Source organism: Cherax quadricarinatus, chromosome 1 (assembly GCF_038502225.1).
Source record: "Cherax quadricarinatus isolate ZL_2023a chromosome 1, ASM3850222v1, whole genome shotgun sequence".
NCBI lineage: Eukaryota > Metazoa > Arthropoda > Malacostraca > Decapoda > Parastacidae > Cherax > Cherax quadricarinatus.
Genome location: NC_091292.1, coordinates 1,480,566 through 1,607,614, shown reverse-complemented (window position 1 = coordinate 1,607,614; position 127,049 = coordinate 1,480,566). Strand labels below are relative to the sequence as shown.

The 127,049-nt window shown below is 41.3% G+C and overlaps 2 protein-coding genes across 10 annotated transcripts; both read left to right on the top strand.

Moving 5' to 3' along the window:
* Positions 1–5,696: 5,696 nt before the first annotated feature.
* Positions 5,697–93,012, top strand: LOC128690899 (protocadherin beta-12-like). Of its 5 annotated transcripts, XR_011394579.1 has the most exons (23): positions 5,697–6,007; positions 52,987–53,067; positions 53,432–53,562; positions 54,439–54,504; positions 57,981–58,073; positions 58,523–58,630; positions 60,000–60,101; positions 60,423–60,548; positions 60,763–60,853; positions 62,391–62,500; positions 64,071–64,247; positions 64,940–65,080; positions 65,350–65,540; positions 65,855–65,969; positions 76,471–76,625; positions 77,717–77,779; positions 78,604–78,715; positions 79,727–79,871; positions 80,967–81,204; positions 86,179–86,268; positions 86,702–86,936; positions 87,453–90,410; positions 90,496–93,012. XR_011394579.1 is itself a non-coding variant. In XM_070103809.1 (22 exons), exons 1-22 carry the CDS (start codon positions 5,755–5,757, stop codon positions 87,534–87,536), a joined length of 2,907 nt encoding a protein of 968 aa, XP_069959910.1. In that variant the 5' UTR covers positions 5,697–5,754; the 3' UTR covers positions 87,537–93,012. The 5 variants fall into 5 exon arrangements, 4 of the variants coding, with proteins under 4 accessions (XP_069959910.1, XP_069961226.1, XP_069960664.1 ...); XM_070103809.1 differs by having other exon boundaries at positions 87,453–93,012; XM_070105125.1 differs by having other exon boundaries at positions 5,698–6,007; positions 81,084–81,204; positions 87,453–93,012.
* Positions 93,013–109,938: 16,926 nt separating this feature from the next.
* LOC128686631 (lipase member K) lies at positions 109,939–126,788 on the top strand. Of its 5 annotated transcripts, XM_053773643.2 has the most exons (11): positions 109,940–110,371; positions 110,658–110,787; positions 112,148–112,358; positions 112,861–112,975; positions 115,666–115,763; positions 116,366–116,511; positions 117,615–117,773; positions 118,309–118,393; positions 120,843–120,985; positions 123,960–124,066; positions 124,458–124,596. In XM_053773643.2, the coding sequence occupies exons 2-11, from the start codon at positions 110,683–110,685 to the stop codon at positions 124,459–124,461; spliced, it is 1,173 nt and encodes a 390-aa protein (XP_053629618.1). In that variant the 5' UTR covers positions 109,940–110,371; positions 110,658–110,682; the 3' UTR covers positions 124,462–124,596. The 5 variants fall into 5 exon arrangements, with proteins under 5 accessions (XP_053629590.1, XP_053629618.1, XP_053629600.1 ...); XM_053773615.2 differs by lacking the exon at positions 123,960–124,066 and having other exon boundaries at positions 109,939–110,371; positions 124,458–126,788; XM_053773625.2 differs by lacking the exon at positions 123,960–124,066 and having other exon boundaries at positions 109,940–110,065; positions 124,458–126,788.
* The last annotated feature ends 261 nt before the right edge of the window (positions 126,789–127,049 follow it).

Sequence of the window (127,049 nt, the reverse complement as noted above, 5' to 3'; positions counted from 1 at the left end):
TGGTGCAAAAACTGGAGGACCAAGCAGGGATAACAGGGAAGGCACTACAATGGATCAGGGAATACTTGTCAGGAAGACAGCAGCGAGTCATGGTACGTGGCGAGGTGTCAGAGTGGGCACCTGTGACCAGCGGGGTCCCACAGGGGTCAATCCTAGGACCAGTGCTGTTTCTGGTATTTGTGAACGACATGACGGAAGGAATAGACTCTGAGGTGTCCCTGTTTGCAGATGACGTGAAGTTGATGAGAAGAATTCACCCGATCGAAGACCAGGCAGAACTACAAAGGGATCTGGACAGGCTGCAGACCTGGTCCAGCAATTGGCTCCTGGAGTTCAATCCCACCAAGTGCAAAGTCATGAAAATTGGGGAAGGGCAAAGAAGACCGCAGACGGAGTACAGTCTAGGGGGCCAGAGACTACAAACCTCACTCAAGGAAAAAGATCTTGGGGTGAGTATAACACCAGGCACATCTCCTGAAGCGCACATCAACCAAATAACTGCTGCAGCATATGGGCGCCTGGCAAACCTCAGAACAGCATTCCGACATCTTAATAAGGAATCGCTCAGGACCCTGTACACCGTGTACGTTAGGCCCATATTGGAGTATGCGGCACCAGTTTGGAACCCACACTTAGCCAAGCATGCAAAGAAACTAGACAAAGTGCAAAGTTTGCAACAAGACTAGTCCCAGAGCTAAGAGGTATGTCCTACGACGAGAGGTTAAGGGAAATCAACCTGACGACACTGGAGGACAGGAGAGATAGGGGGGACATGATAACGACATACAAAATACTGAGAGGAATTGACAAGGTGGACAAAGACAGGATGTTCCAGAGATTGGACACAGTAACAAGGGGACACAGTTGGAAGTTGAAGACACAGATGAATCACAGGGATGTTAGGAAGTATTTCTTCAGCCACAGAGTAGTCAGTAAGTGGAATAGTGTGGGAAGCGATGTAGTGGAGGCAGGATCCATACATAGCTTTAAGCAGAGATATGATAAAGCTCACAGTTCAGGAAGAGTGACCTAGTAGCGATCAGTGAAGAGCGGGGCCAGGAGCTCGGACTCGACCCCTGCAACCTCAACTAGGTGAGTACACACACACACACACACACACACACACACACACACATACACACACACACACACACACACACAGTTTCTAGTTCATGCCCTTCTCTCTTAAACGCTATTTTTTTTTTTTTTTTTTTTTACACAGTGTTTGACAAGGTTAAGGATCCCTAGCTTTATTGACAGCTATATTACAGGTTAAGGATTCCTAACTTTATTGGCAAGCTAAGAGCTGTTACCTACATCAGCTCATTTGAAAGCATTTTTATTGTTATGAGACATACAAGTAGGGAACAGGATGAAGTTGGAGCCATCTGTGGGCCAGCTGAAGGCCATCTGTGGGCCAGCTGAAGGCCATCTGTGGGCCAGCTGAAGGCCATCTGTGGGCCAGCATTTTCATTTGATCAACTGACTTTATCTCTCTCTCTCTCTCTCTCTCTCTCTCTCTCTCTCTCTCTCTCTCTCTCTCTCTCACTCATCCTCCTCTCTCTCTCTCTCTCTCTCTCTCTCTCTCTCTCTCTCTCTCCTCTCTCACTCTCTCTCTCTCTCTCTCTCTCTCTCTCTCTCTCTCTCTCTCACTCTCTCTCTCTCTCTCTCTCTCTCTCTCTCACTCACTCACTCTCTCTCTCTCTCTCTCTCTCTCTCTCTCTCTCTCTCTCTCTCTCTCTCTCTCTCTCTCTCTCCTCCTCCTCATCTCTCTCTCCTCTCTCTCTCTCTCTCTCTCTCTCTCTCTCTCTCTCTCTCTCTCTCTCCTCCTCTCTCTCCTCTCTCCTCTCTCTCTCCTCCTCTCTCTCTCCTCTCCTCCTCCTCCACTCTCTCCCTCTCTCTCTCTCTCTCTCTCTCTCTCTCTCTCTCTCTCTCTCTCTCTCTCTCTCTCTCTCTCTCTCCTTCCCCTACTCTCTCTCTCTCTCTCTCTCTCCTTCCCCTACTCTCTCTCTCTCTCTCTCCTCCCCTCTCCCTCACCCCTCCCACTCCTCTCTCTCTCTCTCTCTCTCACTCCTCCTCACCCTCTCTCTCTCTCTCTCTCTCTCTCTCTCTCTCCTCTCTCTCTCCCTCTCTCTCTCTCTCTCTCTCTCTCTCTCTCTCTCTCCCCTCTTATAAAAACTTATATCTTCTGACTGTTATGGTCACTTAACCTGGAGGAGGGGGAAGCAGGTGGTGTGTGAGGGAGTCAACACAGGAAGCACCTTTTCCTCCATTACATCTTCCTCCTCCTCTTTTCCCGTGAGAGAGAGCGAAAGAGAGAGAGAGAGAGAGAGAGAGAGAGAGAGAGAGAGAGAGAGAGAGAGAGAGAGAGAGAGAGAGAGAGCAAGGAGCGACTTCATATACAAATAAGACATATGCCTAACAGAATACTGTCAGATATTTCACCTGATCACAGTTCAGATGACTTCTTAATCCTGCTGACACTCTCGCTGTAGCTGTGTCAACACAAGCCTCGTTATTTACATTTATCACTATGATAGAAGGATCTACTGGCTTATAACTATACTCAAGTGCTTTTAATTCTTGTCTTGAGTGCACCTAAATGTTCCTCCCCTTTCTGGTTCCCCTGCTCCTCCTCTTGTTTCTGGTCTCCTGGTTATTCCTTTGTGTTCCTGGTTCCTGCTCCTCTCTTGTTCTGGTTCCTGCTTGCTGCCCTGCTCTTCTTGTCTGGTTCCCCTGTCCTCTCTCTTGCTTCTCTGGTTCCCTGCTATCCTCTGTCTGGTTCCTGTTCTTGTTCCTGGTTCCCTGTCCTCTCTTGTTCCTGGTTCCCCTGCTCCTTCTCTTGTTCCTGGTTCCCCTGCTCCTCTCTTGTTCCTGGTTCCCCTGTCTTTCTTTTCTGGTTCCCTGTCCTCCTCTTGTTCCTGGTTCCCTGTTCTTCTCTTGTTCCTGGTTCCCCTGCTCCTTCTCTTGTTCCTGGTTCCCTGCTCCTTCTTGTTCCTGGTTCCCTGCTCCTCCTCTTGTTCTGGTTCCCTGCTCCTCCTCTTGTTTCTGGTTCCCTGTTCCTCCTCTTGTTCCTGGTTCCCCTGCTCCTTCCTCTTGTTCCTGGTTCCCTGCTCCTTCTTGTTCCTGGTTCCTGTTCCTCTCTTGTTCCTGTTCCTGCTCTCTCTGTTCCTGGTTCCCTGTTCCTCCTCTTGTTCTTCTCTGTTCCCCTCTGTTCTGTCCTTCCTCTTTTGTTCCTGGTTCCCCTGTTCCTCCTCTTGTTCCTGGTTCCCTGTTCCTCCTCTTGTTCCTGGTTCCTGTCCTCTCTTGTTCCTGTTCCTGTCTCCTTTGTTCCTGGTTCCCTGTTCCTCCTCTGTTCCTGGTTCGCCCTTCTCTTTGTTCCTGGTTCCCCTGTTCCTCCTCTTGTTCCTGGTTCCCCTGTTCCTCTTTGTTCCTGGTTCCCTGTCCTCCTCTTGTTCCTGGTTCCTGTTCCCCTCTTGTTCCTGGTTCCCCTGTTCCTCCTCTTGTTCCTGGTTCCCTGTTCCTCCTCTTGTTCCTAGTTCCTGTTCCTCTTGTTCTGTTCCCTGTTCCTCTGTCTGTTCCCTGTTCCTCCTCTTGTTCCTGGTTCCCTGTTCCTCCTCTTGTTCCTGTTCCTGTTCCTCTCTTGTCCTGTTCTTTCCTCCTCTTGTTCCTGGTTCCCCTGTTCCTCTTGTTCCTAGTTCCCCTGTTCCTCCTCTTTGTTCCTAGTTCCTGTTCTTTCCCTCTTGTTTCCTGGTTCCCTGTTCCTCTTGTTCCTGGTTCCCCTGTTCCTCCTCTTGTTCCTGGTTCCCTGTTCCTCCTCTTGTTCCTAGTTCCTGTTCCTCCTTCTTGTTCCTGGTTCCTCCTGCTCCTCCTCTTGTTCCTGGTTCTCGTTCCTCCTCTTGTTCCTAGTTCCCTGTTCCTCCTCTTGTTCCTAGTTCCCTGTTCGTCCTCTTGTTCCTGGTTCCCTGTTCCTCCTCTTGTTCTTAGTTCCCTTTTCCTCCTCTTCCTAGTTCCCCTGCTCCTCCTCATGTTCCTGGTTCCCTGTTCCTCCTCTTGTTCCTGGTTCCCTGTTCCTCCTCTTGTTCCTGGTTCCTGTTCCCCCTCTTGTTCCTGGTTCCCTGTTCCTCCTCTTGTTCCTGGTTCCCTGTTCCCTCTTGTTCCTGGTTCCCTGTTCCCCTCTTGTTCCTGGTTCCTGCTCCTCCTCCTCTTCCTAGTATCCCTGCACCATGCCGTCTCTGGCACTACAACAGTTCTTCCTGGCCCTGTGTCAAGGCTTCAAGAGTGAGACAGCACTATGGGGTGACCCCAGCTTCCGTCTGGTGTCACACAAACAATGGTTGTAACCATCACCTCTTCTCTTAGAAACTGCTTCATGATTACCACTGAGTCTCGGAGAATATAACTCAGGATATATTGTTGATGTCGGATGGTCACACACACACACACACACACACACACACACACACACACACACACACACACACACACACACACACACACACACACACACCACACACACACACGCACACACACACACACACACACGCACACACACACACACACACACACACACACACACACATTGAAAAACAGAACCCAGGAATTCTGAAGATAAGATAGGGACAAACAGTAGTAGTAGTAGTAGTAGTAGTAGTAGTAGTAGTAGTAGTAGTAGTAGTAGTAATAGTGATGTACAACGTCACTAAACAGCAGGAGACCAAGATGGGAATGTGAGACAAGAACAATGTAGCAGCATCAATAAGAGCTTATAAGGTCAAAATGAAGCTACTAATCATGAGAGATTATAACCACAAAGAAATGGCTGGGAGAATTGTGAGCCACTTGGGAGAAGAGAAACATGGAGGAATAAGATGATGATGGTGGAGATGGAGAACTTTGTGTTAACATGTCAAGGACAGAGAGAGAGAGAGAGAGAGAGAGAGAGAGAGAGAGAGACACACAGACACAGACACACAGAGTCCTGTACACAAGTCTACTGTAAGAGTTCATGTCTGGTTCATCTCTGGTTCATCTCTGGTTCATCTCTGGTTCATCTCTGGTTCATCTCTGGTTCATCTCTGGTTCATCTCTGGTTCATCTCTGGTTCATCTCTGGTTCATCTCTGGTTCATCTCTGGTTCATCTCTGGTTCATCTCTGTCTAATTAACGTTGTTGCAGAACTGTGAATTAATGAAAATTTTGTTTTTACAGGTGGGCATGTTAGCGTGAGTGTGGCCCTGGTGGCCCCAACCCTGCCCCTGCTGTCAGCAGGTAGCCAGGGGGCCCTCAACCACCATGCTGAAGGCAACCAGAGGGCCCTATACCACCTGTCTGGAGGGAGCCAGGGGCCCCTCCAGCATCCTGCAGAAGGGAGACAGGGGCCCCTCCAGCATCCTGCAGAAGGGAGACAGGGGCCCCTCCAGCATCCTGCAGAAGGGAGACAGGGGCCCCTATATCAGCACGAAGGAAGGTGAGAGAAGACCTTGCACCATGGAGGACACGGAGGTCCAGGGAGGTACCTGGAGGGCACGACGCCCACACTTGTGTCTCCTGGAGGTGACAAACCAAGGTGATGACAGGAGGGAGGGTGTGGATGACACGGTGCACAACCACACTCTTCCTGTGCACCTCCACACCTTCCGGTGCACCACCACATCCTCCCAGTGCACCACCACATGGTGTAGAGTGTGTTTCTAAGCTGGAGTGCTCCCCCACCCTCCCATATATTCTGTAGTGACCTCACATACTGGCTACATGGTTAGCACTGGTGTTGAGCAGTGTGATGTGAGTGCTGAGGGTAGAACTAACCTGGAGGTTGACGGAGAGTGCTTACCAGAGGTGTTATGTCCTGTGTCTTCACTGTATCACTGCTCACTTAACAACTCCTGCAGTAGCTGTCATCGAGGGAGCTCTCTCTGGTGCTGGCCTGTCTGTACAGTACTCCACATTCTTCTGGTGTCCTGCTGTTCCCTGCTGCTGTTGCTACCTGCTGCTGCGTCTGCTCTGGGTAAGTCTCACACATTTACTTACAATGTCTTTTGAGGGGGGGAGGTAGAAACACAGAGGTGTTGATGAGTCTAACACATCTGCAACACATGGGTAGCTTTGTTGTTGAAACTGTTAGCCTGCTCAGCAGGCTTGCTTCTTCAGCAGAATACACCTCTGTGTTCTGCTGAAGAAGCCTGCTGAGCAGGCGAACACTTTCAACATTAAACTTACATGTATGTCCAAATGTTGAACATGTTTCTGATTCATCAAGTTGTTAATGTGCAGCAAAATATGTTGATGGAAGAGTATAATACCACACCCTGACTTGTGTTGTTAGGCCACACCCTGTCTTGTGTTGTCAGGCCACACCCTGTCTTCTTGTGTTGTCAGGCCACACCCTGACTTGTGTTGTCAGGCCACACCCTGTCTTCTTGTGTTGTCAGGCCACACCCTGTCTTGTGTTGTCAGGCCACACCCTGTCTTGTGTTGTCAGGCCACACCCTGTCTTGTGTTGTCAGGCCACACCCTGTCTTGTGTTGTCAGGCCACATCCTGTCTTCTTGTGTTGTCAGGCCACACCCTGTCCCAGACCAAGCCTGAGTTCAACTCACACAACCAGGCTGAGGTCAGACTGTGTTGTGTTGCCTGCCGTGACCCTGCCATGCAGTGTTGCCTGGCGTGACCCTGCCATGCAGCGTTGCCTGCCGTGACTCTGCCATGCAGTGTTGCCTGCCGTGACCCTGCCATGCAGTGTTGCCTGCCGTGACTCTGCCGTCCGCAGGGTTTGACATTCTCTCCAGTTTTCGACGAACTAAACACAAATTAGCAGTTGACTAGTGTTACGAGCGATAATGAACACTGTTGTGGTACTTTATGACGCCATTGTGCCGGGAGGAAGGAAGAAGAACAAGCTAGTAGAATGTACGTGAAGCCTACTCCAGTGTGTGTGTGTGGAATGTGCGGAAGCCTACTCCAGTGTGTGTGTGTGGAATGTGCGGAAGCCTACTCCAGTGTGTGTGTGTGTGGAATGTGCGGAAGCCTACTCCAGTGTGTGTGGAGGAGTGTGCGTGAAGCCTACTCCAGTGTGTGGATGATTGTACGTAAAGCCTACTCCAGTGTGTGGAGGACTGTACATGAAGCCTACTCCAGTGTGTGTGGAGGAGTGTGCGTGAAGCCTACTCCAGTGTGTGTGGAGGAATGTGCGGAAGCTTACTCCAGTGTGTGTGGAGGAGTGTGCGTGAAGCCTACTCCAGTGTGTGTGGAGGAATGTGCGGAAGCTTACTCCAGTGTGTGTGGAGGAGTGTGCGTGAATCCTACTCCAGTGTGTGTGGAGGAGTGTGCGTGAAACCTACTCCAATGTGTGTGGAGGAATGTGTGTGAAGCCTACTCCAATGTGTGGAGGAATGTGCGTGAAGCCTACTCCAGTGTGTGGAGGGCTGTACGTGAAGCCTGCTCCAATGTGTGGAGGAATGTGCGTGAAGCCTACTCCAGTATGTGTGTGAAGGAATGTGCGGAAGCCTACTCCAATGTGTGTGGAGGAGTGTGCGTGAAACCTACTCCAATGTGTGTGGAGGAATGTGTGTGAAGCCTACTCCAATGTGTGGAGGAATGTGCGTGAAGCCTACTCCAGTGTGTGGAGGGCTGTACGTGAAGCCTGCTCCAATGTGTGGAGGAATGTGCGTGAAGCCTACTCCAGTATGTGTGTGAAGGAATGTGCGGAAGCCTACTCCAATGTGTGTGGAGGAGTGTGCGTGAAACCTACTCCAATGTGTGTGGAGGAATGTGTGTGAAGCCTACTCCAATGTGTGGAGGAATGTGCGTGAAGCCTACTCCAATGTGTGGAGAGCTGTACGTGAAGCCTACTCTGGTGTGTGAGGGAATGTGCGTGAAGCCTACTCCAATGTGTGTGGAGGACTGTACGTGAAGCCTACTCCAGTGTGTGGATGATTGTACGTAAAGCCTACTCCAGTGTGTGGAGGACTGTACGTGAAGCCTAATCCAGTGTGTGGAGGACTGTACGTGAAGCCTACTCCAGTGTGTGGAGTACTGTACGTGAAGCCTACTCCAGTGTGTGGAGGACTGTGCGTGAAGCCTACTCCAGTGTGTGGAGGACTGTGCGTGAAGCCTACTCCAGTGTGTGGAGGACTGTGCGTGAAGCCTACTCCAGTGTGTAGAGGACTACGTGAAGCCTACTCCAGTGTGTGGAGGACTGTGCGTGAAGCCTACTCCAGTGTGTGGAGGACTGTGCGTGAAGCCTACTCCAGTGTGTGGAGTACTGTACGTGAAGCCTACTCCAGTGTGTAGAGGACTGTACGTGAAGCCTACTCCAGTGTGTGGAGGACTGTACGTGAAGCCTACTCCAGTGTGTGGAGTACTGTACGTGAAGCCTACTCCAGTGTTTGGAGAACTGTGCGTGAAGCCTACTCCAGTGTGTGGAGGACTGTACGTGAAGCCTACTCCAGTGTGTGGATGATTGTACGTAAAGCCTACTCCAGTGTGTGGAGGACTGTACATGAAGCCTACTCCAGTGTGTGGAGGACTGTGCGTGAAGCCTACTCCAGTGTGTGGAGTACTGTACGTGAAGCCTACTCCAGTGTGTAGAGGACTGTGCGTGAAGCCTACTCCAGTGTGTGGAGGACTGTGCGTGAAGCCTACTCCAGTGTGTGGAGGACTGTGCGTGAAGCCTACTCTACACTGCTTTCCTCTTGAAGACTTCTACACTTGTTCCAGCAGTGTTTCTGATATCTTCTGGTAAGATGTTGACTAGTCTGGGACCCCGGATGTTAATACAGTGTTCTCTTATTGTGCCCACGGTGCCCCTGCTTTTCACTGGGTTTATTATACATTCTCTTCCATATCTCTCATTCCAGTATGTTGTTATGGCAGTGTACAAATTTGGAACCAGACCCTCAGATACCTTCCATTTGAATTGAATTATCACGTGTCTCTCTCCTTCACCCCAGCAGGTACATATTTAGGATTTTGAGGCGTTCCCAATAATTTAAATGTTTTATTGGCTCTATGTGAGACATAAATGATCTGTGTATCTGTTCCAGCTCTGATCTCTCCTGCCCTGAACGGAGCCGTCAACACTGACAATACTGTATGCGAGAGAGCACACGTTATATCAGCAGTTTCACCATTGACACTATTTCCCTTGTTTTGAAAGTTTTTACTATCCACCCCATCATTTTCCAGACTATCGTGACATTATCATGTTGTATTCTTTGATGAAATGTCTGCTGACATTATTACTCCCAGATTTTTCACATATTCTTTTCATTATATTTATTGATCCTCTTGTGTTTTATATAAATGTCTGTCGTGAGTTCTTCATTCTTCCACATGTAAACAACTGGAGCTTGTCACCACTGAAGGTCATGTTCTCCACTGGAAGACTTTGTTTATATCTTATTGTTTGTGTGCGTGTGTGTCTTATACTGGGGTGACTTTCCTGTTTATTTTGTTACCATGATGTACAGTGTTAGTGTTACTGCTCTGTAATATTTGACTACTCTTCTATTGCCTCTTTTTTATAAAGGAGTAATGTCTGCACTCTTGAAGGCCTCTAGTATTTTACCTAGATCTAAGTTCTTTACTGAGTGCTAGTGCTAGTGATATTTTACCTAGATCTAAGTTCTTTACTGAGTGCTAGTGCTAGTGATATTTTACCTAGATCTAAGTTCTTTACTGAGTGCTAGTGCTGGTGATATTTTACCTAGATCTAAGTTCTTTACTGAGTGCTAGTGCTAGTGATATTTTACCTAGATCTAAGTTCTTTACTGAGTGCTAGTGCTGGTGATATTTTACCTAGATCTAAGTTCTTTACTGAGTGCTAGTGCTAGTGGTATTTGACACATCTTTACAAATAATAAAGTGCACGAGTCTAGTCCAGATGTTTCATGACTGGTCTTGTTGTGTTGTTTCTTTTACAAAATTATTGTTAATATTAGTAACATGATCTGTGTGACAGTCAGTCGTAATAATTTTTCTTCTTCATTCTGCTTTCATTAAGTGAATTCTTCAACACTGACTCGTAGTGCACTTTGATAATTACACTCATTTCTGTTTTAACTTCGATAAACCTTTTTTTGACCATTTGGGACGGGAGTTTTTAATGGGATTTTTGTGCCGTGCGATATGTTTCACCCTACAATCCTTTCCCCCACTCCCCACCCAGTCACTCTTCCCCTCCCCCAGTCACATTTACCCTCAAAAGTCACTCTTCACCACTCACACCAGTCACTACTTCACCATTTTACCATCCTTCACCCTCCCCCAGCAGATTCACCCTCACACCAGTCGTCTTACCACCCCCACCAGTCAGCTTACCACTCCCGTCGTACTCACCACTCACCCCAGCACTCTTCACCACCCCATATTGTTCTCCACCAGTCAGTACTAGATCACCCCCCAAAAATTTTTTCACCACTCCACCAGTCAACCCACCACTCACCCAGTCAGTACTGATCCTCCCAGTCAGTCCCCACCCACCAGTCAGTCTGTCACCCACCAGTCCATCCCACCCTCACCCAGTCACTACTTCACCACTCCCCCATCACTACTTCACCCTCCCCCAGTCACTACTTCCCCCTCACCCAGTCAGTACGATCACTCCCCCAGTCATACTTACCACTACCCCAGTCATATTTTCCCCCTAACTACTATTTACCCCACACCAGCGCCACCACTCCACCAGTACACTTCACCACTCACCCCAAAACACTCTTACCACTCACACCAGTACTACTTCAACACACCAGTCATCTTCACCACTACACCGGTACTAGATCCCTCACACCAGTCAGTTTTTCCACCACCAGTCAAAATTCCCCAACTCCCCATAAATTTTTACACCCACCAGTCCTCTTCACCACTCAAAAGTCACTCTTACCACTCACCCCAGCATACTTCCCCACTCACCATCGGGCAGATCCTACAATAGTTTCCCCACCCACCAGTCAGTACTTCACCCCCGAGTCACTTTTCACCACTCACCCAGTCATACCACCACTACCCCAGTCAGTATTTCCACCACTCTCCAATGATTTTCCCCACTCTAAGTCAGTACTAGATCCCCCCACCAGTCACTTTACCACTCACACCAGCGTCTTCACCACCTCCCAGTCCTCTTACCCCCACCAGTCACCCCACCACTCACACCAGTCACTACCCACCCTCAAAAGTCAGTACTAGATCCTCACCGTCAGCTTCCCCCCACAGCATTTTACCACTCACACCAGTCACATTCCCCCTCAAAAATACTTTTTCACCACCACACCAGCAAATACCACCATACCAGTCGTCTTCACCACCCCAACCAGTCAGATAGATCACTCACACGTACTTTCCCACCCCCAGCTACCCATTCATACCAGTCACTACACCACTCACCCCAGTCACCTTACCCTCACCGTCACATTTCACCCCCCCGTCATTTTCCCCCAAATCCACCAGTCAGTATTCACCACTAACCAGCTACCACCACCCAGCGTTTCCACCATCCACCAGTCAGTACTAGATCACTCACACCAGTCAGCTTACCACTCCCCCACCCCTTTCACCACCCACCAGCATTAGATCACCACCAGTCAGCCACCCTACACCAGTCGGTTTTTCACCACCCCCCCAGTCAACAGACACTCAAAAGTCAGTACCCCACCCTCCCCCAGCCCCCACCACTCACCAAAAATTTAGATCACTACACCAGTCAGTATTCACCATACCCCAGTCAGTCCCCGGGATCCCACCCAGTCAGTATACCACCACCCAGTAAATTTCACCCCCCCAAGTCATACACCACTCACACCAGTCGTATTTCCCATTCCCCCAGTCGAAGATCCCACACCAGCAGTACCCCCACCACACCAGTCACTATTTTCACCCTCCCAATCACCCCCCAAATCCACCAGTCACTACTTACCCCACCCAGTCAATTTCCACCACTCCCCCAGTCACTCCCACCACTCCACCAGTCGTTTTCCCACTCGTCGATTCCCCTCCCCCCGGGTATTTCACCCCACCAGTCAATTTTCCCCCACTCACACCAGTCATTTCACCACTACACCGTCATATTACTACACCAGCCCCACTTACCACTCCACCAGTCGATTCCCCCTCCACCGTCACTACCACCACCCACCGTCCTCCCCACCCACCAGCCCTTTCCACCACTCCACCCAGCGTTTCACCACTCACCACACTCCCCACTCACACCACCACCACACCGCAGTTTCACCACCACACCGTCATTTGGATCCTCCACCTCGTACAACCACCACCCAGTCTGATTTAACCACCACACCAGTCAGCCTTCGCCACTCCACCGTCATTTCACCACCACCCCATATTTTTTAACCACCACACCAGTCAGACGCCACTCCACCAGTCAGATTCACCACCCCCAGTCGATTTAACCCCCCACACCAGTCAATGATCACCACCAGTCAACCCCACCACTCACACCAGTCAGTATTTTACCACCCCCAGCAGACTGTCACTCACCCAGTCAGTATTTAACCAACACCAGCGTTAGATCACTCCACCAGTCGCATTTCCCCACCCGATCAGTTTCACCACCACACCAGTCGATTCACCACCACCAGTCTCCCCCAACTCACCCAGTCGTCCCCCACCCACCAGTCATTTTCCCCACCACTCACCAGTCGTCTTCACCACCCCACCAGTCGATACCACTACCCAGTCAGACTCCCCCAAACCCACCAGTCAGATTGCCACTCACCAGTCTACTTCACCACTCACCCATCTATTTAACCCCCACCAGTCAGTACGATCACTCCACCGTCACCTCACCACTCACACCAGCAGTTTTTCCCCACCCCCACCCCAGTCGATTTACCACCCCCGTCGATTCACCACTCACCAGTCGATTTCACCACTCCACCGTCGTACCCACAACTCACACCGTCAGTATTTAACCACCACACCAGTAAAAGAAACCACCACCCAGTCAGCACTTCACCACTCCACCAGTCGATTCACCACCACCCAGTCGTTTTCCACCACAGCAGTCGGTGTTGCCCCCACCAGTCAGTATTTAACCACTCATACCAGTCAGTACTTCCCCCCTAAACCAGGGGGGACTCCCCTCACACCAGTCGTACTTCACCCCCAGCAGTCGTATTACCACTCACACCGCTCTCACCACTCCCCCCAGTCAGTATTTCACCTCCCACTAGTCAGTCTTCACTACCACCTGTCGTTTTCACCACCACAGCAGTCGTATTTCACCACCCACCAGTCGTCCCCACCCCACGCAGTCGTTTTCACCACTCCACCAGTCGATTCCCACTCAGTCAGTACTTCCCCCCTACGCAGTCAGTTTTTTTTCCCATACACCAGTCGTTTCCCCCCTGTCACTCTTCACCACTCGAGCGTATTTTACCCACCAGCGACCACCCTCACCAGTCGATTCCCACTCCGGTCAGTCTTCACCCTCATCCAGTCAGACTCACCACCCCCCAAAGTCAGTACTTCACCACTCACACCAGTCAGTACTTCACCACCCACCAGTCGTTTTCACCACTCACCCCAGTCAGTTTCCCACCACACCAGTCAGCCTTCACCCCACACCAGTCAGCTTACCACTCCCCAGTCGTACTTCACCACCACCCAGTCGTGCCATCACCCCCCCACAACACATCAACTAACAATGGATCCAAGACATGAGGCAGCCTTGATCAGCTGACGCTGGTAAACAACAGCGTCAGTAGTGGGTGTGACCCTGACTTTATTACTCAACTCTCTCAGTCTTGCTCTGTTATGTTGCTCTGTTTGTTAGTCTGGCTCTGTCTGTCTGAGTTCTCTCTGAGTTCAGAGCCTAGTCTCCCCCAGGATGCCACCCCACCGTCTACTCCCCAGGTACCTACCTTTTCTTCGTAAAAAGTGGCGCAGGTGTCGGGGAAACGCCCCTTTTCACCCTCCCCCACGATGCCACTTAAGTAAATGTTTACTGTTTGTTGAAACACATGTACCAGCAACGTTAACTTGAGGACTGGACCAGCAACGTTAACTTGAGGACTGGACCAGCAACGTTAACTTGAGGACTGGACCAGCAACGTTAACTTGAGGACTGGACCAGCAACGTTAACTTGAGGACTGGACCAGCAACGTTAACGGGGACTGACCAGCAAGTTTAAAGAGGGCTGGGCCAAAGTTAACTTGAGGACTGACCAGCAACGTTAATTTAGGACTGGGCCAGCAACGTTTAAAGAGGACTGGGCCAGCAACGTTAAGGGACTGAAACCCGCAACGATAACGAGGATGACCAGCAACGTTAACTTGAGGACTGGACCAGCAACGTTAATTTGAGGACTGAACCAGCAACGATAACTTGAGGACTGTACCAGCAACGTTAACTCGAGGACCAACACGTGGACCAGCAAGATGTACTTGAGGACCAACACGTGGACCAGCAAGATATACTTGAGGACCAACACATGGACCAGCAAGATAACTTGAGGACCAACACATGGACTAGCAAGATAACTTGAGGACCAACACATGGACCAGCAAGATAAATTTGAGGACCAACACATGGACCAGCAAGATAAACTTGAGGACCAACACATGGACCAGCAAGATAAACTTGAGGACCAACACATGGACCAGCAAGATAAACTTGAGGACCAACACATGGACCAGCAAGATAAACTTGAGGACCAACACATGGACCAGCAAGATAAACTTGAGGACCAACACATGGACCAGCAAGATAAACTTGAGGACCAACACATGGACCAGCAAGATAAACTTAAAAAACATACCAACAAGATAAACTTGAGGACCAACACATGGACCAGCAAGATAAACTTGAGGACCAACACATGGACCAGCAAGATAAATTTGAGGACCAACACATGGACCCAGCAAGATAAACTTGAGGACCAATACATGGACCAGCAAGATAAACTTGAGGACCAACTGGGCCAGCAAAATAAACGAGGACCAACACATGACCACAAGATAAACTTGAGGACCAACACATGGACCAGCAGGATAAACGAGGACCAACCGGGGCCGAAGATAAACTGAGGACCAAACGGACCAACAGCAATTGAGGACCCAAAAATACCAAAGCAATTGAGGATCCCCATGGACCAACAGCAAAGAGGATCAAACACATGGACCAAAGCGTTAAGAGGGCCAAACTGGACCAACAGCGTTAAAGAGGGCCAACAAGGACCAGCAAGATAAACTTGAGGATCAACATGAACATAATTGGTCTTGTAAACTGTGATTATTGACCGACTCTTTAAGATGAAGATCACCTAACGTGTACGTTTGTTATAATGCATCTGTTGTTGCTGTTGTTACTGTTGTTACTGTTGATGTGTGCGTTGTGTTATAATACATCTGTTGTTACTGTTGTTGCTGTTGATGGTCGTTTTATAATACATCGTTGTTGTGTTTTGTTGTTACTTTTTGGTGGGTTGTGTTATAATCATCTGTTGCTGTTGTTTCTGTTTATGTGTACGGTTTTTTAATACATCTGTTGTTGCTGTTTTTACTGTTGTTGCTGTTTATGTAGTTGTTATAATACATCGTTTTGCTGTTGATGGTACGTTGTTATAATACATCGTTGTTGTGATGCGGTTATAATACATCGTTTTTCTTTTTACTGTTTTGCTGTTTATGTGAGGGTTAAAAACATCGTTGTTACGTTTTTGCTGAGTGTACGGTTATAATACATCGTTGTTCGTTACGTTGTTGCTGTTGATGTGTACGTTGTGTTATAAACCCTCGGTTCTTTGTTTCTGTTGATGGGACTTGTTTAAAAAATCTGTTGTTGTTTTTTACTTTTTGCGCTGTTGTCGTTGGGGTTTTAATACACTGTTGCCGTTTGCTGTTGATGTGCTTTTTATAATACATCGTTTTGCTGTTGATGTTGGGGTTTTTATAAACATCCGTTGTGCTTGTTACTTTTTTAATGTGACGTTGTTTATAAACATCGTTGTTTGTTTTACTTTTTTGCGTTGATTGGGACGTTTTTATAAAATCGTTTTGGGGTTTTATTTTGTTACGGATGGGGCGTTTTGGGTTTTAAACATCGGGTTTCTGTTGTTGCGTTTATGTACGTTTTTATAATAATCTTATGTGTGATGTGGGGTTGTTATAAACATCGTTGCGCTGTTTTTTTTTGCTGTTGATGTACGGTTATAATACATCCGTTTGCTGTGATGGGCGTTATAAACATCCTTGCGCTTTTGTTCCTTTTTTTGGGGTTTTTTGCCTTTTTACGTGATTTTGGGGTTGTGATAAACACTGTTTTTTCTTTGTTACGTTGCTGTTGATGGAAAGGTTAAATCATCGTTGGCTGTTTATGGCGTGTTTAAACATCCTTTGATGTGTACGTTGTTATAATACATCTGTTGTTGCTGTTGTTACTGTTGTTACTGTTGTTACTGTTGATGTGTGCGTTGTGTTATAATACATCTGTTGTTACTGTTGTTGCTGTTGATGTGTACGTTGTTATAATACATCTGTTGTTGCTGTTGATGTGTGCGTTGTTATAATACATCTGTTGCTGCTGTTGTTACTGTTGTTGCTGTTGTTGCTGTTGTTACTGTTGATGTGTGCGTTGTGTTATAATACATCTGTTGTTGGTTGTTACTGTTGTTGCTGTTGTTACTGTTGTTGCTGGTGATGTGTGCGTTGTGTTATGATACATCCGTTGTTGCTGTTGTTACTGTTGTTGCTGTTGTTGCTGGTGATGTGTGCGTTGTGTTATGATACATCTGTTGTTGCTGTTGTTACTGTTGTTGCTGTTGCTGGTGATGTGTGCGTTGTGTTATGATACATCTGTTGTTGCTGTTGTTACTGTTGTTGCTGTTACTGTTGTTACTGGTGATGTGTGCGTTGTGTTATGATACATCTGTTGTTGCTGTTGTTACTGTTGTTGCTGTTACTGTTGTTGCTGGTGATGTGTGCGTTGTGTTATGATACATCTGTTGTTGCTGTTGTTACTGTTGTTGCTGTTACTGTTGTTGCTGGTGATGTGTGCGTTGTGTTATGATACATCTGTTGTTGCTGTTGTTACTGTTGTTGTTGTTACTGTTGTTGCTGGTGATGTGTGCGTTGTGTTATGATACATCTGTTGTTGCTGTTGTTACTGTTGTTGCTGTTACTGTTGTTGCTGGTGATGTGTGCGTTGTGTTATGATACATCTGTTGTTGCTGTTGTTACTGTTGTTGCTGTTGTTACTGTTGTTGCTGTTGTTACTGTTGTTGCTGTTGTTACTGTTGTTGCTGGTGATGTGTACGTTGTGTTATGATACATCTGTTGTTGCTGTTGTTACTGTTGTTGCTGTTGTTACTGTTGTTGCTGTTGTTACTGTTGTTGCTGTTGTTACTGTTGTTGCTGTTGTTACTGTTGTTGCTGTTGTTACTGTTGTTGCTGTTGTTACTGTTGTTGCTGTTGTTACTGTTGTTGCTGTTGTTACTGTTGTTGCTGTTGTTACTGTTGTTGCTGGTGATGTGTGCGTTGTGTAATAATACATCTGTTGTTGGACTTACATCCCCATCACACACTGTCACTGTCCTTGGCGTTAATCTTGACTACCTTCTACGCTTACACAGACACATTCACTCAAGACATGCAATACCTAGTAAGGCCCTTGCGGGCCTCTACAAGCTGAAACATGTCTCTCAACGCACCAAACTACACCTCTACAAATCCCTAATACGTCCTCTGATAACTTACTCTCCTCTAGCCCTCTCTCTTGCAGCAAAAATAAACTTACTTAAACTGCAGCGTGTCCAGAACAAGGCGCTGCGCTGGGTGCTTGATGTCAGATGGGAGGACTTCCCCACAAGCGAGTCTCTCCATGCCCAATTAGACATCTCTGCGCTGAATCTGTACTGGAAGACGCTTAGTGACAGACAGATAGACAAACTTGAGACACGACATGACTACTGGACCTCTCTCCTTGACGAAGACATTCGCAGACCCACAAACCAACACAACCTTTGCTACTCCTTGCATGATCCTGCTCCTAACCCTATTTACAAATAACCTTGGATTCGCTGACAGGTACCTTCTATGACAGGTACCATTCTCTGACCCACGTTCGCCTTAGCTTTTGGGTTAAGACATGGCCCAGTTCTACACTGCTCTCTAGCGCTAAACGTCGCATGTCCCTTCCTCCCCGCTCACCCCACCGAAGTCCCAACAGAAGAGCCTGAATTTCTCTTCTCAATATCTGTCCCACGATCGCCTTCGCTGCTGGGTTAAGCCCTGGCTCTATTTCTACGACTAAGAACACTCCTCTCCAGCACTATTCTTCGTCTGTCCCGTCTTCCCCGCTCATCCCATTTGGGATCTTACCTGAACTTTCGTTCGTTCGTTCGTTACTTCTTGTTAGTGTGACTTTGTAAATGGTCCAAGTCGGACCGAAACGTCGTCGTAAGCTCCTCTCTTCTATGTGCGGGTTATTTGTGTATGGTTCAAAGTACTGTGTACTGTGATGCACCGTGTGCTGGTTCAGAGTACTGTGTACTGTGATGCACAGTGTGCTGGTTCAGAGTACTGTGTACTGTGATTCAGAGTACTGTGTACACAGTGTGCTGGTTCATGCACAGTGTGCTGGTTCAGAGTACTGTGTACTGTGATGCACTGTGAGTGTGCTGGTTCAGAATATTGTGCACAGGGTCAGAGTACTGTGTATTGTGATGCACAGTGTGCTGGTTCAGAGTACTGTGTACTGTGGTGCACAGGGTGTTCTTCAGAGTACTGTGTACTGTGATGCACAGTGTGCTGGTTCAGAGTACTGTGTACTGTGATACACAGTGTGTTGGTTCAGAGTACTGTGATACACAGTGTGCTGGTTCAGAATATTGTGATGCAGTGTGCTGGTTCACAGTGCTCTGTACTGTGATGTACGGTGCTCAGGTTCAACTACTGCTGTTGTGGACTGAGAAATAATTTCACCAGTTTGTGAAGTGTTAGGCGTATATGTAAGTTTGTTAGTGTACAGGTGTGTTACCAGTGTTGTTAGAGTACAGGTGTGTTACCAGTGTTGTTAGTGTACAGGTGTGTTACCAGTGTTGTTAGTGTACAGGTGTGTTACCAGTGTTGTTAGTGTACAGGTGTGTTACCAGTGTTGTTAGAGTACAGGTGTGCTACCAGTGTTGTTAGTGTACAGGTGTGTTACCAGTGTTGTCAGTGTACAGGTGTGTTACCAGTGTTGTTAGTGTACAGGTGTGTTACCAGTGTTGTTAGTGTACAGGTGTGTTACCAGTGTTGTTAGTGTACAGGTGTGTTACCAGTGTTGTTAGTGTACAGGTGTGTTACCAGTGTTGTTAGTGTACAGGTGTGCTACCAGTGTTGTTAGTGTACAGGTGTGTTACCAGTGTTGTTAGTGTACAGGTGTGTTACCAGTGTTGTTAGTGTACAGGTGTGTTACCAGTGTTGTTAGTGTACAGGTGTGTTACCAGTGTTGTTAGTGTACAGGTGTGTTACCAGTGTTGTTAGTGTACAGGTGTGTTACCAGTGTTGTTAGTGTACAGGTGTGTTACCAGTGTTAGTGTACAGGTGTGTTACCAGTGTTGTTAGTGTACAGGTGTGTTACCAGTGTTGTTAGTGTACAGGTGTGCTACCAGTGTTGTTAGTGTACAGGTGTGTTACCAGTGTTGTTAGTGTACAGGTGTGTACCAGTGTTGTTAGTGTACAGGTGTGCTACCAGTGTTGTTAGTGTACAGGTGTGTTACCAGTGTTGTTAGTAGGTGTGTTACCAGTGTTGTTAGTGTACAGGTGTGTTACCAGTGTTGTTAGTGTACAGGTGTGCTACCAGTGTTGTTAGTGTACAGGTGTGTTACCAGTGTTGTTAGTGTACAGGTGTGTTACCAGTGTTGTTAGTGTACAGGTGTGCTACCAGTGTTGTTACCAGTGTTGTTAGTACAGGTGTGTTACCAGTGTTGTTACAGGTGTGTTACCAGTGTTGTTAGTGTACAGGTGTGTTACCAGTGTTGTTAGTGTACAGGTGTGTTACAGGTGTGTTAGTGTTGTTAGAGTACAGGTGTGTTACCAGTGTTGTTAGTGTACAGGTGTGTTACCAGTGTTGTTAGTGTACAGGTGTGTTACCAGTGTTGTTAGTGTACAGGTGTGTTACCAGTGTTGTTAGTGTACAGGTGTGTTACCAGTGTTGTTAGTGTACAGGTGTGTTACCAGTGTTGTTAGTGTACAGGTGTGTTACCAGTGTTGTTAGTGTACAGGTGTGTTACCAGTGTTGTTAGTGTACAGGTGTGTTACCAGTGTTGTTAGTGTACAGGTGTGTTACCAGTGTTGTTAGTGTACAGGTGTGTTACCAGTGTTGTTAGTGTACAGGTGTGTTACCAGTGTTGTTAGTGTACAGGTGTGTTACAAGTGTTGTTAGTGTACAGGTGTGTTACCAGTGTTGTTAGTGTACAGGTGTGTTACCAGTGTTGTTAGTGTACAGGTGTGTTACCAGTGTTGTTAGTGTACCAGTGTTGTTATTGTACAGGTGTGTTACCAGTGTTGTTAGTGTACAGGTGTGTTACCAGTGTTGTTAGTGTACAGGTGTGTTACCAGTGTTGTTAGTGTACAGGTGTGTTACCAGTGTTGTTAGTGTACAGGTGTGTTACCAGTGTTGTTAGTGTACAGGTGTGTTACCAGTGTTGTTAGTGTACAGGTGTGTTACCAGTGTTGTTAGTGTACAGGTGTGTTACCAGTGTTGTTAGTGTACAGGTGTGTTACCAGTGTTGTTAGTGTACAGGTGTGTTACCAGTGTTGTTAGTGTACAGGTGTGTTACCAGTGTTGTTAGTGTACAGGTGTGTTACCAGTGTTGTTAGTGTACAGGTGTGTTACCAGTGTTGTTAGTGTACAGGTGTGTTACCAGTGTTGTTAGTGTACAGGTGTGTTACCAGTGTTGTTAGTGTACAGGTGTGTTACCAGTGTTGTTAGTGTACAGGTGTGTTACCAGTGTTGTTAGTGTACAGGTGTGTTACCAGTGTTGTTAGTGTACAGGTGTGTTACCAGTGTTGTTAGTGTACAGGTGTGTTACCAGTGTTGTTAGTGTACAGGTGTGTTACCAGTGTTGTTAGTGTACAGGTGTGTTACCAGTGTTGTTAGAGTACAGGTGTGTTACCAGTGTTGTTAGTGTACAGGTGTGTTACCAGTGTTGTTAGAGTACAGGTGTGTTAGTGTACAGGTGTGTTACCAGTGTTGTTAGTGTACAGGTGTGTTACAAGTGTTGTTAGTGTACAGGTGTGTTACCAGTGTTGTTAGTGTACAGGTGTGTTACAAGTGTTGTTAGTGTACAGGTGTGTTACCAGTGTTGTTAGTGTACAGGTGCGTTACAAGTGTGTTACCAGTGTTGTTAGTGTACAGGTGTGTTACCAGTGTTGTTAGAGTACAGGTGTGTTACCAGTGTTGTTAGTGTACAGGTGTGTTACCAGTGTTGTTAGTGTACAGGTGTGTTACCAGTGTTGTTAGTGTACAGGTGTGTTACCAGTGTTGTTAGTGTACAGGTGTGTTACCAGTGTTGTTAGTGTACAGGTGTGTTACCAGTGTTGTTAGTGTACAGGTGTGTTACCAGTGTTGTTAGTGTACAGGTGTGTTACAAGTGTTGTTAGTGTACAGGTGTGTTACCAGTGTTAGTATACAGGTGTGTTACCAGTGTTGTTAGTGTACAGGTGTGTTACCAGTGTTGTTAGTGTACAGGTGTGTTACCAGTGTTGTTAGTGTACAGGTGTGTTACCAGTGTTGTTAGTGTATAGGTGTGTTACCAGTGTTGTTAGTGTAAAGGTGTGTTACCATTGTTGTTAGTGTACAGGTGTGTTACCAGTGTTGTTAGTGTACAGGTGTGTTACCAGTGTTGTTAGTGTACAGGTGTGTTACAAGTGTTGTTAGTGTACAGGTGTGTTACCAGTGTTGTTAGTGTACAGGTGTGTTACCAGTGTTGTTAGTGTACAGGTGTGTTACCAGTGTTGTTAGTGTACAGGTGTGCTACAAGTGTTGTTAGTGTACAGGTGTGCTACAAGTGTTGTTAGTGTACAGGTGTGTTACCAGTGTTGTTAGTGTACAGGTGTGTTACCAGTGTTGTTAGTGTACAGGTGTGTTACCAGTGTTGTTAATGTACAGGTGTGTTACCAGTGTTGTTAGTGTACAGGTGTGTTACCAGTGTTGTTAGTGTACAGGTGTGTTACCAGTGTTGTTAGTGTACAGGTGTGTTACCAGTGTTGTTAGTGTACAGGTGTGTTACCAGTGTTGTTAGTGTATAGGTGTGTTACCAGTGTTGTTAGTGTAAAGGTGTGTTACCATTGTTGTTAGTGTACAGGTGTGTTACCAGTGTTGTTAGTGTACAGGTGTGTTACCAGTGTTGTTAGTGTACAGGTGTGTTACAAGTGTTGTTAGTGTACAGGTGTGCTACAAGTGTTGTTAGTGTACAGGTGTGTTACCAGTGTTGTTAGTGTACAGGTGTGTTACAAGTGTTGTTAGTGTACAGGTGTGTTACCAGTGTTGTTAGTGTACAGGTGTGTTACAAGTGTTGTTAGTGTACAGGTGTGTTACCAGTGTTGTTAGTGTACAGGTGTGTTACCAGTGTTGTTAGTGTACAGGTGTGTTACCAGTGTTGTTAGTGTACAGGTGTGTTACCAGTGTTGTTAGTGTACAGGTGTGTTACCAGTGTTGTTAGTGTACAGGTGTGTTACAAGTGTTGTTAGTGTACAGGTGTGTTACCAGTGTTGTTAGTGTACAGGTGTGTTACCAGTGTTGTTAGTGTACAGGTGTGTTACCAGTGTTGTTAGTGTACAGGTGTGTTACAAGTGTTGTTAGTGTACAGGTGTGCTACAAGTGTTGTTAGTGTACAGGTGTGTTACCAGTGTTGTTAGTGTACAGGTGTGTTACCAGTGTTGTTAGTGTACAGGTGTGTTACCAGTGTTGTTAATGTACAGGTGTGTTACCAGTGTTGTTAGTGTACAGGTGTGTTACCAGTGTTGTTAGTGTACAGGTGTGTTACCAGTGTTGTTAGTGTACAGGTGTGTTACCAGTGTTGTTAGTGTACAGGTGTGTTACCAGTGTTGTTAGTGTACAGGTGTGTTACCAGTGTTGTTAGTGTACAGGTGTGTTACCAGTGTTGTCAGTGTACAGGTGTGTTACCAGTGTTGTTAGTGTACAGGTGTGTTACCAGTGTTGTTAGTGTACAGGTGTGTTACCAGTGTTGTTAGTGTACAGGTGTGTTACCAGTGTTGTTAGTGTACAGGTGTGTTACCAGTGTTGTTAGTGTACAGGTGTGTTACCAGTGTTGTTAGTGTACAGGTGTGTTACCAGTGTTGTTAGTGTACAGGTGTGTTACCAGTGTTGTTAGTGTACAGGTGTGTTACCAGTGTTGTTAGTGTACAGGTGTGTTACAAGTGTTGTTAGTGTACAGGTGTGTTACCAGTGTTGTCAGTGTACAGGTGTGTTACCAGTGTTGTTAGTGTACAGGTGTGTTACCAGTGTTGTTAGTGTACAGGTGTGTTACCAGTGTTGTTAGTGTACAGGTGTGTTACCAGTGTTGTTAGTGTACAGGTGTGTTACCAGTGTTGTTAGTGTACAGGTGTGTTACCAGTGTTGTTAGTGTACAGGTGTGTTACCAGTGTTGTTAGTGTACAGGTGTGTTACCAGTGTTGTTAGTGTACAGGTGTGCTACAAGTGTTGTTAGTGTACAGGTGTGCTACAAGTGTTGTTAGTGTACAGGTGTGTTACCAGTGTTGTTCGTGTACAGTTGTGTTACCAGTGTTGTTAGTGTACAGGTGTGTTACCAGTGTTGTTAGTGTACAGGTGTGTTACCAGTGTTGTTAGTGTACAGGTGTGTTACCAGTGTTGTTAGTGTACAGGTGTGTTACCAGTGTTGTTAATGTACAGGTGTGTTACCAGTGTTGTTAGTGTACAGGTGTGTTACCAGTGTTGTTAGTGTACAGGTGTGTTACCAGTGTTGTTAATGTACAGGTGTGTTACCAGTGTTGTTAGTGTACAGGTGTGTTACCAGTGTTGTTAGTGTACAGGTGTGTTACCAGTGTTGTTAGTGCACAGGTGTGCTACAAGTGTTGTTAGTGTACAGGTGTGCTACAAGCGTTGTTAGTGTACAGGTGTGCTACAAGTGTTGTCAGTGTACAGGTGTGTTACCAGTGTTGTTAGTGTACAGGTGTGCTACAAGTGTTGTCAGTGTACAGGTGTGTTACCAGTGTTGTTAGTGTACAGGTGTGCTACAAGTGTTGTCAGTGTACAGGTGTGTTACCAGTGTTGTTGGTGTACAGGTGTGTTACCAGTGTTAGTGTACAGGTGTGCTACAAGTGCTGTCAGTGTACAGGTGTGTTACCAGTGTTGTTAGTGTACAGGTGTGCTACAAGTGTTGTTAGTGTACAGGTGTGTTACCAGTGTTGTTAGTGTACAGTTGTGTTACCAGTGTTGTTAGTGTACAGGTGTGTTACCAGTGTTGTTAGTGTACAGGTGTGTTACCAGTGTTGTTAGTGTACAGGTGTGCTACAAGTGTTGTTAGTGTACAGGTGTGTTACCAGTGTTGTTAGTGTACAGGTGTGCTACAAGTGTTGTTAGTGTACAGGTGTGTTACCAGTGTTGTTAGTGTACAGGTGTGTTACCAGTGTTGTTAGTGTACAGGTGTGTTACCAGTGTTGTTAGTGTACAGGTGTGTTATCAGTGTTGTTAGTGTACAGGTGTGTTACCAGTGTTGTTAGTGTACAGGTGTGCTACAAGTGTTGTTAGTGTACAGGTGTGTTACCAGTGTTGTTAGTGTACAGGTGTGTTACCAGTGTTGTTAGTGTACAGGTGTGTTACCAGTGTTGTTAGTGTACAGGTGTGTTACCAGTGTTGTTAGTGTACAGGTGTGCTACAAGTGTTGTCAGTGTACAGGTGTGTTACCAGTGTTGTTAGTGTACAGGTGTGTTACCAGTTAGCCTCACCATTATACCTCACACTACCTCACCAGACCTCACACTACCTCACCAGGATACCTCACACTACCTCACCAGACCTCACACTACCTCACCAGGATACCTCACACTACCTCACCAGGATACCTCACACTACCTCACCAGGATACCTCACACTACCTCACCAGGATACCTCACACTACCTCACCAGGATACCTCACACTACCTCTAGGATACCTCACACTACCTCACCAGGATACCTCACACTACCTCACCAGGATACCTCACACTACCTCTAGGATACCTCACACTACCTCACCAGGATACCTCACACTACCTCACCAGGACACCTCACACTACCTCACCAGGATACCTCACACTACCTCACCAGGATACCTCACACTACCTCACCAGGATACCTCACACTACCTCACCAGGATACCTCACACTACCTCTAGGATATCTCATGAGGATACCTCTCACGTCAGGTCAGGTTCAGGGCAAGATTCCCACGAGGATTGAATGATGGGAAAGTTGAGTACACGATAAGGGAACCCTTTGGGTAGGGATAGGTAGGGCAGGGAAGGGTAACGCAGGGTAGGGTAGGGAAGGGTAGGGCAGGGTAGGGTAGGACAGGGAAGGGTACGGCAGGGAAGGGTACGGCAGGGAAGGGTGGGGCGGTGGGTAGGGCGGGGGGGTCGCGGGGAGTAGTGAAGGGTGGGGAGGGGGGGGAAGGGATACGGTGGGGAAAGGGGTACGGCGGAAGGGTTGGGCGGGGGGTTGGGGGGGGGAAGGGTTGGGGGGGGGGGGGCGGGGAAGGGGTGGGGCGGAAAAGGTGGGCGGGGGGGTCGGTGGGTGGGGCGGGTAGGGCGGGCAGGAAGGAACGGGGGGGTTGGGCGGGGGGGGGCGGGAAAAGGGCAGGAAGGGTCGGCGGAAGGAAGGAAAAGGGGGCGGGGGAAAGGGTGGCGGGGGAAGGGGGCAAAGGGGGGCAGGAAAAGGGGCGGGGGGGGTGGGGCGGGGGGGGGCGGAAGGGGGAAAGGTAGGGTAGGGCGGGGGAGGGAAGGCAGGGGGCAAGATGGGCTCAAAGGGCATATCATGGTGGGATCATGATTTCACTACTTAATATACACACACAGTGTTCCTTGCTTATATTCACTCTTGTGATTATGATTATTGTTTTCCCCGGACTAATCAGGGGGTTGAATGGAGAAGGCAATGGAGGACCTAGGTGTTTAAACACCCCCGGCGGGGGCTTGGTTTTTGGGGAGGATGGTCCGGGGGTTTGGGCGTCTGGGTTCCGCCACGGGGCGGACCATGCAAATGGGTTCAATTTCGCATTCTTTATTGATTAAACCACTGTTTGGGGTACAATAATATATATATTCATATATATATATATATATATATATATATATATAAAATATATATATATATATATATATATATATGTGTGGGGTGCCGAAAGGAGAATTTGCCATCTTGGCTTCAATAGAATTCATCTCCCAATAGTAAAAATTTGTGTTAAAATTTCCAAAATATTTTAAACCCTAAGAAAAAAATATTTCACCGGTTTGTTTAATGTTAAATTTTTTAAAAACTAAAATATTTTAGGGGGGTTAAAAAAAATAAATTTTCTTTTAAAATAATTGGGAAATTTTCTAAGATTTTTTTGTGAAATTTTTAAAAATTTTTCATTAACATTAATAAAAAATAAAATTTTAAGCGTTAAAGAAAATTTGAAAGGGAAAATTAAATGAGTTCTTTCAAATTAAGTTTTACCTATTCCCAAAAAATTATATATATATATATATATATAAATATAAAAAATAAATATATATATATATATATATATATATATATAATATATATATATATATATATATATATATATATATATATGGAATAAATTATTGCCTTATGGAAAAAAAGGTTGATCAAACACACAAAGTGAAAATAAATTTAATAACCCCCCCCCCCCCCCCCCCCCCCCCCCCCCCCCCCCTTTTTTCCTCCCTCCTCCCCAAAATTTTTTAAAAGGAGATAAAGCACCATTAATTTTGGAAAAAGGGACAACACCATGATGGAAAAATTTTGAGGTAGTGGGTTTTGGGGTGGTGATAATGGAGTGGTGGGGGATTTAGTGATGGTGGCGTGGGGGTAGTGGTGGGAAGTGGAGTGGGTGGTAAGAGTGAGGTTGGGGGGGGAGGGGGGTGGAATTTTTGGGGATGGGGATGTGGGGGAGGGGGGGAAGTGAAGTGGTTTGTGGGGAAAGGGTTTGGGATTTGAAGTTAAAAGGGGGGTAGGGTGGAATGGGAGTGGTGTTTATAGAGATGGTTGGGGGAAAGGGTGGGGGTAATATGGGGTGGAGTGGTGGGAGTGGTAGTGGGGAAAGTGGGGGGTGGTGATGTGGAGGGGGGTGAAGTGAAACGGGGGAAAGTGGAGTGGTGTGATAAGGGAGGGAAAGGGGAAGGCAGGAAAGTGGGTGGTGGGGATAGTGGATGGGGGGATATGATAGCGGGAATAGTGGAGTGGGGTAAGTGGTAGTTGGGGTGAGGGAAAGCGGGGGTTAGTGGTGGTATGGGGTAGTGGTGGTGATTGTAGTGGTTAAGGGGGATTGGGGAATAGGGTAGGGTGGTAAAGGGTGGGGGGTAATAGGGGAGTGGTGGTGATTGGGAGGGGGTAATAGGGGGGTGGTGATAGTGGGTGGTGATAGGAAGCTGGGGTAAAGGGAGTGGTGGGAAGGATGGGTGGGAAAAAGGGGGGGTAAGGGGGGTGGGTGGGATTTGAGTGGTAATGTGGATTGTGGTAATGGGGGTAGTGGGGTAAGTGGGGTGGTGGTAATGTGGGGTGGTGGAAAAGGGTGGAGTGGTGGGGGGGAGTGGTGGGATTTTGGAGTGGTAATAGTGGAGGTGGAATAGGGGGGTGGAAAGTAGTGGGGTAATAGTAGTGGGGTGGGGGGGTATGTGGGAATGGGGGGTGTACAGGGGGTGGTGGGAATGGGTAGGGGGGTAATAGTGGGGGTAATAGTGGAGGGGAAAATGGGTGGTAATAGTGGTGGAATGGAGGAAAAGGGGTAGTGGTAGGGAGTGGTGGAAGGGAGTAAGGGAGGGTTGTAATGGTGTTGGAAGGGGGGTGGTAATATGGTGGTTTGGGAAGGGGAGTGGTTTTGGGAGGGGGGTAAAGTGGAGTGGTGGAAAGTTTGGAGTGGTGGAAAATGGAGGGTGGAAGGGGGGGTAGTGGTTAATAGGGAGGGGAAAGCAAGGGGGGGAAAGTGGAGGTGGTAATAGTGGAAAAGGGGGGGAAAAGGTATGGCAAGAGTGGGGGTTTTGGAGGGTGGTAATAGGGGATGGTGGGGAAGTGACGGGTGGAAAGAGGGAAGGGGGTGGGGAAAAGGGGGGAAAGTTGAGGGAAATGTAGGGGGAAAGTGTAAAGTGGTAAAATGGTGGTAATAAGGGAGTGGGGTAAATGGAGTGGGGTTTGGGGAATAGTAGTGGTGGTAAAGGGGGGTGGGGGAAAGTGGTGGTGGAAAACTTGTTTGGAACGTCCGTAGAAACAAAAATTTTTCTCAACCTAGGATAAATCCCCACGTTATTCAACCTACCCCAGGCTTCCCCCAAACACACCCAATTTCCAGGCTTCCCCAAAACAACACGATCCCAGGCCCCCTAAACCCCCAACACACACTGATAACTTCCAGGCTTCCCGCGCAACACACACTGATAACTTCCAGGCTTCCCTCACAACACACACTGATAACTTCCAGGCTTCCCGCACAACACACACTGATAACTTCCAGGCTTCCCTCACAACACACACTGATAACTTCCAGGCTTCCCTCGCAACACACACACTGATAACTTCCAGGCTTCCCGCACAACACACACTGATAACTTCCAGGCTTCCCGCGCAACACACACTGATAACTTCCAGGCTTCCCTCGCAACACACACACTGATAACTTCCAGGCTTCCCGCACAACACACACTGATAACTTCCAGGCTTCCCTCACAACACACACTGATAACTTCCAGGCTACCCTCACCACACACACTGAGACCTGCCAGGCCTCCCGCACAACACACACTGATAACTTCCAGGCTTCCCGCGCAACACACACTGATAACTTCCAGGCTTCCCTCACAACACACACTGATAACTTCCAGGCTTCCCTCGCAACACACACTGATAACTTCCAGGCTTCCCTCGCAACACACACTGATAACTTCCAGGCTTCCCTCGCAACACACACTGATAACTTCCAGGCTTCCCTCGCAACACACACTGATAACTTCCAGGCTTCCCTCACAACACACACTGATAACTTCCAGGCTTCCCGCGCAACACACACTGATAACTTCCAGGCTTCCCTCGCAACACACACTGATAACTTCCAGGCTTCCCTCGCAACACACACTGATAACTTCCAGGCTTCCCGCGCAACACACACTGATAACTTCCAGGCTTCCCGCGCAACACACACTGATAACTTCCAGGCTTCCCTCGCAACACCAACAATATCTTTAGTACCTAAAAATCTCTAAAACTTTCTGGTGTTGAGTGTGTTGCGTGCAGCAGGTCAAGCTGCCTGTGTTGCGTGCAGCAGGTCAGACTGCCTGTGTTGCGTGCAGCAGGCTAGACTGCCTGTGTTGCGTGCAGCAGGTCAGGCTGCCTGTGTTGAGTGCAGCAGGTCAGACTGCCTGTGTTGCGTGCAGCAGGTCAGACTGCCTGTGTTGCGTGCAGCAGGCTAGACTGCCTGTGTTGCGTGCAGCAGGTCAGGCTGCCTGTGTTGCGTGCAGAAGGTCAGGCTGCCTGTGTTGCGTGCAGCAGGTCAGGCTGCCTGTGTTGCGTGCAGAAGGTCAGGCTGCCTGTGTTGAGTGCAGCAGGTCAGACTGCCTGTGTTGCGTGCAGCAGGTCAGGCTGCCTGTGTTGCGTGCAGAAGGTCAGGCTGCCTGTGTTGCGTGCAGCAGGTCAGACTGCCTGTGTTGCGTGCAGCAGGTCAGACTGCCTGTGTTGCGTGCAGCAGGTCAAGCTGCCTGTGTTGCGTGCAGCGGGTCAAGCTGTGGGTTGTGCAGCAGGTCAGGCTGCCTGTGTTGCGTGCAGCGGGTCAAGCTGCCTGTGTTGCGTTCAGCAGGTCAAGCTGCCTGTGTTGCGTGCAGCAGGTCAAGCTGCCTGTGTTGCGTGCAGCAGGTCAAGATGCCTGTATTGCGTACAGCAGGTCAGGCTGCCAGTGTTGCGTGCAGGTCAGGCTGCCTGTGTTGCGTGCAGCAGGTCAGACTGCCTGTGTTGCGTGCAGCAGGTCAGACTGCCTGTGTTGCGTGCAGCAGGCCAGACTGCCTGTGTTGCGTGCAGCAGGTCAGGCTGCCTGTGTTGCGTGCAGCAGGTCAGACTGCCTGTGTTGCGTGCAGCAGGTCAGACTGCCTGTGTTGCGTGCAGCAGGTCAAGCTGCCTGTGTTGCGTGCAGCGGGTCAAGCTGTGGGTTGTGCAGCAGGTCAGGCTGCCTGTGTTGCGTGCAGCAGGTCAAGCTGCCTGTGTTGCGTGCAGCAGGTCAAGCTGCCTGTGTTGCGTGCAGCAGGTCAAACTGCCTGTGTTGCGTGCAGCAGGTCAAGATGCCTGTATTGCGTACAGCAGGTCAGGCTGCCAGTGTTGCGTGCAGAAGGCCAGGCTGCCTGTGTTGCGTGCAGCAGGTCAGACTGCCTGTGTTGCGTGCAGCAGGTCAGACTGCCTGTGTTGCGTGCAGCAGGCCAGACTGCCTGTGTTGCGTGCAGCAGGTCAGACTGCCTGTGTTGCGTGCAGGTCAGGCTGCCTATGTTGCGTGCAGCAGGTCAGGCTGCCTGTGTTGCGTGCAGGTCAGGCTGCCTGTGTTGCGTGCCGAAGGTCAGGCTGCCTGTGTTACGTGCAGCAGGTCAGACTGCCTGTGTTGCGTGCAGCAGGTCAGACTGCCTGTGTTGCGTGCAGCAGGTCAGACTGCCTGTGTTGCGTGCAGCAGGCCAGACTGCCTGTGTTGCGTGCAGCAGGTCAGGCTGCCTGTGTTGCGTGCAGAAGGTCAGGGTGCCTGTGTTGCGTGCAGAAGGTCAGGCTGCCTGTGTTGCGTGCCGAAGGTCAGGCTGTGTTGCGTCCAGCAGGTCAGTCTGCCAGTGTTGCGTGCAGCAGGTCAGTCTGCATGTGTTGCGTTCAGCAGGTCAATGTGCCTGTGTTGCGTGCAGCAGGTCAGACTGCCCGTGTTGCGTGCAGCAGAACATACTGCCTGTGTTTCGTGCAGCAGGTCAGGCTGCCTGTGTTGCGTGCAGAAGGTCAGCCTCCCTGTGTTGTGTGCAGCAGGTCAAGCTGCCTGTGTTGCGTGCAGCAGGTCAAGCTACCTGTGTTGCGTGCAGCAGGTCAAGCTACCTGTGTTGTGTGCAGCAGGTCAAGCTGCCTGTGTTATGTGCAGCAGGTCAAGTTGCCTGTGTTGCGTGCAGCAGGTCAAGCTGCCTGTGTTGCGTGCAGCAGGTCAGGCTGCCTGTGTTGCGTGCAGCAAGTCAAGCTGCCTGTGTTGCGTGCAGCAGGTCAGGCTGCCTGTGTTGCGTGCAGCAGGTCAAGCTGCCTGTGTTGCGTGCAGCAGGTCAAGCTGCCTGTGTTGCGTGCAGCAGGTCAAGCTGCCTGTATTGCGTGCAGCAGGTTGAGATAGGTGTGTTACTGACAGGTGTATAACTAGTGTAGTTAACTGACAGGTGTATAACTAGTGTAGTTAACTGACAGGTGTATAACTAGTGTAGTTAACTGACAGGTGTATAACTAGTGTAGTTAACTGACAGGTGTATAACTAGTGTAGTTAACTGACAGGTGTATAACTAGTGTAGTTAACTGACAGGTGTATAACTAGTGTAGTTAACTGACAGGTGTATAACTATGATAGTTAACTGACAGGTGTATAACTAGTGTAGTTAACTGACAGGTGTATAACTATGATAGTTAACTGACAGGTGTATAACTAGTGTAGTTAACTGACAGGTGTATAACTATGATAGTTAACTGACAGGTATATAACTAGTGTAGTTAACTGACAAGTGTATAACTATGATAGTTAACTGACAGGTGTATAACTAGTGTAGTTAACTGACAGGTGTATAACTAGTGTAGTTAACTGACAGGTGTATAACTAGTGTAGTTAACTGACAGGTGTATAACTAGTGTAGTTAACTGACAGGTGTATAACTATGATAGTTAACTGACAGGTGTATAACTAATGTAGTTAACTGACAGGTGTATAACTATGATAGTTAACTGACAGGTGTATAACTGGTGTAGTTAATTGACAGGTGTATAACTATGATAGGTAACTGACAGGTGTATAACTAGTGTAGTTAACTGACAGGTGTATAACTATGATAGTTAACTGACAGGTGTATAACTAGTGTAGTTAACTGACAGGTGTATAACTAGTGTAGTTAACTGACAGATGTATAACTAGTGCATTTAAACCCGACAGGGATAATTGGTAGTTAACGACAGAGGTTAACTAGATAGTTAACTGACGGGAAAAAACCCAGTGAGTTAACTTTCGGGCTAAATTAGTGAAGTTAACACAGGTGTGTAATTAGTGTAGTTAACGACAGGGTAAAACCCGGGTGAGTTAACGACAGGGTGAAACCCAGTAAAAGTTAACTGACAGGTTTTACCAGGGGATTTAAACCCGGACAGGTGAAAACCCAGTGAAGTTAACTGACGGGGGAAACCATGATATTAACTGACAGGTGTATAACCAGTAAAGCCCCCCGGGAAAAGGGAAAATTGGGGGATAGTTAACTAAAGGGTAAAACCCAGTGCAGTTAACTGACGGGGTGAAACCAGTGTAGTTAATGACAGGTGTATAATAGGGGTTAACTGGCAGGTGTTTTAACCCATGATAGTTAATTAAGGGGGTGATAACCATTTAGTTAATCGACGGTAAAACCCATAATAGTGAACTGACAGGTGATAACTAGTGAGTTAATGACAGGCGAAACCCAGTGTAGTTAATTTTGACAGGGGGTAATTATTTAAAGTTAACGGGAACGTATAACTATTTAGTTAACTGACACTTTTAAAAACCATGAAAAAGGAACTGACAGGTGATAACTAGGGGTCCCAACGGGACAAGTTTTATAACTCGATATTTAAACCCGACGGGTGAAAACCCAGGAGTTAACGAAGGTGTAAAAACCATGATAGTTAACTGACAGGTGTTTTTCCAGTGAAAAGCAATCGACAGGTGAAAACCCATAAAAAGTAACGAAGGTGTATAACCAGTGTAGTTAATCGACAGGTGATAACCAGTGAGTTAATGACAGGGCAAACCCAGTGAAGTTAACTGACACTTTATAACTAGTGTAGTTAACGACACGTGTATAACTATGATAGTTAACGAAGGGAAAAACTATTAGTTAATTTGAAATGAGAAACCATGATATTTAAACCCGACGGGTTTTAAAACCCAGGTGATTTAAAACGACAGGTGATAAAAAGAATTTAAATTTTGCAGGTGTATAACTAGTGTAGTTAATTGACGGGGGTGTAAAACCCATGATAGTTATCTGACGGTGTTTTAACTGGTGTAGTTAATGACAGGTGATAACAAAGGGGAAATTTAACCCGACAGGTGTATAATAGATATTAATAAGGGTGTAAACCGGGTTTTTAATCAGGGGGTATAACTAAGGTGGTTTGTAATAAAAAGAAAAAAGAGAGAAAAAAAAAAAGGGGAGGGGGGGAAGGGAAAAATAAGAAGGAAGGAAGGGGGAAAGGGGGAAGTATAGAAGGAAGGAGAGGGGGAAAAGGGAGGAAGGGGAAGGGGGAAAAAGGGTATAAAGGAAGGGAGAGGAGTATAAAAGTTAGAAAAAAAGGGAAAAAAGGGAAGATAGAAAAAGGAGTAAAGGGAAAGGGATAGAAAAAGGGGGAAGGAAGTAAAAGGGAAAGGGATAGGAAGGGGAAGCATAGGAAGGAAGGGGAAAAAAAAAAGGAAAAGGAAGGAGTAAGAAAGTATAGAAGGAAGGAAGGAGTGAAGAAAGTATAAAAGGGAAGGAAGGAGGAAAAGATAGAAGGAAAAGATGAAGGAAAATAGAAGGAAGGGGGGAGGAAGGAAAATTATTTTAGAAAAAAGGGAAGGAGGGGAAAAAGAAGGAAAAAGGAAAGGGGGCGATAGAATTAAGGGAAGGATGAGGGAAAAGGAAGAAGGAAGGGGGAAAGGGGCATGGGGGGGGAAAAGGAAAGGGAAAAAGAAGGAAAGGAAAACATAAATAAAATGAGGGATAAGGGTTTTAAAGGGGGGGGAAAAAGGAGGGAAATAAAAGAATGAAGGAAAAAATTTGAAATAAAAATTTTAAAAAGAATATGAAGGAAAAGGAAGGGGTTTAAAGATAATAAGGAATAAAGGATAATGAACCCAAAAGAAAAAAAAATTTTTACAAGCTGAAAAGAAAAATAATTTTTGAAGGCCATTAAATGAATAAATGATGAAAACAAGAATAAATGAAATGATGAAGGAAAAATATAAGGGAAAATGTTTTAATGGTTTTTTAAATTTAAAATGGATAAAAAAATTTTAATAAAAGGAGGAAGGAAATAAGGGGGAAAAAAGGGAGGGAAAGGGAAGGGAAAAATATGAAGGTTGGGAAAAAGGGGGAAGGAATATTTGGGAATTTTTTAAGGGAATTAAAAATAAGGGGGGCCACGGGAAAAGGGAAAAAGGAGGAATGGGGTTTAGAAGGAATGGAATAAATGGGAAGGGAGGGGAATGGAATGATAAAAATACCCAGAATAAAATAAGGGAAAATGAAGCCAAAAAAATTAAATGAAATGGAATAAAATAAAAAAACCCCGGGGAATGAAAAAAGAATGATAAGGGGGCCTAGAATGAATAATGGATGAAAAACACAGAATAAATAAATGATAATAAATTTTAGCGGGAAAATGTTTAATGGAAGAAGGAAGGAAGGAGAATAAATAAAAATAAATAATGAAATGAAGGTTTTAGAAAAAAAAGAGGAAAAAGATGGGGGGGGAAGGGGGATATAAGGAAATAGAAAAAAAAGGAAACAAACATAAAAAAGGAAAAGGGAAAGGAAGATAGAAGGAAGGAGAAAAATAAAGTTTAGAAGGAAGGAGGGAGGAAGGAAATAGAATAAAAAGGAGTACAAAGAAGGAAGGGGGAGTAATGGAAAAAGAAGGGAAAAAGGATGGAAGGAACAAGAAGGGGGGGAAGAGGAAAGGAATAAAGAATAAATAAAGGGGGATAATGAAAAAAGGGAAAGGGAAAATGGGGGGATAATGAAAAAAGAAAAAGAGAAAAGGGGAAGGGAAGGAAAAAGATAGAAAAAGGGCAAAAGGAAGGAAAAAAGGGATGGTTTTTAAAAAAGGGAAATAAGGAAAGGAAAAATGGGGAATGAATGAAATAAAAATGAAGGAAAAATGAAGTAAAAAATTTTAAGTGAAAAAAGGGAGGAAAAGGGGAAAAGGGGGAGGAGGGGAAAAAGGGCCAAACGGGAAGGAGGGGAGGAAGGGCTAGAAGAATAAAAAATAATAAAGGAAAAGAAAAAAGTCAAAGGGGATAAAAAATAAAATTTAAAGGGAAGAGGAAATGGGGGTTTAAAGGGAAAAATGGGGTAATAGGTTAAGAATAAAATAGAGGAAAATAAAAGGGAAGAAAAAGAGGGAAAAGCATAGAATAAAAGGGAAAGGAAAGGCAAAAACAGAAGGAAGGATGAAGGAAGAAGAAGGAAATGGGGAGGATAAAAGGAAAATTTAAATGAAATAAAAAGGAAGGAAAATAAAAGGGAAAGGGAGATAAAAATAAGTGAAAAAGGGAAATGAATAAAATATAAAAAAATAGAAATGAAGGAATATAGAAGGAAGGAGGAAAGGGAAGCTTTTATAAGGGGTGAAGGAAAGGAAAGGGAATTTTAAAGGAAAGGGGGAAATAAGGGAATAAAGTAATGAAAATTAAAAGAAGGGAATAAAGGGGGATAAGAAGTAAGAAGGAAGGAAAGGATAAAAAAAGGGCCTGAAGGGGGAAGGAAAAAATAAAAAAGGGAAAAGGAGATGAAAGGAAAAATAATGAAGGAAAGGAAATAATAAAGATAATGAAAGGAGGGAGGAAAAAATAGAAGGGGGAAGGATAAAAAAGCTTTTAGAAGGAAAAATAGATGAAAAAACCCATAAAGGGAAGGGGGAAAAAATTTAAGGAAAAGGGAAGGGAATGAATAGAATAAAAATTTTAAAGAATGAGGGAAAAAAGAAGGGAAAAAAAGGAATGAAAAATAAATATAAAAATGGTAATAAAAGATATGAAAAAATTATAAAAAAGGGGGAAGGAGGGGAATAAGGGGTTAAAAATTATTAATAAGGAAATGGAAGAAAAGGGGGAAATTTTAAAATAATAATGGTAAATAGGATAAATGAGGGGGAAATGGGGCCAACGGAAAAAGGGAAAATGGTCACTTTTTAAAGGGTAAAATAAAATTAAAGGGGCCAAATGAATAAAGGATGAATAAAAAGAATAATTTGAATGAGGGAACAAATAAAATAAAATGAATGATAATGGAAATAAGAATAAATGAATGATAATGGGGCCAGAAAAAAGGGAATGGGGAAAAAATTTTAAATAAATAAATGATGAACATTTAAGGAAATGAAGAGGAAGGGAAGAAGATTTTAAAGGAGGAAATGGCCGGGTTAAAATAGAATAAAAAAAAAGAGGAGGTAATAAATGAATGAATAAAGGGTTTTAAAAGGGAAGGGGAACGTAAAAGGATAAGGGGGGAAAATAGAAGGAATAAAGGGAAAGAAGGGAAAAATGAAAAAGGAAAGAAAAATAAATAATAAATGAAAAATTAAAGGGAATAAAGGGGAAAAATAGAAGGAATGAAAATTTTGGAATTTGAAAAAAGGGAAGGAAAAAAGGGGATGGAATGGAAGAATGAAAAAGGGGGCTTAAAGAAGAATGGAAGGAACGATAAGGGTTTTTTAGGTAATTTTAATGAACCCATGGGAATAAAAAGGGTTACCAAGAATAAATAAGGAAAGGGAAGCATAAAAGGGAATGAAGGGAAGGAATAAGAAGGAAGGAAGGGGTGAAGGGAAATTTTAAAAGGGAATGAGAGGAGGGGAAAAAGGGAAGAATGGGGGGTTAAAAAAAAGAGTGAAGAATATAGAAAAAGGGGGAAGGGGGGCGGGGGAGGAAGGAAGAAGAAGGGGGAAGGAGGAAAAAGAAAAAGGGGGAAGGAAGGAGGAAAAACCCCAAGAAGGAAAGAAAAAGGGAAAAGAAGGAAGGAGAGGAAAGGGAATATAGGGAAAAGGGGATGAAAAAAGGGAAGGGAATGAAGGGGGAAGGGAAAATGGAATAAGAAAAAGGGGGAAAGGGGGAAATTAAAGGGAAGGGAAAGGGGGAAAGAATAAAACAAAGGAAAGGGGAAAGGAAGGAAGTAAAAAATAAGAAGGAAAGGGAATGAATGGTTATTGAAGGGGGCCGAATGATAAGGAATAAAAATTTAAATGAAAAAATAAAATGAATGAAGTAATTTTTTAAATGAAGGGAATAATGGAATAAACAAAGGGAAGGAGAGGAGTGGAAGAAAAATGGGAATAAATAAAGGGAGGAAGGAAAATAAAAAAAATAAGGGTAAATAAACAAGAAGGAAGGGAAGAATAAATTACAAGAATAATGAAGGGGGAAAAATATATAAAATGGAAAAGATGTAATAAAAAGAATGAAGGAGGATAATAAAGAAGGATAAATGATAAAAACAGAATGAAGGAAGGGAAAATGTGAAAAGAATGGAATGAAGGGTTTAATGAATGAAAAAACCCAAAGGAAATGATGAATCACAGAATGGAATGGAATTTTAGGTGGGAAGAAAAAAGGGGAAGGGAAGAATGAAGGAAGGAAAAAAGTGAATAAATTTTAAGGAAGGAAGGGGGAAGGGAAGATAAAAGGGAAAGGGGAAGGGATGAATAAAGAAGAACAAAGGGAAATGGAAAGGGAAGTATAAAGGGAAAGGGAAGGGGGAAAGGGAGGTATAAAAGGGAAAGGGAAAGGGATAAGGAAGCATGGGGAAGGGGGAAGGAGTGAAGGGGAAGAAGAAGGGAAGGAGGGAAGGGAAGAAAGGGGGGAAGGGAAGGAGTGAAGGAAGTATAGAAGAAGGAAGGAGGAAGGAATTTATAGAAGGAAGGAGGGGGCAGGCAGGAGTGCAGGTGCATACAAATTTAAAAACAGGGAGGAACAAGGTGAGGCACATCCCCCAGCCTCATTTTCCCCCCAGCCTGCCCTTCCCGCCCAGCCGGGCCCCCCCTGCCCACCCCCACCTCCCGCCCAGCCTCACCCCCGGGCCCAGCCCCATTTACCTCCCCGCCTCACCCCCGCCCAGCCCCACCTTCCGGGGCCCACCCCTCACTCCCGCCCAGCCTCACCCCCCGCCCAGCCTCCCCCTCCCGCCCAGTCTCCCCTTTCCCGCCCAGCCCCACCTTCCCCGCCCAGCCTCACCCCCCGCCCAGTCTCCCCCCTCCCGCCCAGCCTCCCCCTTTCCTGCCCAGCCTCACCCCCTGCCCAGCCTCACCCCCCCCCATCCTGCCAGAGACCCCGCCCCTGCAGAACACCCTCCCCCCTGTAGAGCCCCCCGCCCCTGGGCAGAGAAACCACGGGTTAGTGAGTCAAATTTTTATTTTTTGTGGGGGGGCCCACCCGAGGGGGGTTTGGCCCGGTGGGGTGTTGATCACCACCGTTACCACCACAAGAGGGGGTGAATGAGTGGGGGGTGGGTGTTGGGGCATGGGGCAGGTTGGTTGTCCTGTTTGGCCCCTTTCACCCAGGGGTGGGGGAGGGGGGGGGTATGGAAAGGGGTTTGGGGGGAGGACATAGGGGGTGGAAAAAAAGGCAGTGTTTGGATGATTGTGATGAGGTTTCAGTGAGTTTTCCATGGATATTCGGAGGTTGATGTTTCCCCCGGGTGTTTCCCACCCCAGGTGGGCCCAGGATGTCCATCTCGGGGATTGCCCCCCGGGTTTAAATGCACTGTATAACCCCCTCATCCCGAGGATAAAATCAGGGGAATCCCAAGTATGTGGTTCTTTTGACACCAGAACCGAGAGGTGCCAGTACTGATCCTTGAGGCCCCCCCACATGTCACACTTTAACCACTTCCCCTTTCCCCAGAGAATCACCTCTGTTTACCCCTGTTAGATATTACTGCATCCACATATTCCTACCTGCCACCCCCCCTTTTGTCCTACTCCTCATTTTCAGCATTTTTTCCTCCCTCTCTCTGATTGAGAGAGAGGTGTTTTTAAAGGTTTGTGGTAAGCGATACTTTTCAGGGGCCCACTTTTTATTATCCTCTGAGGCCCAACTCTCCCCCATTTTATCAGACACGTGTGTGTGTAGTGTGTGTGTGGGGGTGGGGTGTGTGTGTGTGGTGTGGGTGTGTGGGTGTGGGGTGTGTGTGTGTGTGTGTGTGAGGGGGGGGTCAGAGCAGGAAGATCAAACCAGATGGAGACTGCAGCAATGACCACCTCCCATAAAACTTCCCGTCTCACAACCACTCATTACACATACTCATCAACAAGCAGCCTCACCCCACACTCACACAACACACTCATCACAAGCAGCTCCCATCACACACCCATTTTCCCTAAAACCACCAAGCAGCTCCACCCCACCATCACATACACACTATCACATAAGCACTCATCACAAGCAGCCCCATCACACACCTATCACATCACACTCATCACATACCCCTCATCACAAGAAACTCATCACACACTCATCACACAAAACCTCAACACAAGCAGCTCCCCATCAACCCCTCATCACAACACACTCATCACAACCCCTTAAACACAAGCAGCCCCACCCCAAAACTCCCTCACATACACCTCACAACAGCTCTCATCACACACTCATCACATACACACTCATCACAAGCAGTTCTATCAACACCATCACATACACACCATCACAAGCAGTTTTCACCCCACACTCATCACACTCATCAAAAAACTCATCAAACACTCATCACACACTCACACACGGTCACTAGACTATCAAACACTCAAAACAACACCCCACACTCACACTTTTACCCAAAAACTCCATCAAATACTATCACACACCTACCCCCAAAAACACACCATCAAAAACTCATCACACACTCATCACACACCCATCACACACCCATCACACTCCCTCACACACTCATCACATACTCACCAAAACTCATCACACACTCATCACACACCATCAACAATCAAACACACCCATCAAAATCACCCCTACACACTCACCCAAAAATCACACACCCTCAAAAATGAAACACTCTCACACACTCCCTCAAAAAAACACACACTCATCAAAAAAATCACACACCATCAAACATCAACACCTAACAAACATCACACACCATCAAACATCAACACTCCCTCACACACTCATCAAACATCACACACTCATCACACACTCATCAAACATACACACTCATCAAAAAATCCCCACTCATCAAACACACACACTCATCAAACATCACACACTCATCACACCCATCAAAAAATCACACACTCATCACAAAATTATCAAACATCACACACCCATCACACCAATCAAACACCATCAAACATCACACACCCCCTCACACACCAATCAAAAAAACTCATCAAACATCAACACACCATCAAACACACACTCATCACACACTCATCAAAAAATCCCCACACTCATCCAAAATTCCCTCAAAAAATCACACCTTTTTTGCCCTCAACAACCATCAAACATCACACACTCATCATACACTCATCAAACACTCATCAAACATCACACACTCATCACACACTCATCAAACATCACACACTCATCAAACGTCACACACTCATCAAACATCACACACTCATCACACTCATCAAACATCACACACTCATCACACACGCATCAAACATCACACACTCATCAAACAACACACACTCATCACACACTCATCAAACATCACACACTCATCACACACTCATCAAACATCACACACTAAACAAACATCACACACTCATCACACACTCATCAAACATCACACACTCATCAAACATCACACACTCATCACACACTCATCAAACATCACACATTCATCAAACATCACACACTCATCAAGCATCACACACTCATCAAACATCACACACTCATCACACACTCATCAAACACTCATCAAACATCACACACTCATCACACACTAATCAAACACTCATCAAACATCACACACTCATCACACACTAATCAAACACTCATCAAACATCACACACTCATCAAAAAATCAAAATCATCAAAAAACCCCACATCATCAAAAAATCACACCTCAAACACACTCATCAAACATCACACACTCATCAAAACACACCTTTATCCCCACTCATCACAATTTTACCCAAAAATCACACCCCTCATCAAAACACTATCAAACATCACACACCACTTATACACCACCCAAAAACTTTACAAACTCACACCTCACACACTCATCAATCATCACACACTCATCAAACGTCACACACTCACCAAAACATCACACACTCATCACACTCATCAAAAAATCACACACTCACCCCACACCCCAAACAAACATCACACTCATCAAACATCACACACTCATCCCCACTCATCAAACACTATCAAACATCACACACTCATCACACACTCATCAAACACTCATCAAACATCACACACTAAAAAAACATCACACACTCATCAAAAAATCACACACTATCAAAAAATCAAAACACTCATCAAACATCACACACTACACACTCATCAAACATCACACACCATCACACACTCATCAAACACCCCACACTCATCAGACATCACACACTCATCAAAACCAAACAAAAAATCAAACACCATCAAACATCACACACCCATCACACACTCATCAAACATCACACACTCATCAAATACTACACTCATCCCCACACTCATCAAACACTATCAAAAATCACACACTCATCACACACTCATCAAAAAACTACCCAAAAGATCACACCCCCACAAAAATTATCAAAAAATCAACACCATCAAAACATCACACACTCATCAAACATCCCCACTCATCACACTCATCAAACATCACACACTCATCACACACTCATCAAACATCACACACCATCCCCACACTCATCAGACACCAAAACATCCCCCTCATCACCACTCATCCCAAAAATCACACACTCAACAAACATCACAAACTCATCACACACTCATCAAACATCACAACCAAAAAACATCCCCACTCATCAAAAATCCCCACTCATCCCCACTCATCAAACACTCATCAAAAACACACTCATCACACACTCATCAAAAACCATCAAACACTCATCAAAAAATCACACACTCATCACACACTCATCACACACTCATCACACACTAAAACCCCACCACCACACACCCCATCAAAAAACTCATCAAACACTCATCAAACATCACACACTCATCACACACTCATCACACACTCATCACACACTCATCAAACACTCATCAAACACTCATCAAACATCACACACTCATCACACACTCATCACACACTCATCACACACTCATCACACACTCATCACACACTATAAATACATTTAAGAATGATGCGAAATAAATAATATAAGTCAGTGTTCGTTAGTGTCACGAAAATTGAACTTTTGAACAAGTGAAAAGTGGAACTTAATGTGGATAAGTGACATGTTGTGAACTTAGTGTGGATAAGTGACATGTTGTGAACTTAATGTGGATAAGTGACATGTTGTGAACTTAATGTGGATAAGTGACATGTTGTGAACTTAATGTGGATAAGTGACATGTTGTGAACTTAATGTGGATAAGTGACATGTTGTGAACTTAATGTGGATAAGTGACATGTCAGAAAGGTAATGGGAAAACGATAACATTCCACATGAAAATAGTGTTTCAGTGAGAGAGAGAGAGAGAGAGAGAGAGAGAGAGAGAGAGAGAGAGAGAGAGAGAGAGAGAGAGAGAGAGAGAGAGAGAGAGAGAGAGAGAGAGAGAGAGAGAGAGAGAGAGAGAGGGGGAGGGGAGGGGGGGAATCAGTTGGACCAAGTTAACCAGGTCCTAAATAAAACAAGGTGGGAAGATATCCTAAACAATATGGATCCGAACCTTTGCCTAGAAAGGATTAACTTTGTGATACTTTAAATACACTCAAGGTACATTTCCCTAAGAAAAAAGAAGAGAAGATGTAAACTAGAAAGAGAGAGAGACGTTACCTTTACAGGCGAAGGAGAAGAATCACAGAACTGCTGAAAGGGGCCAGTATATCTGAAATACGGAAAGAGGTACTGACCAGAGAAATAGAAAATATTGAACATAAGCTTAATCAATCATACAAGAGACAAGACACACAGGAAAAACTTAAAGCAATGAATTAAATGGAAAAAATATTTATTTTCATATGCCAAATCTATGTCAAAAAGCACATTCAATATTGGAACCGTGCTTAAACAAGATGAAGCTCACACAGATAACAGCAAAGAAATGAGTGAGATACTGACGTCCCAGTGTGACTCAGTGTGTAGTAAACCGTTAATCAAACTAAGAGTCGATAATCTAAATTAATTTATGACCGAGACTCAAAATTTGGTTGATTCAGGTATTTCTGATATAATCCTAACACGACAGGACTTTGAAAAATACAATAAACAACATGCCTATGCACTCTGTCCCAGGCCCAGACTCGTGGAAATCTATGTTAATTAAGAACTGCAAGAAGCCCCTTTCACGTGCTTTGAATATTCTGTGGAGAGGGAGCATAGACACAGGGGTCATCCCACAGTCACTAAAAACAATAGACATAGCCCTACTCCACAAAGGTGGCAAAGAACTACAGACCGAAAGCACTAACATCCTATATCATAAAAATCTTTGAAAGGGTTCTAAGAAGCAAGATCGCCAACCACTTGCATACCCAACAGTTGCGCAACTCAGGGCAGCATAGGTTTAGAGCAGGTCGCTCCTGCCTCTCATAACTACTGGATCACTATGACATGGTCTTGGATGCTCTCGAGAACAAGCAAAATGCAGATGTAGTATACACAGACTTTGCGAAAGCCTTCGACAAGTGCGATCATGGTGTAATAGCACACAGAATGAGTGATAAAAAATAACAGGAAAAGTGGGTAGATGGATCTATAACTTCCTAACAGAACACAAAGAGTAATAGCAACCATAGTAAAGTCAGAGGCAGCTACAGTGAAAAGATGTGTTCCTCAAGGTACAGTACTCTCTCCCATCCTATTGCTCAACCTCATATCCGACGTAGACAGATGTAAGCCACAGCACCGTGTCCTCCTTTGCTGATGATACCAGAATTTGCATGACAGTATCATTCACTGAGGACGCTGCAAGTCTCCAAGCGGACATTAACCAAGTCTTTAAATGGGCCGCAGAAAACAATATAAAGTTCAATGAAGACAAATTTCAATTACTTCGCCATGGGAAACTCGAAGAAATAAAAACTGCATCGGAGTATAAAACATATTCCAACCATCCAATACAGCGAGAAGCTAATGTGAAGGACCTGGGAGTGATAATATCAGAGAATCACACTTTCAAAGATCACAACAATGTCTCTACCACATCTGCTAGGAAAATGATAGGATGGATAAGGAGAACCTTCAAAACTAGGGATACCAAGCCAATGATGATTCTCTTCAACTTTGAGGTCCAGTCCCTGGACCCATTATGTACCTCTTTTGTTTTGACTGCGGCCCACAGGATGGGTATGTGGTGCATAATAAAGATACTAAACTAACTTTTCAAATCGATTATTCTCTGTGCTGGAACATTGCTGTACACTAACGACCCCATTCAAGGCAGGAGAAATTGCAGACCTGAAGAATACAAAGAACTTTCACTGCACGTATAAGTACGATAAAGCACCGAAATTACTGGGAATGGTTGAAGCCCCTTGACCTGTACTCCTTTGAACGCAGGCGAGAAAGATACATGATAATATGCATTTGGAAAATTCTAGAGGGACTAGTCCCAAATCTGCACATGAAAATCACTCCCTACGAAAGCGAAAGTCTCGGCAGGTGGTGCAACATTACCCCCAGTAGCAACCAGGGGCGCCATGAGTACGCTAAGAGACAACACAACAAGTGTCAGGGGCCCCAAGACTGTTCAGTTGACTCCCAGCTTACATAAGGGGGATTAACAATAGACCCCTGGCTGTCTTCAAGAAGGCACTGGACAGGCACCTAAAGTCTGTTACTGACCAGCCGGGCTTTGGTTCGTACGTCGGTCTGTGTGTGGCCAACAGTAACAGTCTGGTTGATCAGACCCTGATCCACTTCAAGGCCTGGTCATGGACGGGGCCGCGGCGTTGACCCCCGGAACAGCCTCCAGGTATACTCCAGGAGACCACGTACATGATGTTAGAGCCTCTCATACTTCACTGGCAAACTTCATAATTCTGATTACACATATTGATGATATATCTCGAACCTCGAGTTTACAGCTTTTGGGTATGTCATTGACCCCAAGACTACAAAGTGAAGGTTAGACCTAAGAAAAGTTACCATGCATACCATGCATAGCTCAACCTCAAGTTGTCCTCGCTGCCTCTAAGGCCGGATACGGCCAGCATACGGTGGTATACTGCCGCTTTGTTGATACCTTATACGTATATATATATATATATATATATATATATATATATATATATATATATATATATATATATATATATATATATATATATATATCTATATATATATATATATATATATATATATATATATATATATATATATATATATATATATATATATATATATATATATATATATATATATATATATATATATATATATACGTATAAGCTTTCTCAATTGTACAGTGAGATATAATGAAGTGTGAATAAAAGAAATTTCTTGGGAATAATAATGTTAGAACAATGAATGGTAGGGAAGAGGAAGCACTAAGTGATACATCCACTGGTGAATGTACCAGTATATGACTTAAGTGATACATCCACTGGTGAATGTACCAGTATATGACTTAAGTGATACATACACTGGTGAATGTACCAGTATATGACTTAAGTGATACATACACTGGTGAATGTACCAGTATATGACTTAAGTGATACATACACTGGTGAATGTACCAGTATATGACTTAAGTGATACATACACTGGTGAATGTACCAGTATATGTCTTAAGTGATACATACACTGGTGAATGTACCAGTATATGACTTAAGTGATACATACACTGGTGAATGTACCAGTATATGACTTAAGTGATACATACACTGGTGAATGTACCAGTATATGACTTAAGTGATACATACACTGGTGAATGTACCAGTATATGACTTAAGTGATACATACACTGGTGAATGTACCAGTATATGACTTAAGTGATACATACACTGGTGAATGTACCAGTATATGTCTTAAGTGATACATACACTGGTGAATGTACCAGTATATGACTTAAGTGATACATACACTGGTGAATGTACCAGTATATGACTTAAGTGATACATACACTGGTGAATGTACCAGTATATGACTTAAGTGATACATACACTGGTGAATGTACCAGTATATGACTTAAGTGATACATACACTGGTGAATGTACCAGTATATGACTAAGTCAACACTGCCAGTGAGAGATGATGAGTATAACTCATTGTAACTACTGTACACCAGGCAGTTATTGTAGAACACTAATTACGGTACACCAGGCAGTCATTGTAGCACTCTCACTGTAACTACCATATACCAGGCAGTCATTGTAACACTCTCACTGTAACTACCATATACCAGGCAGTCATTGTAGCACTCTCACTGTAACTACCATATACCAGGCAGTCATTGTAGCACTCTCACTGTAACTACCATATACCAGGCAGTCATTGTAGCACTCTCACTGTAACTACCATATACCAGGCAGTCATTGTAGCACTCTCACTCTACCATATACCAGGCAGTCATTGTAACACTCACTGTAACTACCATATACCAGGCAGTCATTGTAGCACTCTCACTGTAACTACCATATACCAGGCAGTCATTGTAGCACTCACTGTAACTACCATATACCAGGCAGTCATTGTAGCACTCTCACTGTAACTACCATATACCAGGCAGTCATTGTAACACTCACTGTAACTACCATATACCAGGCAGTCATTGTAGCACTCTCACTGTAACTACCATATACCAGGCAGTCATTGTAGCACTCACTGTAACTACCATATACCAGGCAGTCATTGTAGCACTCTCACTGTAACTACCATATACCAGGCAGTCATTGTAGCACTCACTGTAACTACCATATACCAGGCAGTCATTGTAGCATACATCCTCTGATGCTGGATCTTTAATTAGGTACAGTGTAGGAACACCCACAGCGTGTACCTACACTATTTTATATAATACTAGTTAGATTGTGGTTGTATAAACATCTGTCTTAATGATAATTACATTATGATAATATCCGCACTGTGAGACTACCTTCTTTATATGATCAATGATCAAGAGAAAAAAAATATCTGTAAGATGGTGTCTGTAAGACGCTGTCTCCTCCTGACTTACATCGAGCCCCGGTACCTTCGCTTGTGGACTCAGTGCTTAAACTGTTATTTACCGTCAGTAAAAGACATTAAAACTATAGGTTTATAGTGAGTGACGTAGTGAGCAGTTCAATTATCAACTGAAAATTTAAATGTTTTTTTTATTTGTGGATTTTTTTGTGGTTGTTTGCAGCTATGAAAGTGAGTTGTGAGTTGTAGCAAAACTGTGTAAATACCAGAGTTTTGTGGCCTAGAATATTGTATTTCAGCAATTTTATAAATCCTACCAATTTTTTTTTAATTTTTTGTAGGAATTTTGTGAAGTCTTGTTGGCCTTTTAGTGACCTTCCTCCTAGGCTTACATGCGTGGATATTAGTAGCTGCTTGACCGCAGAATTTTTATTAATAATATTCTTTAAAAGTGTAGATGAGGATGTACGTGACAGGTGAGGCAGCAGCCAAGGCTGAGGTGCGTTAAGCTTGGCAAGTCACGATAGTAGCTAGAGAAATACGAACAACATATCATGGTGAGCAAGAACAGTGTAGTCCATGGTGAGCAAGGCTAGAGCATGATGTGGTGCATGAGGCCGCAGCAGCCAGCCAGTAAACATATCCTAGTCTCATTGTTCATAACTTGGTGGTCTCGTAACTTGTGTGTTGTATGATCATCAGGGACGCCAGAGTCCCCCCACACACGTACTACCTACCTTAACAAGGTCAGTCACATAACATTGTTTTCATCCCTAGTTTGACCCAAAACAGAAATTCATCACTATTAGTGGCCAGCACTGTGACCTCCAGCACAGACAAAGCTTACACACTATACAGTACTTGTATAGTAACAGCAATCAGAGGGCCTGTGACAGCAATTATCAGTAGTCATCATAAAAGACTGTCGCGGGTATAGTTCCCGGACTAGGTAAGATGTAAGGCGTGTCTTAAGCCTCCTAACAATTTTCACTAGCAGTAAATAGGCACCTGAGTGTTAGGCGATTGCTAAGGGCTGCGTCACAGGCATGGATAGACGTATGAGCGAATCTTGTGGTACCTGCTGCCTGTGTTCACCTAGCAGTAAGTGACACCTGGGTGAGTGTTCACCTAGCAGTAAGTAGGCACCTGGGTGGGTGTGTTCACCTAGCAGTAAGTAGGTACCTAGGAGGGTGTGTTCACCTAGCAGTAAGTAGGTACCTGGGAGGGTGTGTTCACCTAACAGTAAGTAGACAACTGGGTGGATGTAACTAATGGTCCACTGTAAGAGTGTGTGAGGCAGACTTTACTCGTATCTTCTTGCAATTTCTCGGTGTTTTCTATCGTGGTGTTTTTCATGCTTATTTTAGTATCATCCGCAAGTGATGATTTGAAAGTGTGCCGAGTTTTTATCTAAGTTATGGGTATGAGAAACAGTAGAGGCGCCAGGACAGAGCCTAGTGGTACTAGGCTGTTTGTTTCGTTAATTAATACTGGATTTTTTTTCTTTAATACTACTTTTTATGTTCTATTTTTCATAGAATAGAATATTTCTTTGTCTGCTCTTCCTGTTATATCTATCACCTCATTTTATGTACAATCACTCCGTGATCACATTTGCCGAATGCCTTTGTAGAATACCTGTATATAACACCTGCATTTTAGTCTTCTAGTACCTTGGTAATTCTGTTATAATGTTAGTAGTTGTGACATGTATGATCTTCCTGCTTTAAATTCATGTTGGTTGGGGTTATGTAGGTTGTGATGTTCCATAATATTTGTAATTTGTCGTCTCTTCTTTCTTTCAAAGACTTTTGTGTTGTGTGATGTTAGGGGCTACTGGTCTAATTTTTGGCACTGGTCTTCTGCCTCCATTATATTTATTTATTTATTTATTTATTTATTAACAATTTGAGCATACATACAGAGGTACAAAAAAATACAGATAAGAGCAGCATGCCAAAGCCACTTATACTATGCATAGCATTACGGGCTGGCTTAAAATTAACTAAGCAATGATGAAATCAGTGATAAAACATTAATGTAAACAGATAACTATAAAGCACAAATGAGTATTACAAAGACAGGTCATATGGTTGCATGCATTGTTGTACATTCAGTCGTATGGAGTATTCTGTTAGGTAGTGTATTTAAAAAATAATAAAGTTAGATTGGGTTTTAGGTTTAACATTTATGTGATATAATTGTGAGAAACATTTAAGATATACAATTTATAAGGTTCAGTTATTCAGTATTTATTTGGTTTTGGGTGAGTAAGTAATCTTTGAGTAGAGACTTGAATTTATAAACAGGTAGTGTTTCTTTTATATTTACAGGTAATGAATTCCAGATTTTAGGGCCTTTTATGTGCATTGAGTTTTTGCATAGTGTGAGATGGACACGAGGAACATCAAAGAGTGATCTGTGCCTTGTGTTATGGTCATGTGTTCTGTTGAGGTTGGCAAGGAGATGTTTGAGGGGAGGGTTAATATCAGAGTTAAGTGTTCTATGTATGTAATAGGTGCAGTAATAAGTATGGATGTTTTGTATGGTGAGTAGGTTTAGTGTGTTGAATATTGGTGGAGTGTGCTGCCTGTAGTGAGAATTTGTTATCATTCTAACTGCAGACACAGTCTGCCGCTCCTAACTGACCTTATAACAGACAAAGACACAGTCTGTTGCACTTGACTGACCTAACAGCTTAGTGCTTCTCACGAGAGGCGTCCAGAGAAAAAGAAAATTGTCAGATTAGTTTCGCTCTTTGATTACTGTGAAGTCTGTAACTGCCCACGCTTTCTCTCTCTCCCTCTCCCTCTCTCCCTTAACATTATAACAGTGAGCGAGAGAACAGCGTGGGAGAGAGCGTGATAATTACATCACTGAGAGTGCATATTAAGCAGTAGCCTGGTGCATGAAGATGACCAAGGAACTGACTCAGCCACCCTTGATATATTCAATGTCAGTGTGGTCAGCATACACCTAGTGTTACTGTGATGCCTGGGTGTAGTACAGGCTGTGACTGTATATGGTGCAGGTTGGGTAAGGTTCGTCAGGAAACAAGACAAGTGTTTCCTGACGCGGGTCTTAGATGATGACCCGCCGTTGGAGCTTCTGGTCATCTGACCGAGGCCTTCCACTGGCTTACCGGTCCACCCCTTTAAAAATTATGGTCATAGTTATAACTATTTAGTAGTTATGCCTCTCTCTGTATAGACTGAGTCCCGAATCTGCACTCCCTAGAAAGGCGTAGAATTAGGGGGGTATATGATTGAGGTGTATAAATGGAAAACAGGAATAAATAAAGGGGATGTAAACAACGTGCTAAAACTATCTAACCAAGACAGGACTCGCAGTAATGGTTTCAAGTTGGAAAACAATTAGATTTAGAAAGAATATAGGAAAACTCTGGTTTGGCAGTAGAGTTGTGGATGAATGGAACAAACTCCTGAGTAGCGTTATTAGGGCTAAAACGTTGTATTGTTTTAGAAATAGACAAATACATAAGTGGGTGTGGATGGGTGTGAGTCGGTCCTGACTGGCTTGGGCCAGTAGGTAACTTGGACTTGACATCAGAATGGTATACAATACCGACAGGTTGGTAGGTAAGACACATAGGCAACAGTTAGGCAACTTTATTCCGAAACGTTTCGCCTACACAGTAGGCTTCTTCAGTCGAATACAGAAAGTAGGCAGGAACAGTAGAGATGTGAAGACGATGTAATCAGTCCATCACCCTTGAAGTCGTAGAATTTTGATGTTGTCAGTCCCTCAGCCTGGAGAAGTTCAGTTCCATAATCAGGAACTGACTACTGTGTATGCGAAACGTTTCGGAATAAAGTTGCCTAACTGTTGCCTATGTGTCTTACCTACCAACTTGGACTTGCCTAGCATGGGCCAGTAGGCCTGTGGCAGTGCTCCTTCTTCCTTATGTATATATTATTGTGTCACGCGTTAAACCCTGAAGGGTGATATAGCGCCTGAGGAATATGACGCAATTAAGTTTGATCTCAGGAAGGGTAACTCTAATTCCTTAGATCAAGAGCCCTTCACCATCATGGAGACATCAAATTTTCCGCGGAAAGCTGTTGCTAGGAGTCTACGGTCACTGCGCTGTTTATGTCGGTAAACTTTGTATCATAGCCACTGAGCATTGAGTTAGACGACATGAAGTTATTATAGAGGACAAAATCATTATAGAGGACAAATGCAGATAGTTCAGAGACCCGATAAGGTGATAAATTAGAAACATATGCAGCACTTGGGTATCTTAAATAAAAAAAAGGCACAATACCATGACTGGAACGACACACAAATAACCCGCACATAGAAGAGAGGAGCTTACGACGACGTTTCGGTCCGATTTGGACCATCTACAAAGTCACACTGACCTTGGGTATCTTTATTGAGGAAACGTTTCGCCACTCAGTAGCTTCATCGGTCTCATACAAAGAAAAACGGTGAGGATCAGAAGGAGTTTGAGGTAATCAGTCCCTGAGGGACTGATTACTGAGTGTGTTGAGTGCGTCCTCAGCAGCAACATGTACATGCATCATTACACACAACACACACTTGATGCATATTACGCACCATTACACAACACACACACACACTACCTTAACTTTCACCTGGAGTGAATAAAAGCTGTAACAACTGCTGATCCCCCTGATGTATTATCATTGTAACTGCTGTGATCACCTCCCCACTTAGCTGTGCCCCGCCCTGCACACCCTGCCCTGCCCTGCTCAGCCATGCCTCGCCCTGCCTCGCTCTGCCTCCCACCTCGCCCGTTCCTGCCTCGGCTTGCCTTGTTTCCCTGCCCCCTCTATCTACCCCTGCCACACCCACCTTACCCTGCCGCACCTCGTCCAGTCACGCTCTGCCTTTGCTTCTGCGCTGAAGAGGTCGCATGTGTCATTATCATTTTAAAACTGAAATCATAAAAGAAAAACGCAGACGAGTGAGTGGATCAGAGAAGTGTATAATATTTTATGATGATGTTTATTGTTAATGTTTGAGGTGCGTGACCTACATGGTGGTAGTGTTTACCACAAGTTAACATCACTACTATATACTAAGTTCAACACAGTATACCACAACTAACAGTAGAAATATGTAAACTCCCAGTCAGGAATACTGAAGGCCTTCATCTTACACTTATTACATTTATTACGTTGTAGTTATATATATATATATATATATATATATATATATATATATATATATATATATATATATATATATATATATATATATATATATGCACCTGTTTACTGTGATCTTATTGCATACATACATATATATATATGGGAGAGTTGAATGATAGCTCTAGACCTTTCGTATTGCAATCAACACATCATCAGGAGACTGCATGTTGCAGAAAAGAGGAGGAGCTCCAAGAAGATACAATTAAAGGAATCGCCTTTGCTGAAGCAAAGGCGATTCTTGTATGACCCTTACGGGTCATATTATTATAATAATAATGATCAGTATTTTAGATACGTAAATATATTTTGTTAAACCTAGATGAAGAGTAATCATTATTTTGCAGATTCTCGGTGTTTCTTGAGTCATGGAGGATCAGTGGAGAACTTCTTCGTTCCAGAGTCTCTCCTTGTGGGCAACCTTATAGGTAAGTGTAGCATCTTTACTACCATGCCCTTCAGGGTCTCCAGGGAGGGTTTTAGAGGTCCTGATGTAGAGTCCTGAGGGAGAGTCTTGAACACTACTGACGGAGGTGCCCCGTGGCCTGATAGCTAACGCTCTCGCTTCACAGGTGAGGAGGGTCTGCGCTCTGTCTGTGTTCACCCGTAGGTAAAATGGGTACCTGGGAATTAGTCGACTGGTGTGGGTCGCATCCTGGGACAAGGACCTAATTTGTCCGAAATGTTCTGCATAACAAGGGCCTTTCTATATAGTAGTATGTCACTGATGTCAGCTAGGCCTGTATACCATGTACTTGTAGTGAATAAATATATTATATTGTTATTATACAGGGACACTGAGGCTGGAGGGAGACGCGGGTCAGGACGGAGACATTTATCTCCGTCTTAAGGAAAAGAATTCACCAGTCCAGATCTCTGCCAACTCCAAGAACCTCACACTCACCAAGATGTTAGACAAGGAGGTGAGTCTTGTGTGGTAGATATATGGTAGTAGTGTATTGTGGTGATGGCATGTGTGGTATGGTGTTTTGTAATGTTACAGTGGAGAGATGGTGACTTGTGGTAGTGTGGTTGTGGTGGGATGATTGATGTAGTGTAGCAATGCAGTGATAGTGATGATTGTGTAGTAGTGTAGTGTTGTGGGATGATGATTGATATAGTGTTACAGTGGTGGGGTCCAGTCCCTGGACCCATTATGTACCTCTGTAATCTTTTGACTACCGCCCACAGGATGGGTATGGTGTGACTACCGCCCACAGGATGGGTATGGTGTGACTACCGCCCACAGGATGGGTATACTACCGGGATGGGTATAGGGTGCATAATAAACATATTAAACTAACAACAGTGGAGGGATAGTGACTTGTGGTGGTGTAGTTGTAGGGTGATGATTGTTGTAGTGTAGCAGTATAGTGATAGTGACTTGTGGTTGTAGGGTGATGATTGTTGTAGTGTAACAGTAGAGTGATAGTTACAGTAGAGTCTTATGGTAGCTGTAGATGTGATGATGTAGTGTGCGTTGTAGTAAAAGTTTTTTATACTTACTAGATATTTGTCCATGTCGAGTCCTCTTATCAGTGTGTAAGTCGTAATAATGTCTTCCTGTCATTATTATATCCACGGAAAGCGCTGGATCCATAATGATCAGCTTCCATCTGTGACCTCTCGCCCCTGTGACTTTTTATTTTAGTCTGTTCCTATCCGCTATGTCGAATCCAGAGTTCGATTGAACTTCAGTAACCACTAGTTCAATTGATCAATTGTGCAGTCTATCCAGGCTAGCAGGTCAGAGAGAGAGTGAATGAGCGAGCTGTACTGACGTTATGCTGTTTTCCCAGGGTAAGGACGGACCATCACACGTCGTCGTCAACATTATCTGTGACCGGCGAGGAACTACTGACCCTGTAAGTTCCCCCAACACCTCTCACAACACTCTACATCCCTTATTCTTTTTCTGATGCCAACTCAATATCTTCCTCACCTAACCCCAACACCATCCAATGCCTGCACCTCCCTCTCCCTCTTTTTTTTTTTTTTAATACCACCACCTCTTCACTCTTCCCAGCATGCCTCACATAATTTAGAATATCCCACAGGATGGTATGAAAATGGCAGAAGGCAGCAGCAGCAAGTGTTGATGATGAGGTGTAGTATTTATAAGTATTATGGGAGACTCAATTATTGGTGTGTTGCTTGAGTCTTAATGCAGGTTCTTGAAGTTCAGGATAAAAGCCACCCCAAGATAAAAATCACCCTTCGTCCCCTCCCATAACCCCTCTCTACTTCCATCACCCTCTCCCCTTCAATCCCCCTCTCCCCTCCTATTACCTCTCTCCCCTCCCATTATCCTCTACCCTCCCATCCCATCCCATCACCCTGTCCATTCCCATCCCCTCATGGCTCACTCACCACAACAAACGAGCCGCAACTCGCAGTAGAGGTTACATAGGCAGTTTAGGTTGAGCAGGTACCGAGGGTGAGCAGGTACCCAGGATGAGCAGGTACCCAGGGTGAGCAGGTACCCAGGGTGGGCACCTCATTCATTGTTGTGGTCACCTTACAAGACACACCTAGTTAAAATATCTTCAGTTTAGCTTCATGGCACACTGAACCTTGATGAATCTCAGCCTTCCTCACACGACGCCACTATCAGAGATATTTCTTACAGCAAGAAGCTAGGAAGTATAAAGCTGTATAAAGGATGATGTTGTAATTTACTGGTGCTAGCCTACACATCGCTCAACAGTAATGGTGTAGCTCTACATATATAAATAATGCTGCGCAAGATATATACAGAGAGGTATGTCTCCCAGTATACTATATACGATAAGAATTTAATCCTATTGCAGGGTATTGAAAGTATTTTTGACTGGTGGTGAGCAGGTGACGTGCGGCCTTAATGACCCTCGTATAGTCGATAGGCTATAAACCCCATTTAGCAAGCAACCAACCTCCAGGTATCCAGCTAACCTGAAACCAATAATTACCTTGTCGTCATGGTATATACAGAAATAATTACACCGCAGCGCTGGCCGCTTTCCCTTTATACTGGGCTCTAAACCCGTAGAGGTCGTACTTCAGAGATAATCTCAGTCAAATGTACTATCGAGGGAAAGTCTTGCCGTCTGCCACCGTATCTTACATGTATCCCTCCAGGCAGACGCCTACATCAACTGAACTTGAGAGGCTGTGTCCTGTTAGCAAGTCCACGGCATTCCTAAGCCTGACACTGTAAGGTCTATACACCACTCACTTCCGAAGTCTCCATGTAGAGCTTTATAGAGTATGTATAGAGATGAATGAAGTTTGTATAGAGCTTTATTATTATAACTAAGCGGTGAACTCATAGAGCTTTATATAATTTGTGTCGAGTTTTATGAGTATGCGTAGAGCTTAATAAAGTTCATGTTTGGGACTTTTGGTCCCCTGACCGAGGACTTCCACTGGCTTACTGGTCCACCTCTGAAAGTCATGGTAATATAATGGATCATGTGCAAATATATGTATGTGAATTTCACTTGGTATTATCGATTCGTGGGTGACCTTAAGACCTTAATGGAAGCTACACTGCTTATCTTTCTTTGGTTATGCTGTTAAATAGCGTGAATTATGTCCTTTTATTTTTTAGCTTTTTGTGTGTGAATGCACTGTATATTCATTATAACTCTTTTTGAGTATGTTAGTGGCATAATGGTGGGAGGTGTGACAGTGATGGCTGGTGGTGGTGACAAGAACAATGTCTTCCATATCATCTTCCCGTTATCAGTTCCGTTGACTTAATACATTTGACACAGCAACCTTGGTGGCACCTCCACTTCTCTCAACCTCCATAAATAACACCGGAACACACTTATCAACTATTATCTTTTATTATTATTATTATTATATTATATATTATATATCATTATTATATTATTATTAGTGTTGTTATTACATGTATTATATTATTATTATTATTATTATTATTATTATTTATTATTATTCACTGAGAAGCAAAAGCCGTTGAGGTCATCGCACCTGGAGAATGGGAGGTAATTGTTTTAATCCAAGGAAGGAGAGCGTAGCTTCAATAACAATAGGTAACAAGTCACATGAAAATTGACTATTAAGATGCCTTCCAGAAAGAGGAACAGTGTTGGCAAAACAATATTCCATAATTGCGGGCCGCGGGGGCGTATCCCCGTAACCTCCAGGTAAGTAAGTTTATTCAGGTATACACAAATACAGTTAGATATACGTATTATACATATCAGCATACGTGTAGAGGACCTGGGATAACCCAAAAAAAGTCAAAGTGACTTATTTCCATTGGGTCCTTTGTCAGTTTCATATTTAAAAAAAAAAATACAGGCCGAGTCAGTAACCATTGTATGAAATAGACAATGGCAACATGACCTCAAATCCTCACTGTCATTTTTCTCTAGATTTTCCAGCTGTATGACCCTAGTAGGTTTAGCGCTTGGTTTTGATTATAATAATCTAGATTTTCCATAATGCCTGGATCTTCGGCTTAAGCTCAAGATCATTGTGTATTTTCTTGTTTATGTATCAAATTTGGCACTGAAGATTCCCTAGTGATTCTGAGAAGTTTTTGACAATTGCTGGAGGAGGATGACTTTAATTAAAAAATGTATAGTTTTCAACTGGACCTGAAAAACGATCACTGTATAGTTTTTATTGGGAGTAAGAGTTTTTTTCCTTTGAGTTTAACCAACAGGTGTCCCGTACCTGGGTTGGTAGCGCACTCAGCTCACACATTAAGGTCTGGGGGTTGATCCCTGGTATGGGTGGAAACATTATGACGTGTTTCCTTATGACACTTACTGTCCATGTTCACCCATCAGTAAAGTAGGTACCTGGTTGTTAGTTGATTGATGTGGGTCACATCCTGGGTACAAAATTGACAATTTGCCCGAAATGCTCAGCATATTATTATTATAATCAAGGGGAGCGCTAAACCCGTTTACCTGGACCTGGAGTTTACCTGGATAATCCCGTAGGATTATACAGCACCTGTGGGGAGGATGTGGAAGGCATTCTAGCTTAATTTAGGGAACTGGAGGACAGATCCAATTCCCTAGATCAAGAGCCCTTCACCAGCATCAAGGAACCTTCCTTGAGGGGAATGTTCAGCATAACAAGCAACTTTCTACTACATGGTAGTATGTCACTGACGTCAGCTAGGCCTGTATACCTTGTACATGTTGACGTTGACCCCTGGAACTCTCTCTAGGTATTGCTCTTATTTCATATTTTCAAGATGATATTTTTCAGGCTATGCTAAAGGTGACTAAATAATAGTTTATTTTGTGTTTTATTTTTCAATTGAGGATTCGATTTTTAAGTAATAATTTTAATGTTTTTGTTTCTTACTGAACAGAGCATCACTATTCCTGTGAATATTAGAGTCACTGATGATAATGACAATGCTCCAGTCTTCATCAACAGTCCTTATTATGTCAATGTTTCAGAGGTCAGTATTAATACTATTATTGTTTCTATATTTTATTTAAAAAAAATTTTAGTACATTCATTATACTTTGACATTAAATTATAATAAATTAACATTTAGCTTAAGTATAGCAACAGTTACTCTGAAGATCAAGATATTCCCTTGTAATAACTAAACAAAACTAACACTATAGTATAAATAAAATCCCCTAGCCACTCGGTACAATAATCACACAAAACAACACTGACACACAGTACAATAAGTTTTAATCACACATAAATATAACTGAGACAGTCTTGATGTTTCTTCAATATTGATGAAGTGATGGGGTCATATATGATCTTAGGACTGGATCCAAGGAAAGGGAGGGTAACATTAAGGCACCCCTTGAAAGAGCTCTATATCATAACTTGTGTAATATAATAAAATGGATAAGGACCATGGATGTGACTTATGTGTTGTCTTTCAAGGTAACTGTGGTTGGGACAGTAATTGTTGGAGACATCTTGGCTAAGGATGATGACCAACAAGGACCGTTCTCTACTGTCCAGTACTCCATCATGTCTGGTCCATACTCGGTAAGTGCTTCTTATTTTTTCAGCTTGCAAGAATTGTAGTATTTTATTTTTAAGAGTATTAAATTCGCATTGAAATGCTGAACCTATAACACACATTTCCTAAAGGCTAGGAGATAATCAGGTTTAATCCAAAGAAGTAAAGGGTAGCTTCAATTCTTGTATCAAGGGCTCTTCACTAATATCAAGGGACCCACCTGGAAGGTTACTTTGATATAAGTTTTATTGAGTACTACCTGGCATAGCTGTAAGAACTTGCTTGAAATGAAAGTTAAGACACTTGTGCAACATCTGGTTATCTTTATTGTAGACGTTTCGCCATCCAGTGGCTTTATCAATACAGATTCTTGGACGTAATTAGAAAACAGAAGAACTATATACAAAAGATGAGGTAATCAGTCCCTCAGCCTTGGAGGTGGTGTTTACAGCACCATGGTTGTAGAGATTGCTTGAAATGCTCTGCATAACTAGGCTTTCTGCATGCACAACTAACCCATCTCTGTACGAACATTGTATCATTCTGAAATAAAATTATTATTACTATCTATGTAAGTCTCACTTCTGTTTTATTGTCCTCATGAAATATTTTGAGTTATAAATAATATCTTGTTTTATATTGATTTCTTATCAGTTTGAAAGAATTGACAATACATGTACATGATCCTTACTGCAGTTATGTGAAATTTCATGTACAAACAATCAGTGTTTTGGAAGTCTAAGTCTTGGCTATTTGAAGACATTTTTTCCATCTGCTGACTTTTTCAGTTCAGTACAGAGATAATACATAAAGACAATAGAGAATGAGGTAATCAGTCCCTCAGTGTAGGTGTTCAGTACCTTAGTCTTAATGTATCTGATTCATCTTCTTATTCATGAAGGCTGAGGTGGTGAACATTGGCTTCTAGGCTGAGGAACTGATTGCCTAACCTCATTTTCCAATGTCTTCTGTGTATAGTTTTGTAAAGCTGAGGGACTGGTAACCTCATCATCTTCTGTCTCAGTATATCATCTCTGTATTGAATTTGAAAAAACTGATTAGATGGCTAAACATCTTTGAATAAAGATACCCAGGTATTGCACATATGTAATTCCTCATCCTTTCAGTATTGTATACCATTATTGTAATTATAATAAAAAACTTCACTCACTTTTAGGATTTCAGTGCTTACAGGAAGTTTTCATTACCATTAGATAAAAAGACACATGCAGTTCATGTAACATCTTACCAAAGCAACGTTTCGCTCTCCAAGAACTTGAAAATGTCATTAATTGCACATGTCCTTTTACCTAACATATTGTTGGTAATTCTACCGATATTATTACAGTTTTCGTTACTGTACAACTACTGACATTTCAGTCTTCTTTGCTTCAGGATATGTTTAGTTTTGAGTCCCCGCTAAGTGGATCGCTGGTGCTTAGGAAGCCACTAGACTATGAAAGTGTTCCTGTGTTCAACATCACCATTGTTGCTCAGGTAAGGGCTTTACAAATACATACCAATAATTTGGATAATTGTGTTGCACTTCAAATACTCTGTAAATAACAAAAGTCAAAATAATTGATCTTGTAGATTGTTTGAACTCTTAGGATCTCTGCAATTTAAAACATTTCATAATTTTTTATGTTTTTAAATATTAGTTAATGGCATAACACAATAAACTATACAAGGACATACTTAATAAATATGAGGTAGTCAGTGGTATTGGGTACTGTATATATAAAAGCCAACAGTGCTTATTTCTCTAATACACAAGTTTTATGAGTGTTAGCATGAGCATTGTTTGCTTGCCCTTAGGATCAAGGAGCATCTCCACAGAGCAGCAGCACAGTGCTCACAGTACAAGTGCAAGATGCTGATGACCAGAATCCTGCCTTCACTAGAGACCACTACATGGCCGTTATCCCTGATAATCCAATCAAGGTCAATCTAAATTGTGTTTATACCACATATATACTTGTGGTAAATTTGCATTATTCATTATGTATGTATGATAAATGTTGAAATTTATTCTTTTAAAATGCAGCATTATGTTGCAGGATAAAAATCACACAAATCTACATACCTAAATCTAGCAGCCTAAATGTTTTAACTTACTCTAGGTAGACTGTTAACCAATCCTTTTATCCTGATGCAGGGAGCCAAGGTGGAGATTCAACCAGAAACAGTAGAGGCACTGGATAGGGATGAGGGTATTATGGCCCCTGTCTTTTATTCCTTCAGTAGAGGTTAGTATAGCCACTTACATACAGTATAGAGTATGTTGGTATATACTGTAACATCCGTGTCTTACTTACAATTATACCATTATACCATACACTGTGTACCGAAGTTTGGGTGGTATTATCTAAGCAAGTTACTATGGTTCAGTGATGTGCTTTCACAAAAATCAGTGGATGTTATCATAATAGAAAGAAGAATATTGTAATATAACGGTACATAATTATTTTTGTTAAAACTTTAACATTTATAGTGCAGTACTATACAGTATTTTATAAAGTAGAGATTTATCTTAACATACAGATACAGTATTAGATTTGTCTTAACATACAGATACAGTATTAGATTTATCTTAACATACAGATACAGTATTAGATTTGTTTTAACATACAGATATAGTATTAGACGTGTCTTAACACACAGATACAGTATTAGATTTGTCTTAACATACAGATACACCCTAGGTAGTAGGTTGGTAGACAGCAACCACCCAGGGAGGTACTACCGTCCTGCCAAGTGAGTGTAAAACGAAAGCCTGTAATTGTTTTACATGATGGTAGGATTGCTGGTGTCTTTTGTCTGTCTCATAAATATGCAAGATTACAGGTACATCTTGCTACTTCTACTTACACTTAGGTCACACTACACATACATGTTTTTTTTTTTCTTTTTTTTTTTTTTTCAACAAGTCGGCCGTCTCTCACCGAGGCAGGGTGACCCAAAAAAGAAAGAAAATCCCCAAAAAGAAAATACTTTCATCATCATTCAACACTTTCACCACACTCGCACATTATCACTGTTTTTGCAGAGGTGCTCAGAATACAACAGTCTAGAAGCATACACATATAAAGATACACAACATATCCCTCCAAACTGCCAATATCCCAAACCCCTCCTTTAAAGTGCAGGCATTGTACTTCCCATTTCCAGGACTCAAGTCCGACTATATGAAAATAACCGGTTTCCCTGAATCCCTTCACTAAATATTACCCTGCTCACACTCCAACAGATCGTCAGGTCCCAAGTACCATTCGTCTCCATTCACTCCTATCTAACATGCTCACGCACGCTTGCTGGAAGTCCAAGCCCCTTGCCCACAAAACCATATATATACATACGCCTCTGGGTTTTCTTCTATTTTCTTTCTAGTTTTTGTTCTTGTTTATTTCCTTTTATCTCCATGGGGAAGTGGAACAGAATTCTTCCTCCGTAGCCATGCGTGTTGTAAGATTTAAATTTAAAAAGAGAAACTTTCGTTTTTCTTTTTGGGCCACCCTGCCTTGGTGGGATACAGCCGGTTTGTTAAAAAAAAAATAGATACAGTGTTAGATTTGTCTTAACATACAGATACAGTATTAGATTTGTCTTAACATACAGATACAGTATTAGATTTGTCTTAACATACAGATACAGTATTAGATTTGAACAATGCACCCCATACCAACATGTAGGCACAATGCACCCCATACCAACATGTAGGCAGTAGTCAAGAAATATATACAGATGATTAAAAAAAAGGGGGATTAATCATATTTGTGCCAGCAGAAGAGGAAGAAGCAGCTTGGTTCAGCATTGACCCTAAGACTGGAGAAGTAACTCTCGCTGAAGACCTTCCAGATGACAAGCTCAACCAACCTACCACTCTTGTTGTCAGGGTGGGTCTCATTCACTGTTGTTTTGAAGCTTTTATTACTTTTTGTAATAGTTGTCAGTAGTCCTTGCCATTTTTCTATGCTTTCATCTGCTTACAAATACAGTACTGTGCATAATCTCATTCATAGAACAATGTAGTACAATATATTTATGTAAATTTAATAAATACACTTGGCTAAAATTTTAGGCAAAACTAAAGCTAATACTGTACAGAGTTTTAAAGGGTTATTTTGTAGTTGAATATTTAGACATAAAAAAAAGTTCAATCGTTCTCATATACAGTGCTCGTCATGGCATTATGCCTGGTGAGTGCCCTGGCATAATGCTGTGACAAAAATCAAAGGTCTACCATACAGGGGGGTCTTTTTTCATCAGTGCATTCTGCTAGGTAGCAGCCATTAGCATGATGCCACGGCCTGCCACCACACTTCACAGTGACTTCTCATTGCTCACATGGCTGCCGTGGTGAGAGGAAGTGTTGCTCTGTTGTCTCTCATCCACCCCATCTTTTGTCCAGTGTTCCCTTTGATTTTGGGGATATATACGTGTTTGATTATGGGTAAAAGGAAGTCTTTAACACCTGAAACTATAGCTCAAATCATAGGGCTTCACAAAACTGGGCACCAGACAAAAGAAATAGTGGAGAATGTTAAGTGTCTGTGAGCATTCAGAGAGGAACTGGGTGCAGCGTTTCAAGGCTGGTAGCGGTGTCGAGTTACCTTCTGCCAAACCTCGGCCTGGCTCCTCAAGGAAGACATCTGTTTGTACCTTACCTGTGTTGAAGATGCAGTTACTCTCTACCTGCTTTTTTAACACAGTTAAGGTACGAACAGATGTCTTCTTCGAGGGGCCAGGATAAGGTTTGGCAGAAGGTAACTCGACACCACCACCACCACCCTTGAAACGCTGCACCCAGTTCCTCACTGAACACACACATACTAACATTCTCCACTATTTCTTTCGTCTGGTGCCCAGTTTTGTGAAGCCCTATGATTTGAGCTATAGTTTCAGGTATTAAAGACTTCCTTTTACCCATAATCAAACATATATAGCCCCAAAACCAAAGGGAGCACCAGACAAAAGATGGGGCAAATGAGAGACAACATTGCAACACTTCCTCTCACCATGGCAGCCACATGAGCAATGAGAAGTTACTGTGAAGTGTGGTGGCAGGCCGCAACATTTTGCTAATGGCTGCTACCCAGCAGAATGCATTGACAAAAAAAGACCCCCTTGTAAAGTAGGCCTTTGATTTTCTTCACAGCATTATGTTGGGGCGCTCACCTGGCATAATGCCGTGACGAGCACTGTACATATTTACAATCAAGTAGATTATAGGTAGAACACTTAGTTTGTGGTTGAAAGGTTGAGGAGTCTGCAGATCCTGATGGCTATAGCTATTATTTATTTTAAAGATGACTGGTATACCTATTTAAAGTCATATATTGTCGATGGATTTTATAATTTTTCCATTTATTAACTGAATGTAAAGAATTTATTATCTAAAGTTGTAACAGTGAAAATTATTTTCAACAATGCAATATTGTATTAATATGTTTTCTGTCTTCACAGGCAACGCAGGTAGACAACCCTGACAGATATGCCTTGACAACAATTACATTGTCTAGACGAGGATACTACTCCACACAACTGCAGTTCATTCAGCGGGATTATGTGGCAACAGTACTGGAAAGTTTGCCTAGACACTCTCTCATCGCACCTACAATGATCAACAAAAATATTGACAAGGTACATAGTAGCATTGCCACTTAGAACAAATTCTTTATCATGTGATCTGTATGACCCATACAGGTTTGGCACTTGATTTTTTAGTAAAATAATAATTTATACTGAGAACTCACTTCAGACATGCTAGAAAGACACTTGGCACAGAGCAAACCTTTATTATAGTGTGTTTTGCTCTAGGTAGAGTCGTGACTTAATAAAGCTCTTCCTAGAGCAAAATGTCAAGTCTTTCTAGCAAACTTATCAGCAATACTGGCCATCCAACATCACCTAAGGAAAATTAATGTACCACATATTTAAATATTTATTAATATTGTTTTGATTTTTTCATCTTCACTTCAGACATATTGGAAACTTCTTTTTTGACCCTTTTTAAATACTTCTTCCACTTAAACTTCTGACTCATCTCTAAGTTTTCTTTTATATGTATTGTTAATTTTTCAATCTTTAACTCATGTTCTTTCCATTTTTGACTCCTCCCATCTATTCAGCTTCTTGTTTTTAACCTTACTTTTTTTTAGTTTTCATCTTTAACTTATAATTCTTTATCTCCTCTCCTTTTATGATCAGAATTTCTCCTTCATTACTATACTTTTTCTTATTCAGCATCACTTGACTTTTGGCATATAATTCTCATTCAGTCAAACCCCTTTCCATTTTTTTTTTCTATAAATAATAAAGTGACTGTCCAACAGAATATAAGATTCAGTCTAGAGAAGGACGGGGATGGAGTGTTCCGCATTTCACCTTCTGGACAAATACTTCTCGACTATGACCTTGATTATGAGACTAAACAGGAGTATGACCTCAAAGTTTATGTAATGGATGGAGAATTTGTAAGTACTGTATTGTACTTTATGCTCTTTTATTATGCTTCCATGAATTGTCGGAAAAATGTCTATAATTATACAGTATCTATATACAGGATGTTCATTGATTAATTTTTGACAAATTAAATTGGTGTAAGAGTTCTTTAATTATAGTTAATAGTTCTTTAACTGAATTTTAAAACTTGTATTTTATAATAAATATCCTGCTTGAATATTCAGAAATAAATGATTTGAAGTGACTAATATATGTACCTTGTTGTACTGTCAACTCACAGAATGACACAGCCACGCTGAAAGTGCAAGTACTAAATGTAAATGACTGGGATCCACGCTTTCGCTACCCTCAGTATGAATTTTTTGTTTCTTCAACCACTCTAAGACCAGGAGATGCTATAGGAAATGTGGAGGTTGCTGATGGAGATCGAGGAGACCAAATAACTCTTACAGTCATGGGACAAGATGCTAAGTATGATTTTTATAATTTTCTTTTACTGCTTCCTATTCCTTGTCTGCTAATGATTCTTCCAGATATCATAATTTAGAGCAGCAAAGAAGTTAATCATCTAGTCCATTTTTTCTTTATTTTAACTGGAAAATGCTAAACCTGCAGAAGTCACACAGCACTTGGGTAATGGGAGGCATTCATGTTCATTCCAAGGAAGGAAAGGATAAGCCCAGTTCCTTAGATCAAGTGTTCATTCATGGTCTTTATACCCAGGATCATTTATTCAGTATCACAATGTTTCTTTTGTCATATTATTTTCTTGCTTAATCTTTCAGAATGTTTGCCATTGGCAATGATGGAGAGCTAAGGATTCGGGATCTAACATCACTGAATTCCACAGTGGCTCATATTGTGGTACTGGCACGAGATTCTGGCATCCCACCTCGAACGGTAAACCTTTTTTCTTGCTACTTCTTGCATCACAAACCTAATTAAGGTTATATTACATATCAAGTATACCGTAACTCATGATTTTAATGACATTTATCATATTTCACCAGATCTTGTCATTACACTGCTACAGTGAGCATATCTGTACTTTCCTCACTGTAATACATGAGTTTGTGCTACTTAAATCAAATTCAGTGCAACATGCCGATCACGTCACATTCTTTTTGCCTTTGTACTGTTATTATCATTATTAGTCTTATAATCAAAAGGAAGTCCCTTTATACTAAAACTGTCTTGGCTCCATTCGGTATGCCACTGCAAACTACTTCTGTATCTTTTCTAGAGCTGCTAAATTCCAGTAGATCACTATCAATAGAAATTGCAGTTACAGAGTTTTCAAGTAATTCATTAAGTGACTGGGTCATTTTGACATATACAACAATGGTCCTGAATGGGAGGCAATCAGGTTTGATCTGAGGAAAGAGAGAGTAGCTCCAATTCCTTGTATGAAAAGTCCTTCACCAGCATCAAAACACCTCCCTCGAAGGGTACTAAAGGCTGGAAGCATTCATCCCATAACCGTAAGTCACTGTTCATTTAAATTGAGTGCAAAACTTTTATTCATGGTTCCACAATTTATGTATAGCAGCTGAAATGTAAAAAAAAAATATGGCTGGACAAAGGCTCAACATGTCCATTTAATGGGGTGTCCAATTTAAAAGTCATGAAGGGGACCAAATGCACTATATCATACTGCTGTGTGGTCCAGTCATACCACTGATAAAATAGATTAACTTTGCTTAATTGCAAGTTTATCCAATCAAGGCTTTGTTTTGGATCCTTCCACTCTCATTGTTGCTGGGTAGTGGGGCTAGTGACTCAGCCTGCATCAATTTGTTATTGTCTGCACACATGTTCACATACCATCATTTTGTCTCCAGTTTATGATCATGGAATAATGACCTCATTTAGATTTAATCCTTTCACTGTCAAACCTCTGAAATTGAACGTGCTCAGTCTTTACATTAAAAAAAAAAAATCTGAAATGGTAGTCTTTCTTCTGAAGGTAATGATACCAGAAAATGAAATTTGATGGAAAACTTATGGAATTACGCCGGTGCAAAGTTAGCAGTATAGATCCAATTTGTGCATTGGTGATTTTGCCAAATTTAAGTCCTATTTTAAGCCAAATTCATGGATAATTTTGATAAAATTCTTAGCTCTTTCACTAGTGTGCCTTGTGTTCTATCGACTGAGCACAAGAAACCACCCATTCAACTATCAAAACTACCTTATAAAGTGCACAGAGTCCAAAATAAACACTGTTGACATTCCAGGCATTAAGACAACATTTCCTCTTTCCATTAATTTTGTTTCCAGGCCTCTCCTATTTTACACTTCCCTTTCATTTTGAATTCATCACATACAAAAAAAAATTTAAAAATTTACCTTATTTCTCGAATAGCAAAATACAACCAGTAATGATTGGTCATGGTGTACGGCATCCCAATAATTGAATCAGACTTAGTAAAAACCCATAAAACAGACCAAGGGGTGTAGGGAAAGCTTTATCCATCCTCAGAAAAATTGGCAAAACTCAAATACATACTTCCATTGCTTTTAAGCCAATTTCAAGCTACTTTTGGTCCTTGAACCAAACAAAATCATCTCTATTTCAGTAGTATGTCTTCCATTTTCTCAAGTGATAACAAGAAACAGCAAATAAAGAGATAAAATCCATCATAGAAAACACCTCAAAGTCGCATAAAGCAAAATTTTTTAATCTATGCATACTCACCACACAGATCCATTCTCTCATATCAAGGTTAAAATTTACAGCTCACAGCAAATCTGAGTGAGCTGAGCTCATAACACAGATGTACATAGACATACAGGATGGACAGTGAAAAGGTTAATGAACACCCATTCATTCCTATAGTCAGCCACAGCAAGGATTCACCGAAAATTGAATTCTTCATTAAACAAGGTGTTATGCAGAAAGGTGGGATACCTGGGGGCTTGAGCCTTGTCTAAGGGCAAAGGTAAAAGTTACACACATCTCAAGCATAAACAGGCCACCCAGGGCTATCCCAGTCAAAACAGAAAGTGCTAAACCAGAATGAGTTACTTCAGTGGGTTGGTTAACAGAGGGTTAGGTAAAAATCTTAGTTAGGAAAATATATATATTTATTCAACATAACACTATATACACACTCTAGAAACACCTTAATCCTAAATGCCCAAATGAGGGTACACAAGAAACAGCTGGCTGGAGGTCCAGCCACCATAGCCACTAGGCCTAGTCAGCGCCAGGCTGTCACTACCCCACTACAAACCCCATTTCTTATTTCCTCACTCCTCCCACAGCACCCTGACCATGTCAGAGCCTGGGTGAACATACAGGTAAGCCATAGATTATTATTATTATAATAAAAAAGAAGCGCTAAGCCACAAGGGCTATACAGCGCTGCAGGGCAGGAAGGAAGCGAGGGTATCAGGTGGCAAAAGGGAGATGGATGAGTAATAGGTTACGGAGAACAGCGGGGCAGTGGATGGTGAAAGGGTAGAGGGCAGCAAGAGATTGAGGTAGAAAGGGCTGAGGGGAGTGCGAAAGGTATCATCATCAGAGTTTGTGGAGTAAATCAGTCGTTGTCAAGAAGTCAATGAGAGAGTCAGGATTAAAGGAGGGTCCATCAGCAAGAAGGGAAGGTAAAGAGAGAGTAGTAGAGCGGAGACGACGTTGGAGGTAAATTCTGCGTGCTCGTTGATAGAGAGGGCAGTCTAACAGAATGTGGCTAATCGATACTGGAACTTGACACTGCTCACAGAGAGGAACAGGGTGCCTCTCCATGAGATACCCATGAGTAAGACGAGTGTGGCCAATGCGAAGGCGGGAGAGAGTAGTCTCCCAACCTCGGCACTGATGACAAGAAGACGGCCAGTAACCTATGCTCGGTTTAATAGAATGAAGTTTGTTACCAAGCAGAGTTGACCAACGTTGTTGCCAACGGGTGTGAAGGTGGGTAGCTATTACAGCAAAATAGTCCAGAAATGGAACACCTCTATATGAAATTGGTAGGTCATGTACTGCTGACCGCGCAGCAGTGTCTGCCTGTTCATTGCCCTGTACGTCGACATGACCAGGGACCCAACAAAAAACAATATCTTTATGCTTGGTAGAGATACGGTGTAGCCAAAGTTGGATACAGAGAACTAGGGGGTGAGGTGTATCAAATTTTCGTATAGATTGTAGAGCACTAAGGGAGTCTGAGACTACCACAAATGATGACACGGGCGTAGATGCGATACGAATAAGTGCTGCAAGAATGGCATACAATTCAGCAGTAAAAATGCTAGCCGAAGATAGTAAATGCCCTCGCACGACGCTGTCCGAAAACACTGCTGTGAATCTGATGCTGTCAGAAGACTTGGAGCCATCTGTGTACACAGCGATGGCATGAGAATGAGAGTGGAAGTGATCAAGAAAAAGAGAGCGGGTAGCCACCGTAGGCAGTTGGGCTTTTGAGCAAGGGAGTGAGAAAGAACAGACCCGAACAGCTGAAACTTCCCAGGGGGGTAGGGAAAAGTGAGATGCTACATGAACATATAAAGGTGGTAACTGAAGGGAAAAAAAGAGCGAATGTAGGCGAAGAGAAAAGGGACGGAGCAAACAGGGGCGGCGAACAAATAAAGAATGTCTACTAATATCGGTGACCATTCTATAAATGGAAGGATTGCGGAGATCGTGAGAGCGTACATAGTAGCGAAGGCAATGGGCATCACGGCGATCAGACAAGGATGGAACATTCGCTTCTGCATAGAGGCTCTCAACAGGGGAAGAGCGAAAAGCACCAAGGCATAAACGTAATCCTTGGTGATGGATGGGGTTAAGGCTAGAGAGAGTAGCAGGAGAGGCCGCTGAATAAATCTGGTCACCATAATCGAGTTTCGATAAAATGAGGGCTGAATGTAGGCGAAGCAGAGTTCGACGATCAGCTCCCCAGGAAAGATGAGCAAGGGTTTTAAGAAGGTTCAGCCGGCTGTGACAAGTTGCCTTCAGAGAGGTAATGTGAGGTTTCCAGGATAACCTACGGTCAAAGAGAAGGCCTAGAAACCTGACTGTATCACGTTCAGGGATACGGGAGCCATAGAGGTACAAAGGATGATCGGAGATGACAGAGCGTCTAGTGAAAGTAATTTGGTGAGTTTTGGTACTGGAAAATTTAAACCCATGCATTATGGCCCAATTGGAAACATGGTCGACCGCATGCTGGAGAGAAACTGTAATGAGATGACAGTCAGCGCCTGCACAAGCAACAGCGAAGTCATCAACATAGAGTGATGACCAAATATTGGGTGGAAGAACAGAGGCCAAATCATTTATAGCAAGGAGAAAAAGTGTTGTGCTCAGAACACATCCCTGAGGGACACCTTCAGCTTGGACGAAGTCCGGGGAAAGCACATTATTGACTCGAACACGGAAATGTCTGTCAGTTAAAAAGTTCTTAAGGAAGGATGGTAGATTGCCTCGGAGGCCTAAGGAGTGGGCTTGGGCCAAAATATTATACCTCCAAGTTGTGTCATATGCCTTCTCAAGGTCAAAAAATATGGCAATAACTGAGTGATTATTCGCAAAGGCATTACGAACATACGTATCCAAGCGTAGTAAGGGGTCTATGGTAGAACGGCCCTTACGAAAGCCATATTGACTAGTGGAGAGACTGTTGTGTGTCTCTAAATACCACATTAAACGTCGATTTACCAGACGTTCCATCACTTTGCAAACTGCACTAGTAAGAGCGATGGGACGATAGTGGGAGGCATCATGTCCCGTAGTACCCGGCTTGCGGAAAGGGAGAACAATGGCAGATTTCCACAGCTGGGGAAGAACTCCTTGTGCCCAAATAAGATTGAAGAGGTGTAAGAGGACTACAAGGGCTGACTGATGTAAATGTTGTAACATACGAATATGAATGTCGTCAGGCCCAGCTGCCGATGATCGGCAAGCTGAGAGTGTTGCCTCCAGTTCCTGAAGTGTAAAAGGCACATTATACTGTTCTTCTCTGAGAGAAGAAAAGTCCAAGGGTACTAACTCTCTGGCAGACTTTGAGGAAAGAAACGAGGGGCATAGATGGAGCCCCCGGGAAATACGGACCAGATGAGTGCCAATTTCAATGGCAACGTCAAGAGGGTTTGCTACATCAATACCGGCGACCCGTAGAACAGGAGCCGGGTCAGGAGAGTATTTACCACTCAATTTCCTCACTTTTTTCCAGACTGCACTCATAGAGGAAGCAGAGGTGATGGTGGAAACGTAATCTCGCCAGCAAGTGCGTTTAGCGTCACGGATGACACAGCGAGTGATCGCACACTTCTGCTTAAAATCAAGAAGTCTCTTATCGGTTCTATTGTACCGGTACCTGCCCCATGCAGCGCGTTCCAAACGTACTGCATGAGCACAAGCAGGAGACCACCAAGGCACGCACTTTTGAGAATGCCTGCCTGAGGTTTGGGGTATAGAATGAGAAGCTGTGGTGAAAACTGACGTCGAGAAGAGGTGTAGGAGCTCATCAATGGAGGATGAAGAAGGAACCTCACTAAAAGCAGTGAGTTGCGAGTAAAGGTCCCAATTTGCCCGATCAAATTGCCAGCGAGGGCTACGGAAAGGTGGTGAATATGAAGGAGAAGTAAGAATGATTGGAAAATGATCGCTGTCATGTAAGTCCGGTAGAACAGACCAGGTGAAGTCTAGTGCAGTGGAGGAAGAGCAGACTGATAGATCGATGCAAGAGAGAGTATGAGTACGAGGATCAAAATGGGTGGGAGTACCCGTATTTAAAACATGGAGGGGGTGAGAGGCGAGAAAAGCCTCCAACTGGATGCCACGTGAGTCACAATGAGACCCCCCCCAGAGGAAATGGTGGGCATTAAAATCACCAAGTAACAGAAGTGGTGGTGGTAAGGATGAAACAAGAAAGGCAAAATCTGGGATAGAAAATGCTCGAGAAGGAGAGAGATATAAAGAACATATTGTAAACCACTTATTCAAGTGGATACGGGCTGCAGTGTAATGCAGCGAGGTATGGACAAATAGTTGACAGTACGGAATATCATTGCGTAGAAGAAGGGCACTTTCATTAAAGGTCCCATCTGAGAAAGGATCCGAAGAATACAATAAATTATAGCCTGAGATAGGTTGGAAAACAGCTGAGTGTAATTTTGGTTCTTGTAAGCAAGCACCAACAGGGGAAAACCTGGAAAGCAACATCTGAAGCTCACCCCGATTACCCCTGAGGCCGCGGATATTCCACTGTAAATAGGCCATGATTGGCAATGAAGAAAATACCAGGAATCCGTAGGGAAGGGCACCTACGGACTAGAGAGGTTAGAAAAATCAACGTGCAGTGGCATCAGAAGACGTTCAAGCAGCAAAGGAACGGAGCGTTGCGAAGAATGGAGATGGAGGAGAGGGAAGAGAAGGAACAGGAGGTGGATCAGTGTCCATTGAAGGTTTAGTCTCTGCAATATATTCTGAAATGGCTTCAAGTGTTTCTGAATTCAAAGATGTATGGGAGACAATATTGGAGGTAGAAGGAGGAGGGTGAGTAAAGATTGGGACAGTAATGGACTGTACCAAAGTAGAGGGGGACGAAAGAGTGTAGGGGACTGGAGAAGAAGTGTGGGAGGGGACAGAAGAGGCAGAAACCTGGGAGGTGGCAGAAGAGGGAGAAACTTGGGAGGGGACGGGGGTGGAAGGCATAGTACGAGGAGGAGGGTGAACCTCCACACTTGTAATAGAGCCAGAGAGAGGGGAAGAACTAGGCACAGAGACTGGAAAGGTAAAATGCGGAGGTGGAAGAAGGGAAGGAGGGGGCAAAGAAGATTTGAGCAATGGGGATTTTTTGGACTTCTGAGAAGTAGAGGGGCGATTGGTATAAGGTGTCGTACGAGGTCTTGTTGATACCGGGGCTTGTGAGGAAGGACGCGAAGATGTGAGAACAGACTGAGTTGTAGTTGGGACGTCAGAGCCCAGGGCAGCAAAAGGATTAGATACCGGAGTGGCTATGGGAGGGGTAACAACAAAGGAGGCTGCAGAAGATGGGACCCCAGAAGTGGGGGGACGTTTTGAAACACGAGAATAAGAAACACGGGGTAGTCTCCCTTGGAGGCGGAGATGAGAAACTGCCATAGCATAAGGGAGACCTTCTGCCTCTTTGAGGCAACGGATTTCACGCTCATTTAAGTAGACCTGGCAACGGCGAGAGTACGAAGGGTGAGCCTCATTACAATTAAGGCAAGATGGAGGTTGACTGCAAGATGTATTAGAATGGTCGTCGGCACCACAGACTGGGCATTCGGCTATAGATCTGCAATATTTCGCTGGGTGACCAAAACGCCAGCAATTTCTACACTGTTGCGGTGTAGGGATCACCTTTCGAACTTGTAACCGATGTCCCGCGACATAAACAGAGGACGGGAGTTCACGGCTGTCGAAAGTTAATCGAGCCACATTGCAAGGGTATCGTCTCCGCCCGCGGGCAGGAAGGACATAAGTGTCTACTTTGAGGATTGGGAGATCCTGGAGTTCCAGCTGTTCAAGAATGTCATTGCCACATGACTGGAAATTCTGTTGGACTATGGTATGGGGCAGAATGACAGTACCACTACAAGAATTGAGAGAAAGATGTTTTTCAATAGTGATAGGAGTAGTATCGATATGCGAAAGGAGAGAAAGATCATGAGCTTGGGTAGCATTCTGGACAGTGACGATGCGCGTACCGCTCTTGAGAGCATGAAATGAAATATCTCTACCAACATGGCGCAGGAGCGCTTTGCCAATACTATGGTCAGAAAGATAGGCAGAAGAAGAAGTCGGTCTTAAAGTAAAGAATTTAGTCCATTGTGTGGTCCGAAACTGAGCGTGGAGAGGGAGTGCATGACGTGTCGGTCTTTTCCGAGTAGAATGGGAAGGTAACGAAGTAACATCATCAGGAGATTGTTGTTGGCATTTAAGAGTAGGACCGGAGTCGGTCCGACGTGAAATGGGCTGGCGATTTAAAAATTGCTGTACCGTAGAGGGAGAGGCCAGAAGGAGAGCGGAGGTCAGACAAATGGAAGGAGTCAGTCTAAGCCCCGGTACCTGAAGCGGGTGAGGAAACAGCACCAGCAAGAGGTACAGGGGCATCAGGAGTGTCCGAAGAGTGGTCAAAAAACAAGGCAGGGTCAGAATGGGGTGCGGTATCAAGAAGGGGCCCGGGGGTAGTAGGTTCATGGACTGGGTTCTCCATGGTTAGGTTACTCCTTTGCTTTTTGTTTTTAAGAAAAAAAAAGAAAGAAGAAAAGAAAATAAAAATAAAAAAAAAAGAATAAAAAAAAGGGGGGAGCGGGGAGGAATAGTTCCCAGGAGGAATGAAAGGGCCGGAAATCTCCCTCCGTGCCCAAGAGGACCTCAGCACCGCTAGTAGCGCAGATGCAGCATGGAACCCGTGCCATACCCTACCCTTCATGCCAGTAAACCAGCAATCCGGGATAGCAACCTCACATCTGCCGAGCTACCTCGGTGGACAAAAGAGAGGGCGGCCGGATATCCACCACAAAGCATACCTCCTTCGGCCACCACCCCCGGAATCCGAAAGGTGGCTTCCAGAGATACACCCGTCACCCGAAAGACACCCAAAGCCACACTCCGGGATACCGGAGAGGGATCGGGACATCCCCAGGCGATCCAGATTCCATGGCAAACTACGCCACCGCCAAGAACCTCAACGGAATGGGATGGACCCCGGTACCCTTTCCCCTACCTAGGAACTAGCGTGCCTGTGGGAAAATTCCAAAGACCAAAAAGAAGAAGGGCAAAAGGGAGGGGTGGGGAGGAGGAGGAGGAAAGGAAAAGAGGAGGATGGGATAGGGAAGGGGGGGGGGGTTGGGGGTAATTAGGTTCGGTCTGAGGAAGGAGACCAACAGGTCTGATTCCTCAGACCAAGAGCCTCTTCACCACAACAAGGAGCCCCCCTTGAAGAGGATGCCTTTCTTTAAAAACAAAAACTGTGCATCTTTCTTTTCTTTCAACAAACCAGTCTTATCCCACTGAGACAGGGTGGCTCAAAAAGAAAAATGAAAGTTTCTCTTTTTAACTTTAGTAACATATACAGGAGAAGGGGTTACTAACCCCTTACTTCTGGCATGTTAGTCGCCTCTTACGACACGCATGGCTTACGGAGGAAGAATTCTGTTCAACTTCCCCATGGAGATAAGAGGAAATAAACAACAAGAACTAGTAAGAAAACAAAAGAAAAGCCAGAAGGGTGTGTGTATATATATGTAAGTAAGTAAGTTTATTCAAATATACACAAATACAGTTACATAGATTATCATACATAGCAGCATATGTGTAGAGAACCTGGGATAACCCAAAAAAGTCAGACAGTGACTTATTTCCATTGGGGTCCTTTAATACCTATTATTATACTATGAAGGAGATATACTAGGAATAAAGTAAAATGAGTTATTTACATGTACATGTATGTTAGCTAAAAAAAAATATAAAATTATTCTCCTCCCTGTCTGTCGATACATTCATTAGGTACCTTTTGGCTGTCTTCCTGAACTGGTTCATGCTATGACTGGCTTTGACATGTGCGGGCAGTCTGTTCCATTCCTTTATTGCTGCACAATAAAAGATGTTTGAAGCCTGGCCACTGACTGTGGGTACTACAAAGTTGTGCTCTCTCCCCCTAGTACTATGATTGCTTTGGTTCCCAACCTTGACAAAATTGGCAGCAAAATATTCTGGACACTGTTTGTGAGCAATTTTATAAACTTGATTTAACTTCAGTTGTTTTACTCTGTCTTCCACATTTAGCATATCCAATTTTTGTAATTCACCCTGGCCTACATGTTCTCTTGGACCCAGGTCCAGGATGCTTGTACATGCATGTGTAGTGTGACCTAAGTGTAAGTAGAGGTAGCAAGATGTATCTGAAATCTTGTATGTTTCCTCTTCTTTCAACAAATCGACCATTTCACACCAAGGCAGGGTGCCTCAAAAAGAAAAACAAAAGTTTCTCTTTTTAACTTTAGTAAAGTGTACAGGAGAAGGGGTTACTAACCTCTTGCTCCCGGCATTTTAGTCGACTCTTACAACACGCATGGCTTATGGAGGAAGAATTCTGTTCTACTTCCCCATGGAGATAAGAGGAAACAAAAACAAAAACTAGTAAGAAAACCGAAGAAAACTCAAAGGGGTATGTATATATATATGCTTGTACATGCATGTGTAGTGTGGCCTAAGTGTAAGTAGAAGTAACAAGACATACCTGAAATCTTGCATGTTTATGAGACAGAAAAAAGCTGCCAGCAATCCTACCATCATGTAAAACAATTACAGGCTTCTGTTTTACACTCACTTGGCAAGATGGTAATACCTCCATGGGTGGTTGCTGTCTGCCAACCTACTACATGTACCTAGGAAAAACTGTACATGCATATCTTTATTTTGTAGGCATCAGCACCCGTGAGCATCACCTTCCCACCAGGTTTGGTACAGTCATCTCCACTTGGAGCCAACTCCAGCTTCTTGGTAATGGTCATCTTCGGAGCCCTCCTTGGAATATTTGTATTAATAATCATCTGCCTCGCCATCTACATTCACAAAAAGTAATTGAAATTGTTTTTGTACTTAGCATCCTAAAAGGGCACTTTTGTCCATAACTGGGATATTGGCAGTTTGGAGGGATATATTGTGTATTTTTATACGTAAATACTTCTAAACTTGTATTCTGGGCACCTCTGCAAAATCAGTGATTATGTGTGAGTGAGGTGAAAGTGTTGAATGATGATGAAAGTATTTCCTTTTTGGGGATTTTCTTTCTTTTTGGGTCACCCTGCCTCGGTGGGAGACGGCCGACTTGTTGAAAAAAAAAAAAATATTACATAGACAGTTGACTACAACTGTGAGTACTAAGCATTAATTATATACTTATGAACAGTGCTAAACTCTAGGTCATACAGTGGCTGGGCAACTGGAGGTAATAGACTTAATTCAATAAAGGGAAGGGTAGCTTTAAGACACCCTTTTCTCTAAAAGGGTCAAGTGTGCATTAATGGCACTGGACACCATATTTAAATTACACGCTTAGGAGCATAGGCAGGCAACAAATAATCCACAGGTCTTAATTTATTTACTCTGCAAGTGCTAAACCCATTGGGGTCATAACACAAGGGGAATGGAAAGCATTCAGATTTAATCCACGGGGAAGATAAATTTAGTGCCTTGGATCAAGAGTCCCTCATTGGCATCAAGGCACTTTTGCCCTGAGTCCAAAAGGTTTTAAAAGCTGACATAACCCTTGTAACTGCAGATTAGACAGCAGTATTGTTATTTGTTCTTGCGCACTCATAATGTAAGAACCAAACGTTAGTACATGTGAATTCTTGAGTCCCTACGACACACTGGGATAGAAAAATGTATTGCTTCCATCTGGCTAGAGAGTCTAATGCCACAGAACAAATTTATAGATTTAATCATTTATTGTATATCTTACTATTCGGTTCAGAATACAGATAGTTTGTGAAATAGTAATGCTGGAATTTTTTTGACTTGACATTATGGTTTGAACAAAATACATTTCGAAGCACATGAAATTGTAGCTTTAAAATTTGGGACAAAGAAGATAGTATTTACTGTATTTTGTTTGTTTGGTATTGATGCCAAATACTGACTGATAACAGAGATGCTCTTCTTACAGCAAAAAATATCCTGATGGTCCCACAGCTGCTTTGCCAACAAAAATGAGGAATGTAGGCTCCATGTAAGTGCAGTTTTGCACCTTCTGTATTTGTTAAGGAGAGTCTTGCTGTTGGATTTTGCTGTGTGCATTATGATATTCACACCACTGTAACTTATTACCTGAGGGAATATTAGAGCACTCATCTTGTGTTGCTTCCTGTTAGCAACTGCAGTTTTGAGGTAGTCAGTTTCTCAACCTGGAGAAAAGGTTGGTTCCTTAAAGGAGCAAATATCTTGACTTTTCACTTAAACACTTCAAGAACCTATGATACTCTTGAATCAAACATTAAACACAATTGGAGATAAATGCAATACATTGACTGTTCTTCATACAGGCTTGTGACTTGTAGTATTAAAGTAATGGTAAAACTATAAGTCACTTAATTTACTCTTTAAACACTGGGAGGAGTGTCAGCAGGGTAATATTTTGTGAAGGGATTCAGGGAAACTGGTTTGCCAGACTTGAGTCCTGGAAATGGGAAGTACAGTGCCTACCATTTAAAGGGGGGGTTTGGGATATTGGCAGGTTGGAGGGACATCTAAACTGTTGTATCTGAGTGCCTCTGCAAAGACAGTGATTATGTATAAGTGATGGTGAAAGTATTGAATGATGATGAAAGTTTTTTCTTTCTTTTTGGGTTTTTCTTTTTTTGGGTCACCCTGCCTTGGTGGAAAATAGCCAATGTGTTAAAAAAAATGTATGCATGTGCTCATCTGTGTGTGTCTGTCCATAGGGTGAGTCAGTGAGCATGAGGATATCACTATTATATAAATATCATTTATTATCCCCTAGTTTTTAACCATTAGTATACGATTGAGGTAATGTTTCTTTACTTTTTATGACAGTAAGAAGTGTCGCGATGATACCGATGCTGCATTACCCACCAAGATGAATCAGATTACATCCAACAACATCCCTCATACCAAATTGGATCCACTCTCTCCACTAAATAACCAGGTAAAGTTAACTATCAAATTATTTTTATAAGTGTATTTATTTTAAAATATACTGTATATTTTCACATCTTTTGACATATAAAGAATACTGTATTGGACTTATCAAATGTTTGAACTTTTATTAAATCTAAACCTTTATATGGTAAACAAATTCAGCATTTATACATTTTTTTTTTTTACCATATTTGCTGTCTCCCAAAAAAGGAAACATTCACAATTCAAATGACCCTCTGAACTGAAATATCCTCACCCCAGGACTCAAATATAGCTTACCAGTTTTTCGTCAGGACTCAAATACAGCTAGCCAGTTTCCTCTGATTCCAGTTATGAATGTTATCTTGTCCACATTCCAACAACATACCAGATCCTTAAAACTCCTTGTCTCCACCTACTCTGCTCCAACACGCTCACACATGCTGGATGCTCAAGCCCATACTACTAAAAATCTCCTTCACACTTTACATCTAATCCTTCTTGGATGACCTCTGCCCCCTCCTTCCTCCACTTTGGATTTATACACCCTCATGGTCATCCTGTTTTTTCTTAATTCTCTTCTTATGCTCAAATCACTTCAACAGCTCACCACTTTGTAGGTACTGTATTTACAAAGTACAGTAGGACCCGTATCCACAGGGGATACATTCCAAGGACCTGCCAAGGATACCAAAACTGCGGATAGCTGTGAACCCTATATAAAAGTCCTATACATGCCTATTATAAAGTTTAATTGATAAATTATGCTCAGTAAGTGAAGAATTATTTTTCACTTATGGGAAGCACTTCATAGCTTCTCTTAGGCTTTGAAGAACTTCTACCATCACTACTTTTGCACTTTGAGGCCATTATTAAGTAAAGTTAAGGGTTATTTTCAGGCCATGGTAAACTGCGGATACCGGGGGTCCTACTGTATTATATTTTTCTCCTGTTAGTATATTGTGTAGTCACCAAAAAGTCTGTATCATTCATCATGTAACAAATAATCTTATTTATTGAACCTATTTCATTTGATCAGTTGCAGGGTAATGGCCGACAGATGACCCCACTAGGCAATCCGATATCTTCCAACGGCCTTATGGGGACTGAACTCTCATCCTCTGATAATAACAATACTCACACCACAAATAACTATAATAATGGAAGCATTAGAACCAGCAACAGTAAGTAATTTGAATTATCACCCAAGTGATACAGTGAATAGTAATACGTACATTAGTTTAACAGATTAATAAGGGTAAGGGGGTGTCCATAGTGGGTGTAGATACTGCCAGAGATGGACAGATGACCAATGCTGTAGAATTAGTTTACTGCATTGATGGTACTAACAGACATGCTAAGAATAAGCTAGTACAGTACAATATTAAATTATAGTACATACCTGAAAATAAGAGATTTATAAGTACAGTAATTTTTCTGGTGGTTACTCAGCATAAATTTTATTGAGTACCAGAGAAGCTGTAGGCTCCAGCAATAACATTGCAGATGGTGTAGGACCCTTACAGATGGATGGTGCAGTAGATGTTGATAGTGTGGGAGACATAAATGGTTCAATAAACATAGATGGTTGAGGAGATTCCAGACTCCACTTTCCTTATTAGCTTGTGTCTGCTTAACACTCAGATTTACATGCTTCTCTCTTGGCATCATCACTTGTTTTAAAGGTCATTACTAATAACACTATTTTTTATTGAAATAAAGATAAACCCCTGAAAATCAAGGAAAAAAAGGAAACCTAATAATGACAGAAGGCGAGTGCTTGTAGATGACAACAAACTGATGTGAGTTGAGCCACTGGCTCAATGAAAATGGATAAATGCTGGATGCAGACCATACTAGACAAACCTGCAATAAAGCAGATTTATTCTACTTCATTGTTGGTACTACTGAACACCTCTCATATGGACAGACGTATGATGCAATGGATTTGTCCGCTGCAATGATGATTCTGCTGGATGTGTCCCCTCCCCCATGCAGCAGACTTACTGAGCCTCTTTTTCCAGTCAGATTTTTTTAAACGTGCTCAAAAGTACTGTACCAATTTTAGCAGTGCATTGTTTTAGTAAATGTAAAGTGCAAATAAGAGATAAATTAAGGAATTATTAATCTTAGTTATTATATCATTTATAACATAGTGTACACTGCAGAGTAATTACTACAACTACTCAGAAACAATACCTTTTATGAAAATAATATCTTATTGAGGTATCACATAGGTTTGCTATTTAATAAAATACTTAAAATTATGCCCATCTTAGTTTCAGTTCGCTCAGGTATTCTTGGAGGTTGTACTCAGGGCAGCCGTCGGTACCTCAAAAACCCTTTAGCGAGTGGATCATTTCCTGTTAATTCAAGTATGAACCCTCCCCCTCCAGCAGTGCCTCCAAGTGGGACTCCTGGTGATGGGCTTTCCCTTAATGGCACTGTGAGGTCCTCCACCACAACCTCCACTATCTCACTAAGTGGCACACCAGAGCCACCAGGTCATAATATCAGGTGAGGCAGTGGTGTCAACTGCTTACATACACAAGGCTTTTTTTTAGGTGATATAAACTACTGGAAAGCTTCATTTTAGGCCAAAGGGGAAAAAAAGATCTTTGGCATACATTTATTATACAACAGCTTAACATGTAGACTAGTATACTTGACATAAATATACATAAGGCATTTTATATAATTATTGTATTATCTGTCAGCTTAATTTGGATTAACTTGTTTCAATCAAAAGTTTCTACAATATCACTTTTCTCTCTCCTACACAAGACTATAAGGTCTAGAAAATTTTATTGCATATCAAGGAGCACTGGAATAATTTGTTAAAGAATTCCACTTGCTGGATTTTGTAAGAAGCCAGATATTGGTATGTCAAAATTATAAAAAAACAGTCATGTGTACATCTTCTGTAGATTACCTCACAATATTAGCTTTCAGAAACATGGTAAAGTTGATAAGTTAAAATGGTCTGTATGACTCTGATGGGTTTGGTGCTCCTCCCATGAATCCTCTTTAAGGGGGGCTCCTTGGCATGGTGAAGAGGCTCTTGGTCTGAGGAATTAGACGTCGGTCTCCTTCCGCAGACCGAACCTAATTACCCCCCAATCTCCCCACCCCTCCCTTTTGCCCTTCCTCTTTTTGGCCTTTGGTATTTTTCCAACAGGAGCGCTAGTTCCTAGGCAGGGAAAAGGGTACCAGGGTCCATCCCATTCCGTTGAGATTCTTGGCGGTGGCCGAAGGAGGTATGCTTTGTGGCGGATATCTGGCCGCCCTCTCTTTTGTCCACCGAGGTAGCTCGGCAGATGTGAGGTTGCTATCCCGGATTACTGGTTTACTGGCATGAAGGGTAGGGTATGGCATGGGTTCCATGCTGCATCTGCGCTACTAGCAGTGCTGAGGTCCTCTTGGGCGCGGAGGGAGATTTCCGGCCCTTTCATTCCTCCTGGGAACTATTCCTCCCCGCTCCCCCCTTTTTTATTCTTCTTTTTTTTCTTTTTTCTTTTTTTTTCTTAAAAACAAAAAGCAAAGGAGTAACCTAACCATGAAAAACCCAGTCCATGAACCCACTACCTCCGGGCCCCTTCTTGATACCGCACCCCATTCTGACCCTGCCTTGTTTTTTGACCACTCTTCGGACACTCCTGATGCCCCTGTACCTCTTGCTGGTGCTGTTTCCTCACCCGCTTCAGGTACCGGGGCTTCGACTGACTCCTTCGATTTGTCTCACCTCCGCTCTCCTTTGACTGTGGTGACCAGATTTATTCAGCGGCCTCTCCTGCTACTCTCTCTAGCCTTAACCCCATCCATCACAAAGGATTACGTTTATGCCTTGGTGCTTTACGCTCTTCCCCAGTTGAGAGCCTCTATGCAGAAGCGAATGTTCCATCCTTGTCTGAGCGCCGTGATGCCCATTCCCTTCGCTACTATGTACTCTCTCACGATCTCCGCAATCCTTCCATTTATAGAATGGTCACCAATATTAGTAGCCATTCTTTATTTGTTCGCCGCCCCTGTTTGCTCTGTCCCTTTTCTCTTTGCCTACATTCGCTCTTGTCTTCTCTTCAGTTACCACCTTTATATGTTCATGTAGCATCTCACTTTTCCCTACCCCCCTGGGAAGTTCCAGCTGTTCGGGTCTGTTCTTTCTCACTCCCTTGCTCGAAAGCCCAACTGCCTACGGTGGCTTCCCGCTATCTTTTTCTTGATCACTTCCACTCTCATTCTCATGCCATCGCTGTGTACACAGATGGCTCTAAGTCTTCAGACGGCGTCGGATTCGCAGCAGTGTTTCCGGACAGCGTCGTGCGAGGGCATTTACTATCTTCAGCTAGCATTTTTACTGCTGAATTGTATGCCATTCTTGCAGCACTTATTCGTATCGCATCTATGCCTGTGTCATCATTTGTGGTAGTCTCAGACTCCCTTAGTGCTCTACAGGCTATACGAAAATTTGATACACCTCACCTCCTAGTTCTCCGTATCCAACTTTGGCTACGCCGTATCTCTACCAAGCATAAAGATATTGTTTTTTGTTGGGTCCCTGGTCATGTCGACGTATAGGGCAATGAACAGGCAGACACTGCTGCGCAGTCAGCAGTACATGACCTACCAATTTCATATAGAGGTGTTCCATTTCTGGACTATTTTGCTGTAATAGCTACCCACCTTCACACCCGTTGGCAACAACATTGGTCAACTCTCCTTGGTAACAAACTTCATTCTATTAAACCGAGCATAGGTTACTGGCCGTCTTCTTGTCATCAGTGCCGAGATTGGGAGACTACTCTCTCCCGCCTTCGCATTGGCCACACTCATCTTACTCATGGGTATCTCATGGAGAGGCATCTGTTCCTCTCTGTGAGCAGTGTCAAGTTCCAGTATCGATTAGCCACATTCTGTCAGACTGCCCTCTCTATCAACGAGCATGCAGAATTTACCTCCAACGTCGTCTCCGCTCTACTACTCTCTCTTTACTTTCCCTTCTTCCTGATGGACCCTCCTTTAATCCTGACTCTCTCATTGACTTCTTAACAACAACTGATTTACTCCACAAACTCTGATGATGATTCCTTTTGCACTCCCCACAGCCCTTTATACCTCAATCTTTTGCTGCCCTCTACCCTTTCACCATCCACTGCCCCGCTGTTCTCCGTAACCTATTACTCATCTATCTCCCTTTTGCCACCTGATACCCTTGCTTCCTTCCTACCCTGCAGCGCTGTATAGCCCTTGTGGCTTAGCGCTTCTTTTTTATTATAATAATAATAATCCTCCCACGAATGTAATAATAATTCTGAAATGGAAGAGTATCTTTTTCTGAGAGTACTGATGCCAAAAGTGGGAAAACTTGTGGAATTACACAGGCACAAAGTTGGTAGTTGGTGTAATTTATACATTGTTAATTTGGCCCACTTGATTCCTATTTGAACTCAATTCCAATGCTCATTTTGACCCAATTCCTAGCTATTTTGCTAGTACAGTGGAACCTCGGTATATGACCAGCTCCCTACTCTACCAAAGCTCAGCAGTTTACCAAACAAATACGACCTGCCAGAACTTCGTTGTAAACTATTTCATGTTTCTTTGCATTTTTTTTTGTATTGTATAAATAAATCACCATGGGGCCTACGACGATTAGTGATAACAGCCAACTAAACAGAAAGTTGGTTGGGAAGAACTTGTTCGATACACAAACCGAGTGGCACTCGAACAGCCTTCTGGAATGAATTATGGTCGCATACCAAGGTTCCACTGTACACTTTTCTATTGATTAAGTACGAGAAATCACCTCCAACTATCAGAATTGTCTATAATGTGCACAGAAGCCCATAATTTGGCCAGTTTTACAAAATTAAAAAATTCTAATTAAAAAGAGTCCAAAATAAACACTGTAGGCATTCTAGCCACTAATGCAACCCTTCTGTTCATTAATAATGTTCCCAGGTCTTTCCTATATAACACTTCCTCTCTATTTTCAATCCATCATACAAAAAACTGAAGTTTTACTTTATTTCTTGGGTATTAAAATATAAGCAAGAATGACTGGTAATTTTTAGGCTAATCCTAATAATTAAAACAGAACTAGTAAAAGCCCATAAAATAGACCAGAGGGGATGTCTTGCTCTTTGTCGGGAAAAATCACCAAACGTTGAATACAGTAAACCCTCTATAATAGACTAGTTGGGGGTAGTGGATGGCTGGTAATGGCAGTTATGGTGAACAGAGAAGATATTGTTTAGCTGTGATTGTAACAACAAGGAACAATTTTGTAACCAATGGACTTCGTACATTGTTTCCAAATTGAATTACTGGATTTCATTCCGTATTTCTGAAGTTTGTTATATGGAGGGTTTACAGTATTTCCACCACTTTGAGCCCTATTTCAGGCTACTTCCAGTCTGAAAATGACCAAAATAATCTCTATTTCATTAATATATTTTCCATTTTGTCAAGTGATACCAAGAAGTGGCCAGTAAAAGTATATGAAACACTCTAGAAACCACTCACAGTATATTTGAGGGAGCTGTGCTTAAACAGGATTGAGGGATTTCATTGTAGTATAACTCTAGACTGCTTATTCACTGTCTAGTAATAAAAATATAGAAATACTCTGAAGGCTTGAAACAACAAATTGACCAGTCATTTCATCTATTATGCAGACAGTCACATCGAGGATGCATCTACCACAACACATTCTTGGTTGTTCCTGCTGCCCAGATTTACTCTAATCAAATATGAACTATGCTATCAGAACTGATCTCGTACCCAGCATCTTAAATACTATATGTCAATGCAAAAAAAACACAATAACAATAACTTAGACAACACTGCTGAATCTACTACATACTTTAGACAACATTCTTGCATATGTTCTGGAAAGAATTAATAATTTCATCCATAATGACATTATCAAAAAATCTAGCCAAATACAGTGGACCCCCGCATAACGATTACCTCCGAATGCGACCAATTATGTAAGTGTATTTATGTAAGTGCATTTGTACGTGTATGTTTGGGAGTCTGAAATGGACTAATCTACTTCACAATATTTCTTATGGGAACAAATTCGGTCAGTACTGGCACCTGAACATACTTCTGGAGTGAAAAAATATCGTTAACTGGGGGTCCACTGTACTCTTACCTTACCTATTACTAATACTCTACTGTTGTAACTTTCTTAATGAAAAGTACCCATGATCCAATCCCCTGAACCATTTGTATCTATATAACATTGAAAGTTATATAGAAATGTACAAGCATTTGACAAAATTATCACTAATGCTATTATTTCCCTTAGAAAGTGCGAGAACATATGCATCCATCTTCCTTATAAAACAGCTACTGTACCAGTAGTGTTTTAAACAAAACTGGTAACTCTAATCCTGTTAAAACAATTTATATTTGTTCTGAAAAATATGAACAAAATTATGTAGAATTTAGATAGTCATATACATTATAATTTTTTTTTTTTTGCAGAGCTTTAGGAGGAATCATTGCACCAAGAAGTGCTTTGAACCACAGTGCAAGAGCTGGTAGTGGGCACAGTATTGGGGCCAAGTATAAAAGGTAAGCTAGACTAGTTTTTTCAACATGATGACTTTTTTTTTTTATTGTAACTATTTCCCACCAAACAGGGTGACCCAAAGGGAGAAAAACATTCATCATTACTTTTAATAGCTGTATTACCAAAGTGTGCCAACATCACAGTTCAAATGACCCTTCCAGCTACAATATCCCCATTTATCCAGTAATATATACAAACGTTTGTATATCCCTGACATAATGAATACATACATGTGTTCATACTTATTCCTCTATGGTACAACAATCTTCACAAAATTAATGCATTTCTATAATCAGGTTTAAACAGCTGTCTTTTCACTGTGATTACTGACAGCCATAATTATCAATGTGCATCTCAGTACTATATAGCCTATCATGTGATTAATTATAATATGAGCAGTGAAGATTATATACCATACTCATAAAAAAATTGCAGTACATCACCTGGGGGATCAGCTAGGGCTGTGGGTGGCCTCCCAGTGAAGAACCGAGTGAGTCCTGCTCCCACACCACCAGCTCCAGCCAACACACCATATCCTGACACAGAGTCCTCACCTGGATCTCCTCACTCTACTTCGTCTGGTCCAATGTCCGCTAAGGTTGCCTGGCCACATGGCTCAATTCCTAAAAGAGTAAAGAAGTTATCTTGGGAAGATGAATTAAGTAATAAGGTAAAAGAATTACATTAATTTTATTTAGAATTATTAAAACCTTGAAATGATATTATTGTATAAATTCACACGAAAAAATTTTTTTTTAATTAAATTTACAAGTATTTCCTCTGGTCCTGGTATTATGTGACTATTATAATATGAACAAATTCTGCACTCCATATGTTGGACTATTAAATACAAAGTTAATAAATGTTCATTATTTCTTTGATAGAAAGACGAATCAGTATTAAAACCTAACTCGTGTAGTTCTACATAGTCCCATTAATGGCGGAGAGGCCATTACTTTTTCTTAACTAGAGTATCCACAACATACCAAGTCTGCTGATTTTTACACGTTTGGCTTCTTTAATTTGTTGTATACGAATTTCGGTAACTGAATAACTTCCAGTTATTAATTTTCCATTAGAAAATATAATTACAATATATTGTAGCATCCCTGTTCATAAAGGATGGCATGCAAAATTAATGTTTAAATTATTTCATTTTAAATAAGCAATACTTTTTTTTTTCCAGACGGAGTTGGATCCTGAAGTCAGTGTGACACCAATGCCACAGTCATCAATTTCAGACACACCTAACCTTACTGTCTATTTCTGATAATAGTAGCCTAGTCAGTTAGGGATGTGTTCCAGAGAACATCTTGTGCATGTTCTAAAAGTCATTACCAGTTTCATGCCGCAATGCCAGCACACAAAGGGCTAAAGGTGTACATACCTCAGTATATACACAATTATTGTGAATTATTCATTCTATAAAACATTTGTTACCATGTGCAAAAAGTTGGCTGTGAAAAAGTGAAAGAAAAAGTTACAGTACCTGTAATCTCTGCCTTCATGGAAATATAGGTTGTAAGATGAAAGATAATTTAAAAATATTACATTCCTATAAAAACAATGATTTTCTTGATGAATCATAGTCATAAGAAACTTGCTAGGAAATATAAAACCATCTGCTGGAAATTTAGCAAATTGTTCACTACTTGGCTGATAGTTTATCTGTGATCAAAAATTAAGCATATATAACATTAACAATTATAATACTTCATAGATGTAATTGTATTACCTCAAATTTACTCCATATCTTCACTGGTATCAGATGTCATAATAATACTGGAAGGACTGGGTATAGTGATTCTTACAAATTTTAAGTATGAATAGATCTCAGATATGTGAACACAACAGTTGGTTGTGACTAATAGTTCCTGGTACATTTTGGGTTGTCTGGAATCTCTTATATTACAATATGTTAATTATTAGTAAAATGTACCAGCATACAGATGTCTATGCTGAGTCAACAAATTCAGTAATAAAGATTCACCATATATAGAGCAGGACTGTACTGTACCACTCATATCTTTTGGCATTGGCTGAAGGATTTACTAACCTACCTTTGACAGACTCCCTCTTCGACTTTTTGACAGCAGATCTACTACATAAATTTTGATAATCCTTCCTTTAGCACTCCTCACAACCCGTCCTAACTTTACTTTTATTATCATCTCCACCCTTATTTATCCTTAGATCCTGCATCAATTACTACTCTGCAGCGCTGTATGACCCTGGTAGGTTTGGCGCTTCTTTTTAATTATAATAATACTATATCGTACTATTCTCACTGTGGTATTTTGTTATTCTATTAAGACAGCATGCATTCTACTAGTGTTTGGCTAGCCAAAATCTTTTCTTTCCCATCACTGATTACACGTTATCTAATGTGCTTTCCATTTTTATAACTTTCTTTTTATAGAAAATAGTCAAACTGCAATATTTTGTACTTAACTGTTCTACTGTAAAACCATACCCACCCATGGTATGGTTTACTTGCAATCATGCCATTACGATTTCGCGAGTCAGAATTGATGACTTAATGTGTAGGATTCCTATGAATGTATGCAAGTAATGTGAAATGTCATAATGTCAATATCAATACAAATATTGAGAACAATACTTAATTCTTCAACCCATCCTCCTAAATTGTAAGTCAATTTCTCACATATTGTTTTCAGAAAATTTATCTATACATTGTACAGCCTCTCCTCACTTAACAATGGAGTTCCGTTCCTAAGACCACGTCGGTAAACGAACTCATCGTTAAGTGGGGAACATACTATAATGGTAGTGGGTTTGTGTCAACCATCTTTTTCATATTGTTTTAATGTTACCTTTGCACCACATATAAAATTTTTTAGAATATTTTTAAATGTTTATAAAGTAGTGTACTGGTGTAATAAACAGAATAAAAGAAATCCGCTGTAATATAAATTATTTAAGTATGCATACTGGTCAGAGAGCCCGTTGCAAGTCTGAGTCATCACTAAATGAGAGAGGCTGTATATCTTATGATGATTGTTAAATTGTCATCTACTAATAAAAATTATTAAAATATAACATACCACAATGCCAGTACAGTAGGGCTCCACTTTACGGTGTTTTGTTTTACGGGGTTCCGCTAATTTGGATATTTAAAATTACGACCAAAACTCTTCATACAGCTCCCCCCTGTCTTTCTAATACTGTCACAGTGCCCACCTGGTTTGTTTACATTCTCCGTGAGTACGTCTCCATTATGTCTGGAAACTTTCCAAAATTTAAAGGGTTTTAAAGTTACTGCATATTTTATATGTACCCTGATAATTATACTTATGTGTACCTGTACCTAAATAAACTTGCACACTGTGCTGGCATGCAGGTACACATCCCTCTAGTCTGAAAGCCATAGTAATAATACTAATATGTAATAATATTCACTCTTGGGTACATTAAATGTCTTATTTTGTGTTATAGATTTTTTTTTTTTTTAACAAGTTGGCTATCTCCCACCGAGGCAGTGTGAGCCAAAAAGAAAATACTTTCATCATTAAATACTTTCACCTCGCTCATACATAATCACTGTTTTTGCAGAGGTGCCCAGAACACAACAGTTTAGAAGCATATACATATAGTATGTAAAGATATACAACATATCCCATATACAATATATCAATGCATAACAGTTAATATAGATATTTTCATTAATCCATCTATGATATTTTCTTCAAAATTATGTAAGAAACACGTTACATAGCATATAAACATGATACATACACCCACAGTACAATAAATTTCACATAAATATGAGGTGTGGTAGCCAGCAGAGGGAAAACATTACGTTTCCTCTGGTCAAGCACCAAAGAAAACGTGTATGAATTTGTATTTCTCTGTCACTCCCCTTAACACATTCTGCTTTGTTTACAATTCTTGCCATGAATTCGTCTCATTACTTCTCCCTTTACTTATGATGGCATCTAAAGGTAGTTGTTAGAAACGATTAAACTCAGTGAACAAGGTAGAGTGATACCTCTCATATTTGAACTATATGGGCCAAGACCGGTTTGGAAACATGGAGTTTCCGGATACGTGAAGGGAAAAATGCGCATCCGTACCGTCATATCATTCATACCCTGTCATATCGCCATTGGTGATGGAGTTGCAGGTTTAAAAAACGAGTCCAACGTCGTCTGGCGGTGGGATCATATCATTCATACCCTGTCATATCGCCATTGGTGATGGAGTTGTAGGTTTAAAAAATGAGTCCGTCGTCTGGCAGTGGGATCAAACACTCTGAGCTAGAGTAACAGTCTCCTGGATTTCACGGACCACAGGACCATGACTTTTCAAATGGGCTGTAGACAGTGGATGCTCCAAATATTCCGAAAGTGTTTCAACACCTGTCCTTGCTGCTGAAGTTTATGGTCTTGGAGGCACTGGGTTGTCATCGTCGTTACTTTCGGAATGTTCCAGGTGCAACACTGATTCTACAATCTCTGCATCCATCAGAGATTGCACACCAAGGTCATTTTTGTCACACACTAGCCAGTCCTGCACTTTGTCTTCTGTAGTTTTTTCCCCAGCCTTGGACCAACCTGCATCCATGTGCGACAATATTTCCCTTTTTTTTTTTCTAGAATAAGCACATTCCTGGCCCTCTTTGGTGCCATACACAAGATAGCCAGGACAAAACACAGCTGCATTAATTCTAAAAGGAGGAATGGAACCCCCACAAAGGCCACAAATTCATTCTAGACTGCACCATCATTATGCGAAGAGTGCAGCTCCTAGTGGCCAACCGGTATACTAAAGTGCATGCTAAGTTTGATTCAACCTTCTGCCGTATCCAAATGGCTGTTTGGATATTGGCGAGATTCAGATAATGGCAGGCCGGATATGCGAGGTATCACTATGTCGATGGTAATAATGTGGCTCTGGGCTGCATTACATATCGTATAGCTATGCAAGTAGGTGTAGCTATGTAGCCCAGGTGGACAACATAGCTAAATCTACCGGCTACCTCCACCTGACTTCCTACAAATCCTGTAAATACTACTCACCTCTCATCCTACATTAAGACTACACATATTTTAAGGTAAATAATGAGTGTACTGTATGTGTATTTTATCTCTCTGGGCTGCTTTAAATATCATATATTAAGTTTGGGATGGGGAGCCAGGGCTACCTACACCTGACTTCCTACAAATAAGTATTACTCACCTCTTGCCCTACACTAAGACGACAAATATTTTAAGGTATGTAATGAATGTACTGTGTATGTATTTGAATTTTTATTGTTTTTTAATGCCTAGTTCTACTGTTAGCTTAATATATATGTTATTGTAAACTTGCTGTCTTTGATTTGTATGCATTTATAAGTGGAAAAAATGGTGTTCTGCTTTCTGGCAATGTCCACTTTCCAGCGGTAGCCTGGAACCTAATCTGCTGAATAAGTGGGGCCCTACTGTATATCAAACATTGCAAAGAGGTTCTAAAAGTTTTTGAGATGCAAACAGAAAACAGGAACCTACCAAGTACACACTACAATGCATAGTCTGATAATTACTGTTGAAAGCTCGTATAACAATCATTCATTGAATTGTCTTTGTCACAGTGAAATATCAACTCTGACTAGGAGAAAAGGCTGAACTCTTGTACAGTGCTGTATTAAATAAAATAACAAAGAAGTTGAAACAATTTAACAAAAAAAAAAAAAAGAATTTTGTCCCGTAAATACTGTATATACACATACTTTTTATTTACTACAATAATTAAACTGCATACAGCACTAAAAATTGTGAATTAATTTTCTGACAGTCATCACATTTTTATTAACTGGCCCTAATAAGTTCTTCCTTGATAGATTATGATGAATCCAGATTTTTATTTCCATTACTATAAATACCAATTTTTCTTTTGAATACTCTAGAGCTGTAGTAGGATTCAAGGTTGAAGCATATACCATGAGTACATGTTACTGTTTGATCACTGACAGTGCTAGTTTTAAGAATTTACAGAAAGTTCCTCTTTGTTTCATGGATGATGCGTGAATCGTCCAACCAACCTCATACTCCATTTTTCCTTAGTAGACCCTCTACTAACATCTGAGTTTCATGGGGGGTTGGCACCTGCATGCCCTGGATATTTTCTGTGATAAAAGTGTAACATTCCATCTTGGGCAGGTCAGCTAACATGCTAGAATTTGTAGCTAATTAAAAGTATAAATAAGAAGCTGCATGTGATATGTATCATGTGAAAAGTAATATGCTACACATATTTGTTATATTTCCAAATGCATATCATTTAATATTACTGTACTCTTAATCACTTTAAAAATTTAGTTAGAAAGTTCCTATACAGATGATCCATATAGTCTGTGGATTCACAAATTGTTTTGTTTTGATATACATACTGTACTGTGTCGGACATGCTTTTCCAGGCAATGCTTTTATCATATTTCATATAACAGGTGCTTCCTTAAAGAGACCAAAACTAAATAGTAGCATATTTATGTAGAAGTAGGATATACAGTATTTGTTGTGTGTGTGTGTGTGTATATATATATATACATGTATATATATATAAATTGATTAGAAGACTGCATATACTGTACTTGACTTGAGTGCAATCTATTTTTGTATATACTGAATTGTACTTGTTCAGTATCAGTGATCAAGTATTCTTCCAATGTATTTATTACTGGCACTACTACTGAAACCAGCTGATGAACTGTACTGACATCTTAGCAATAAAATAATGTTTTATAAGTGCATTATTTAATTTTTCCCTGATATAAAACAACTTTTGCTGTTTTTTTCATTTATCAAATCAAATCAAAGTTTATTCTCTATAAGGATTACAATGCGGGGTTTACAGATTTTGGTTATTGTGTGGTTAACATGTAATAAAATACTAATTACAGAGGGGGCCACTAGAACACCTAGCAAGGCTAGGCATTTCGGGCAAACTTAGATTAATTCTTAACCCTAAATTATTACAAATTCTGGAGTAAGTTGACTAAATACTAAGTGATTAAATACTTGTGAGTTTAGCAATGTGAATGCTTTTGTTTTGGCACAATACCTAGTTTCTATATTGGAGTATCACAGGCAAACTTGTGACTAGTTAGGAATCATTATTTTAAGATTAAGATACGTATTTCTGTGCTTATAGTCAAATGGGTGAGTGAGTTTAAGGGTGAACCACCAGTTGGTTTTTATGTAGTTAGTTGACAGGGTGTATCAGGGAGATAAGACATTTTCTAACGGTAGTATTGAAGGTGATGAATGTGTCTGCAGTTCTAGAGTTTTCAGGTAGGGTGTTCCAGATTTTAGGGCCTTTGACATACATTGAATTTTTGTATAGATTTAGTCGGACACGGGGAATGTCGTAGAGATGTTTGTGTCTGGTGTTATGCTTGTGGGTCCTGTCACAACTATCAAGAAAGCATTTTAGGTCAAGGTTAATATTGGAATTTAAGGTCCTGTATATGTAGATTGCACAGTAGTAAGTGTGGATGTTCTGAACAGGGAGTAAGTTTAGATCTATTAAGAGTGGGGGGGGTGTGTTGCCAGGGATGGGATTTAATGATTATTCCTACTGTGGCTTTTTGAGTTATTATTGGCTTTAGGTGTGTTGCTGCAGTTGAACCCCAAGCACAAATAGCATAGGTGAGGTATAGATAAATGAGTGAATGGTATAGTGTGAGAAGGGCATTTTGTGGCACGTAGTATCGTATCTTGGAGAGGATCCCAACTGTTTTGGATACTTTTTTTGATATGTGTTGGATATGGATGCTGAAATTCAGGTTGTTGTCGAGGTATAGGCCTAGGGATTTGCCCTCATTATGTCTGGCAATTAGAGTGCTGTCAATCTTAATGTTTAGTTGTGCAGCACCTGCTCTGCTCTGCTATGTACCAGGTTTATCCAGTTCTTAATACACTACAGACTGAGTATGTATTATCAATATACACTCCAACTTCAGTGTTCTCATTATACACTCAGCTTGCATTGTTTTCAATGTATACATTCAAATTCAAATTTTTCTTTTACTTCTGCTGTACATAGATGTTAGTTAGTGTAATAAAATACAGTGGAACCTTGGTTTTCATCATTAATTTGTTCCAGAAAGATTGACAAAAACTGAATTTGATGGTAACTGAAGCAATATTTCCCATAAGAAATAATGTACATAAATGCAATTAATCCATTCCAGACACCCAAAAGTATTAACAAAAAATACATTTTATAGAGTAACTATAGTTTTACATACAGAAAACAATGAGAAATAAATATAAAGGACTAATGAAATGGATAAATGAACATTCAATATCACTTTTACCTTTACTGAAGACTCTTGTTGGCTTTTGGAAGATGCAAGGAGGGGAGAGGGAGGAGGGGAGAGGGAGTAGGAGAGGTTGTTGGTTGGAAGGGGAATCCCCCTCCATAAGGACTGCAGGTATCAAGTCCCTATCCGGGGTTACTTCCCTTTTACTGGCACTGGACCTGCTGCACAAAAAATCTGTCCAGAGAGGTCTTTCTGGCATCTCTAAGATTTGCCTAAAATGGGACAAGGTATTGTCATTGAACATGTTGCAGACATGGCTTGCAACAGCTTTGTTAGGGTGATATTTCTGCACAAAACTTTGCAACTCACTCACGTTTGGTATGGCGGACTGACGAAAACAGGTGATGAACGAAAACTGGAACAAAATTTTGGTTAAAAAAATTGTCGAAAACTGAATTCAACAAAAATCAGGGCAATAAAAAACCGAGGTTCCACTGTATTGTTAGGCACAAAAGAAAGCCACTAGAATACAAACGCTTTTCGAGCAGTGTTAAGAGTTTTCAATGTACGTACACTCAGTTTGAAGTTTCAATATACATACAGTGGAACCTCAGTTTTTGAGTTAATCCATTTCAGATGTTGATTCAACAATCAAAATCCATGACAATCAAAGCAATTTTTCCCACAGAATAATGTAAACAGAATTAATCTGTTCCAGACCCCAAATGACAATTTTTTTTTATTATCACACTGGCCGATTCCCACCAAGGCAGGGTGGCCCGAAAAAGAAAAACTTTCACCATCATTCACTCCATCACTGTCTTGCCAGAAGGGTGCTTTACACTACAGTTTTTAAACTGCAACATTAACACCCCTCCTTCAGAGTGCAGGCACTGTACGTCCCATCTCCAGGACTCAAGTCCAGCCTGCCGGTTTCCCTGAATCCCTTCATAAATGTTACTTTGCTCACACTCCAACAATATAATATAATAATATATAATAATATATTGTTAAGTAGTCTGTAAGTCAACAATGTTAAGTCGGCCCATAATGCCTAGGCATAATAGAGGCTCTCTTTGCATTGCAACCCATTATTGTAAATACAAAATCTCAATGTACTATTTGCAAAGACATAAATAAATAAATAAATAAATAAATAAATAAATAAATAAATAAATTGTTTCTGAAGTGACTTCAATGCACCTTTCAAAAAGTGCTTTGGTGCAGTTTCTTGAAGTCAGAAATGACCTGGTAGTCTATGGCCTGGATGAGAAGAATGGTGTTGGGAGGCAAGAACTTCACAGCTATAAAACTGAACTCCTCCAGCAACTCATTTTGAAAGCTATGGAGGGTGAGCAGGAGCATTATCCATGCATAAAAGTGCCCTGAGTGGCAACTGTTTTTTAATGAGGTACTTTTTGACAGTGGGAGCAAAGACCTCATGAACCCACTCAGTAAAAAATTATATCTTAGTTACCCAAGCTTTCATGATGGCCCTCCACACTACAGTCTATTTGTTTTTCATAAGACATGAAACAAAGCTGAAGGGGGTGGGAGAGTTTAAATGGAGAGGAATAAATGGGATTAGGTCAGGGGTTTCAAATAGAGTTAGAGCTAAAGAAGGAGTAGCAATAATGTTGAAGGATAAGCTATGGCAGGAAAAGAGGGACTACAAATGTATTAATTCAAGGATTATGTGGAGTAAAATAAAGATTGGAAGTGAAAAGTGGGTTATAGTAAGCGTGTATGCACCTGGAGAAGAGAGAAGTGTAGAGGAGAGAGAGAGATTTTGGGAAATGTTGAGTGAATGCGTGGGGAGTTTTGAATCAAGTGTGAGAGTAATGGTGGTTGGGGATTTCAATGCTAAAGTCGGTAAAAATGTTGTGGAGGGAGTAGTAGGTAAATTTGGGGTGCCAGGGGTAAATGTAAATGGGGAGCCTTTAATTGAGCTATGTGTAGAATGAGATTTGGTAATAAGTAATACATATTTTATGAAAAAGAGGATAAATAAATATACAAGGTATGATGTAGCACGTAATGAAAGTAGTTCGTTAGATTATGTATTGGTGGATAAAAGGTTGATGGGTAGGCTCCAGGATGTACATGTTTATAGAGGGGCAACTGATATATCGGATCATTATTTAGTTGTAGCTACAGTTAGAGTAAGAGGTAGATGGGAAAAGAGGAAGGTGGCAACAATAAGTAAGAGGGAGGTGAAAGTGTATAAACTAAGGGAGAAGGAAGTTCGGGTGAGATATAAGCGACTATTGGCAGAAAGGTGGACTAGTGCAAAAATGAGTAGTGGGGGGGTTGAAGAGGGTTGGAATAGTTTTAAAAATGCAGTATTAGAATCTGGGGCAGAAGTTTGTGGTTATAGGAGGGTGGGGGCAGGAGGAAAGAGGAGTGATTGGTGGAATGAAGTAAAGGGTGTGATAAAAGAGAAAAAGGTAGCTTATGAGAGGTTTTTACAAAGCAGAAGTGTTATAAGAAGAGCAGAGTATATGGAGAGAAAAAGAAAGGTGAAGAGAGTGGTGAGAGAGTGCAAAAGGAGAGCAGATGATAGAGTGGGAGAGGCACTGTCAAGAAATTTTAATGAAAATAAGAAAAAAATTTGGAGTGAGTTAAACAAGTTAAGAAAGCCTAGGGAAAGTATGGATTTGTCAGTTAAAAACAGAGTAGGGGAGTTAGTAGATGGGGAGATGGAGGTATTAGGTAGATGGCAAGAATATTTTGAGGAACTTTTAAATGTTGAGGAAGAAAAGAGGCGGTAATTTCATGCACTGGTCAGGGAGGTATACCATCTTTTAAGAGTGAAGAAGAGCAGAATGTAAGTGTGGGGGAGGTACGTGAGGCATTATGTAGAATGAAAGGGGGTAAAGCAGCTGGGACTGATGGGATCATGACAGAAATGTTAAAAGCAGGGGATGATATAGTGTTGGAGTGGTTGGTACTTTTGTTTAATAAATGTATGAAAGAGGGGAAGGTACCTAGGGATTGGCGGAGAGCATGTATAGTACCTTTATATAAAGGGAAAGGGGACAAAAGAGATTGTAAAAATTATAGAGGAATAAGTTTACTGAGTATACCAGGAAAAGTTTACGGCAGGGTTATAATTGAAAGAATTAGAGGTAAGACAGAATGTAGATAACAAAAAAGGCACAATACCGTGACTGGAACGATACACAAATAACCCGCACATAAAAGAGAGAAGCTTACGACGACGTTTCGGTCCGACTTGGACCATTGACAAAGTCACACAGTGTGACTTTGTCAATGGTCCAAGTCGGACCGAAACGTCGTCGTAAGCTTCTCTCTTTTATGTGTGGGTTATTTGTGTACAGAATGTAGGATTGCGGACGAGCAAGGAGGTTTCAGAGTGGGTAGGGGATGTGTAGATCAAGTGTTTACATTGAAGCATATATGTGAACAGTATTTAGATAAAGGTAGGGAAGTTTTTATTGCATTTATGGATTTAGAAAAGGCATATGATAGAGTGGATAGAGGAGCAATGTGGCAGATGTTACAAGTATATGGAATAGGTGGTAAGTTATTAAATGCTGTAAAGAGTTTTTATGAGGATAGTGAGGCTCAGGTTAGGGTGTGTAGAAGAGAGGGAGACTATTTTCCGGTAAAAGTAGGTCTTAGACAGGGATGTGTAATGTCACCATGGTTGTTTAATATATTTATAGATGGGGTTGTAAAGGAAGTAAATGCTAGGGTGTTCGGGAGAGGGGTGAGATTAAATTTTGGGGAATCAAATTCAAAATAGGAATTGACACAGTTACTTTTTGCTGATGATACTGTGCTTATGGGAGATTCTAAAGAAAAATTGCAAAGGTTAGTGGATGAGTTTGGGAATGTGTGTAAAGGTAGAAAGTTGAAAGTGAACATAGAAAAGAGTAAGGTGATGAGGGTATCAAATGATTTAGATAAAGAAAAATTGGATATCAAATTGGGGAGGAGGAGTATGGAAGAAGTGAATGTTTTCAGATACTTGGGAGTTGAAGTGTCGGCAGATGGATTTATGAAGGATGAGGTTAATCATAGAATTGATGAGGGAAAAAAGGTGAGTGGTGCATTGAGGTATATGTGGAGTCAAAAAACATTATCTATGGAGGCAAAGAAGGGAATGTATGAAAGTATAGTGGTACCAACACTCTTATATGGGTGTGAAGCTTGGGTGGTAAATGCAGCAGCGAGGAGACGGTTGGAGGCAGTGGAGATGTCCTGTTTAAGGTCAATGTGTGGTGTAAATATTATGCAGAAAATTCGGAGTGTGGAAATTAGGAGAAGGTGTGGAGTTAATAAAAGTATTAGTCAGAGGGCAGAAGAGGGGTTGTTGAGGTGGTTTGGTCATTTAGAGAGAGTGGATCAAAGTAGAATGACATGGAAAGCATATAAATCTATAGGGGAACGAAGGCGGGGTAGGGGTCGTCCTCGAAAGGGTTGGAGAGAGGGGGTAAAGGAGGTTTTGTGGGCGAGGGGCTTGGACTTCCAGCAAGCGTGCGTGAGCGTGTTAGATAGGAGTGAATGGAGACGAATGGTACTTGGGACCTGACAATCTGTTGGAGTGTGAGCAAGGTAATATTTAGTGAAGGGATTCAGGGAAACCGGTTATTTTCATACAGTCGGACTTGAGTCCTGGAAATGGGAAGTACAATGCCTGCACTTTCAAGGAGGGGTTTGGGATATTGGCAGTTTGGAGGGATATGTTGTGTATCTTTATATGTATATGCTTCTAAACTGTTGTATTCTGAGCACCTCTGCAAAAACAGTGATAATGTGTGAGTGTGGTGAAAGTGTTGAATGATGATGAAAGTATTTTCTTTTTGGGGATTTTCTTTCTTTTTTGGGTCACCCTGCCTCGGTGGGAGACCGTCGACTTGTTGAAAAAAAAAAAAATTCTTAAAAACGCACGGTTTTCAGAATGATAAACACGTAAGGGCTTCAATTTCAAGTCCCCACTTGCAATACCATACAATAAGAGTGAGCTTGTCTTTCAACAACTTGTGCCCTGGTACTGACTTTTCCTCTTCAGTTATATAGGTCCTCTTGGGCATTTTCTTCCAGAAGAGGCCTGTCTCGTCACATTAAAACACTTGTTGGGGGACAAACCCCTCAGCCTCTATATATTCTTGGAATTCAGTAACATACTTTTCAACAGCCACTTTGTCAGCACTGGCAGCCTCCCCATGCCTAGCCACACTATGAATGCTGCTTCTTTTCTTAAAATTATCAAACCAACCCCTACTAGCCTTGAAGGATTGATCTGAGTTTCAGCACTTGTTCCAGTTTTTTTTTTCAGGTCATCATGCAACTGCCTTGCTTTTTCACAAATAATGGCCTCTGAAATACTATCACCCTGTAACTATTTTTTGTTTATCCAAATCAACAAGTTTTTTCAACCTCCTCAATAATTTGTGGCCTTTGCTTTAATATCACTTTTGTGCTTTTTGCAAGATCAGCTGCTTTAATTTTTTCCCTTTGGCCCAATATCCTGTTAATGGTAGACACTGATTTACCAAAAAGTTTTGCTATATCAACCATGCAGAGCTAAACTTCTTCATACTTTCTTCATGCTTTTATGTACAAAAAATTTCCTCAAGTATTGTCACCAATTATTGCAATGCTCTTTAACAAATCCATTGAATCATCTACCTTCTCAACAATCCTCAAAATAGCGAGGGTCACTCCGATCCACAAAGGAGGTGTCCAAGCTGACTTCAATAACTATAGACCAATATCTAACTTACCACTGCTCTCTAAAATCTTTGAAAAATTAATTCATAGACGGATCTATTCCTACCTCGTCTCACACAACATATTAAACCCTTGTCAGTTTGGATTCAGGAATAATAAAAGCACAAATGATGCTATTATACACATGCTAGAACTAATATATACCGCACTTGAAAAGAATGAAGTCCAGCTGGGCATTTTCATTGATTTATGTACAGCTTTCGATACAGTCGACCATGAACTGCTGTACTCCAAATTAACGCACTATGGTATCAGAGGCCACTCCCTCAACTACCTAAAATCATACCTTAGTAGCAGAACTCAATATGTGTATGCAAATGATGCAAACTCTTCCATCCAACCAATCACAGTAGGAGTCCCAAAAGGAAGTGTCCTTGGACCACTCCTCTTTCTCATCTACATCAATGATCTACTCAAACCCATATTATTTGCAGATGACACTACATATGTCTTTTCCCACCCAAACACAGTCATACTAGCAAACACAGTCAATGCCGAATTACAGAAAATATATCTGCCTGGATGATGACTAACAAACTTACCATGAACACTGATAAAACCTATTTCATTCAGTTTGGAAACAAAGCTGCAAATGATCCAATTAACATAATGCTAAATGGATCATCAGTCCCAAGACTCACAGAGGGAAAATTCCTAGGTATCCACCTTGGCAGTAGCCTTAAGTTCCGGACACACATGCAACAAATCACCAAGGAAATCTCCAAGACTGTAGGTATACTATCAAAGATAAGGTACTACGTTCCACAATCAGCTCTCCTGGCACTGTACCACTCACTCATATACCCTTATCTTACTTATAGAATTTGTGCATGGGGATCAACAACATCCAATCACCTAAAACCCCTAATAACCCAGCAAAAGGCAGCAGTAAGAATAATAACAAATTCCCACTCCCGCCAGCATACTCCACCAATTTTCAAAAATCTGAATCTGCTCACCATTAAGAACATCCATACTTATTCATGTGCCTACTACATACACAGAACAATACACGCAAATATAAACCCTCCACCAGTTCAAGAAGACTGCCAAAAAGTGTCTGATGATTGAAGCTACAGAAAGGGAGGGGAATGATTTTCTATTTTTTAGCTAAAATACGTGTAAATTTTACCTTATCCCTAGTAATGACCCTCGTATTGTAGATAGTCTTAATGACCCTCGTGTAGTAGATAGTCTTTTTAGTATGATAATAAGATGTTATCTTCATTGTAGAATAATAAGAAAATATTATAACCTTTATAGTATAATAATAAGGTAAAAGGACTCCAATGGAAATAAGGTTCAATACACATATGCTGCTATGTATGATAATTCTATGTAACTGTATTTGTGTATACCTGAATAAATTTACTTACTTACTTACTTACACTCAAACTTCTCCTCACCAACCTAAACAGGACACATGACCACAACACAAGACACAGATCTCTATGTAAAAACTCTATGCCCATAAAGGGCTCCAAAATATGGAATTCATTACCAGAAGATATTAAAGTAACCCAGTCTGAAAATCAATTTAAGTCTCTTCTTAAAAGCCACTTAATCACCCTAGACTAAACGCTAAATACTCAGTACACACATACTCACTTACGTACTCCCACATCATAACTTCAACAATCACTTTGAACCTTTTATCCATTGTTGACAGGAATATAATTGAATCATTATTTTCACAAAAAGCATTTTTGAATATATGAATATAACTTTTGTCTTGTACAAATTTTGATTCATTTATAATTAATAATATACTGTACAACTATGAAATAATTACTATCCTACTGTACAACTATGATATAATCCTTAGTGTTAAGTAGTTTATAAGCCAATAATGTTAAGTTGGCCCATAATGCCTTGGTATAATAGAGGCTCTCTTTGCATTGCAACCCACTATTGTAAATACAAAATCTCAATGTACTGTTTGCAAAGACACAAAATAATAAATAAATAAATAAATTTGTTTTTTAACTCAACAGTACTTTTTACAACTTTTTTCTTTCATCTTTGGACTCATTATAGCTTATCTAACAATAAAAACAAATTGCACCAAAACTGCAAAATAACAAAAAAAGTTCATAAGATGCACAACAAAAGCTCAAGAGGTGTTTACAGCATGCGAGTTAGTGACTAGACCAACTCATACACATGCTCTCAGCCCATTGTCCAGTGTGCATTCCGTGAGCACATGACCTGAGCCGTTTTGTTCTGTTCCATACATGTGAAAACTTGTCCGTCGACGACCAAGAGAACATACAAAAACCGGGACCTTTTTTTCTCAAACACCTTATTTGAAAACTGATTTATGTATTCGACAAGTAATGCAATCAATAACCAAGGTTGCACTGCACATTCAGTTTGAAGAGTTTCTCAATATACACTCAGTCTGAAGAGTTTGCAATATACAGTTTGTAAACACACTCAGTGAGCTCAGTCTGTAACTCTCAATAAGTACTCGGCACTGTGAATGCCATAGGCCTACAAAAATAATTACAATGTAAGTTACATAACGTATTGCCAAGGAATCTGTTTTTGGTAAAATGCAATAAAGTTTTATGATACAAAAAAAATGATGGAGACATGAGCAATCGTTTGCACAACTGGCCCAACCATCTTTATCTCTCTATGTTTCATTTGCCATCCTCATATTTTTTTTTTCACTTTTTTTTTTTGTTTTGTTTACAACTTAGAAATAATGGTAGTACAATGGTGCCTTGACTTACGAGTGCCCCAACTTACGAGTTTTCTGAGGTACAAGCCGTCGCTCGGTCGATTTTTTGCCTCGAGTTGCAAGCCATAATCCAAGTTACGAGTGAGCTTCAGACATGCCACCACTCACAGGAGATACCAAGGAAATATCAAAAACCTTGATAATAACTAATGTGTAATATCCTTTCAATTTTGATACCACTAGTAGTGTCATCCTGCCAGAATGTTCTATAACGTATGCCCTAAGTAAAGAGAAACAATTCTGGAACGTGTAATACATGTTCAGCAGGCCGGGTGGTTGGGTGGCCAGCTGGCTGGCCAGTGGCTAGCTAGCTGGCTGATTTGCTATGGCTGTCTCTATCTCTTTCTGTCTGCCTATATCTGTCTCTGTCTATCTGTGTGTCTATCTCTATCTCTGTCTCACAGGTACACATAAACACAGTTATACATAGTGTAAATTACCTAGGATAACCTAAAATATCCAGACAAAGTGCTTTATGTACTATGCTTGTAGATGTAAGGCATAATAAGCATGACTGGCAAGCAATACACATTTTCACTTATTCAGGAATCAAAGGTGACAACTCTGCAACATGTGTAATACCTGTTGGTTCATGAGTGGCTCTCTCGTGAGACAGAAAGACAGATATAAACATAGAGCTAGACAGACAGAAACAAACAGATACACAGGCAGACAGAAAGACAGATATAAACATAGAGCTAGACAGACAGAAACAAACAGATACACAGACATGTTTATGTGTAATGGTGAAAAATAAAGCCAAATATCACTCCACTGCTGCACTGTCAGCAGTGGAGTGACACTCATCTTACACCATGCTTCAAGGAGTTTCATATATACTCCAGCACTTCTAAAACATTGCTGGGGCCTGGCAAAAAAGGCAAAAATCCTTTTATTTATAAATATATTTTTTTATTTAAAACTCCATAAAAAAATGGGGTGATTTTTGGGGGGCTGGAACAGATTAATGGCATTTCAATTAATTTCAATGAGGAAAACTGGTTTGATATACAAGCAAATTGAGTTATAACCTGGGTCACAGAGCAAATTAAACTCATAAGTCAAGGTACCACTGTGTCAATACAGAAATGACAGAACCATAGAAAATACTGTACTATACTTGAAAATCTGAGTAAATACTGAATATGCAAATCATCAATCCTGTGTCTGGTGTAACTTCACATCAAGGTGAAATTAAGTAGATATTTAAAATTTTCTACCTATAAAACTTTGTTTTCTAAAACTAAAATATAATAAATATGGGGTAGATTTAAGAATGTAATGTCAGTGTGCAGCAGAAGCTTGATGGTATAGGAAGGTGGATGCAACTACCAGAATGATGAGGTAAAGAGGGTGGTAAGGGAGAAAAAATTAGCATACCTGGAGTTTACCTGGAGAGAGTTCCGGGGGTCAACGCCCCCACGGCCCGGTCTGTGACCAGGCCTCCTGGTGGATCAGAGCCTGATCAACCAGGCTGTTACTGCTGGCTGCACACAAACCAACATACGAGCCACAGCCCGGCTGGTCAGGAACCGACTTTAGGTGCTTATCCAGTGCCAGCTTGAAGACTGCCAGGGGTCTGTTGGTAATCCCCCTTATGTATGCTGGGAGGCAGTTGAACAGTCTTGGGCCCCTGACACTTATTGTATGGGCTCTTAACGTGCTAGTGACACCCCTGCTTTTCATTGGGGGGATGTTGCATCGTCTGCCAAGTCTTTTGCTTTCGTAGTGAGTGATTTTCGTGTGCAAGTTCGGTACTAGTCCCTCTAGGATTTTCCAGGTGTATATAATCATGTATCTCTCCCGCCTGCATTCCAGGGAATACAGGTCCAGGAACCTCAAGCGCTCCCAGTAATTGAGGTGTTTTATCTCCGTTATGTGCGCCGTGAAGATTCTCTGTACATTCTCCAGGTCAGCAACTTCACCTGCCCTGAAAGGTGCCATCAGTGTGCAGCAATATTCCAATATTCTGATAGCCTCTCAACAGCTGCTGAACACCAGTCCCAGACATTTTCTTACATGGATAAAAACAGATCCCCCAACATGAAGACTCAAGCCCAATCCCAGCTATCTTCTCAAATGAAAATTAAAGGATCACAAGAGACAAAGACTGAGAAAAAATTGTTTGAGTCACGTCATTTAAAGTTGCATTCATTTAATCAATTTGCTAGACCATCTAAACATAAAACACTGACCCAACTGTGTCAGGAGGGTGGTGATAAACAATCATTTGAAGCATTTTTTAAAGCCCAACTGCATGTAACTGGACATGAAAGTAATGTTGCTTTGTATAAAGATTTGCTGTTAGCTTACATTGAATTTTGCATTCAGCATAATTTTCCAGCTGCAGGTTTATTATGTGTTAAATCATATCTGAAGGAATTGAGGGTTGTTGTTCAAGAGATGAGTGGGTATAAAACTCTGCATTATTCTTTTGCTTGGCTACAGCTGTTGAACCTAAGAGTTCATCATGACAACTATCAGAGTTCATTGCAAAAAAACTTTCATCAACAAAAAAGAAACCGAGAAATAATAATATGCCAGATGTTCAGCATCTTCAAACAAATTCTTCAGTTAGTGTTTCTGTTCCTGGAAGTTCTTTAGATGATGATGGCCATGATGATAAGATACAGTATAACACTGACAACTTAACTTGTCAAAGATCCTCAATATTCAGGTTTTTACTCTTGAAGATTAAGATAATTGATGAGGAAAGTGATACTGTTTCACAAACAGTTTTTCTTAAAGCCTACAGTGATTTTTGCTGGAAAAATAATCTATTTATTGCACCTTCTTATTATGTACTCAAATGCATACGAGAGGGATATACGGTAGTTTTAGTGTCGGTGTTATATTTGTTTAATATATGCATGAAAGAAGAGAAGAGACTCAAGGATAGGCAGAGAACATGCATAGTTCATTTATATAATGGGAAGAAAGTGGACAAGACTGAGTGACAATTATAGGGAAATAAACCTACCCTCATCACCTTACTCTTTTCCATGTTCACTTTCAACTTTCTACCTTTACACATTATGGAGTGTATATAAAGGCTTAATTTAGTTACATATAGAGATGTAAATTAATTTCATACTATAATCATATATGAAAATTTGTTATAATAACATGAAATCACTATTATAATGAGGTTACATTAAATATTTTACAACAGCATAAGAGTGAAATAAACAATATATAAAAGCAAAGAATTCCTGAATAGTTTAATTTAATAATAATAATAATAATAGGGAGAGTAATAAATTACGGCCCCAACACATGTGAGAATCTGCAATGTCTTCATCTATATAGTGTATAACTTATAAGTTTTTACTAATGAATTGGACCAAAGCTCCACTTCCTTGAATCAAGCCTGAATGCCTTCCATTACCCAAGGTGCTGTATGACCTTTACAGGTTTAGTACCCCCCACCCCCATGAATGCAATAATAATTATGGGTTTTTAATAACAAAGATAAGTCCATCCTATACCATTCACTTATATATCCATACCTCACCTATGCTATCTGTGCTTGGGGTTCAGCGCTGTATAGCCCTTGTGGCTTAGCGCTTCTTTTTTATTATAATAATAATAATGTGCTTGGGGTTCAACTGCAGCAACACACCTAAAGCCAATAATAACCCAACAAAAAGCCGCAGTAAGAATAATCCCTAAATCCCATCCCTGGCAACACCCCCCCCCCCCACTCTTCATAGATCTAAACTTACTCCCTGTTCAGAACATCCACACTTACTACTGTGCAATCTATATCTACAGGACCTTAAATTCCAATATTAACCTTGACCTAAAATGCTTTCTTGATAGTTGTGACAGAACCCACAGGCATAACACCAGACACAAACATCTCTATGACATTCCCCGTGTCCGACTAAACCTTTACAAAAATTCAATGTATGTCAAAGGCCCTAAAATCTGGAACACCCTACCTGAGAACTCTAGAACTGCAGACACATTCATCACCTTCAAAACTATCATTAGAAAACATCTTATCTCCCTGATACACCCCGTCAACTAATTACACGAATACCTCCTGGTGGTTCACACTTACACTCACTCACCCATTTGACCATAAACAGAAATATTAATCTCAATCTTAAAATAATGAATCCTGTGATACTCCAATACTGAAACTATGTACTGTGCCAAAACAAAAGCATTCACATTGCTAAACTCACAAACTAGTATTTAGTCACTTAGCCATAATGCCAACTTACCTCATAATTTGTAATATTTTAAAATTAAGATTTAAGCTAAGTCTGCCCGAAATGCCTAGCCATGCTAGGTGTTCTAGTGGTACACTCTGTAATCATTATTTTACTACATGTAAACCACACAATAACCAAATTCTGTAAACTCAGCATTGTAATCCTTATAGAGAATAAACTTTGAATTTGAATTTTCAAAAACCATAACAACGTATCTACCTCATCCACTAGGAAAATGATAGGATGGATAATGAGAACCTTCAAAACTAGGGACGCCAAGCCCATGATGATTCTCTTCAAATCACTCGTGCTCTCTAGGCTGGAATACTGCTGTACACTAACGGTCACCTTCAAGGTTGGCGACATTGCAGACCTGGAGAGTGTACAAAGAACTTTCACGACACACATAAGTGCGATAAGGCACCTCAACTACTGGGAACGGTTGAAGGTCCTTGATCTGTATGTGTGTGTGTGTGTGTGTCTTTGTGTATGAGTTTGTGTGCGTACTCACCTAGTTGAGGTTGCAGGGGTCGAGTCCAAGCTCCTGGCCCTGCCTCTTCACTTGTCGCTACTAGGTCACTCTCCCTGTACCGTGAGCTTTATCATACCTCTGCTTAAAGCTATGTATGGATCCTGCCTCCATTACTTCGCTTCCCAAACTATTCCAATTCATGACTGGGAACGGTTGAAGATCTTTGATCTGTATTCTCTCGAACGCAGGCGAGAGAGATACATGATAATATACACTTGGAAGGTCCTGGAGGGATTGGTACCAAACTTGCATACAAAAATCACTCCATATGAAAACAAAAGACTCGGCAGGAGATGCCACATTCCCCGATGAAAAACAGGAGCGCCACGAGTACACTGAGAGACAACACAATAAGTGTCAGGGGCCCAAGACTGTTCATTTGCCTCCCAGTATACATAAGGGGGATTACCAATAAACCCCTGACTGTCTTCAAGAAGGCACTGGACAGGCACCTAGAGTCAGTACCTGACCAACCGGGCTGTGGTTCGTACGTCAGCTTGCGTGCATCCAGCAGTAACAGCCTGGTTGATCAGACCCTGATCCACAATGAGGCCTGGTCTCAGACCGGGCCGCGGGGGTGATGATGCTCAATGTTATCTGTTATTGCCATTGCTTTATGTCCTGCACCTCACCCCACTCTGCCATCTTACTTTTCATATAGTACTAAATGACCCTTACACATTTAGTGCTTTTCATGAATATAATAAATAGTAAGAATAATAATAAATACTTAACCAAACATAAATAATTCTGGCCTCTCAGTTGTTCAAAGTAACATAAAAACAATAATTATTATTATAATCAAAAAGAAGCGCTAAGCCACAAGGGCTATACAGCGAGAAAAAACAATAAGGAACCTACTTGATGTGTAGAGCTCAGCTCTTCAAGCTCACTATAAACGCCTAAAAATATATTTATCTTTGTGTGAACTTTGACTCACTTGCACAAGTTCCAAATTCAAGTTTCCTCCAGAGTTCTTATTTCTCACCTGCAGTTCAATAAGATATTAAGACTTTTTAAATATATAACTCCTTAATTTTAGTATGTACTGTCTGACAAATTACAGGTAAATTGTAAGTGTAATCACAACCATTTTCAATACTATACTGAAATCTACATTATTATAATCAAAAAGAAGCGCTAAGCCACAAGGGCTATACAGCAACACTGAAATCTACAATACATTAAAGAAACATTAAAATCGTAAGGGTAATAGATCATAAAATATTGATGTTAAATTTATTTTCTGCATAACTAAAACCTGAAATTACACCTACATCATGATCATCCCATTAAGGAGTCTTAATCTAAAATAAACTACTATATTTTTTTCTTCCTTAATCTTATATCTCAGAAATGCCTATCATATTGATAGCCATTACATTATTTATGACTTATAAGGAAATTTGTTTTTCTGCCCTAAATACCCCGGCATGATAGTGGCTTTCTTGTATATAACAAATCAAAATTGTAATTACACATTGTAACCTTTGCAAAGAAATAAAAAACGTTATTTTTAATCTTTATAATTATTTAAAACAGCTGTAATGAAAATGGTTATTGGAAATTGTGATTTAGAGCAAATTAATTGTCAGTTTGTATAATTTTGTATTATAATATGGATGAAAAAAAAAACGATAATTTGTTATGCACCGTAAGATAAATCGGGCAAAAAAAACATGACAGACATGTCTTCCTGAAGTGATTCATTTAAGTCTGACCATGACATGCTTACCATATCCGTCTTTATTATTACTGTATAATGTAGGATGTTTGAAGCATAACTATCTACTTCATGCCTGTTAAGGAATTAAACCTATTTTCATTTCCCTTGGATCGAACCTGATTGTCTCCCATTTCCCCAAGTGGTATAAGACCCCTACGGGTTTAGCGCCACCCCTCAACTGGATATAACAATAAAATGGGAAGTCAACATAAGCTGCTGGGCACAGTAAACAATGTGTCTCAATGTATGTACCAACACAAGCTTCATCAATCATAGACAACTTCTAAGTCATTTTTAGTAGCAAAAATATATAACGCCATCAAGGATAACCTTAAAAACCTATATCTTTTAATACCGGGTTATTTTTGGGGTGGACTGTTTGGTTGTACAGGATATTTATGATAATTGTGACTTGGTTGAGTGTTGGGAGGAGTGAAGAACATGTGTGTCACGTGTTTACTGAGGATGTATTAACCACACCCAGAGTGACTCAAATAACACTCACCATCACCAGCTGACACTTACTACCTCACACTGACACTGTCAGTAAGTGTTGTCAGCTGCCAGGAAACACACCAACACTGACATCAAGTATTGCGCCTACACTTCAGAACACTACTAACCCGTCACTACTGTTAACTAACAAGACTCTCCTTGTTGTCAACTACAAAAGCATTTCAATTAGTTGACAATGTATGTCACATTAACTCCATGTAAGACTACCATCATCTTACTGTAACTCATACCATGAACCTCACCATCACTAACATCAACTGACAGCTTCTACATCACTAACATCAACTGACATCACTACCACATTGTAGTGTTATCTACATAAAAGAAAACTTCATGGTAAGCTACATATATACGTATATCTTTGTATTATACAAATTTTGATTCATTTATAATTAATATTCTACTGTACAACTATGAAATAATTACTTTCCTACTGTACAACTATGATATACTACTCCTTAGTATTAAGTAGAATGTAAACCAATAATGTTAAGTTGGCCCATAATGCCCAGGCATAATAGAGACTCTCTTTGTATTGCAATCCACTATTGTATATATACAATCTCAATGTACTGTTTGCAAAGACATTAAATAAATAAATAAATAAACCATTATCAAACAGCTGCTGGCAAGTGGATGGGAACACCATGAATTTCCAGCTGTGGCTGTTGCTGGTGTTAACTTCAATATATTCTGGCTGGTGTGTGAGGATCCAGTCAGAAAACTACAATCCTGATATTGATCTGGATGTTGTAAGTGACAGTTTGCCATTATTGTTTCTTTAAGCTTAATCTATGGTGTTTGTTTCAACAAGGGCTAAATCTGCCTCTCATGTCACTATGGACATTGCAGTGTAGCATATACCTACTGTAATTTTTTTGATGTGATTGGTATGTTTCAGTTTCATTATCTACTTTTAATACAATAACACTATAGTAGTAATGCAATTTAAACCTTGAACATTAGAAGAACCATTATTCAGGGCAGACAGTTATGTTTCAAGTTATAAGAGCTTTGTTAATATAGTTTTTTTGAAAATAACCCTAATAGTATTTATTCACTTCAAAAATCTAATGTACTAACATTAAATTTGGGTTATTTTATTTTAATATTCTGAATTATTTCTTCAATGTTTTTTGTAACGGAGATGAAGCAGTATCCAAACTTAATAAACCAGTAGATATGACAGTGGTCTGCTAGTATCTGTTAGATCAGTCATTAACACTATATACAATGCTGTATTTTAAATTACCATGTATAGAATTGACCTCTGTGGTGAAGTAGTAAGTATCTGGCCTCTTATCATTGATTTGGGCTCTTTCTAATAGTGTTGAATGACCCCCATGGGCTTATTGTTTCTCATAAATATATAATAAATAATAATCAGTGCGGGTTGGTGAGTAGCCAGCAGCAACAGCCTGATCAATTAACAAAGAGACCTGGCCATAGGCTGGGCTGCTAGATTAGGAAAATGTCAAACATGTCAGGCAGATCCCAAATAATATGAATTACAATGTGAACTAAAATATTTTACATAAAAAAGCCCCTAGTTGTGCAATACATATCAAGCAAATAGGATAACTTAATATTAATACTAATATTAATCTAAAACTAAATGATTTAACCAGAATTATCAGGTATATGGATAGTAGCATGGAAATAGCAGACAGAAAAATCTTAATAAACATAAAAATAGAGGAGCATTGCAGTAGATTGACTGACTCATGCCAGGCAGTTACTTCTCAGACCTCTTTGGTTTTGTTGGGTTATCCTTGATTAAATCTTCATAATTTAAACCTATTATGCAACTTACTGTATACATACTGCCTATGTTAACCTAGTACCAAATAAGTACAGTCCTTGGATGTTAGCCAACTGATGAGTCATGTCCTAGGGGTGGACTTCTGTGCAAATAAGCAATCCCATATGACTCATAGTTGTCCAGTATTAATAACCCTAAGAATTCCTTTGCTAACATTCATTACGTATACAGTACTCTGGTTTATAAAGTATCAGGTACAGTCTTTCAAATAATAATAATTCCATGTAGTAAATTCCAGCTAATTTAGATTCAATGTTATAACCTGAGTAACAGCATAAAAAGTTCAACAGCCTGGTCTGATCAACAAATATGGATATCCAGTAGAAATACACACAGTAACAACTGATGATGGTTTTATACTGACACTACATAGAATTCCCCATGGTCGTGTGGGAACCCGTTCAGAAAACGAAATACAAACAAGAGAGCCGGTGTTGATGCAGCATGGATTGTTAGCATCGTCTTGCAGTTGGATACTAGCTTCTCCAGAAAAGGCACCAGGTGAGGCTGGTTTGCCAGATTTTCATTGGTATGCATTGATTGTAGAGTTGCTGTCTGCTAGCTCATTAACATTTTACAGACAAAAAATATCCTTTGTGTGAGTGCTGCATTTTCCTGTATTCTAATCCTATGAGACAACTTTGCCTCATTCTTCTAATTTGCCCCATTCCAAATTTTTTATTTTCCAGACCATGAGTAGTAATCAGGTACATAACCTCTTGTAAAATAATTTGTCAGTTATTCTCTTATGAATTTAACATATATTTCTGTATTACAGAACCCTGTTTTATAATTATCTATTGTATACCATATTTTTTCTACAGTACTGTACTTTTTGCACCTATGTAACATGTACAATAAAATAACCATTTACTGTATTACTTCTGTACACATAACCTTGATGTAAAATACAACCCAAAGGTGTGCTAGAAATTTGGTAATATAGACTTCCAGTGACCTATTAGAAACTGATGTCAGCAATTCTTTTCAATATATATTGCAGCATATATCATGGCAGATGCAGGCTATGATGTGTGGCTTGGAAATGCCAGAGGAAACCGGTATTCAAGAGCTCACACTCGTCTCTCACCTGATGAAGAAAAGTTCTGGGACTTTAGGTTTGACCTTTTTTTATATACAGTGTGTGTGTGTGTGTGTGTGTGTGTGTATTATATATACATATACATATATATATATATATATATATATATATATATATATATATATATATATATATATATATATATATATATATATATATATATATATATATATATATTTTATTTATTTATTATTTTTTATTATCACACTGGCCGATTCCCACCAAGGCAGGGTGGCCCGAAAAAGAAAAGCTTTCACCATCATTCACTCCATCACTGTCTTGCCAGAAGGGTGCTTTACACTACAGTTTTTAAACTGCGACATTAACACCCCTCCTTCAGAGTGCAGGCACTGTACTTCCCATCTCCAGGAGTCAAGTCCGGCCTGCCGGTTTCCCTGAATCCCTTCATAAATGTTACTTTGCTCACACTCCAACAGCACGTCAAGTATTAAAAACCATTATATATAATATATATATATATATATATATATATATATATATATATATATATATATATATATATATAGATATATATATATATATATATATATATATATATATATATATATATATCTTTCTTTCAACACACCAGCCATATCCCACCGAGGCGGGGTGGCCCAAAAGGAAAAACAAAGGTTTCTCCTTTCACATTTAGTAATATATACAGGAGAACGGGTTACTAGCCCCTTTGCTCCTGGCATTTTAGTCGCCTCTTACAACACGCATAGCTTACGGAGGAAGAATTCTGTTCCACTTCCCCATGGAGATAAGAGGAAATAAACAAGAACAAGAGCTAGTAAGAAAATAGAAGAAAACCCAGAGGGGTGTGTATACATATGCTTGTACATGTATGTGTAGTGTGACCTAAGTGTAAGCAGAAGTAGCAAGACGTACCTGAAACCTTGCATGTTTATGAGACAGAAAAAACACCAGCAATCCTACCATCGTGTAAAACAATTACAGGCTTACGTTTTACACTCACTTGGCAGGACGGTAGTACCTCCCTGGGCGGTTGCTGTCTACCAACCTACTACCTACGATATATATATATATATATATATATATATATATATTATATTATATTATATTATATTTATTAACACATCGGCCGATTCCCACCAAGGCAGGGTGGCCCGAAAAAGAAAATCTTTCATCATTCACTCCATCACTGTCTTGCCAGAGGGGTGCTTTACACTACAGAGCCTGATCAGCCAGCAGCAACAGCCTGGTTGATCAGGCTCTGATCCACCAGGAGGCCTGGTCTCAGACCGGGCCGCGGGGGCGTTGACCCCCGGAACTCTCTCCAGGTAAACAGTTATAAAAGTGCAACATTAACACCCCTCCTTCAGGGTGTAGACACTGTACTTCCCATCTCCAGGACTCAAGTCTGGCCTGCCAGTTTCCCTGAATCCCTTCATAAATGTTACTTTTCTCATACTCCAACAGCACGTCAAGTATTAAAAAGCATTTGTCTCTATTCACTCCTATCAAATACACTCATGCACGCTTGCTGGAAGTCCAAGCCCCTCGCACACAAAACCTCCTTTACCCCCTCCCTCCAACCCTTCCTAGGCCGACCCCTACCCCACCTTCCTCCACTACAGATTTATACACTCTCGTAGTCACTCTGTTTTGTTCCATTCTCTCTACATGTCCGAACCAACTCAACAACCCCTCTTCAGCCCTCTGGATAATAGTTTTGGTAATCCCACACCTCCTAATTTCCGAACTATGAATTCTCTGCATTATATTCACACCACACAGTGCCCTCAGACATGACATTTCCACTGACTCCAGCCTTCTCCTCGTTGCAACATTCATCACCCATGCTTCACACCCATACAAGAGTGTTGGTACAACTATACTCTCATACATTCCCCTTTTTGCTTCCACGGACAAAGTTCTTTGTCTCCACAGATTCCCAAGTGCACCACTCACCCTTTTCCCCCTCATCAGTTCTGTGATTCACTTCATCCTTCATAGACCCATCTCCTGACACATCCGCTCCTAAATATCTGAATACATTCACCTACTCCATACTCTCTCCCTCCAATCTGATATCCAGTCTTTCATCACCTAATTCTTTTATTCTCATAACCTTACTCTTTCCTATATTCACTTTTAATTTTCTTCTTTTACATATCCTACCAAATTCATCCACCAACCTCTGCAACTTCTCTTCAGAATCTCCCAAAAGCACCGTGTCATCAGCAAAGAGCAACTGTGACACTCCCACTTTGATTAGTTTGCCTTTTAGATTAAGATAAGATAAGATTTCGTTCGGATTTTTAACCCCGGAGGGTTAGCCACCCAGGATAACCCAAGAAAGTCAGTGCGTCATCGAGGACTGTCTAACTTATTTCCATTGGGGTCCTTAATCTTGTCCCCCAGGATGCGACCCACACCAGTCGACTAACACCCAGGTACCTATTTGCTGCTAGGTGAACAGGACAACAGGTGTAAGGAAACGTGTCGAAATGTTTCCACCCGCCGGGAATCGAACCCGGGCCCTCCGTGTGTGAAGCGGGAGCTTTAGCCACCAGGCCACCTATTGTTTCTTACGTACAAAATAAAAACTAAGAAAGACTATTGACTTAATAATATAAAGTGGCTTTTGAAACTAGGTCTTGTCTTGAAGTACAAGTAGTCATTTTGTTGTTTGTTAAATATTTTACCCTTTGAAACCATCTACTGTATTTTATTCAGCTGGGATGAAATGGCATCTCTTGATATCCCTGCAGTCATTGATTACATCCTGCTCACAACTAAACATCAGCAGCTGTATTATATTGGACATAGTATGGGTAAGTACTAAATAATAAACTAAAAGCATCTTGATGTCCTTATAAGGCAGATCCTAAGTGCTTTATTTGTGTTATGTTGGTCTGTATTGCAACAATTTGAAAATACTGCAGTAGTCATCACCTGTATATTTACCACAGTAGGACTTGCTCTCTCATGATGCAATTTGATTATTGCATAATGGGCATTTTTAATTTACATAAATATTTCATAGGTTTTCTACCATGCTGTCCAAATAGCACTTATTTCTTGAACTTTTAACCTTAACCTGTATTGTTCAAGTCCAGCTTTTGATAGAATTTATAATTTTTTACTATACTTGTCTAAGTTTTTTGCTAAATTCATGATCTAAAACAGCATTGCATTTGTGAAAGTCTTTATTATTAAGTGGTTTGATTCCTAGTTTAAGCCTGCCAAAAATGCTATACATCCTGTTGAGCCTTTGAATATTTTTTTAACACTTGCGTATATTTTTTATTATGGTAATGTTTGCACAAAAAAGTAAATGTAGGTACAGTACCTTCTTACTGCATACCATTAATCTATACTGAAAGATGCCACATTTGAGAATGTAGATTAATATTAGTGTATAAAAATGTTGCAGGAACAACTATTTTTTTTGCATGCATGGCTACCCAAACAAAATATCAAAGTAAAGTGAAGGCCATGTTTGCCTTGGCTCCTGTTGCCAATGTGTCATACATCAAGAGCCCAATCAAGTATCTTGCTCCATTTGCTTCAGTTATTGAGGTTAGTTTTTGCTTTTCTTGTTTACTGCACTAATTTTTTTTCTAATTGTATTACATTTGTATTATTAGCAGTTTGGAGAGACTTCTAAACTGTCGTATCTGAGCGCCTCTGCAAAGACAGTGATTATATATGAGTGATGGTGAAAGTGTTGAATAATGAAAGTATTTTTTTTTTCTTTTTGGGTCACCCTGTCTTGGTGGGAAATGGCTGATGTGTTAAAAAAAAAAAAATGTATTATAGGGCAAACCAAAAAAGAACACACATTTTGTTTTTTCTTGCCCTAAGTTAGAAGTGAGGACCAAGCCAGATATGTTAAAGTGTCGGTCTAGACTATGAGTCTTTCCCGTATAAATAAAGATAATGCATGCCATCTTGAAGTGGTTTACTAGAGAGTGTAGCTTAAACAGGCTTTAAGGGTGTTTCTCACACCTTAAGCTTCATCAGCTCTTAATACCGACAGACTTTATGCTTTTCACAGACTCGACTCCACTGTAACTATATCCCTCGTTTGTGTAATTGCTCTGATGCTTCATAGTCTCTGTCAACTGTGGTAGGAAGGTAGCACACATATCCCACATCCAGTGTGTCAGACATGGTAGGCACATCCTACAGCCAATGTGTCAACCCTTGTGGTGAGGATAGCATGTATGTCCTACATCCAATGTGTCAGCCATGATGAGAGGGCAGGTAATATGTCCTACATCCAGTATGTCAACCATTGTGAGAGGGTAGCATACATGTCCTACATCCATTGTCAGTAATCCATGGCAGTAAAATTCTTCTCGCATCATATTGTTACATTAAAAATAGAGTGAAATCTTTAGTTTGTATTAGCAGGAATGTTGAAACATGAAAAAAAAACTGTTACCTAATAGCTGAGTTTTCATTGTTTACAAAGATTTAAAGGTAACTGGTAAGAGGATATAATAAAGAAAGCCTTATTAGGCCCTGGATAGACCAAAATGTTGTCTAATGTTTTCTCTCCAAATTGTGTTGTGCATTAATTTGGATGAGTTATAATTGAACTTTTGAACACTGCTCTCGAGTTCTGTATGTACATGCAATGAGAGACTCAAATAATTTTTTTTTTTTTTTTTTTACAGAAACTTATGGAGTTGCTTGGAGAGTACGAGTTTCTTCCACATAATGATAATTTTACCAAGTGGAAAGAATACGTCTGTACAACTTATAACTTTGAAGAACTTATGTGCAGAAATGCTATTTTTTTCTTGACTGGATTTGATGCTCCACAGTTTAATTTGGTATGTATACAGTTTTTTATTTGGCCTTCTCTTATTTATATTTTTTGTGTATTGTACATGTACAGAAGAGAATACACATTTGAAAAACTTTCATATTGTAATAAAGTTGGTAAAATTACCAACAATGTGTAAAGTAAAAGGACACAAGTGCAACTAATGCGACATTTTTATTGTGGCAACGTTTCGCTCTCCAGGAGCTTTGTCAAGCCGTCACGGCTTGACAAAGCTCCTGGAGACTGTAATTTATCAATTACACAAAGTCGAGAATTAGCACATTTTCACTGATAGGGAGCACTTCGTGGTTTCTCTTAGGCTTTGAAGAACTACTGCCATCACTATTTTTGTGCTATGGAGTCATTATAAAGCAAAATTAAGGGTTATTTTCAGGCCATGGTAAACTATGGATAACAAACTGCAGAAACTGAATCCATGGATATGGGGGTTCTAGTGTACTAGGTTTGTCAGTTAATGGAGCAAAGGTTGTTATAATTGAGATGATTTTTAATAAGACAACATTTCTTGATATTCTTTGCAGACTTGGTTACCTGTCATTCTCAGCCACAACCCTGCGGGCACATCTGTCCGAACTGTGGCTCATTATGCTCAACAGTATAATGATGGTTTGTAATGCATCTGATTCTGCCTGTACCTTTCTGTCTATATATTCTGCTTTTGTACAACACATTGGTAATATAGAAGCCTCTACAGGTAGCATAATAGTAATTTTCAACCTATAATCAGCATGAGAATAATAAGAAAAAATTTTGGAGTGAGATAAACAAGATAAGAAAGCCTAGGGAATGAAGGATTTGTCAGTTAAAAACAGTAGGGGAATTAGTAGATGGGGAGCTGGAGGTATTAGGTAGATGGCAGGAATATTTTGAGGAAAAAGTAAATGTCAATAAAGAAAGGGGGCAATAATTTCATGCACTGGCCAGGGAGGTATAACACCTTTTAGTAGTGAAGAAGAGGAAGATGCGAGTGTGAGGGAGGTGTGTGAGGCATTACAAAGAATGAAAGGGGGGGATAAACAGCTGGAACTGATGGGATCATGACAGAAATGTTAAAAGCAGGGGGAGTTACAGTATTGGAGTGGTTGATATTTTTGTTTAATAAATGTATGAAAGAGGGAAAGGTACCTAGGAATTGGCAGAGAGCATGTATAATTCCTTTATATAAAGAGAAGGGGGACAAGAGAAAATTATGGGGGAATAAGCTTGCTGAGTAAACCAGGTAAAGTGTATAGTAGGGTTATTATTGAAAGAATTAGGGGTAAGACAGAGAGCAGGACTGCAGAAGAGCAAGGCTTTAGAAAGGGTAGGGGATGTGTAGATCAGGTGTTTACATTGAAGCTTATATGTGAACAGTATTTAGATAAAGGTAGGGAAGTTTTCATTGCATTAATGGATTTAGAAAAGGCATATGATAGAGTGGATAGGGGAGCAATGTGGCAGATGTTGCAAGTGTATGGAATAGGTAGTAAGTTACTAAATGCTGTAAAGAGTTTTTATGAGGATAGTGAGGCTCAGGTTAGGGTGTGTAGGAGAGAAGATTACTTCCTAGTAAAAGTAGGTCTTAGGGATGTGTAATGTCACCATGGTTGTTTAACATTTATAGATGGGGTTGTAAAAGAAGTAAATGCTAGGGTGTTTGGGAGAGGGGTGGGATTAAATTATGGGGAATCAGATACAAAATGGGAGTTGACACAGTTACTTTTTGCTGATGATATTGTGCTTTTGGGGGATTCTAAAGAAAAGTTGCGAAGGTTAGTGGACAAGTTTGGGAGGGTGTGTAAAGGTAGAAAATTGAAAGTTAATATAGATGTAAGGTGATGAGGTTATCAAATGATTTAGATGAAGAAAAACTGGATATCACATTGGAGGGAGGGAGGGAGTATGGAAGAAGTGAATGTTTTCAGATATTTGGGAGTTGACTTGTCAGCAGATGAGTTTATGAAGGATGAGGTAAACCATAGAATTGATGAAGAAAAAGGTGAGTGGTGCATTGAGGTATCTGTGGCAACAAAAAAACGTTATCCATGGAGACAAAGAAGGGAATATACAAGAGTATAGTGGTACCAACCCTCTTATATGGGAGTGAAGTATGGATTGTAAATGCTGCAGTGAGGAGGCAGTGGAGATGTCGTGTGTAAGGGCAATGTGTGGTGTAAATATTATGCAGAGAATTTGTAGTGTGGAAATTAGGAGGAGGTGTGGAGTTACTAAAAGTATTAGTCAGAGGGCTGAAGAGGAGCTGTTGAGATGGTTTGGTCATTTAGAGAGAATGGAACAAAGTAGAATGGCTTGGAGAGCATATAAATCTGTTGGGGAAGGAAGGTGGGGTAGGGGCCATCCTGAAAAGGTTGGAGTGGGGGGGTAAAGGAGGTTTTGTGGGGGAGGGGCTTGGACTTCCAGCAGGCATTCGTGAGCGTGTTAGATAGGAGTGAATGGAGTCTAATGGTTTTTGGGACCTGACAAGCTGTTAGTGTGAGCAGGGTAATATTTTGTGAAGGGATTCAGGGAAACCGGTTAGCTGGACTTGAGTCTTGGAAATGGGAAGTACAATGCCTGCACTTTAAAGAAGGGGGCTTGGGATATTGGCAGTTTGGATAGACATCTAAGCTGTCGTATCTGAGCGCCTCTGCAAAGACAGTGATTATGTGTGAATGATGGTGAAAGTGTTGAATGATAAAAGTTTTTTCTTTCTTTTTGGGGGCCTCGTTCCTGGGCCTTTTGTGTATCCATATGCTCTTGCGCTACCGTCCACAGGATAGCTATGGGGTGCACAATAAACTAGCCACTTCGGTGGCAAAATCTTAAAAATCTAATCTTTCTTTTTGGGTCACCCTGCCTCGGTGGGAAATGGCCGACGTGTTAAAAAAAAAAATCAGCATGGTAGAAATATAAAAGTTACCAGCTGATGTGCTGGATAGTGCCAGGAGATTTTTACAGACAATCCTCAGTTAAGTACTACATATTTCAGATTGGTTTACTCAGTCCAACACATTATGGATTTACAGTAATATTTGTAGGCAAATAGGTACATGATTAAAAAATGCTTTTATTTCAGGGAAATTTGAGCATTATGACTTTGGAAAAGAAGAGAACATGAGACGATATCACCAGACAACACCACCTCTGTATTATCCAACACGTATCAAAGTTCCAGTTGTCCTTATGTCAGGAAAAAATGACTTTTTAGCTGATCCCAAGGTTGGTAAGAAATATCTTGCAGAAAAAAATACATTTTATAATTAAAAGCATTTTGCACTGTTCTGGTAACTCTGGCTGGTCACTTCAACTGGTGTTGTTCTCTTTGATCACACTTAACATTATGTAATGTGTGTCTCATTCTCAGTGCCATATTTTCTGGCACATAAGGCACATGACTGAAGTATCATAACAGTAAATCAGTAATCATATTCAAGGGCTAATTACCCTCTTACTTTATGCTAAAGCATAACCCAAAGCCTACCCTTGACCTTGAGCATATAAGGTGCAGGGTGATTTTCCAGGACTTTGAGGGAAAATACAGTAATTATAATTATTATTGCATTCATGGAGAAGTGTTATATCTGCAGGGGTCATACAGCACCTGTGAGAATAGGAGGCAATCTGATTTGGTCGAAGGAAGGAAAAGCCATGTCCAGTTCTTTAAATCAAAGAGTCCCTCACCAACATCAAGGAACCTCTTTTGAGGGGACTTATTAAGCTCCAGCTCTTGATTAGTCTATTTAACATTTATAGCTTATTCTCAGTCTCCAGAGTGTTGCTATTTATGTATGTTAACCTACACAAGAATGTACATATGATTGTTTTGGTATGCAGAGTATATATAGAAAATTGTAAAATTACTAGTTCAGTCATGTACAGTTAACTGAAATTTAACCCTTTCAGGGTCAGAACACCTGATCTGAGACTTGCTTTCCATTTCAGAGAATTAAAAAATTCTTATGAAATGATAGAGAATCTTTTTCCAAGGGTAATGAAACAAAAAGTACGAAATTTGATGGAAAACCTGAGCAAATTTAGCAGTTTTGGCAATATTTACATATCGGCAATTTCGCTCACTTTGAGCCCTATTTTCAGCCTGTTCCATTGTTCCAGTCGAACAAACTCTCAGCTTTTTCACTAGTATTCCTTCGATTCTAACGATTAAGTACAAGAAACGGCACTTATCTATTTCAACTACCCAATAAAGTGATCAGAAATTGGTAATTTGGCTAATTCCACACACAATTAAAAAATATGGCTCAGAATAAACAATCTAGATATTCCTGGCACTAAAAAAAAAAAAAAATTCCTCCGTTCATTAGTTATGTTTCCAGGCCTCGCCTATATTATGTTTGCTTTCCATTCTGAATACACAGATAACCTGCATATAGAAGAGAGGAGCTTACGACGACATTTCGGTCCAGCTTGGACCATTTGCAAAGTCACACTAACAGAAAGGAGAGAAGGAGGGAGTATATATAGGCCAACAGACAGGGACAGAAGCAAGAGAGGTAGTAGTGGAGTCAGTCAAATACACTAAGAAAGATGAGCACTGCCAGGAAGCTAGGGGCCCACAGAGGGTAGGAGCAAGAACACAGAGGGGGGGAAAATAATAAAATAATAAGAGAACAAATACCCAAGGCAGAAGAAAGAAACCCCAAAGGAAAAAGAGGAAAGGGGAAGAGGGAGAAGGGAAAAAAGAATCAGGTTAGGTCATTGTTGTTCTAAAGTTTGGAGCATTTTACAATGTTACGGGAAAGGAAGGCATCTACAGAGAGAAAACCAGGACTAAGATTCATACAAGGAAAGTTGTGTATAAGAGAGGATTCAACCAGATGGCGACTGTGAAAGTTAGAAGCAGGGTAGACAGTTATAGCAGAAGACCAGTCAGTAGGATGACTGTGATTTCTGACATGACAGGAAGAGCATTGTTGGTGTCGGGAAGCCTAACACCACTTTTGTGCTCCCTAAGTCTGTCAGAAAGAGATTGGCCAGTTTCTCCAAAGTACTGAAGAGGACAGAAGGAACAAGAGGTAGAGTAGACACCAGGAGCATCTGTAGAGGGAGGAGAGGTATGAGCTAGATTAATGCGAAGAGTGTTAGTCTGGTGAAAAGTAAGTTTGATGTCTAAGGAATAGAGAGAGTTGTTAAGATTAGAAAGACTGGAAATGTAGGGAAGGCAGAGGACAGGAGAGTTCACAGGAGTAGAGAGTTTAGGAGAGAAGAAAGTTCATTTAGCATATGAGAAGACAGTTCATTTAGCATATGAGAAGACAGTCTATGAAATGGGAAGGGTAGCCAAGATAGGAAAATGAATTATGAAGAGTGGAAATTTCCATTTAGTTGAATCCTCCCTTATACACAACTTTCCTTGTATGAATCTTAGTCCTGGTTTCATCTCTGTAGATGCCTTCCTTTCGCATTACATTGTAAAATGCTCCAAACTTCAGAACACCCGTGACCTAACCTGATTCTTTTTTCCCCTTCTCCCTCTTCCCCTTTCCTCTTTTTCCTTTGGGTTTTCTTTCTTCTCCCTTGGGTATTTGTTCTCTTATTATTTTATTATTTTTCCCCCTCTATGTTCTTGCTCCTACCCTCTGTGGGCCCCTAGCTTCCTTGCAGTGCTCATCTTTCTTAGTGTATCTGACTGACTCCAGTATTACCTCTTTTGCTCCTGTCCCCGTCTGTTGGCCTATATATACTCCCTCCTCCTCTCCTTTCTGTTAGTGTGACTTTGCAAATGGTCCAAGTCAGACTGATATGTCGTCGTCGTAAGCTCCTCTCTTCTACGTGTGGGTTATTTGTGTATTGTTCCAGTCACCATATTGTGCCTTTTTTTTTTATCATCCATTTTGAATTATTATTCACACAAAAACTAGAAGAGTTACTGTTATGCACACTGCTGCATTGTTGTAATACTGTAGTTGTATACATAATGTCGGCACATTTGTGGACACGTATTAGATCAGCCAGTTTGACGCGTATTGGACGAGTAATGTAATTTGTGTACTCTGGAATATTAGCAAAAATCAAACTTTTCAGTTACTTTGAGCTCAATTTCAATCTGTTCCATAGTATATCTTCCATTCTTTCAAATGAGACCAAGAAACTGAGAAAGGGTTAACTAAATATTAATTCAGACAAATTCATTGTACATCATAATAAAAATTGTATTGTATATTTTTTGTTTCAGGATGTATCAAATCTTGCAGCCCACTTACCAAATCTTATCATCAACTATATAGTGCCCTTGCAAGATTTCAACCATATTGATTTTGTCTGGGGCGTTGATGCTGCTCAGTATGTGTACCGTGTCATTCTCAAGTACATGAAGTTTTTCTAGAGACAACGTTTCCACTTTGAAATTATCCTTCACATTTCATAATATAACAACAGAATTTACATTTGGAGTACAGAGAACACTATCTGCCACATGACTATTCACAGACCTCTTCATATTTTTGTGATGGAGAAGTGGTTTTATTACAGGCAGGAAAAGTTAATGTATTTGTGATTGATGCCAAAGAAGCATGCTTACTGCTTTTATATTTCTTCCTGTCATGACATTATTTCTTGCACCATTTTTGCCTTAACTGTTTTACCCTAAACACTTGTACAATCATGAGTTCTAATTATCTTTCAACAGCTACAGTAATTATACTAACAAAAAATCATGATGTTTTTATCCCAGATGATTGACATGCAGTCCAAGATCAGTCATTATTTCAAGAAAGCCAGTGCCATGCAAGATAAACAAGTGCATCTTCCTCATTCCTTGCCCCCTAGTGATTCCACAAGCATCCTTGTATTTGTATGCTGCTTGAGGTTATTTATAGTCATAACTGACAGAATGAGTCTTAGCAACTTACTCATGGATGTTTTGAGACAGTTAGTTAGTTTAATATGTTTATTATGCACCCCATACCCATCCTGTGGGCAGTAGTCAAAAGATTACAGAGGTACATAATGGGTCCAGGGACTGGGCCTCAAAGTTTTGATGGCTGAGCAAGTTACAGAGGTAATGAATTCACAATTTACAAAGGTAATGAACTCACAATTTACAAAGGTAATGAACTCCAGGTAGGTCTAGTTACAATCATGACAAGTTACAAAGGTATTAACAGATTATAGAGGTACACAATGGGTCCAGGGACTGGGCCCCAAAGTTTTGATGGCTGAACTAGGTACAAGGTAATGAACTCACAAGTTACAAAGGTAATGAATACTGTAAGAATGGTTACTTGCGTTTATACATGGCTACAATCATGAACAAATTTTAGAGTAATGAGCAATTCAAACTTCCACACCCAGTCACAACTGTAGTGAGTTATTGGTGCAAATATTGATTGTTGAGTCACACACACACACACCCACACACACACACACACACACACACACACACACACACACACACACACACACACACACACACACACACACACACACACACACACACACACACACACACACATACACGCACACACAAACACACACGCACACACACACACAGGAGCTTGGACTCGACCCCTGCAATCTCAACTAGGTGAGTGCACACACACACACATACACACACACACACACACTCGCACACACAAACACACACACACACACACACGTGGTAATGCTTTATTTACAGCTAGCAAAGTCAGGGTATTTCTCCAGAATGGTCTGTAATATACCACTGTGGATAAAATACTTAGCCATTTCTTGAACACTTCTGAGTGAGTTGTTTCTAAATTCATTAATTTTATCGCACTCCAGTACATAATGATGCAGGGTGTGACAATAGTCCATCTGGCAAAGTTTACATTTCGTTTGGTCTACATCTGGTGGTGGTAATTTAACCTGCCAAAGATACTTGTAACCCAGCCGGAGCCGGGCAGTAGTGACATCCAAGAGTCTGCTTATTTTGTTGGATGCACCATAGACATGTGGCTCCTCCTGCATGATAGAATGATGATAGATGGACTCACTGGTGTCAATCTCCCTGAGCCTTAAGTCCATAAAATTCAGTTGAAGTTAGACAGAGAGAAAAAAATCTAGCTATCCTCCTCCTTCCTCTTTCTCATCATCTTGCATCCACTTTTTTGTCCTACCTCTTTTGTCTCCCTTAGTCCTCCTCCTATTTTAACCTCCTTTTCTATTCTTCCTCCTATTTTCTCATCTATTACCTTTTTGATACTATCTTTCCTTCCTCTTGTTTTCTTATCCTCTTCCTCTCACCACAAAATTACAGTTCTTAAGTGTTGAATAAGCACAAGTGTAGTGCTAACTTTGGTAGTAAGAGGAGCTTTTCATGCTTTGAGGCACATGATGTACTGCATCACTGATGAAGTGTTCAGTCTTGAGTGGACAGGGACCTAACTCCCAATATAAACTACAAATGTGGTATTCACATGGTGCTATGAATATGTGCAGATAGTAGGGGTTCCATTGTACATATGCAGTACTACTGAATGATCAGTTAGATAAAAAATTATGTTTGTACCTAACGCTTGTTTGTATATAAAAACAACTCCTGAGTTATATATTCATTTTATATTTCATATAAATGTGCTAAATCTGTTAGGGGTCATACAATGCTACCCTGAATTATGTAATGACAAAAATTATGCAAATCTTATATTTTGTGTTATATTAAAAATTAGCAGCATACAGTTTATTGACCTATGTCAGCACTGTATGTGGGAGTGTTCAGGTATCTGGCTTAGTCATAAATACCAGTTGTGTTTTTCTTTTGAAACTTCATAACAAAGATTGAAATTTCATGTAATAATGCCTAGCAATAAAGCAAAGCTTGTACTGTAGGATTACCTCAAGAGGCTAGTCTTAGTGTTAACATGTTCCTACCTTATTTAATGTAAGGAACACACTGTATCAGTATTTACAATGACAAGACATACATATATTGTATAGTATTTTAAATTTAATAGTTTTAACCACATTGAAATAGTTTTTGTCTTTAATAATCTAAGTTTTTTATGTATATCATGGAAAAGTTTTTAATAAAACCACTACTATATTCGTATTTTTATCCTGTGTCAGTTTTAAATATACTGGATGGTAGTTTCAAATTTTCTTATCCACAAATGTGTAGACAATGATTTCTGCATATATCATCAGACCTGAACTTTCAACATCCCATTTTACCTGGTTAGATTCATAACAGAATACAGTATAGTACCAGAATACAGTACAATATAATGGTTGTGTAACTGCAGGTATTGCACTAGGCACCAATATGCCAATGGATGGTTGCTTGATCACTGATGCCCAGCATCAG

What these genes read in the sequence shown, in the direction of transcription:
- LOC128690899 (XM_070103809.1), top strand. Translation starts at nt 5,755, where the DNA reads ATGGTTAGCACTGGTGTTGAGCAGTGTGATGTGAGTGCTGAGGGTAGA. An exon ending in GGCGAGGAACTACTGACCCT is followed by an intron (nt 54,505 to 57,980) that starts GTAAGTTCCCCC and finishes CTTACTGAACAG; the next exon opens with AGCATCACTATTCCTGTGAA. An exon ending in CTTTTATTCCTTCAGTAGAG is followed by an intron (nt 60,854 to 62,390) that starts GTTAGTATAGCC and finishes TTGTGCCAGCAG; the next exon opens with AAGAGGAAGAAGCAGCTTGG.
- LOC128686631 (XM_053773615.2), top strand. Translation starts at nt 110,683, where the DNA reads ATGAATTTCCAGCTGTGGCTGTTGCTGGTGTTAACTTCAATATATTCT. An exon ending in TTCTCCAGAAAAGGCACCAG is followed by an intron (nt 112,359 to 112,860) that starts GTGAGGCTGGTT and finishes TATATATTGCAG; the next exon opens with CATATATCATGGCAGATGCA. An exon ending in TGCTCAACAGTATAATGATG is followed by an intron (nt 118,394 to 120,842) that starts GTTTGTAATGCA and finishes CTTTTATTTCAG; the next exon opens with GGAAATTTGAGCATTATGAC.